This window comes from Scyliorhinus canicula, chromosome 4, assembly GCF_902713615.1.
Source record: "Scyliorhinus canicula chromosome 4, sScyCan1.1, whole genome shotgun sequence".
NCBI classification, from domain to species: Eukaryota; Metazoa; Chordata; class Chondrichthyes; order Carcharhiniformes; family Scyliorhinidae; genus Scyliorhinus; species Scyliorhinus canicula.
This window is the reverse complement of record NC_052149.1, coordinates 205,780,605-205,893,285: the sequence shown is the minus strand read 5'-3', so window position 1 is coordinate 205,893,285 and position 112,681 is coordinate 205,780,605. Positions and strand designations below refer to the sequence as shown.

Here is a 112,681-nt window from a genome sequence, read left to right as displayed (position 1 = left end):
CCACCACCCTCTGCGTAAAAAACTTTCCACGCACATCTCCCTTAAACTTTCCCCCTCACCTTGAAATCATGACCCCTTGTAATTGACACCCCCACTCTTGGAAAAAGCTTGTTGCTATCCACCCTGTCCATACCTCCCATAATTTTGCAGACCTCCATCATATCCCTCCTCAACCTCCGTCTTTCCAACGAAAACAATCCAAATCTACTCAACCTTTTTTCATAGCTAGCACCCTCCATACCAGGCAACATCCTGGTGAACCTCCTCTGCACCCTCTCTAAAGCATCCACATCCTTCTGGTAATGTGGCGACCAGAACTGCACGCAGTATTCCAAATGTGGCCTAACCAAAGTCCTATACAACTGTAACATGACCTGCCAACTCTTGTACTGAATACCCCGTCGGATGAAGGCAAGCATGCTGTATGCCTTATTGACCTGCGTTGCCACCTTCAGGGTACAATGGGCCTGAACTCCCAGATCTCTCTACATCAATTTTCCCCAGGACTCTTCCATTGACCATATGGTCCGCTCTTGAATTAGATCTTCCAAAATGCATCACCTCGCATTTGCCTGGATTGAACTCCATCTGCCATTTCTCTGCCCAACTCTCCAATCTATCTATATTTTGCTGTATTCTCTGACAGTCCTCCTCGCTATGTGCAACTCCACCAATCTTAGTATCATCTGCAAATGTGCTCATCAGACCACCACCTTTGACACCTCACGCAAGCAGTTAAAACGTACATATTTCTCGATTATGTTTTCAGTTTTGTCACAGAACCCTCGGTCCCCCAATAGTCCCACATCGGTACCAACCTGGTCTCTGTACCATCCCCTTCTCCAGTACCATATCCACACAATGCGGAGCAGGATCTGATATTGTAATTGCCGGGTACTCCGACCCTTTTAACCCAGCCAGCAGCGCCTTCCCACCATGAAAAAGTCAATCTGCGAGTACACTTTATGCATCGCTGCGAGAAAACGAGTACTCCCGCTTCCTCAGGTGCAGAAACCTCTAAGGGTCCACCCCTCCCATTTCCACCATTAGCCCAGCCAGCGCCTTTGCCCCCCCCCTGACGGGGCCAGCGAGCGCGGCTGTGACCTATCCAAATTTGGCTCCTGCAACAAGTTCCAGTCCCCCCACTATAAGTTTGTGTGTGCCCATGTCAGGGATGGCCCCACACACCTTCGCGAATCCCACATCGTCCCACTTGGGACCATATACACTTACCAGCGCCACTAGCCTCCCCTCCAGCGCCCCTGTCACAATCACATACCTACCCCCCCATATCTGCAACCACCTTCTCCACCTGGAACCATACCCTTTTGCTGACCATGACCGCTACCCCTCGAGCTCTTCCGTCAAATCCAGAATGAAACACCTGACTAACCCACCTAACTGAGTCTCACTTGGTCCTTCACCCTGAAATGAGTCTCCTCCAGCATTGCTACATTGGCCTTCAAATTTTTAAGATGCGCAAGCACCCTTGACCTCTTGACTGGACCTCCCAGCCCCCTCACATTCCACGTGACTATCCTAACGGAGGGTCTCTCACCCCACCCCTCTTATCCACCATTTTCATACCAATGGGCCCTGACCCATGAGCCTTACGAGTCCCTTTCCATTACAGTATTAACATCGAATCCCCTCCCCGAATCTGCATCACAGCGCCAGAGGCCTGGGTTCAATTCCAATCTTGGGTGTCTGTCTGTGTGGAATTTGCACATTTTCATCGTGTCTGCGTGGGTTTCATCCGCGTGTTGTGGTTTCCTCCCACACTCCAAAGATGTGCAAGTTAGTTCGATCGGATCTGCCAAATTGCCACTAGGTGGGGTTGCAGGGATAGTGTGGGGATTAGGCCGGGGTAAGGTGCTCTTTCAGAGGGTCGGTGCAGACTTGATGTGCCAAATGGCCTCCTGCACCGTAAAGATTCTATTATTCTATCAATGCAAATTATATATTGTCTGTTGGGATAAAAAGAGTTTCCGTTTGTATATTCTCAGCACGTCCCAAAGAATTTCACAACGAATGAAGTACTTTTGAAAAGTAGGGCAAGATTCACGGTAGCAGTGGTTAGCACTGTTGTTTCACAGCTCCAGGGTCCCAAGTTCGATTCCTGCTTGGTTCAGTCTGTGCGGAGTCTGCACGTTCGCCCCGTGTCTGCGTGGGTTTCCTCCGACAGTCGAAAGATGTGCAGGTTAGGTGAATTGGCCATGCTAAATTGCCCTTAGTGTCCAAAAAGTTTAGGTGGGGTTACTGGGTTACGGGGATAGGGTGGAGGTGTGGGCTTGGGTAGGGTGCTCTTTCCAAGGGCTGGTGCAGACTTAATGGACTGAATTGCCTCTTTCTGCACTGTAAAATCAAGTTAATGTCCACTGAACAGCACGTTTAGCGGAGTGTTTCTTGGCAGCCGCAGCGCCGAGAAGCATCCAGCAATCCAACAGCACTCTGCCTGTTTTTTGGCCTCTGGGAGTTTGTCCCCGTCGAGGCTGCACTAAGGGGGATTTGAAAGGCTTCTTGCAGATTGCCTTTTTGTACGACAGCCCCGATCTCCTCCCCAACCCCCATTTTCGTGACCCCACTCACTCCTCCAACCTCAGGGAGGCACCCGGGAACCCCCTCTTCACCCTCCCTCCACTTTGACAAGGGGCCGCCTTGACCTGACCCGTGGCAGTGCCAACCTGACACCTGGGCACACTGGAAGTATCAGCCCGGCACCCTGGCACTGCCAGGGTGCCACGCTAGCAGTTCCAAGGTGGCCCAGCTTGCCACCCTTCTCTGTCTCCAATCACCCAATTGTCTGGGGGACACTCCCCCACCTACCTCGGGTGCCGTCATGACTAGTCCACGTTTGTTTGGACCAGAACTAAATAGCGCCTGAGCGAGGTCTCCCAGGCGCGGCCGGTGAGTCCCGGGCTCTGGGTGATGGCTCATTTTAATATTCAGTTCTGGATCACGCTCAGCGAGAGTGAGATCCCGATCACGCTGGGTGGAGGTGGAGTGAGTTGGATGACTCGCGATTGGCCCAGTGCAGAGGCCAATTTAGGGCTTGTGCGCGATTCACTGGTTGCACACATCCACACCGGGTGCAACAGGGTCTCTGAATAACACCCATAATCACTGTTCTAATGCAGACAAATGTGACAGCAACGACCCATAAACATCAATGACATGAACAACCAGATAATCTGAATAATGTTGGTTGAGGAATAACTATTGATTGGGAAACTATCTTCTTGTCTCTAAATAGTGCCATGGAATGTTTTAGATCTATCTAAAAAGTGAGTAGATGAGATCACATTTTCACGTCTTAAGCTAAAGGCTGTGCCCTCTCCGTACTCAGCCTAGGTGATGTGCTGGAGCCTCTTGAGTGGGATTTTAAATGTACGTGTTGCCAACAAGCCCAGATTGGCGTCATGGCAGTCTTATGAACCAAATGAGCTTTTTATATGTCCTTTATCCTTCTATTCTTAGATCCAACACAGTAAAATGGTTTCTGTTTAAGTTTCCCCAAACTACATATGTGTAATTTTTATTGTCTTTGCATTTCAGTGGGAATTGGTATGTGACGATGACTGGAAAGGGCCGTTCTCTATGTTAATTTTCTTTGTGGGAGTGCTGATTGGTTCTTTTTGTTGTGGACAGTTATCAGACAGGTGAGTTTTTTTCTTTATTCATCTTTGGCAATCTTGAGCCCAAATTTAACTCTCCACACCTGAGAAGAACAGGGGAAAAGGGGTGGGGAGGATGATATTGTTAAAATACGAACAGAGCACATTATTCACTGCATGGGAATAATCCCTGGACTTCAGGAGGCATAGGAGCCACTTGCAGGCAGGTTGGGTCCTCATATTTTCAAAAGTCTGGAGTTGAGGGCATCATTCAAAACTAAAATGGTTTAGTCATTGGGTCGTGCAAATTTGCCTAATTTTTTACTACACTTTCCAGAATCCAGCCTCTGATTGGACAAGCTGGAAACAGCATGAAATTCAAATTGTATGATCAGTGTGCGTGTGGAGGAGCAATGATGAGAGAGAGGCTTATGGGGAGGGGAGGGGGAAACTGCCTGAAGGGGAGAGTCGGGTCTACATGTAGAGTGGGAGGAGGGGAAGCAGAGCTTGCGAAGGAGAGAAAGTGCGGGGCTTGCAAGGAGTGAGAGTGGGGCCTACGGAAGGGGAGTGAGGTCTGCCTGGGAGTTCGAGAGATGGGGACCAGCGATGAGGAGCAGGACCTTCATGGGAGAGAGCAGCAATTGCAACACAGGGATAGACGGGCTATGGGGTGGGGGGCCTGTGAAGTGGGGCGGGAGAAGAGTGGAGAAGAGAAGAGGGGGAGGAGAGTGGGGCTAGTGAGGGGGAGGGTTGGGGAGAAGAGTGGGGCGAGGGTGGAGGGAGTGAGATATGGAAGAGGGAGGAGAGTGGTCAGTGAGGGGAAGATGGGGGAAAAGAGTGGGGCCTGAGAGACGAGGGAGAAGAGTGGGGCCGGTGAGGGGGGAAAAGAGCGTGATCTGTGAGGGGTCACGGACGAGGGGAAGACTGGGATTGTGGAGGGGGGAGAAGACTGGACCCTGTGAAGGTTTGGGGTGAGAGTGGAACCTGTGAATGGGGGGAGATGACTGGAGCCTGTGAACAGGGGGGTGCAAGAGTGGAGCCTGTGAAGGGATGGGGGGAAGTGGGGCCTTTGGAGTGGGGGGGAGTGGGGCCTGTGAAGGGGGGAGAAGAGAATGGAACCTGCTGGGTGGGGGGGAGGAAATGGGACCTCTAAGGGCAGGAGGAGAGTGGGGCTAGTGAGGGGGAGGGGGTTGAAGAGTGGGGCCTGTGGCTGGCGAGAGGGAGAGCACGATAGTGGGAGGAGAGTGGGGTCAGTGAAGGGAGGATGGGGGAGAAGAATGGGCCTGCGAGGCGGGGGGGAGGAGAGTGGGGCCGGTGGAGGGAGTGGGGGAAGAGTGGGGCCTGTGGGGGGGGGGGGGGGGATAGAGTAGGGGTAGTGAGGGGAGGGGGTAGAAGAGTGGAGCCTGTGAGACGGGGTGAGAGAGAGAGAGGAGAGTGGGGCCTATGAGTGGGGTGTAGAGGAGAATGAGGTCTGTGAGGGGGGTGGAGAGTGGGACCAATGATGTGGGGGAGGGGAAGGGAGGAGGAGGAGGAGGGTAGCCTGGGGAAATTCCTTGGGGAAGAAGTGGGGGGGAAGGAGAGAGGCAGAGAGACGTGAGTGTGTTTTAGAGATGAGATGAGAGTGAACACGTTTGTGTGCGAGAGAAAGATAAGACCATAAGACATAGGAGTGGAAGTAAGGCCATTCGGCCCATCGAGTCCACTCCACCATTCAATCATGGTTGATTTCAATTCCATTTACCCGCTCTCTCCCCATAGCCCTTAATTCCTCGAGAAATCAAGAATTTATCAATTTCTGTCTTAAAGACACTCAATGTCCCGGCCTCCACCGCCCTCTGTGGCAATGAATTCCACAGACCTACCACTCTCTGGCTGAAGAAATTTCTCCTCATCTCTGTTCTAAAGTGACTCCCTTTTATTCTAAGGCTGTGCCCCCGCGTCCTAGTCTCCCCTGCTAATGGAAACAACTTCCCTACGTCCATCCTATCCAAGCCATTCATTATCTTGTACGTTTCTATTAGATCTCCCCTCAACCTCCTAAACTCCAATGAATATAATCCCACGATCCTCAGACGTTCATCGTATGTTAGGCCTACCATTCCTGGGATCATCCGTGTGAATCTCCGCTGGACCCGCTCCAGTGCCAGTATGTCCTTCCTGAGGTATGGGGCCCAAAATTGCTCACAGTATTCTAAATGGGGCCTAACTAGTGCTTTATAAAGCCTCAGAAGTACATCCCTGCTTTTATATTCCAAGCCTCTTGAGATAAATGACAACATTACATTTGCTTTCTTAATTACGGACTCAACCTGCAAGTTTACCTTTAGAGAATCCTGGACTAGGACTCCCAAGTCCCTTTGCACTTTAGCATTATGAATTTTGTCACCGTTTAGAAAATAGTCCATGCCTCTATTCTTTTTTCCAAAGTGCAAGACCTCGCACTTGCCCACGTTGAATTTCATCAGCCACTTCTTGGACCATTCTCCTAAACTGTCTAAATCTTTCTGCAGCCTCCCCACCTCCTCAATACTACCTGCCCCTCCACCTATCTTTGTATCATCGGCAAACTTGGCCAGAATGCCCCCAGTCCCGTCATCTAGATCGTTAATATATAAAGAGAACAGCTGTGGCCCCAACACTGAACCCTGCGGGACACCACTTGTCACCGGTTGCCATTCCGAAAAATAACCTTTTATCCCAACTCTCTGCCTTCTGTCTGACAGCCAATCGTCAATCCATGTTAGTACCTTGCCTCGAATACCATGGGCCCTTATTTTACTCAGCAGTCTCCCGTGAGGCACCTTGTCAAAGGCCTTTTGGAAGTCAAGATAGATAACATCCATTGGCTCTCCTTGGTCTAACCTATTTGTTATCTCTTCAAAGAACTCTAACAGGTTTGTCAGGCACGACCTCCCCTTACTAAATCCATGCTGACTTGTCCTAATCCGACCCTGCACTTCCAAGAATTTAGAAATCTCATCCTTAACGATGGATTCTAGAATTTTGCCAACAACCGAGGTTAGGCTAATTGGCCTATAATTTTCCATCTTTTTTCTTGTTCCCTTCTTGAACAGGGGGGTTACAACAGCGATTTTCCAATCCTCTGGGACTTTCCCTGATTCCAGTGACTTTTGAAAGATCATAAATAACGCCTCCACTATTTCTTCAGCTATCTCCTTTAGAACTCTAGGATGTAGCCCATCTGGGCCCGGAGATTTATCAATTTTCAGACCTTTTAGTTTCTCTAGCACCTTCTCCTTTGTGATGGCAACCATATTCAACTCTGCCCCCTGACTTTCCTGAATTGTTGGGATATTACTCATGTCTTCTACTGTGAAGACTGACGCAAAGTACTTATTAAGTTCCTCAGCTATTTCCTTGTCTCCCATCACTAGATTACCAGCGTCATTTTGGAGCGGCCCAATGTCTACTTTTGCCTCCCGTTTGTTTTTAATGTATTTAAAGAAACTTTTACTATTATTCCTAATGTTACTGGCTAGCCTACCTTCATATTTGATCCTCTCCTTCCTTATTTCTCTCTTTGTTATCCTCTGTTTGTTTTTGTAGCCTTCCCAATCTTCTGACTTCCCACTACTCTTTGCCACATTATAGGCTCTCTCTTTTGCCTTGATGCATTCCCTGACTTCCTTTGTCAGCCATGGCTGCCTAATCCTCCCTCTGATAACCTTTCTTTTCTTTGGGATGAACCTCTGCACTGTGTGATGAAACGAGATGTGTGTGTATATGAGAGAGCGAGCATCGAGTCGTCGGTGTTTACAGCATGGAAACAGGCCATTCGGCCCAGCTGATCCATGCCGCCCAGTTACTATCACTAAGCTAGTCCCACTTTCCTGCATTTGGACCATATCCCTCCATACCCACCCTGCCCATGTAACTGTCTAACTGCTTTTTAGTGTGAGATGAGAGAGCGAGCGTGTGTGTGAGATGAGAGCGAGCATGTGTTTGTGTATATGAGAGAGAGCATGTGTGTGAGCACTATGAGAGCGAGCATGTATGTGAGATGAGCGTGTATTTGTGTATGAGAGAGCGAGCATGTGTGTGTGAGCGCTATGAGAGAGCGGGTGTTTGTGTGTGAGCGCTATTAGAGTGCGAGAGAGTATCCAATATGTGTGTCCAGCATTCCAACAGCACTGAACTCATTTGAACCACAGGAGCGCCAACATTCTTCACATTGAAAAATGACAAAAAGTTAAGACCTAAGTATGTTTTTAAGAAGAGAGCTTTTTCATTATAGTAAACATATACATCTAAAAAATAGAAAAGGCTTCTACAAATTAATTTGATGTATGTTTGTACTTATTGCATGAAAAAAATATTTTTCTTCTGCTTTGGCTTTCCAACACAATAATAATGTTTTTCTGGGGTTCCTTTAGTACTCTTTGGAGGTCAAAAGGGTTCCGTGGTTTGAAAAGTTTGGGAAACCCTGGGCAGAGATTTGTAAAACCTTCCTTCAAACAATTTCCTTGTGACAAATGGGGATTTAATTCCCAGACTTTTCAAGAATAATAAAATGGGTGATAATGTGTTAAAAGCCAACTTTTAGTTTCTTGGGCGGGATTCTCTGATCCTGAGGCTAAGTGTTGACGCCGTCGGAAACGCCGTCGCGTTTCTTAACAGCATCATCGCGGCCCCAGGAACAGCATTTCTGGCCCCTACAGCTTCAGCTGCTGATCTGGCTGTGGAATGGGTGCCGGTGGATGCACGCAAGCGCAGTGGGTCCGGCGCGAACCCACGCATGGGAAGTCCCACCGGCGCGATTTCCGATCAGTAGGTCCCGATCGTGGGCCAGGCCACATCAGAGCACCCTCCCCCCGGGTCAGAGGCACCCCCCCCCCCCCCCGCCACCCGACCCTTCAACGCCGAGGTCCCGCCAGCTCGGAGCAGGTTCGAACGACGCCGGCAGGACCCGTTTATTTTTTTACGGCCGCTCGGCCCATCTGGGCTGGAGAATCGTTGGAGGGGGGCACCACGTAGAGCGGCCCCCGACCAACGCCGCGCCGACCACGCCAGTCCCAATGGCACCGATTCTCCGCTCTGCGGAGAATTGCATCCCGGCGGCGTGGCGCGATTTGCGCGGCCCCCTGGTGATTCCCCGACCCGGCGTGGCATCGGAGAATTCCGCCCCTTATATTAATTTTTTTGAGATCAAAGATTCTCGAGCCTCTGGTACAGTAACACATCATGTCTCATTTTGGAAAGTGTACAGTATTTAATTTTGTTGAGCTAAACCTTAAAAGCAACCCTGCAACCCTCCCCATCTCCTCCTCCAGTCTTACCCTCCAAACCCTCACCCCTTCAGCCTCCCATCCCATCCAGCCCCCAAATTCTCTCAACACGCCCAACCTCCCACACAAACCCCCTCTAATTTACTTCATCACTTCCAAATTCCCGTTCGCTCCCGTTGTTCAAATTCCTCCGTCAACCGTTGCAAGCCTCCTGCAAACTCCCTCTAAACCCCCTCCAAAACCCTCTCCAATCTCCTTCAAACCTCCTGCCAACCTTCCTTATATCCCTCACAGACTGCAAAGTAGCAAAATGTGGATGATACTAAAATAGTTGGGAGAGCAATAAAAGGAGATAAAGATTTTATAGGTGGATATTGATAGGCTAGGAGATTGGCCAATTTTTGGCAGAGTTTAATGTGGATAAGTGTGAGGTTATCCATTTTGACTGCAAAAATAGAAAGGCAAATTATTATCTAAATGGAAAACTGATTCAAAATGTACCTGGGCAGAGAGATCTGGGTGTGTTTGTCCGTGAATCACAGGAAAGTCGTATGCAGGTACAGCATGTAATTAAAAAGGCAAATGGAATGTTACCGTTTATTGCAAAAGGACTGGAATATAAAAGTAGAGAAGTGTTGTTGCAATTATATAAGAATGTTGGTGAGACCACATCTGGAGTATTGTGTCCAGTTTTGGCCTCCTTATTTGAGGAAGGATGTGGTGGTATTGGAGGCAGTTCAGCCAGAACACCGAGGCAGGTGTTTAATGTGAACGAATATATACGCAGTTGTGTCCCAGTCCCTATCACTATACTATGCCCTGCACCCGTGTCAACGTAACTGGTGTCTAACTTTCTGGCCTTACGGGCCCGAACGCTACATCGAGGTGGGTCCCCAGATGGTACATCAGGAGTAGAGGTGGCCTGTTGTGATTCCTGCCCTGTGACCTGGGTCCCCGTTGGTGCGTGTCTTCTTAGACGACTGGTCCAGAATGGGCCCGGCTGCTGCTCTGGTGTCCCAGGTGGCATGGTGCTGCCCTGTTCTGCCCGCTGCCTACCAGATGCGCCAGCAACATGAGGGGTGGAGTCATAGGTGATGCGGTGTTCCGGCACCTCCCCTGCAGGAGTTACCAGCATGGGCCCCATCACCTCCTCCTCCCTCAGGGTGCCCGATGGCCCCAGGATTGCTCCACTGGACGGGGATGCAAGTGGAGCTATCCCCAAGGCTCCCCCGCCACCGTCCGCTGCCAGTCTTGGCAGCCCGCTCTAGTCTCAACCAGGGTCTGCATGATCTTGGTCATGGAGCACAGGGAGTAGGCCAACTCTATCTGGATCTGTGCCACATCACGCTGCGTCTGTGCCACCACCTTCTGGGTCTGTGCAACATCAGCCAGTGACTGCGCCACCTTCCTCTTCATCTGTGCCACGCCGACCGCGCCCTGGCAATGCCGCTGACACTCTCAGCCATGGCCCACTGTGACTGGGCCATGCTCAGGAGCGCCGCTACAATTTCCAGGTGGCTCTTGCACATGGCTGCTTGTAAGAGGCCAGCCCTGTCCTGAGCCTCGGCCACCACCTGCATTCATTGCCCCAGCCTTTGGACATGCAGATCCATAGCCAAAACCCTCGCCCCTCAAGGCCTCCACTGCAGATGTCACCCATGTGGTGTTGGCCACGGTGGCATGACCGGCACCACCCCCTGTTCCTGCACATGGTTGGACTACTCCACCTGCACCTGCAGGTGCTGGATGCTCACCGACAACCCCTCATTTAATCCCTGGCTCTGCGACTGCATCTCCACGAGCGATGGATCTATCCGTTCCAGAAGCCCGAATCCCGTTGGATGGCAGCTAGTCGCTAGGGTCGACCGCCCTCCGACCCTCCGCCCCCTTGTGAGTTCCTGCCTCCACCTTATGTACCGGGGCATCTTTGTGCTGCGAACCAAGTAGTGTCCCAGGAGTCCCTTCACTAAAGTGGTGGGAGTGGGGGGTGGGATTGGGGTTGTCGGGCAGTGGCACTGGCTATGGCTGAGAGCGGGGGACACCAGATGCACCCGCCTCTTCACCAGCAGCTCCTGCAAGATACAAGACGAGACGATGATTCGACCGAGGACGGCAGGGAGCGGGAGGTGGTGTGGGGGTGAGGGTGGTGGTTTTGCCGGTGGGGGGGGGGGGGGGGGGGGGGGGTGTTGACAGGCGGCACAGGGAACTGCGACACAGCCGGGTCTCACTTCCTCGCCTGTGACCGATCTCCACCCCAGCGACTTCCCTTTCCTCTGGCCCGCCGACCATGCTCAGGTCCGGTGGTCCCCTCCAGATTTCTCCCACTCCCTGCGGTTATGAGCTCCTGGGAGGGAAAACTGATAAAGCACAGTGTTCGACCTAGGGGAAGCCCAGGGGGTGGGTAGCTAGTGGCTTCAGTGGCCAGGGCACTTGACCAAGACGGCTGATATGGGTGCCGGCACGCGATGCAGGATGAGGGTTCAGCCGCCCTCCTGATTGGGGGGAGGAGTGTTATGACTGTGTGGGACAGGGGTTAGTGCCAGGGGCACAGTGCTGCCTACTCACCCTGGCTGCTCTGAGGAGGTCGTGCAGTTTCCTCCGGCACAGCTGGCCAGTCCGGCCTCTGCCACCTGCATCTGGACACGGCAAACGGCGGCAGCTGACAGCCTCTTTCCCGGGATTGGTACAAAGTGGCCCGACTCTCCTCCACGGTGTCCAGGAGGGTCCCAGCTTGTCGTTCATAAATTATGGGATCTGGTGTCTTGCTGCCTTCTTGTTGGCTGGGATAGTGTGTGTGGGGAGTGAAGTGTGTGCATGCGGCTGCAGCTTGTCAGCCTCCTGCGTATCAATCGCGGACCCAGCAAATCATGCACCGTTTCGCATTGGAATTGATTGTGGCCCAGGTGCGGCACCAGCTTTGTTGTCGTGGAAGTCCATGAATCCTGCCCGGGTTTCTACACTTAGTCTCAGGAACGGAGAATTCCGCCGCATAGATTTTGATCCCCATGTGTGTTTCTGTAAATCTGATTATAAATTTAAAAATTCTGTTCATATGTATAACTGCTGTGTAACTGGAAGAATACATTGTGCTTACCAGTTTCTATTTGTCTGTAAAAATGTATGCATGGTTTAGCATGTGGATAACTGGATGAATGGAATTATGTGTATGATAGTTAGTGTGCAGTAGTAAATATATTTCAAACTTTTATTTGCTTTGCAGGTATGGAAGGAAATTAGTTCTGTTTGGAACTATGGCTGTACAGACAGGATTCAGCATTCTTCAAACATTATCTCCAAATTGGGAAGTATTCTGCTTTCTGAATTTCCTTGTGGGCCTTGGACAGATTTCAAACTGGGTTTCTGCCTTTGTTCTTGGTAAGTATCCTCAAAATTCAGTATATTTATTCTCCCTTCCCTTAATACCATTGATGATCATGGGTGCAATTTAACTAAATAGGATCAAAATCCCATGGCGAGCACGTTTAGCCATGTGTTTCCTGGCGTTCGCAGCACCGAGAAACACAATGATATAAAACAGGATGGGGGCGTCAGCGGGGAATGCGTTGCCGAGTTTGCAGACAGTCCTACTTTGTGCACTGAGGAGCCCCTCAGTGCAGAAGGAGAAAATTATTTCCTGATATCAGGCGCCCCCAAAGCGATCCCGACTCCCCTCATCCAAGCACATGAAGGGAGTGTCCCGCTCCAACCACCCCAGCACCCACACAGGGTGCCCCCTGCTCGTTCGCCACCATGTGAAAACTGCCAGCTTGGCAGCAGCAACTTGGCACCCTGGCAGTACCCCTGGGCACCTTGGCAGTGCTAGGCTGGCACCCAGGTGGCACCAGCAGTGCCACTGTAACACCCTGCCCAAAGGGCTTGCACCTGGGCCTCCAATCTCATGGGAGACCACTACAAGTGCCGTGCCATCTGGTCCCGATTGTGGAGACCAGTACCAAACGGTGCTCACCCGATATCTCCGAGGTGAATCTGTACATTAAAGTTTCTCGTATTAATATGCAGATTTGCTAAAAGGTGATCCCACACACAATGGACGGAATTTACATTCTAATGTCTCGTGAGATCGCATTAGATCTCTTGAGGCATTACGAGTCGTGTAGTTCCCGGGAGCGGAGTCTCCCGGCTTCTATCAGTCACGCTGCGCCACGGCAAGTTGCTTTTCTGGGGCAGTGTGGCCATGTAATTGTGCTCCGTATCATTCTCAGTATGACACCAAGTTCTCCTCCTTGCATATTGGCCCATCAGATTAGTAAGACACCCATGCAATTTTGAATTCACACTTAAGTCACCAAGTTAAGGGATTTTTCCCTTCATTGCTAACATATTTTACCAGCAGCAAGTGGGCCCTCCACTGTTTGGGGAGATGACTCCGTAAACCCTGGTGGCTTTCCTGCAGGTTCTTTTCTATCAGGCACTCTGTGGCCCAGTGAGGAATCCCTAATAGCAATGGCTTCCCCTCTGTAAACATACCCCTTGAACCACCCTCAAGAACCCCATCATCAAATCTTACTTACTTTGCTCATCTATTGCTCATTTATTGTCGGCATATATTGCTAGATCTCTAAGCTGGTTGTAGTCCTTCCAGTTGTCCAGCTGCTTTTGGAGGCAGGCTCTCATACCATTAGTTTCAAGGTTGGCTTTGAATCTAGCTGAGGCCCCTGCATACGACCGGGGCACTGTTGCCACTGGCTTTCTAGGCTGTTGTTGGGGCCACTGGCAGCCAGCAAAATCCAAGCCAGTGCATTTCTGGCAGGAATGGCAAAAATAGGTTGGATCACAGTTACATCAAATTCTGACTTAGAACACTTGGGACTTCAATTATCCCAATATAGACTGGGATAATAATATTGTAAAGGCCACAGAAGGGAGTAGTTTCTGAAGTGTGATTAATATGTTTCTGGCTCAATGTGGAAGGTGGCATTGCTGTAGCTGGTTCTCGGGAATGAATTGGGTCAAGTGGATCAAGCGTCAGTCAGGGAACATTCAGGGAACAATAGTTATTCTTGGAAATATAAAGAGCAATCTAGTGTAAAAATATTTACTTGGAGGATGGTCAATTTCATTGGGATAAGAACCTATCAGTTGCAGGTGAATTGGAATGAAAGATTGACCGGTTGGAAGCATGTCCTTTGCTCCCCCCCCCCCCCCCCCCTTTCCCGCACCACCCCCAAAAAATCCATAGACTGCCTTTGAAGAAGAGATAGTTCAGATACAGTCAAAGTACATTCCTATAAGGCGGGGAATGGTAGTGAACTAAAGCCAGACTGACAAAGGAGTAAGAGAGTAAGATAAAGCAGAAAAAGAGGCATATGACAGATGTCCTGTTGATAATACATATGGGAACATAACAAATTCAGTGGGAAAGTGTAAAAGAAAGTAAGAGAAGCAAAGAAAGAAGATACAAAGAGACTGGTAGCTAACATAAAAGGAATATAAATAGTTAATATTTACCGAGAGGAGAGGTGGGGCTAATTTGGGCCCAAACAGGAGAACTATACATGGAGGCAAGGGGAATATCTGAGGTACCAAATTAGTACTTTTCATCTGTTTTTATCAAGGAATATACAGCCTAAGTCACAGTGAAGGAGGAAGTAGTTGAGATACTGGATGGACTAAAAATCGATAAAGAGCTATTTGAAAGGCTAGTGTGGTGATATGCATCACTGTAAATACACAAGGGATTAATGTAAATGCACTACAACTAAGTAAATACTAGAGGGACCCCCAGAGACATCATGACATGCAGACATACAGCTAATGAACACATAGAATAGGACACGACCAATGGTTAGTCAAGCCACCCAGAGGTGGCACTACCAAAAGGGGGCATTACACAACCCATATATAAGGACAGGGCACACATGCTCTGTCTCTTTCCACAGGCGACACTTGGAGAGTAGGACAGGGGCGCGGTCTGACGCCAAGAGAGTGGTCCACGCACCACGAAGAGTCCCCGACTCCGCACAGAAAGCGATGATAGACTCCACAGCGGGACCACTGCACGTCTCCACACAGAGAACACAGAAAGACTCCACAGCGAGACCACTGCACGACTCAGTTGAGAGTGCACAGATCGACTCCACAGCGAGACCACTCATGACTCCACACAGGGAACGATGCCAGACTTCACAGAGAGCGATACAAGCCTCCACAGCGAGCTCGTTGACAGACTTCACGATGAAAGCAACGCAAGACTCCAGAGCGCAGTCCTTGCATGAACAAGACCATGAAGGTCTAGCAACCTAATCTGAGCAACCAGCAGCAGACGATGCAAGTCTGCCACGCTCAAGTGCACAGCAAGACGACTATGACAGTCTATCACGTGAACAACAAAAAGACTATGACAGTCTACCCAGATTATTTGAGCCACCAGAAGAAGACTCTGACAGTCTACCCAGCTCATCTAATCGACAAGAAGACACTGAAGGTCTACCCACTGTATGTGCAACAAGTGACAAAGGCTTCACAATTCCCATACAAGATGTGCGATATCTCAGCGAGACTGACAGATCTCAGCTAGTATGTACAGAGGCACTCGACAATCGAAGTGAGGCTACTAGTGACTCCAGTGACACCACGTTAATTCAAACCTCATCTACTCGAGCCTCTCACAAGAACCCAAAATTACTCCAGACGGGGAGCGTCAAGAAACCAAAGGTGATTCAGGTGAACCAGAAAGGGCTCCAGATGGAAAGCATTGACAAGCCAAAGATGATTCAAGTGAACCGGACATGACTCCAGGCGGGGAACGCCGAGGAATCAGAGATGGCAGGCTCAATGAAACAGCAGATGCCACAAAGGACACTGACACAAGTAACTTTGTGAGGGACTTGAATTCTCCACTCGGCGTGGTCATTGAGCGCAACAAAGACAACAACAAAACCGACAAAAACAACAATAAAGACAACAACAAGAAGCGTACCAGAGGCAACAAACACAACAGCAAGCACGTCAATAACAACAATGACAACAACAATAGAACAACAACTGGTACGACATGGTACAACTTTGCCCATGAAGGACAATGTTACTGCTCAGCTCAGAACAATGGTGAGAATGCAAACATACCATGGCATGTCAACGCATCTTACCAATTCATGTTTGCTATACTACGGGCAAGCAAACCAGCTTTCAGGAAAGATGTCATCAAGATTTGCTACCACAAGCATAAAAAAAGAGTCCACCTTAGACAATGAAGTGATTTGACCATTTGAACACCTCCTGATGACTTCTTGGTTACGGAAACACCAGGACACTGACGGCGTTCACAAGGGAATGACAACATCAACATCAAGACTTCCATAAAAGCACAAGAAAGCCACTCGACCGTGTAAATTCATGAACTTTGGACTCATAACTATTATTTGGTATTGCATAATCCTCAATGTCATCATAACTATTCTTTGATCTTGTATAGTCATCACAGCCATCATAACTTGTACATGTCATCACTTATTTATCTGTTTTTGTTCAATTTTTCTTTAACACTGTACAGAAAATATGTAACACGAACAAAGGGGGATGTGGTGATATGCATCACTGTAAATACACAAGGGGTTAATGTAAATACACTATGACTAAGTAAACACTAGAGGGAGCACCAGAGACGTCATGACATACAGACAGCTAATGAACACATAGAATAGGACACGACTTTGGGCAGTCAAGACACCCAGAGGTGACACTACCACAAGGAGGCATGACACAACCCATGTATAAGGACAGGGCACACATGCTCTGTCTCTTTCCACAGGCGACACTTAGAGAGTAGGACAGGGGCAGATCAGAAGCATCACACCCACCAAGTGGCTTAGAGCAGACTGGTTAGTTAGACTGAGTTACCATAGCAAGATTAGCAGGAGAGTCAAACTCATCGAGAACTGTGCTAATAGTTCAATAAATCACATTGAACTTACTTCAAAGTCTGGAGTATCCTTTGGTCAAAGCTGCATCGAGTTGCAGCCTGTGTTATCCTAGAGTACATAACATAACAGCTAGCTGCACTTGATAAGTCACCAGGACCAAATGAGGTGCACCCAATTATATTGAGGGAGATAAAGATGGAAATTGTGGAACTACTGGCCATAATTTTCAATTCCTTAGATATGGGGGAGGTACCAGAACTGGAGAACTAGAAATGTTACAGCCTTGTTTAAAAAAAGGTGTAAAGATAAATCCAGCAATTATAGACCAGCCATTTAATCCTGGTATTGGGAAAGCTTTTAAAAATAATAATCCCGGACAATATTAACTGTTACCTGACAATTCTAGATTAACTGAGGAAAGCCAACATGGATTTATTAAAGGCAAATTGTATTTAACTAACTTGCCTGAGTTTTTTGAACAGGTAGCAGAGAGGCTTGATAAGAGTAATGTGATTGATGTGGTGCACTTGCAAAAGGTGTTTGATTAAACGCCACATAATAGGCTTGCCAGCAAAGTTGAAGTCCATGGAATAAAAAATACAGTAGCAGCTTGAATACAAAGTTGATAGGAAATAGAGAATAGTGGAATGGTTTTTTTTTGGACTAGGGGAACGTATAGAGTGGGATTCTTTCGTGGTTGGTACTATAACCATCGCTCTTCTTGATATATATGAGTAGCCTGGACTCAGGTGTGCAGGGCCCAATTTCAAAATGTGTAGATGACACCAAATTTGGAAGTATTATGAACTGTGAGGAGCAGAATGAAATATTTCAAGAGAATATAACTCGGCTGCTGAAATGGACCAGCAGATAATGTTTAATGGAGAGAAGTATAAAGTGGTGCATTTTGATAGGATGCATGAGGAGAGGCAATATAAACTATAAAGTGCAATTCTAGAAGGGGTGCAGAGAGATCGGGGCATATATATGCAATCTGAGGAAAGCCAACATGGATTTATTAAAGGCAAATTGTATTTAACTAACTTGCCTGAGTTTTTTGAACAGGTAGCAGAGAGTGTTGATAAGAGTAATGTGATTGATGTGGTGCACTTGCAAAAGGTGTTTGATTAAACGCCACATAATAGGCTTGCCAGCAAAGTTGAAGTCCATGGAATATACCCCCCGTATATATACACAAATAATTGAAGGTGGTAGGGCCAGTTGAGAAAATGGTTAAAATGTCTTCTTAGGGGCAGCACGGTGGCCTAGTGGTTAGCACAACCGCCTCACGGCGCTGAGGTCCCAGGTTCGATCCCGGCCCTGGGTCACTGTCCGTGTGGAGTTTGCACATTCTCCCCATGTCTGCGTGGGTTTCGCCCCCACAACCCAAAAATGTGCAGAGTAGGTGGATTGGCCATGCTAAATTGCCCCTTAATTGGAAAAAATAATTGGCTAATCTAAATTTATTTTTTTTTTAAATGTCTTCTTAGATATGGGTTTTATATAGAGAGATTTGGGCGTAATGTTCCTGGCCTTTTGAGTGACAGGCTCAGTGGGGAAAGGAGTACCAGGAAATTAGAGGGGAACCACATTGGGACAGACCTCAAGTCCATTCCTGTCACTGTGGTAATGATTCCAAGATGGGCTTGGTTGCAGATTGAGTGATCACTAAATAGAAATGGACAGCCAATTTAAATTATTAAGGCCCCAACTGGGTGCAATTTACAGATCCAACTAGCATTTTACCCATCGCATTGAGAGGCCAGTACTTCAATGTAAGCACCATCCTTCCTGCTGGCGGGCCATTGGAACTGGAGGCTTAATTCCCCAAAGAGGGAAATACCAGGAGGAAAAGCCGTACTGATTGCCCAAATTATACCGCTGGAGGATTTCCCCCTCCGCTCCTGGGGGCCTGCTTGCTTGGCCCCAATTAATTTTTAATTAAACTCATGCTTTTGCAGGTGCCTCCAATGTCTTAGCTGGCCCAGCAGGGCCCACCTCACTCAGTGGTGCAGCCAAGGGTCATGCCTGCGTGGTGGAGGGGGGAGGGGGAAGTGACCTGGACATTTAGTGATGGGGGGAGGTTGCATCTCTGGGGTCAAGGGTTGGAGGTGTTGCGCATGTTGCAGATGGGGTCGCGATGTCCAGGGTGGGAGGAAACCTTCAACTTAACTTTAAAATCAGTGCACCCCTTAAAAAAGGAGTCCTGATCTCTTCAGGAGATGGTCTTGCCACACTCTTTTGTCGCCACTCCAAAAAAAGTGGTGGGGGGGATTTAAATGAGAATCTCTCCAAGCTCCATAAAAATAACTAAGCCTGGGTGGGCTGTGATGGAAATCGCACCGAACAGCTGGCAGGATTGTCACTGGTTTTCCTGCTCAAAATGACACCGTCATTTTTCGGGAGAATTCTGCCCATTATTCCCAATTCTGGGCTTCAGAGAGGGTCTTTGAAAGTCTTTTTACAATGCTTCCAGGGATGCGAGGTTTCAGTTATATAGATAGATTGGAGGAGCTGGGGTTGCTCTCCTTATAAAGAGAAAGTTGAGAGGAGATTTGATAGAACCATTTAAAATCATGAGGGAGCAAGACAAAGTAGACAGGGAACTATTCCTATTTGTAGAAATATCGACAACCAGAGCATCTTCAACAGCTGCTTAATCATCTTCCCTCGATCATAAGATCAAAAGTGGGGATGCTCGTGAAGATTGCGCAATGTTAAATTAAATTTTCAATTCCTCAAATCGTGACCATAACTTGAGTGGAGTGGTAATCAGAGTCTGATTGCCACTCTGCTCCCAGTTTTTTTATCTTGAAAACCAGCTGCTCCTTCCTCACTCAATCCTGCAACTCAGCGATGTGAGAACTGTATAATGCCGCAGGTGTCCAGGGCTTTGTGTTGAGGGATAGAGTGCCGGAAGTAAGGAAACCATGCCTGAGTTTTCACAGCAATAGTTGTCGGGAGGGTGTTTGGTTGGTCGGAAGGGGATGGGTTGTTTGGGAGACATTAGGTGGTTAGCTGGATTGTGGATGGATGGATTTGTTTATTGTCACGTGTACCAAGGTACAGTGAAAAGCATTAGGCATTATCACATGTATTTGTATATGGTTCCCATTGCATGGCAATTGCCAAATGAAAGCCTGAACTTTCTGGACAATTGTTGTGCATTCCTTAGCTGGGGACTTCCAGGGGTGTTCCCCAACATGTCTTTTGGGTACCCTGAAGTTATGATGTCTCAGAACTCGGACGTTATAGATCAAAGTGTGCTCGTATGCAACAAGACTTAGACAATATTCAAGCTTCAACTAATAAGTGGCAACTATCATCTCCATCAGAAGAGAATCTAACATTGTCCTCTTTACATGTAACTACATTACTAACGCTGAATCCCCCATCATCAACACCCTGAGAGTCACAATTAAGCAGGTACCTAATTAGACTGCGCATAAATACTCTGGCTACAAACATAGGTAAGAGGCTGGGAATTCTGAAACATAATCTGTCCACAATCCACAAGACACAAGTAAGGAGTCTGATGGAATATCTCAACTTTCTTCGATGAGTGTAGCTTCAACAACACTCAGGGTGAGATTCAGCGGATTCAAGTTAAAGTCCACTGAACGGCATGTTTAGCAGAGTGTTTCTCGGTGGCTGTTGCATCGAGAAACACCCCGCTATCCTCCACCACTTTGCTTTTGCTTTAGCCTCAGGGAGTTTCTCCCTATCGAGGCCTCACTTAGAGGGATTTCTTGCCAGGGGGCTTCAGTTCACCAGCAGGAAAGGCTCCTTGCAGATCAGGTGCCAATTCGTCCGGTGCTACAAGGCTAATTTAAATATTCCGATCAGGATTTTGCCTAGCAAGGGCGAGACCCCGATCGTGCTGGGAGGAATGAGTCGGTGACTGTTAAAGTACAAGAACAGCAGGCGCTTTGAATACTACTAACTGTAAGTTCCCTCCAAGTCACTTGGATATACATCATTCTTCCTTCACTGTTGTTGGGTCAAAATCCTGGAGCTCTTTCCCCAACAGAACTCTTGAGTGTGCCTATACCTTATGGACTGCAGTGATTCAAGAACACAACTCGCCCCAACCTTCTGAAGAGCATAAAGGGATAGGTGATAAATGCTGGCCTTGGCAGTGACACCAACATCATATGACCATGTTTCACCTGACGATCTGAGACTTAATTCAATCCAGAGTCTATGATGAGGACTGCTAGAGCCACTCCCTTCCTCCACCTTTGGTGTTTTTTTTCCTGCTGGTCATACATACCCAGGAATGGGTGTCTGAGACATTGGTCAGAGGAATGATTCACTGGGTATGACGATATCAGTCAATCCATGGAATAACTGTTCCAATTGTGGCAGAAGTCCCCAGATGTTCTCTTTCCTGTTCTTCCTGTGACGTGAAGCTGACAATATTAATCTTCTGAAATGTTTAGTAGGGTGACTGCACTCGGATGGTTCGGCTGAAAATAGGACAGGGTGCCGCAGAGGATTGAGTTTTGGACAAGCTGCTGGCTCAGGATTTTCGGTCCTTGCATGTTCTCTCTGCTTCTGATATCCACTTCCTTACAAAGGAGGCTGCAATTTTCTATTTGGTTGTACCAGGTGCCGTGATCCTGGACAAACTTTTCCTGGGACTTGAAGTTGATATCAAAACTCCTCAGTGAAGCCTTCAGAATGTCCGTGTAGGATTTCCTTTGACCTCCAAACAAGGCTGCCCCAGACTCCAGTTCTCCGTAGAAGATTTGCTTTGGTAAGGGAGGTTTCCGAAGGAAGCTCAAGTGAAAGTCGTTGAATCTCTTGGCAATGTGCTGGTAAACAGTCCAAGGCTCCCGTGCGTAGAGCGAAATAGGCAGGACTACTGATCTTTAGAATTTCAGTTTGGTAGGCCAACATCCCCAGACTCATTTTCAAAATCTGCTGAAGGCCTCACTTGTTTCGGCAATTCCTACATGCATGTCATAATCAATATAGACAGCTCAAGGAAGTGTGCTGCCGAGATGCACAGCTGATAGTTTCTGGTCATAGACTGGAGTTCAAGATGGGGCCTTTCTGAAACAGGTTGATACAGTACTTCAGTTTTCTTCGTGCGGATCAAAAGGCTGAAGTTGTTGCATGCATTGAAGAGTAAGCCCATGCATGCATTGCCTATCCTGCTCTGAACTGGCAGATAGTGCAGTCATCGATGTAATAACATTCACTCTCCTTTGAAGGAATAAATTAGTACATTATCATCAGTATATTTACATGTGATATCATTAGCCTGTGAGTCTAACAGTATTATGTTTTTTTAATTTTTAAAACTAGTTAACAAATATACATTATATAGAACAGCAAGCATAGTATGTACAAATAGTCCAAATCGATCAGGTTTTCATCTGACTGGTTGATCTTCTCGAAGTTTGACCTTGCTGCTCAGAACTTGTCAATTCAATGTTCTCCATGACAGGATGCTCAGGAACTGCTGAACTATCTGACGCTGGAGCTGATGTTGATTCTGACGTAGATTCTGCATCCATCATGTTGTTGTGAAATTCTTCTGTGGTTTTCAAGAGTGCGCGGCGATTTCTTAAAACCAACCCATGCGTGGCAATTTCTTTGTAAAACCAACCCTTCCTCTGTACATTGTAGGAACAAGGTGCTACTTCAAGTACAATGGCTTTTCTTGATCAATTACCTGAATCTTCTATTCGCACTATGTCATCATTACTCAGAGGTTGTAAAGTTCTGGACACTCCATCATAAAACTGCTATTGTTTTGCTTTAATGTTTTGCATTTCCTGCAGTACCACTGCATTCTCCTTCTTCTTTTCCAAGTATGGAAGTGTGGTTCGCAACCTTCTATTCATGAGTAACTCTGCAGGACCGGTCAAAAGATCTTGGGTCTTTGTGCACCGTAGGAGCTTGAAAGCGGTGGTTGTCTTTCTGCAGGAGACATACCTCCGCGTGAAGGACCAGATTAGGCTAAGGAATGGGTGGGTGGGTCAGGTTTTCTTCTCGGTGTTTGATTCAAAGTCGTGGGGGGTAGCAAGTTTGCTGAGTAAGAAATCGGAGTTTATGAGCGCAAAGGAAGTGAAGGACCTGGGTGGGGGAAATGTGATTGTGCGTGGGGTATTAGGAGGGACGCCGGTTGTATTGGTGAATGTATATGCACTGAATTTGGATGTCGTAGGTTTTATGAGGGAATTGCTGGCAGCAATCTCGGACATGGCCACGCACCAGTTGATTTTGGGAGGAGATTTTAATTGTGTGCTAGAGCTGAGGGTTGATAGATCGAGCCCCAGGTTAATGGGTAGGATATGTATGGCAAAGGAGCTGGGTGGGTTTATGGAAACGATGGGTATGTTGGAGCTGTGGTGCTTCAAGAACCCCTCTTTTTTTGCATGTGTCCAGCTTAAAGGCTATGGTGATGGCGGTGTTGCGAATGGTGCTAAGCAGATACCGGAGAGCCCTCCGTGGTGCAGTTCACGGTGAAGATCTGGAACCAATTGAGGCACTTTAGGATAGAGGGGATGTCTGTGTTAACGCCGTTATGTGAAAACCACTGTTTTGAGCTGGCGGGGGGAATAGATGGCATGTATTTGAAATAGAGAGAAGTGGGGCTGGTTAAAGTGAAGGATTTGTATCTGGAAGAAGGGTTTGCCAGTATAGATGAATTGAAGGAGAGGATAGAGCTCCCGAGAGGAAGTGAGTTTAGGTTAAGGGACTTCGCACAGAAGATTTGTAAAGATTTGCCCAGGTTGCTGAGGTACACCCTGCTGGAGCGACTGTTGCTTCCGGATGTGGAAGGGATCGGAGACATATACAGGTGGCTAGCAGAACAGGGAGATGAGTGGGCGGTGACGATTAATGAGAAGTGCGAAGGAGAGCTGGGAGGGGACGTAAACTGAGGAGTATGGGTTGAGGCGCTACGAAGGGTAAACGCGACCTCCTTGTGCACATAGTTGAGCCTGATACAATTTAAGGTGGTACACAGGGTACATATGACGCGGGCAAGAATGAGTGGGTTCTTTCAGGGGCTGGCAGACGAGTGTGAGAAGTGTAGGCGGGAACCAGTGAATCACGCACGTATGTTCTGTGGCTGCGAAAGGTTGAAGAGAATCTGGGTGGGAGAGTTTTGCCACGCTAGCAAGGGTAGTGGGAAGGAGGTTGAGCCAGACCCTCTGGTGGCGATATTTGGGATATCATAGAAGCCGGAGCTGATGATGGGGAGCAACGCCGATTTTGGGGCCTTCGCCTCTCTGATTGATCGGCGATGAATTTTATTGGATTGGCGGTCAGCCGGGGCAAGGGACCTGGCTGGGTGATCTATACGACTTTCTTCGGCTGGAAAAGATCAAATACGAGTTAAGGGGTTCAGCGGAGTGTTTTGAGTCAAGTTGGGGGATGTTCGTGACTGCATTTGAGGAGTTGTTCATCACGGGGCGTGGGGTGGGGAGCGAAAAAGGGAGAACATTTGTACAAACTGCATAGTTGTGTGCTGGGAAATTTGTTTCCCGAATTGTGAATGTGTTGTAACTTTTTATATACTTAAAAAAACCCAGTGATGAGCCTTGTTATGACTGGCCTACAGGAGAGGTTCCCCAAAGTTGTTACCCTACGTGAGGAGGGATGAGCTGACTCCCAATCTTTATTCAACCCATTCTGTTGGTCGCAACACTTTGAAAAAGGATCCCATCCCATGTGAATACATTTTCACAGCCCAATGTTATGTTTTAGAAGGATCCAATATAACCCGGTTTTAATGGGCGGATTTCTCCCCTACCCGGCGGGGCGGGGGGTTGCGGCGCAGCGGAGTGCCGCCAACCACTCCGGCATCGGGCCTCCCCAAAGGTGCGTAATTCTCCGCACCTTTGGGGGTAGGCCCTCGCCGGAGCGGTTGGTACTACGCCGACTGCCGCCAAAACAGGCACCAACGGCCTTTGACGCCCAGCGCCGCCAATCCTGCCGCCATCAGAGGTGGTTCAAACCTTGGCGCCGGGAGAGGCCTCCCAGCGGCGGGACTTCGGCCTATCGCGGGCCGGAGAATCGCCGCAGGGGGCTCGCCGCTCGACGTGGCGCGATCCCCGCCCCCGCCAATTCCCGGGTTGTGGAGAATTTCTTCCACGGCAGGGGCGTGATTTTCGGCGGCCCCGGGCGATTCTCCAACCCTGCGTGGGGTCGGAGAATTTCGCCCTTGAGTGAATTAGCTACTAACTGCGAGGGTAAAGGCCACATGCATGTACATTCTTACAGGTTAGAAATAAGAATTGAGTCCAAAAATAAGTTTAAAAAAATATATATCAGTCTTTGTATTATCCGTGAGGAGTAGGTGGTAGAAGGTTGCAGCTGTTACGGTTCCTGATTCCAGTGGCATTGACTTCAGCAGTTAATAGTCACTTTTGAGATTTCAGTGTTCTATAGTTTGGCTGAGAAGCTGCACTGTTGTTTTTTTTCAGCTGTGGCGTTGCTGGCTTGGTCTGGCTGTTGACGAGGAGGGGGTTGTATTGGCTCTCCCATGTTAACAACTACTTGAACCATACTTGAGAACTGGGTGAATATGAGGACCAATACAAGATGAGCCATTGTAAAGAATGCAGTGAGCCCACTTGTAAGAGGGTCCACTTCTTTTCCATCCACACGTTAATGAAGAGGCCGTTGGACGGTAACTGAGTTGTGTGTGCCTCGTTCATGTCTGGTTCCAATAGCCGGTCTGATTTTAGTCTTATTAGACTTTCATGTAGTTGTGTGGTTTGCCAGGAAATTTCAGAGGACAGTTAAGAGTGAAACACATTATTGTGGGTCTGAGTCACATGTGGAACAGACCAGCTAAGGATGACAGATTTTCTTCCCTAATAGACATTAGTGCATTAGCTGGGATTTTATAGCATTTGGTAGTTTCATGGTCAGCATTATTGATACTAGATTTGTATTCCAGATTTTTAAATAACCCAACTGCCATCAGGGGTATTAAACGCTTATCACTTAGATCATTAGTCCTCTAGATTACCAGATCAATAATGTAACCACGTTGCTACAGGTCCTGGTGTTAAATGAGGGAGCTATATTGTTAAAGGGGTAAGCCAAAAACAACAACCTGTGTGTATATGCCACTAGTAACATTAAAAAAAAAATTATTATTAAAAAAAAAAAGAATTTAGAGTACCCAATTATTTTTTCCAATTAAGGGGCAATTCAGCATGGCCAATCCACTTACACTGCACATTTTTGGGTTGTGGGGCGAAACCCACGCAGACATGGGGAGAATGTGCAAACTCCACACGGACAGTGACCCAGAGCCGGGATCGAACCTGGGACCTCAACGCCGTGAGGCAGCTGTGCTAACCACTAGGCCACCGTGCTGTCCAGCCACTAGTAACATAATAAATGCTCCAAGGAGCTTCACAGACGTGTTATAAAGCAGAAATTGATACAAAGACATATAAATCGCTATTGAGGCTGATGGTCAGAAACTTGGCCATATGGATAGGTCTTAAGGAGTTCCTTAAAGAAGGAAAGAGAGCCAGAGAGGTTTAGGAAGGGTCCAGAGCTGAGGGTCCAGGCAGCTGGAGGCATGACCACCAGTGTTGAAGTGATTAAAATTGGGATGTCAACAGGCCAGAAAAAAAAGAGTGCAGGTTTCTCAGGGTTATAAGCCTGGACAAGATGGCAGAGATATGAGGGTCAGTCCATGGAGAAATTGAAAACAACGATGAGTTTTTTAATGTCAAGGCATTGCTTAACTGGAAATAACTCAGTGTAAGTCAGAAAGCACAGGGGTAATAAATGAATCGGAATCAGTATAAGGACATTGGCATAGAGCTGTGAATATGTTTACAGTGGGTAAAATATGGGTGACCAGCCAGGAATGCATTCAAATAATCAATTGCCACTCAGATGAGCTGTGGAAGCGCAGAAGTCAGATAATGTTACAGTAATTAACATTTTTGGTGAGGCTTGATACGTGGTCATGAGCTTATCTCGGAGTCAAATATGATGCCGAGGAATCAGCCTGATAATAACCTTTGCTGCATTCCCTCAGTAGCAAGAATGTCCTTCCTCAGATAAGCGCACCAAAACTACACACAATACTCCAGGTGTGGCCACACCGATGCCCTGTAAAATTGCAATAAGACATCTCTATACCTATACTCAAATCCTCTCGCTGTGAAGGCCAACATACCATTTACCTCCTTTACTGCCTGCTGTACTTGCGCGCTTTCTTTCAGCAACTGATATCCAAGGACACCAAGGTCTCACCAAGCATTCACCCCTCTCAATTTACCTCCATTAAAATAATAATCTGCTTTCCTATTTTCTGCTACCGAAGCAGATAACCTCACATTTGTCCACATTATACTACATCTGCCATGCAGGTGCCCACTCACTCAGCCTGTCCAAATCCCATTGAAGCATCTCTGTATCCTCCTCATAGCTCATCCCTCTACCCAACTTTGTATCATCTACAAATTTGGAGTTCATACATTTAGTTCCCTTGTCAAAGTCATTAATATATAATGTAAACAGTTGGGGTCCAAGCACAGATCCCTGTGGTACGCCACTTGTCACTGCCTGCCAATCAAAAAAAGACCCATTTAATCCAACTTTTTGCTTTCTGTCTGCTAACCAGCCTTTTATCCATCTCAAGACACTACCCGTAATCCCATGCGTTTTAACGTTACATATTATTCCGCTATGTGAGACCTTGTCGAAAGCCTTCTGAAAGTCTAAATAAACCTCATCCACCGGTTCTCCCTGGTCAACTCTACCAGTTGCAACCTCAAAGAGTTCCAGTAGATTTGCCAAGCATAATTGTCCTTTTGTAAATCCATGCTGACTTTGTTTGATTACACTACTGCTTTCTAAATGCTGTGCTATGAAATCATTGATAATGGAATCCAGCAATTTCCCTACTACTGATGTTAGGTCTATAGTTCCCTGTTTTCCCTCTACCTCCCTTTTTGAATAACGGAGTTACATTCGCTACCCCTCAATCTGTAGGAACCATTCCAGAGTGCAAAGAATTTTGGAAAATGACCACCAATGGATCTACTATTTCTAGGGCCACTTCCTTAAGTACTCTGGATGAAGATTATTGGGGCCTGGAGATTTGTCCACTTTCAATTCCATTAATTTCCCCAAAGCCATTTCTTTACTAATACTAATTTCCTTCAGCTCCTCACTAAAATGAGTGCTTCTCAGAACTTCCAATACATTATTCATGTCTTCCTTTGTGAAGACAAAGCAAATAATTTAGTTCCTCAGCCATTTATTTGTTCCCTGTAATGAATTTTCCCGTTTCTAACTGTAAGGGGCATACATTCATTATAATTAATCTTTTACTCTTTACGTACCAATATAAACTTTTACAGTCAGTTTTTATGTTCCACCCTAGTTTACTTTCAAATTGTATTTTCCCCTTCTTAATCAACCCCTTGGTCTGCCTTTGCTGAATTTCACACTTTTCCCAATCCTCAGGTTATTTCTTTATCTTGCTAATTTGTATGCCTCTTCTTTGAATCAAATACAGTTTCTAATTTCCCTTGTAAGCCATAGTTTGGCCACAGTTCCCTTTCTACTCTTGAGCCAAATAAGAATAAACACTTTTTGGAGTTCACCTATTTGTTCCTTGAATGCCTGCTATTGCTTGTCTGCTGACCGTTGATAGCAGCAGCGGCTGCCCCTGAATTTGAGATGATATTTACTCATAGTCACAGATTTCTGCTATGGATCATCAAGTGACTGAACAGACCAATTCTTGACGTATCTTTGGACACATGACACATTTGGGCACATTTGGACACATGACACAAGGCAGTGGAATCGGGAGTGCAAGATTTGCTTACTTTTCTTTCCTTTTCTGCTGCTGAACTCATCATTAAGACGTGTGACTCAAAGCGTGATGCAGCTTGATGGGCAAGCTGTCAGTGTTTTGAACAATTGGTAGTAATCTGCTCCCGGCCATTATTAGTGCTGCCATGCTTCAACCAGAGCTTCAGAATGTCTTTTAAGCATTTTCTTTATCCTTCCCTAGAGAAAATAAGATCTGATGGGGAGACACTTTTCATCCATCCGGCACAGTCTGCAGTCCCTCAACATTTTGCAGGAGTTTTACCTGAATGCCTGTGGAGCTGGCTTCAAGAAAGACATTTGTGTTTGTTCAGCAGCGCCCAATTGAATATGGAAGATGTGGTGTAGGCATTGCTGATGGAATTCTTCTGGCGTTCCTATCCGTTGCTGATACTCCGTTCAGATCTCACTATATGGTGATGACAACTACACTGTAGACTCAGACTTTTTGTTGGCATGCAGAGGATTTTGTTGTCACAAACTTGCTGCCATAGTTTGCAGAAAGCCAGCCTGGCTTTCTGCAAACTGGCAACTGACCACTTTTGTGTCTTATTTTCAATAGTAGCCTTTTGAGTGATGTGGCTGCCAAGGTATGGGAAGTGCTAAATATATTCCAAAGTCTCTCCTTCAACACATATAGGAGCTGGGATATTTGGTTTATCGTGTGTGGGTTGAAATTAGTTTTGTTTTGGCAACTTTCAAGGAGTTTATTGTATGCAGGATGGGAGAGATTTAGATGAGATAAGATTGAGGTCTATGCAAGATCTTCTACTGAAAGAGAGTGTTATGGGCCAGGGTTTAGCGAACCACAAAGTGTATCATGGAGTTCACCTGACCCACAACTTTTAATAGATTGTGGTATGGGGAGCACACGGCACACTCTACAGGTGTGGTACAGCAGAAATGGAAAAGTATTTTTTTAAAGCAAAACAATGTTTTGTTGTGGGAAAATCAACCACTTCGGGAGTCAGACTTGCTGTGTTCAATCAGTGCAGTTTATTGTTACACGAAGCTTCGGGAGAAAGCGTACGTACCCCGCGGTACAGTAGCCAACTGTTCTCGTGGTTTGAATGGCAGTCATTCATTTTATACTTTGAGTTCACAATGAGTCCAGATACAAAACAATTATCACCTTGTTATCTTTAAACATTTTATAGATTGTACATCGCTATTTGTAAGCGTTTTGCCATTTACACATGGTTATAGTTAAAGAGGTCAAACAGGTACTTTGGGTTCACAATGAGCCGAGATACAAAACAATTGTCACCTTGTTATCTTTAAACATTTTATAGATTGTACATCGCTATTTGTAAGCATTTTGCCATTTACACATGGTTATAGTTAAAGAGGTCAAACATATTACAGGTAGCAGCAGGAAAGCAGTATCGATTGTCCCTTTGTTTTAGGAAATGGCCCAAGACATTCGTATTAGCATATCATTGTGTACACCTTGGCTGAAGTCAGCTTTATTCAAGTGGTGTCCTGCATTTATGTATTTCTTAATCTTCCTGTCTGGCTCCCTTTGTCCTGGATCTGTTCCTATCTGTCCCACTGGCACCCCGCTGGGCTCTAGGTATCAGTTATGTTTGCTTTATTCTCTGTGTCTCCATCTTGTGTGTCAGGCAGCCATCTTCTGTGCCAAGTGCCCTTCTGAACCATTTCCCACTTCAATCCCTCCTTTTGGTCCGGGCTGTTGTTGCCCCAACAGACCATAGACCAACACCACGGTACCTCTCATAGGTACAGGTCAGCAACTTCCCGTCTTTCTCCGCATCTCCTGGGGTCTTCGGGGAATATTGTGGTTTCGTTAAGGGTGACACTGGCTCCTGACACAACCTTTGTTACGGTACTACAGCAGATTTTTAGACACCCAAAGCTAAGGCAGCACACCAGTGTGACCGATATGAACATGACCAGTCCGTGTATTAAATAGGGTCCCCAGGTATTCCCCACTAGCCACTCTAGCCAGCTACTTCCTTTTGTGGGTCCCTGTCTGAAGTTATCCAGTTGTTCCCTGATATTGTTAATGGCCTCTGTAATATTATAGGATTTGTCTATGACATGGGTTATATCTCCTATGATTGTACACACTCCCCCTTGTTGGGCTAACTGGTAGTCTACTGGATACTGTGTCTGTTGTGCATATAATCTGAGTTCAGCCATTTCTTGGTTGACAGCCTCTAGCGCTTTTGAGATACTGTTTCCCAAGATTGTTAATCCACAAACAATTACATTTCTGTTCTTAGCACTAATCACTCCTGCTGCTCCCTTTGTGCGTCTTTTTGTTCCTGATTATCTTTTACAAATTTGCGCATCCCTTTTAGCTGGGTGCTCAGTTCCGAAACATATCTCCTGATTCTATCTTTTAGGGGACCTACATCGGTCCCACCTGTTATGATGCTTTCTGGTAATTGCGTCGCCCGTCCTGTCATTAGCTCATAAGGGGTTAATCCGGTTGTCCGGTTTGTGGTAGCTCTTAGCCTCATTAGTATAGTGGGCAATACCTCTGTCCACATTTTCCCCGATGTTTGCATGGCTTTAGCTAATGTATTCTTAAGTGTTCTATTCATGCGTTCCATCATCCCAGAACTCTGTGGATGATAGGGGATATGGAATTTTTGTTTTATCCCCAACAGCTTACATAAGTTTTTATCACTTTCCCAGTGAAGTGTGTCCCTTGGTCTGAATCAATTTGTAGGGGCACTCCCCTTCTCGGGATTACTTCCTCTGCCAATATTCTGGCTACCGTGGTAGCAGTACAATTTCTGGTAGGGAATGCTTCTGCCCACCGGGTGAATTGGTCTATGATGACCAGACAATAAGTCTTTCCATGGGATTGTGGTAGTGGCCCTGTGAAATCCATTTGCAGGTGTTCCCAGGGTCCCTTGGGTCTGGGTTAGTGTCCCATTTTAATTTTTATGGGTTTACCAGGGTTGTGTTGTGCACATTGGATTGGATTGGATTTGTTTATTGTCACGTGTACCGAGGTACAGTGAAAAGTATTTTTCTGCAAGCAGCTCAACAGATCATTCAGTACATGGGAGAAAAGGGAATTAAACAGAATTCACGAAAATACATGAGAATACATAATAGGGCAACACAAGATATACAATGTAACTACATAAGCTTTGGCATCGGTTGAACCATACAGGGTGTAGTGTTAATGAGGTCAGTCCATAAGAGGGTCATTTAGGAGTCTGGTGACAGTGGGGAAGAAGCTGTTTTTGAGTCTGTTCGTGCGTGTTCTCAGACTTCTGAATCTCCTGCCCGATGGAAGAAGTTGGAAAAGTGAGTAAGCCGGGTGGGAGGGATCCTTGATTATGCTGCCCGCTTTCCCCCAGCAGCGGGAGGTGTAGATGGAATCAATGGATGGGAGGCAGGTTTGTGTGATGGACTGGACGGTATTCACGACTCTCTGAAGTTCCTTGCGGTCCTGGGCCGAGCAGTTGCCATACCAGGCTGTGATGCAGCCCGATAGGATGCTCTCTATAGTGCATCTGTAAAAGTTTGTAAGGGTTAATGTGGACATACCGAATTTCCTTAGTTTCCTGAGGAAGTATAGGCGCTGTTGTGCTTTCTTGGTGATAGCGTCGACGTGAGTGGACCAGGATAGATTTTTGGTGATGTGCACCCCTAGGAATTTGAAACTGCTCACCATCTCCACCTCGGCTCCGTTGATGCTGACAGGGGTGTGTACAGTACTTTGCTTCCTGAAGTCGATGACCAGCTCTTTAGTTTTGCTGGCATTGAGGGAGAGATTGTTGTCGTTACACCACTCCACTAGGTTCTCTATCTCCCTCCTGTATTCGGACTCGTCGTTATTCGAGATCCGGCCCACTATGATCGTATCGTCAGCAAACTTGTAGATGGAGTTGGAACCAAGTTTTGCCATGCAGTCGTGTGTGTACAGGGAGTAGAGTAGCGGGCTAAGTACGCAGCCTTGCGGGGCACCGGTATTGAGGACTATTGTGGAGGAGGTGTTGGTGTTCATTCTTACTGACTGTGGTCTGTTGGTCAGAAAGTCAAGGATCCAGTAGCAGAGTGGAGAGCCAAGTCCTAGGTTTTGGAGCTTTGATATGAGCTTGGCTGGGATTATGGTGTTGAAGGCGGAGCTGTAGTCAATAAATAGGAATCTGATGTAGGAGTCTTTGTTTTCGAGATGCTCTAGGGATGAGTGTAGGGCCAGGGAAATGGCGTCTGATGTGGACCGGTTGCGACGGTATGCGAATTGAAGTGGGTCAAGACGTTCCGGGAGTATGGAGGTGATGCGCTTCATGATCAGCCTCTCAAAGCACTTCATTACAACTGACGTCAGGGCCACCGGGCGGTAGTCATTGAGGCATGTTGCCTGGTTCTTCTTTGGTACCGGTATGATGGTGGTCTTCTTGAAGCAGGTGGGGACCTCGGAGTGAAGTAGGGATAGGTTAAAGATGTCTGTGAATACCTCTGCCAGCTGGTATGCGCAGGCTCTGAGTGCACGACCAGGGATCCCGTCCGGGCCCATCGCCTTCCGTGGGTTCACTTTCAGGAAGGCCGATCTGACTTCGGAAACTGTGATGGTGGGTATGGGTGAATTATGGGTTGCTGGGGCACTCGACAGCGGATTGTTGGTTACCTGCTCAAACCGAGTATAGAATGCATTAAGTTCATCGGGGAGGGGTACGCTGCTGCCAGAGATACTGCTCGGCTTCGCTTTGTAGCCCGTTATGTTGTTTAGTCCTTGCCACAACCGCCGAGAGTCTGTCTGTGACTCTAGCTTAGTTTGATATTCTCTCTTGGCATCTCGGGTGGCTTTGCGGAGGTTGTACCTGGATTTCTTATATAGGACAGGGTCGTCGTCTGCCTTGAACGCCTCAGATCTGTCCTTCAGTAGGGAGTCAATCTTGCGGTTGAGCCATGGTTTCCGGTTGGGGAACGTACGTACTGCTTTCTTTGGCACGCAGTCGTCCACACATTTGCTGATGAATGCTGTGACGGTGGTGACATACTCATTTAAGTTAGTCGCTGAGTTCTTAAATATGGACCAGTCCACTGTCTCTGAGCAGTCACGTAAGAGCTCTTCTGTCTCCTCGGACCAGCACTGCACAACCTTCTTAGCTGGATTCTCCCGCTTGAGTTTCTGCTTGTAAGCCGGGAGAAGGAGCACAGTCTTATGGTCTGATTTCCCAAAGTGCGGTCGGGGGATGGAACGGTAGGCACCCTTGATTTTTGAGTAGCAGTGGTCAAGAGTGTTGTCGCCCCTGGTGGGACAGGAGATGTGCTGGTAGAATTTTGGCAGTACACTCTTGAGGTTGGCTTTGTTGAAGTCTCCGGCCACAATAAACAAGGCCTACGGGTGTTCTGTTTCATAGTTGTTTATGACTGTGTACAGTTCATCCAGCACCCTCCTCACTTCTGCCTGGGGTGGGATGTAGACCGCTGTGATAATGGCTGAAGTGAACTCACGTGGAAGATAGTATGGGCGGCACTTTACGGTCAAGTATTCCAGTATTCCAAGTATTACATATCACGCATCGGTGGCAGTGTCGAGCTATGTCTCTTCCCATCCCTTTCCACCACCATTCTCTTCCTAAGCTGTTTATTATGGCCTCTCTACCCACATGCAAGAGCCCATGGTGTAATTCCAATAGGGTGTTTTGTATGCATTCCGGTGCTATCACCTTATCCTCTCGTCTCCAAACATTATCAGCCCCTTTGGCTGCACCCTGCGCTTCCCATCTCTCTCTCTCCTCACTTGGGATGTTCTCCTGTAATTCCCTAATATTTGTATCCTCTTCTACTGGTTCTGTAGCTGCTATTGGTAGCTCGCCAATTGTTTTTTGTTCTAGAGCCAGTTGTGCTGCTGCATCAGCTGTTTGGTTTCCTTTGAAATTCAACCAATCCGGGTTGTCTCTTCCTGGCTCCTTCTGGTGCACTTTAATTTTGATTATTGCGGCTTCTCGGGGTTTCTCACTGGCTTTTAATAGCGCCTTAATTCTTTGCTGATGTTTGATAGGGGTTCCGCCCGTGGTTATGAACCCTCTCCTTCCCCATGTTGTCATGTAATCATGTATAATTCCAAATGCATATCGGCTATCCGTGTATATGTTCACGGTCTTTCCCTCAGATAACTCTAGTGCCTGTGTGAGCGCCACTAGTTCAGTTACTTGCGCAGATTGACCGCCGTCAATCCTTCCTGACCTTATGGTTTCTAACTTATCATTCACTACTGCCCACCCTGTCCGGGGTGATCCTTCCACATATTTTCGTGACCCACCTACAAAGAGGGTCTCCTCAGCTGTTGTTAATGGTGTGTCTTTTATTCTACCTTCTCCTTCATCTCTGTCTACATCTCCACAGGTGTGTGGCTCTCCTGTATCTAAAATCCCTTATGCTGGATTCTCCCCTATATCTCTTACTATTACTACGGACTTGCTTGGGGGTAGGACGACAGCTTCCCACTTGGCCCTCCTTATATTCGAGACTGACCTCAATTTTCCCGTATTTAACATTTCCACCAAGTTGTGCTTGGTGTGGAGGATTATGATCCCTGCCATCACTACTGATTCGCTAATTCTTACAGCCCAGGCGGCGCAATCTAAAGCGGCTATGCATCTTGGCAACCCGGTGACTGTCGGTCCCTCTGCAATCGAATAGTACCCTATGGGTCTCCTCTTGTCGCCATGGTCCGTGTCACTACTGCGGAATAGAATCCTCCCTCATTGCTACAATGGATATGAAAGTCTTTATTCGAATCTGGTAACCCTAGTCCAGGGGCTGATATTAGTTCTGTTTTTAGTTTACTGCAAGCCTCTTCCTGCTCCGGTCCCCATTTTACGGGCTCTTACGCTCGTTTTCCCCCTTTGACTAGTCCCTGTATTGGTTCGGCCAATTTTGCGAACCCCGGGATAAAACTCCGGCTATAGTTGAATAACCCTAACACCTTCCTGACCTCTCTTATGGTGACAGGTCGTGGCATTTGTTGAATTGCCTGCTTCTGATCTGCTGGTATTTCTTTAAGTCCTTGGGATATAAGGTGTCCTAGATATAGGACCTGTGCCGTCCCGATTTGTGCCTTCTTGGGGCTTATTTTAACCCTGCAGTTTCTAACTCATGTAGGATTAGGTACAGTGCTTCCTGGTGTCCCGACTTGGACTCTGAAGCTATTAGGATATTGTCTACATATTGTAGGGCCATGCTGCCCTCTGGTAGTTCTACCCTACTCAGGATGTCAATCATTACTCGATGGAAGATAGCAGGGCTGTTGTGGAATCCCTGTGGTAGGCGAGTCCACGTGTATTGTCTGCCCCTACTGTAAAGGCGAATTTGTCCTGGGATTCTGGACCCAATGGTAGGGACCAGAATCCGTTGGCTATGTCCAATACTGTGAATATTTTATGTTCCTGCGACAGTCCGTTCAGGATTGTCTAGGGGTTTGCTACAGTGGGGTGCAATTTGGGCGTGACTTTATTAAGTCCGGAATAGTCTATCGTGAGTCTATAGCTCCCGTCAGGCTTGATTACTGGCCAGGTTGGGGAGTTAGTGGTGCTTGTGGTCTCCCTTAGGATTCCCCTCTCCACTAACCCTTTGACTATTTCTACTACGGCCTTTTCTGCCTCTGGCTTAATTGGATACTGTCGGTGGGGCTTATGCTCTGGTCCTGGTACCTTTATCGGGTCCGTTTTAGTCAGTCCAGTGTCTAATTTTGTCTCCGTCCACACTCTTGGGATGGAAGCACAGATGGCTCTGAACCCCCCCTGTCTCTAATTCCCAATTTCTGGCGGTGACTATGGCCACCTTAATGGTTTCCAAGTGATTTGTAAGTTTCCCTATTTTAGTTTTCCGACCGCCCTGTCTTGGCCAAATCAATTCTCCCTTTCCACAATCTATTAAAACTTTATATTCCTTCATTAAATCATTTCCCATTATTGTACCCTCGTTATTTTGGCATACATAGAATCTCATGGGTATACACAAATTATTTATTTCTACTAACGTGGTTTCGCTCAGGTAGGCGGGTGTTTTGTTCCCTCCTATCCCAGTTAGGTGAATCATTTTGTTTGTATGGGGTAAGGGTAGGTTGGTAACAGATATGGACGCTCCTGTGTCCACTAGCATCTCACATTGTCTGCCCCCTACTAGTGCAGACACATAAATTCTTCCCTCCTTTTTACCCTTGTGAGTGGGGACTGCAGACAGTCAGCCTTGCTGACCTCGGAGGTTTCGTAATCCCTCCGGTTCTGTGGTGGTCCTGGATTGGGTCGGGGGTCTCCCATGCTTCTCCCAACATACTGCCTCTGAGTGTCCATACTTATTACAGTGGCTGCAATGCTTCCCACTGTCTCCTGGCCTGTCTCCTTTCTGTGGGGCCCCGCAATCCCTCGCATAGTGCCCTTGCCGGCCACAATTGTGGCAGGTCAGTTTCGGCTTGGCCCAGTTCCCGTTACTGGGGGTTGCTACTCTTTCTGGTCTTGCTCTGACCTGGGGTGTCTCCTCTACCTGTACACCGCTAGCCCACTCTACCAACTCGTAATCCTGGGACATAATCACTCCCATTTTTAGGATAGTCTGGTGGGCACTAGAGAGTCCATCTTTAAAAGCTTGGAGGAACGCCCGATCCCCACGGCATGGGTTCCCTTGCCCTGAGCACTCTTGGTACACGTGGAACAATCTTTCCCCATATTCAGAAGCTCCTTCCCCTTTCTGCTGTCTTGTGGTAGTGATTTTGCTCCAGTTAGTGGGAGCGTTCCCTAACACTCTCTGGATTTCCATTTTAAATTGGGCGAAGGGGTCCTGCTGTGCATTTATCTCTGCTGTTAAAGCGACGGCATGTGTCCACCGTCCCCCATTATAATCCTGGGCTGCAGGAGTGGCGGGTCCGCCAGCTACCTGCCTCCACTTTTTAGCTGGACAGGCTGCCCTGACCAGCTGGTGTACGTCTCTTAGGTGTAACTGGTGTCCTACCCAGATTGTGTCTAATTCTTCCCAGAATTTGGTGTTTGCGCTTCTAGGTTGTAATTTGCCCAGGGAAGCCATTATCTGCTGTCTCTTACCTGGGGTAAAGGGTTTATAATTCGCTTTTGGCTGCGCATCTGTTCCCCCTCGGGTTACTGGCGCTAAATTGTATTCTAATGCACCCCACCCTGCCGGAGGGACGGTTGGCCCCTGCTGTGTAGGCTCGTAAGGGGGTAGGGGATCGGTTTCCCCCCTCCTTTGTTGTTCTCTCAACACGTGGTTATGTTTCTCCAGTTCCCTTACTCTAGATTCTAATTCCTGATCTTCTCTTTGTCTTCCTTCCACTTTTCAGTAGAGGTGCCTACTTGTTCAATTAGTCCTGCTAACTGATGTACTAACATTATCCCTATCTTTTTAGTCTTGTTTCTCTTCTCTTTGTCTATCCAACCCCTCTGTTGTTCTAAGGTCTGGGAAGTGTCCCAGCCGTCCTTCTTCATCTTTTTTATCAACGCTTGTCTGTCTATCATATATGTCTCGATAAGAGAACCTGCAGATCCCCTTTTTATATCATCGCCTGCCATCTCGCAGACTTCAGTATCCCCGGTTACTATGAGTAAAGTGTGCTCCCTACTGGAGGGACACTACCCCCCAGCCACTATTACTATTCCAGCGCCGCGCTATCGCTACCGTCTCTCAGGGTTTGACTTATACTCACGGTGTCCACTATTACCACCTCGACAACGTGCTTCTCCACCGGAGTTCAGCTCTAGGTCAGAGTTGATCAGCTCCTTTTCCGCACCGCTAATAAGACATTTGACAGCCCAGTACCCAACTTATGCTTTATTTTCATACAAGAACTCTGCATTTGTTCGCCACTACAGAGTTCGGGGTTAGCCGATTTCTGCCACTTGTGCTTCACAATCCTTAGTGCCTTTGGTGCCTCAATACCCACTTCAAATCCTGACCTTCGCGTGGGAGATTCCTCCTCTTGACAGCCAGTCTAAGGCTGGGCGTTTGGGTAGCACTACCTTGTCCATTTGTTGATCAGCACAAGCCACAAATCCTTAATACTATCAGCAGTTAGTACCAAACCTTATCTATTATCATGTCACTATACAGTCAAGACTTATATCACTATGCTTATCACTATAGGTACCTTATTTTAAACTGCACCTTTTGACCTGTCTGACTCCTGCAGATTCAAAACGATCTTTACCCCGGCTTTCCGATCGAGGCCTTCGATCGGAACTCACCAGAAGTAAGACCCTGCCGGACTACGCCAATATATTGTGGGAAAATCAACCACTTCGGGAGTCAGACTTGCTGTGTTCAATCAGTGCAGTTTATTGTTACATGAAGCTTCGGGGGAAAGCGTACGTACCCCTCGGTACGGTAGCCAACTGATCTCGTAGTTTAAATGGCTGTCATTCATTTTATACTTTGAGTTCACAATGAGTCCAGATACAAAACAATTATCACCTTGTTATCTTTAAACATTTTATAGATTGTACATCGCTATTTGTAAGCGTTTTGCCATTTACACACGGTTATAGTTAAAGAGGTCAAACAGGTTACAGGTAGCAGCAGGAAAGCAGTATCGATTGTCCCTTTGTTTTAGGAAATGGCCCAAGACATTCGTATTAGCATATCATTGTGTACACCATGGCTGAAGTCAGCTTTATTCAAGTGGTGTCCTGCATTTATGTATTTCTTAATCTTCCTGTCTGGCTCCCTTTGTCCTGGATCTGTTCCTATCTGACCCACTGGCACCCCGCTGGGCTCCAGGTATCAGTTATGTCTGCTTTATTCTCTGTGTCTCCATCTTGTGTGTCAGGCAGCCATCTTCTGTGCATGTGCCCTTCTGAACCATTTCCCACTTCAGTTTATTCTATGAACTCAAGTTAACCTTTTTAAAACATACAGTGAACATTTTAGCAACCATTAATTCAAATTCAACCCCCAAAGAATACAACACTAAGTAATCCTTTAAGCTTTCCTTTTAACATTCATACGACTTAAAAACAAAACCTTTAACAGAAGCACATCAGGTTAAAGTCACTACTGAAAACTTTTATAATTCTGAATTCACCAAATGATCAAGAGATAGTCTTTTGATGGCAGAGAGAACAGCAGTACACCTTCTTGGTCTGGCTTCAGCTCCAACACTGAAAACAAAACTAAAACACACCCTGCAGCAAACAGCCCTAAACGAAAGTAAACAAGCTGACAGACAGCCCAGCTCCACCCAGACTCTGACATCACTGATAAACACCCATTTCTTAAAGGTACATTTTTGAAGCAGCCATTTCTTAAAGGTACTCTCACATGACAAGAGAATTCCTGATTCTATAGAACACACAATATTTCCATTATCTGCTTTCCTTTGTTCTGGAGTGTTGCCTGTAACTTTTCCCTGATTTGTTGTTAAATCTCTCCTGGACCCTGTAGCCGGGTTTCCATTGGCTCCAGGCACTGCATTAGTAACCACGATTTATGGTCTGATAATACCATTACATTTTCTCCAGAATCTAGTTCAAAGTTGATGTGTCCATTGACATCATAGAATTGTAGAATTTATAGTGCAGAAGGAGGCCATTCAGGTCTGCACTGGTCCTTGGAGAGAGCACCCTACGTAAGCCCACACCTCCACCCTATCCCAGTAACCCCACCTAACCTTTTTTGGACACTAAGGGCAATCTAGACGGGTATAACTACATTTCAGAATGCATGATTGGGGTCACTGATCTCAACCAGGAAACAATTTTGTTCCTCTTCATTAGTAGCCTTCGATATAAAACTTTCTCTTTGAAAACTGTGAAGTTAGAGTTTTTAATTGGGTCAAGCTTCCAAAAATGGGCAATTCTGCTGCAGAGAAAGCATTCTTCATTGTTTCCAGCACTACTCGAACCTCTGTGTAGTTTTGATACCACAGCGCTGGCAAGGTTTTATGGCATCCAGTATTTTCCGTCCCAATTGCACCTTTTTTTCTGATGGTTCTTTTACATTCCTGTGCCTAAGGGACTGTATGGTCATTGGAGGTTTCCTGACCCAAGCTTTTTCTTCACCTCTCAGTGTTGCATTGTTCTATTTACACACCTCTGCTCCATTGCTTTTTCTAATGTGATATTACATGGGGGAAGGTGAAAAATTAACAGTTACATCTCGGATGGGAAGGGGATGGTGGTGTCCACCATCAGAAGACCCTTCTGAAGTTGGTTCCAATACCCTGTCCCTTCCTTTCAGGTTCGGTAGCCTCCCAACCCCTCATCCCCTCCTCCGGCATCTCCCCAGAGACCACAATCAACCCCCTTCATGCCCCTCTGGCATCCCCCACCCTCCCTTTCCTTGGACTCCTTGAACTTAATTGAGCCTCCATTGCCTGGACTTAACTCAGGTGTCCTCCTACATTTCTTCTGTCCACTGCCAGAGACTGTAGAGCTGTCGGCCAATCTCTAAGGTGTGACTTCCGCTTGAGTAAGGAGAGTAAGTCCTGCCTGTAAAGTACATTCGAGCGTGAAATGACTGCAGGACACTCGGACTCTTCGGGAGTGAGACCCTGCCATCTGAAAACTTACGCCTTTGTTTCAAGGGGCTGGGATGTGAATTATCCATTCAAACTCTTCTGACCAATGAATACAAGGCAGAAGCCTAAGGTGTCAGGGTAGTCACTGTCTCCCTGACCACGACTTTGGCTAAAGGTTTCTTATTTATTTCATGCAGGTACAAGAAGATTCCTGCTATCGGTTCCGGAATGCTTGTAGAGTCTAGTGACCTCAATGCGGGGAGCACAATCTTGGTGACCGTCATCTCTACCTTGTGTTTGTCCTTGACTGCTTATGTTTGTGTAATTTTCAGAGAGAGCGAGAATTGATGCTGTGCCAGCTAATTCCATGAGAGTTCAATACAATTCTAAAAATACTATTTCATTAAGATCCGTGTCTCTTACAGGAGTGAAATAAAAGTAGAAAATAACTCAAAATACTGTTGTGCTTGACCTGGCTACTCTCTTCTTACAGGATCAGAACTTTTGGGGAAATCCACCCGGGTTATATTCGGTACACTAGGAATTTGCATTTTTTATGCAATCGGCTACATGACCCTGCCTTTGATTGCATACTTCATACGAAGCTGGCGGATGTTGCTTTTCATCTTGTCTCTCCCCAGCCTGCTGTACATTCCTTTGTGGTGGTAGGTTGGAATTGGAATGTTAACCCATGTAATATTCTATGTAAGAACTTTTATTGCCATTAACCTATGTCACTGATTCCATCCAAGAAAAAAAATGACAGCACTGACAGTGAATTTAAGAGATGTAATTATGCCTCCTTGACTGTGAGAGGAGGCTGAAGCTTCAGTGCGGATAATTTCCACCTTAGCTGCCGAGGAAATAATTGATTGAATCACTCACCAGCCCATTATAATACCAAATTGTGAACTTGAAGTTCCCTATTGAGATAATGGAAGGTTGTGGAAAACAGCCAAGAAAAAATAATGACAGAACGATGAGCCTTGGAGTAATGTCAACAGTCTACTGCAATGGCTAGAAGATTTCATAGATATTCATAGAAGTTACAGTGCAGAAGGAGGCCATTCGGCCCATCGAGTCTGCACCGGCTCTTGGAAACAGCACCCTACCCAAGCCCACACCACCCTATCCCCATAACCCAGTAACCCCATCCAACACTAAGGGCAATTTTGGACACTAAGGGCAATTTAGCATGGCCAATCCACCTAACCTGCACATCTTTGGACAGTGGGAGGAAACCGACGCAGACACGGGGAGAACGTGCAGACTCTGCACAGACAGTGACCCAGCCGGGAATTGAACCTGGGACCCTGGAGCTGTGAAGCAATTGTGCTAGCCACTATGCTACCGTGCTGCTCAGAGTTATTTCAACTCTCACTGATGCAGGTAGTTTTTTATTTCAATAAAGGACTGGGAATTAAATAACTTCACAGCTTGAATTTTGTTTTAACTTCTCACTAACATCGGGTAGCTGTAATTCTTTTTAATTTTTAAAGGACTGGGAATTTATATAACTGCAGCTAGACAGTTATATTTATAGATCTTAACTGCTCTTCAAGAGAATTTACGACAACTCTGGAATTTGACTCCCACTCTCCAGATGAATGCCCTTGTCGCTGTGAAATGGGGTCTTGAACGCAGCGCTGAATTCAAATGGCCCCGTTGAATTCAGATTTGCCTGGTGTAGAAGCAGACTGTTGCACCTCAACTCAGTAAAATGCCTCGAGAGAACCCTGCCATGTAACATAGTTCACCGACCCAATGTGATAAGCATAGCAATTTGTTGAGAGAAGACGACAATATACCTATAATAGACATATTTTTGCTGTGATGATAATTTGCTTTAAATTATCAAGCCCAGTATTTCATAAAAACATAAGAAATAGGAGCAGGAGTAGACCATGCTGCCCCTTCAGCCTTCTCCACAAATCATGGCTGGATTTCCTGCCCCAACTCTTGATTATCTAAGAAATCCAGCTCTCTCAACTTTGAATATTCTCAACTATAGGACATCAACAGTCCCTTGTGGGAGAGAATTCAAAAGATTCACAACCCTATCAATTAAGGTATTCCTCTTCCTCTCACTTTCAAATGATCAAACCCTGATCCTGTGGCTATGACATTGGTTTCCAGATTCCCCACCAGGGGAAGCAATATCTCAATGTCTGCTGAACACAGCCATCTGTGTCAAGCCCCTTCAGAAAGAAACATGTTTGTTTCAATGATATCCTGTCCCATCCTTCTGGACATGAGGTCAGTGTACAGGACATGACAGGACATGCCTGTCATCATAGGACAAGCCTCTCGGCTCAGGAACCAATCTAGTGAACCTTTGTTGTACCATCTCCAGTGCAAGTCTATCCTAGCTTAAATCTGGAGGCCAAAATTAGACATAGTACTGCAGGTGTGGTTTCACCAAAGCCTCTACAATTGTAGGAAGACTTCCTTATTCTTGCACACCAGCCCCTTGCAATAAAGGCCAACACGCCATGTGTCTTCCTAATTGCTTGCTGTACCTCTCTCCACAAAGGAGAGAGAAACAGGTCACAGGTCTGACCTTAACTCTGTTTCTCTGCACAGATGCTGCCAGACCTGATAACTATTTGTATCATTTTCTGATTTTCTTTAATATTTCAAGCACCTGCAGTATTTTGTCTTTGTGCTAATCTTTCTGTGTTTCTTGTACACGTACATCCATGTCTTGCTGAACATGAACAATTAGAAGTTCTATGCCCTTTTAAATAAATCTGTTTTTCTATTTTTACTGTAAAAGAGAATATCCTCACACTTTCATACACTATACTATTGCTCACTCACTCAACCTATATTCTTTGCACTCTCTCACCTAGCTTTGGATACACAAAAATTGGACACCCTAAGTTGGATCTCTGCCTAACCCATTATTATAGATTGTAAATAGTTGATGTCTCAGCACTGATCCTTGTGGCATTCCACTAATTATAGCCTTCAAACCTGAAAATGCACCATTTATCCCTACTCTCTGCTTCTTGTCCTTTAACCAATCCTCTATGCATACTAATGTATTAACCCCAACGCCATGAGTTGTCCTTAATCTTTCTTTTGGCACTTTATTGAATGCAATTTCAAAAGCAAAGTATATTGCACCAACTAGTTCCCCTTTATCCACCCTACCATTTACGTCCCCTTTTGTAAAATCATTTTGACACTGCCTGATCTTATTATGATTGTCTAAATGCATTGTTCAACACTTCCTTAATATAGATTCCAGCATTTTCTCCATGATTGATGTCAAGTTAACTGACCTGTAGTTTCCTATTTTCTCTTCCTCTCTTTTCTTGAATAGTGGAGTCATAATTGCCAACTTCCAATCTGCTAGAACCATTTTAGAATCTAGGGAATTTTGGAAAAGTATAATCAATTTATCCAATATCTGCAACTACCATTTTAGAAGTCTACGATGTAGACAATCAGATCCTGGTGATTTCTCAAGTTTATTCCAAAAGTTTCTCCAATACCTTTCTCTGCTGTTGTTAATTACTTTCTCACTGTTACTGTCTCTTGGTTAGCCCTTATTCCTGTTTATGTAATTTGTATCTTCTTGCTCTAAAGACAAATATATTTGTTCAACATCTCTTGTCATTCATAATCCCCATGATAATTTTTCTGTCTCTGTCTCCAGGGAATGATGTTCATGTCGATTATATTTGTAAAAGCTCTTCCAAACTGTTTTGATATTTCTGGCTAGTTTACTCTCATGTTCTAATTTTGTCTCTTATTATCAACTTTTTGGACACCCTTTGCTCGTTTATAAAGCTTTCCTTATCCTCAGGGTTATAACTTCACAACATTATAGTGATATCATGATATCAAAACTTTTCAGCTTGCACTCATTAGGACAGTTGCAAGAACGTCAAATTTCAAAAGGAGCTGATTGGCTAGCAAGTTGACTCTGATTAGTCGTGGCATTGCCAATGGAGAGTGCATCAGGGAACTATTGTTCCCCATGCTTTTATTTAAGTTAGAAAAGGTGCAATGGCTCGTCATGTTCCATTTGCCTGTAAAGGATAGGTCCATGACTATATGTAGCCTCCAACATGTAGACACAAGTCTGATTGATAATTTATATTGGTTGTAGTCTTATTCTTAGCACCCCCAGGATTCTTCAAGTGGTGTCCAATTCACAGAATCTCAAAATCAAATACCCTCTTGGATGCCTCGATTGTACCTGCCTCCACCACACTTCCTAACAGTGCAATCCAATCCTGAACCACTCGTCGTATGGAGAAGTTTTTTCTCGCATCACATTTGCTTCTCTTGCTAATCACTTTAATTCTGTGCCTTCTTGTTCTTGATTCTGTTGAGTGGGGTTTTTCCCTATCCACTTTGTCCATCCCCCTCATGAGTTTGAACATCTATCAAATTTCCGCTTAGCCTTGTTCTTTCCAAGCAGAACAGTCCTAACGTCTCCAATCTACCCTCATAACTGAAGCTTCTCATCTCTAGAACCGTTGTTGTAAATTCTCTCCAATGCATACACATCTTTTCGATAGTGTGATGGCCAGAACTGTACGCAATATTGCAGCTGAAGTCTAACTAGTGTCCTGCAGAAGTTCACCATAACCTCCTTTCTCTTATACATTATACATCTCTTAAAATCCCAGAGTACCATATGCTTTAGTAACTGCTCTCTCCATCTGTCTTGCCACATTCAATGCTTTATGCACATATGTTTCCCTTTGTTCAGCCATTCACACATTCTAATCGCTTTAAGTGCCAATATCACCCTTCTTGGCCTTAATCACACCATTTGCATTCCCTTTGTCTTTCGTTCATTGTCATTGAACTCTTCTGCATTGAAACCCATACGCCTCCTATCTGCCTACTCCATGAACTTGTCTATGGCACTTTGAACTCTCTCTTCTTCATAGTTTGCAATACTTCCCATTTTGTGTCATCGGCAAACTTTGACATTTCCTCCTGGACGCCATGATCTAGACCATTAATATATATCTGGCAAAGCAAGGGCCTCAATACTGACCCCTGGGGAATGCCACTACAAACCTTCCTCCAGCCTATTATTCAGCCAATTTTGTATCCATGTTGCTGATGTCACTTTTATTCCGTGAGCTATAACTTTTCTCACAAGTCAATTATATGGTACTGTCTCCAATGCCTTCTGAAAGTCCATGCACACCACATCAACAGCATTACCGTCTCCTCAAAAAAACTCCAGCAAGTTAGTTAAACACGAATTCCCCTTTAGAAATCCATGCTGGCTCTTCCTAATCAATCCATTTCTTTCCACCTGGCTACTAATTTCTATCTCGAATAATTGTTTCTAGAATCTTGCTCACCACTGATGTTAAAGTGACTGGCCTGTAATTGCTGGGACTATCCTTACAACCTTTTTTGAACAAGGGCATAACATTTTCAATTCTCCAGTCCTCTGGCACCTACCTTGAGTCTATAGACGACTGGATGATTCTGGCCATTGTCCCTGCAATTTTCTCTCTCACTTTTTTCAATATCCTGAGTTGCATCTCATGTGGCCCCAGTGCCTTGTCAACTTTCAGTACCAACAGTCTATTCAACACTTCCTCCTTAACAATTTTGAATTCTTCTAGTGACAGAGCTTACTCGTCTGTCCTAAGTAGCATCAACCTCCTTGGTAAAGATGGATGCAAAGTATTCATTTAATACCTTAGTCATGCCTCCAGCCTCCGTGTATAATTTCCTTTTTAAGTCTCTAATCTTCCCTACTCCTCTTATCACCCTTTTGCTGTTTATATGCCTGGAAAAGATTTTGGGATTCCCCTTTCTGTTGGCTGCCAGTCTTTTCTCATAATCCCTCTTTGCTTCTCTAATGCGCTTTTTCACCTCCACTCTGAACCTTCTGTATTATTCTTGGTTTTCAACTGTATTTTCTACCTGACACCTGTCATAAGCACACTTTCCTCCTAATCTTAATTTCTACCTCCTTTTTAATGCAGGGAGCTCTGCATTTGTTTGCCCTACCTTTCCCTTTTAAGGGAATAAACCATGACTATGTCCGGACCATTTCTGTCTTGAAGGTAGCCCACTGTTCGGCGACAGCTTTTCCCACTACCCTTTTGTTCCAGTCTAACCGGCCCAGCTCCATTCATGCCCCATTGAAGTCAGCTGTCCCCCAGTTAATTGTTTTTATTCTGGATTGCCTATTTTCCTTTTCTATTATCATTCTAAACTTTACAATTTAATTATCACTGTTTCCTAAATATTTTCCCCACTGACACTTCATCTACAGTTCCAAGAACCATATCTGACAGTGCATTCTTTCTTGTTGGACTGCACAATCTGGGAAGTCTTGTCCCTCTCCACCCGCTACATTTCCAGTGTCCCAATCTACATTTGGGTGATTAAAGTCGTCCATTAAACTATTCTATAATGTTTGCTCCTCTCTGTAATAGGGGACTGTAACATTAATCAACCTTGCTTTGTTAAACAGTACTCTATGTAAAATATCTTTATCCCCAGTTTATTCCGCAACATAATCTTACAGGGATTTTTCATGAAACCACTCCCCACCCCCCTGACTCCCAACCCACCCCCTCACCAGTGCTATTTAAAGGGATCATCAACTGCTTTCGGTTTTGTTACTGATTGATTTCTATTGGCTTCATGGTGGATGTAGAAGTGTCTAATGGTTTTCAGAGTTGTTTTATGTTGATGAATGTACAGGGCGTGGTGTAACATGTTCAGAAGGATATTGCCATGAACCTTTGTTGCAGCAAGCTGAGCTTTCATTAGAGAGGTTCAAGCCTGCATGACAACAAGTTCAATTGCATGACTTCTATCTGAGCTCCAACTGCAACAACCAGATGTTAGATATTTAATTTCTCTGTTGCAATTGAAATTTGTGGCATTAACCATCATATGTAGCAATCTGGATAGATCTGCCTTTGTTCTCATGCAGTTGGCCACCACTTCCACTCTGATGAGTATGGGCTCCAAGCTCTGCATAAAGAGATGTGCGAAGATAATGCCAGAATCTCCTAATGCTAGATATTGCACACAGGTGTTCTGGAAAGTCCCCTAATATACCAAGTATATCACTGTGCATGCCCTTCTTTTGTAGACCACCCCAACAAAGTTCTGATCTGAGTCTTCTGCAGCAGACCTCATGGAGAACCTCGCCATCTGATAAGCTGGCATTTGTCTCACACTTGTCTCCTACCCTGGCTTCTCCATTGCTTCCTGGAACGCATTCAATAATGCACATTAGCAGTGGAATCTAATTGCATAATAAAGCAAAAAATGTTGGAAATACTCAAAATCTGGCAACATCAATGGGGAGAAACAGAGTTAATGGGTGGAAACTTGAGACATTGAGGATCTTTCCTGCTGGCTGGAAGGTCAGCGAGAGACCTACTCTGCCGCTTTTTCAAAAGGCCGACCGAACCACTTACCAATCAGACAGTGGCAAGGCTCGTGGCAGGCCTTCCCCTGGAATCAGGTCTCCGAGAATGGAAATCCCACCGAGCGAGAGCCGCCAGCCATTCGTAGGCAGGCAACTCTATCACTCAGTAGGAAGGCTGTTGCTGCTGCCAGAAGAATACTCTCTGGAATCCCAGGATCACGGAAAGACCAAAGACAAAGGTAAGTGATGTGGTAGTGGGATGTGGGCAGTCGAGGTGGGTGGGGTGATTGTTGTGGTTTGTTGTGTTGAGTCAAAGGGAGTGACCTTCAAAGGCAGGGGCTATCTCTCAGTGCTCCCCGATGTCCAGTGCATCAAAGAGGTGGGATGGTCGTATTAGGGACAAAGAAGTTGATATATGCTTGGAGATGATTGCTTCTTGTGAACATTTTATCAGTGTTTATTAAGGATTTGATAAAATATAGGTAGAAGTGGAGATACTAGATGGGATGAAAATGATCAGCGAATGCACTGGAAAGGCTGGTTAAGATTAGAATGTATAAGTTAGTTGGGTCCAGATGATTTATATTCCATGAATGGCTTCCATAACCTTTCAACCTTCCCTAGATACAAAGAAGGTGCCAGAGGATTAGAGGCTTTTAAATCTGACATTGTTATGCAAGGAAGGACGCAAGTACCTTCTAGCAACTACAGGCCAGTCAGTTTAACTTCAGTGGTGGGTGAAGAATCCTGCTTCGGACACCATGAAGTAGCCTTCATAGTCTTCAGTATACTGATGGCAAGTCTTTATTAACAACTCATTACTTTATAGACACATACATTAGGGGGTACACACATGGAGCGGACTCCATCCTAGGTTTTTACACACAATGTCCATCTCTCGCCTGACCCTGACCTCTTCTTACATCAGTATGTGGGTGGTACTGTACTCAGCCCCACATTAACCCTGTATGTACCAGACCTGGCAACTATACCTCCCCACCCCCCCAAATCTTTATCCCATGGATATTGTGTTGCTTTAGTTTACTTCAAGGCTTACATTGTGCATTTACCTTATTGTTATAACTTTAATGATATGCGAGCATTATTGCGATTATAGTATAAACATTAAAAACATTCTCACTATCTCATCTCCCCCATTCAAGTCTTTGAAGCTGGAGGTTCCAGTATTCTGGAGTCCTTAAAGCCTTTCCACATTTCATTCGCTGGTTTGCTAGTGGAATGTTTGGCTCTGGCGGTTCTGATTCATGTTGGCTTAGTGGTTTGACTCGCATTTGGGTATGGTTCCAAATGTTTCTTGCATGGCTTGATATTAAACTATGCCTGGTTGGTCTGGCTGGTTTGGTGGTACATGGTTGTTATTGCTCTTGATCTATTCTTGCAGGGTGGATGAAAATGGTATTCATCTGCTTGGTGTTGTCTTATCATCTTTTTTCCATTTTGACTGTCATGAAGTTCTCTGAGCATGCTTACCTCTACTTTTTGTTCTTGATGGTGCAAGACCAATATGAGGTTCCAGAATTTTTTTGTGGTTCTGGCACATCGTGTTACAGTGGTTGGTGTGTCTACCAGCTATACCATCATGGTAATTGGAGGTAGAGGCTCCACAAACTGGTACTACTTTCACTGGCGGTGACGTGGTAATCTCATGTTCAGTAGGGTAGTCTGATCAGTGGGTACTTTCTCGGACTTGAAATGATGACGGACAAACCTATTCCTCAAAAAGAAGATAGATTGCAGGTGTAGTCAGAGTCTGAATGCTCTTCAGTGTTTGAGGACCCCGGACCGTGCTGTTCTGGCTGACTAATGACAATGGTAGTTTTCACAAATTGTGCCATCTGGAGATTGAGAGTTACACAGTCATTCCTGCTTAGATGAGAGAGAGGCTGATTCCAGATATCATTCATCAGCATAAGATCTAATTGTTTGCTGCCACATCCAGTTGATCGAGTCATGCTGATGACTAGAGACGAGATACAGCGGGCTAAAGTTAAAGTCCGCTTTTGGGCGCTTTTGGTGGGGTGTTTCTGGAGGCTGCAGCTCTGAGATTCACCCATTCACTGGAACATTTTCAGGTTTTTTTGGGCCACACTTTAGTTGATTTCCTGCTAGTGAGCTGATCAACAGGGTGCACTGCCTGGGTGCCGGGGCCAGGGGATTGCCAGGATACTACCCTGCCCTGTCCCCGACCACTCTGGAGTCTCGAATGGCATACGAGACCCCAGCCCGAGGTACTGTTACACGTCCAATTTGAAGAGACCAGTACTAAACGGCAACCTGGTGAGGTCTCGCAGATGCAGCCATTGACTCCCCAGCGTGGGCAAGATCCAGATTTTGCTGGGCGGAGCGAGTCGGGTGATTGGTGATCACCCCACCACGGAGTCCAATTTGGGGCTATTGGGTGAATCACCCGTTGCGTCTGGGTACAGGCCGGATGCAACCCGGTCGCAGAATTGCACTCTGGCATCATTGCCATGTCTAGGGTAGGATCATCTTTAGCTTGTAAGAGGTCAAACAATGAAACTCTGGAACACCCAGCATGATTTTATCTTGGATTAGCACATACTATAAATCACCATATTTGCATTCCTCTGCCAGCCTATATATTGTTTATGAAGGAATGAACAGGTTCTCTCGGTAGGTGGACTCTTATTAGATTTGGCTCCCTCCAATATTTTATTGGCTGTCAGATTGAAATGAGCATTGAAGTATTTTAAAATATTATCAAATTTGGTAGTTGACTTATTGATAGCTGATTGTACAATGATATTGTCTACAATTGGCCCAATCAAGAAACATGTGGCTGAGAGACTGGAGAATCCTGCCCATAATGTTTTAAATTCCAGACCAGCCAGTCCTTAGAAGCCCCTTGTTCTGCTTCTGATTTTTTATTTAGGCCTGTGGCAATGGTGGATCTTAAAAATCTTTTCCTCCAAACACTCCAATTCTGTGACTGGTCCAAGCCATGGGCCAATGTCAGTGGAGCTGTAAGTGTGAAATTGTGATCCATTTTGATGATTTTAAAAAGTGTGGGTACAGCTTGAGGAGATTACAGGCTTCCAAGATGATATCACCATTCACTGGATCTTCCCATGCTTCCTGGTTTTTGGTGGACTTTGCAAAATGGAGGCAGTGTGCTTCTTTTTGAAGAAGAAGGATCCACAATGGCTGCAGGGATTGGCTCCCTGCCAATTTAATTAAAGCAGTGGTTATTGCGTAGAAAAGAACCGCAGGCTTGTTGTTGAGGAATTCGGACAGTTGTGAGGTACCTGAAGTAAATCAAATTAATTCCTAATTTAATTAATGTTTCTTTGATAAACTCCAGAGCCATGTGTTGAGACTCAAAGTCAGGGATCAGGAATAGAGATGAGTTTCTTCCAAGTGGCACTTCTGACTGAATGAACTGAAAGGGGCTTCTAAGGACTGGCTGGCCCGGAATTTAAAACACTCTGGGCAGGATTCTCCAGTCTCTCAGCCACATGTTTCTTGGCAGTGCCAAGCGACGCGCCCTTTGCTGACAGCAGAATTCTTTGGTCTTGCTGCTGTCAATGGGATTTCCAATTGAAGCCACCCCACACCACCCATAAATTCGCAGGCGGGGGTGTGCAGCTGGTGGGACCAGAGAATCCCGACGCCAGCGAACAGCCGCAGAACTCCAGCCTTTATCTCGCACTTATGGGAGCTCTGCTTACTGAACTTGGACTTGCAAGGGAGATTTAATGGAGTCTTTCTTATTTAGAAGTAACACTTTCCCTTTTTGCTTCCGGGCTGTTCTCTCTCGACGTTTTCTTTCTGGTGAACGTTCTCTGCATCCGGATCTTCATTTGGGAGTTTGTTTCATTTACAAATACGCTAAAGGTGCCCTTTTTCTTAGTTTTTCTGCATTCTTGTAAAGAGAAGGATTTTTGATATCATTCACTGACACTATGAAGAAACCTGATTCAGACACCATGAAGTAAGCTTCGGAATCTTGAGTCTATTAACAGCAAGTCTTTAGTAACAACTCAGTACTATATACATATATACAGTAGAAAGTTCAGCTATGGAGTGGACTCCATCTTGGGTCTTTACGCAGCTCGGCCCATCTCTAGACAACAGAGAAGATTGATGAAGGGAAGGCATTGCTTGCTGTCTCCATGGATTTTAGGAAGGTTTTTAACAAAGTAACACGTGAAAAGTTTGATTAATTTTGAGGCTCATGGAATAGGAGGGTCGGTGTCAGCTTGATAAAAAAAATTGGCTTAAGGACAGAAGACTGAAGGATGGTGGACAGTGCTGTTTTGCAAAGGTCAGTCCTAGGACCACTGCTTATTGGATATATTTAAAAGACTTGGATATCTGATTGCAGAGTAAAATTTCTGAATTTTCCGATTATATCAAACTTGGAGGTGCAGCAAGTAATGAGGACGATACCAATTGACTGCAACAGGACATGGATAGGTCAATAGAATTAGCAGATCACTGACAGATGGAATTCAATACACAGGAAGTTTTGCATTTTGACAGAGAGAATAAGGAGAGACATTATAGACTTAATGGCACTGTTCTAAATAATGTGCAGGAATGGAGGTACCGTGGGGGGGGGGGGGGGGGGGGGGGGGTTCATGTGTATATATCTTTGTGAAGTTAGCAGGACATATTGAGAGAATAATTAGCAATGCCTATAGGATTTTGGTCTTCTTAAATAAAGATATTGAGTTCAAGAGCAGTGAGGTTATGTTGAACCTTCTTTCAAGCTCTGAATAGGCCACAGGTGTAGAGTATTGTGTTCAGTTCTGGATCAGGAAAGATGTCAGAGTCTTTGAAAGAGTGCAGAGGAGATTTGGCAGAATGGTTCCTGGGATGATGATGTTTAGCCACCAGGTTAGGTTGGAGGAGCTGAGCTTGTTGTCCTTAAAACAAAGGAGAGTGAGAGAAAATTATGCAGAGGTATATAAGATTATGACAGGTTTGGATAAGATAGACAAAATAAAGTTGTTCCAATTAGCTGACCGTACAAGGACCAGGGCAGACAGATTCAAGATTTTGAGCAAGTTCTGCAGAGGGAATGTGAGGATGAACTCTTACAGAGCATGGTAATAATTTGGAATTCGCTGCCTGTGAGTGTATGGATGTGGATCAGTTCAATGATTTCAAAATGAAATTAGATGGGTACTTGAGGGAAATAAACTTGTCGTCTATGGGTATAAAACGAGAGAGTGGAAATGATTGGATTGCTCTATAGAAAGCCATCATGGCCTACAGTAATGGCTCCATGTGCAGAATTTAATTGTATCCTCCTGGGGACGTTGGGAGGCTGATGGGAAAGGGGATTGGAGAAATATGATCAGGAGGGAGTTGAAGATCCCACCTCCTTCCTCTGATGAAGTCCTGGCGGGAAGGCTTATGGGTAGCCAATTAAGGCCTTCAGGCAATCAATTAAGAGTCAATTAAAGGCATCACCCTACCAGTGCTGCTGCTGGTATTCAATGGGAGCCTTTGTTCAATTGAGGGACCCAGCATTGGAAAGGGGATCCACAGAAAGCCACTCCTTGCCCTTGCATCCAAGCCTCCTTCCTTCCACGTCCATGGCTTCCTTTTACTCAACCCACATCCCACCCACAGCGGGATCTGGTGATCTGTCAGCAATCCTCATGATAGGCCCCACTACAGTATCAGCAGTGGCAACCGCTCCCGATGGTGGTGCTGGTACTGAGGTAGCAGCTTCCAGGGTAGAATTTCACCCATTCGAAATTTAATCAGGTCGGAGGTGAGTACCTGATTTGAATTTTATATTGTCAAGCCTCCCAAAGGGATGCAGCATGGGTCTCCCGCCAGTTTTCTAAACATTGGACGATGCTCCCATCACCTACATTAAACTTTGGCCTATGATTCTGCGCAGAGTCGGATAAATTCCTGTTTCTGCAAATCCGACTTAGGGGGTGGGGTGGAGGGAGGAGACACCCCATGGTCCCTCAGACCTTTGATGTCAACTTATTATTCTCCATTTACCACACATGGCTCCTCATACCCTCCATAGTAACTATTTTTCTCCACTCCATCTAGAGACCTTTAAAGCCCCAATGTCAACTTGGTGGCAATTCATTCCAACCCCTGACTCCCACCCAGCACCCTTTTTCCTTACACCTTCCATGCCAACTCATCCAGTATCCACCCACCATGGGCAGACCACAGGACCCATGCTAAGAAGAAATAAAAGTCCTAAGGGAAGGATTTCCAGTCCCACCTTTGGAAGATATTGTGATGGATGGGACCAGAAAATTCAGAATACAGTCAAAAGTCACTTTCCCACCAGTGTAATAATAGTTTGAAATTTTAAGCTCCCTATGTTTACGGTAGGCCAAGTTGACTACTACTTCATCACAGGAACTACATTTGTATGCATTTGAGTCTCATGAATACTCATTAAAACCCAGCTTAGCTTACTGGAATCACCACCCCCCCCCCTCCAGGTCAAATGACCTCATCCGTGATGCGTTAGACCAGTGTGATTCATGAATGATTTCCGTTTTGTGCATCTAGTGAACAACACCACTCATGACCTCCACATGTGTGTGCACAGTGCTCGCCCATTTTTCACTACATTGCGTTCAGCTCTACTCTGACTTTTTGCCAAGGCTTCTCATGCAAGACCAGCCGGGGGTTAGTCGACAAAGTTTTGACTGGGGATGTTGGGGGGTGTGACAATGGAGCCCAGGGGAAAGGGTGAACATAGACACGTGACTGGGATAGGACAGGAGGCTGACTGGGAAAGAGATCACATAGACACATGACTGGAATGGTGATGACTGGGAAAGAGAGCACAGACACATGACCAGCACGATGTGGGGGAATTTCAACAGTCACAGGGTTGTGGAGTCTGGAAACTGGTCTCGGAATAAAACCTCAGCACCAGCACTTTTCAAGCTGATCCAATAATGCAATTCAGAAACAAGGAGTGGAAAAGACATGAGAAAACTCTTGAGGGCATAGGAAGGAGTCGGCTACTGCACCTTTCAACTGATTGAAGGGATACCCAACTAATTTCTGTTTTAACAAATGTAGAGGAAGGCCTAGCTGAAAAATGTTAGGAAAAGTCAACTACCAATGTAGGGATTGTGGCACCTGAACTCGTGTTGTGCATTCTTGCGAGAGCCTATTCCCAATTTGAGCCACTTTTGGATTGCCTTCCAAATGCTCTATGCCCCTCTCTTAGGAAATTCCGAGGGTCAGAATGATACAGCTGGAGAGGGGAAAGGCCAAAATGCATATGCCGAATGACCCAAATACCTCTAAAACTCGCATCTGCCAAATTCAGGCTTTGCAGCCCCAGTTCCTTCCCAATCCAAATACTGTGCTGTGGAAACGAAAGGATGTAACCTGATGGTTCCCTGACTGAGGCTGCTATTACCTGCAATTCTCCGTCAGATCCAAGCCTCTGTGTGAGACTCTGCCATGCATGTGGCAATAGCAGGGTTGCTGGGTTGGGGTTCAGAGTGGGGGTGCTCTAGCAGTGATCCTTAAGGCAACAGTACTGCTGCAAGGGAGGTAATGGCTGGGAAGAATGGAACCCATGGGCTTCACAGTAATTCCCTGGCTTGTCACTAGAAAGTGACCATTGCAGCCTATGATTGTTCATGTTTCTACTCAATGTTTCCGCAGAGTCAAGCACAGCTGATTAATGGATGGAGCAGCCAACATTGCGATGATCCTGGAAGTCTGGAAACTGGGAAGAGTGAAAACAAAGGCCTATTATCATCAGGCTGGGCAAAGGGAAGATCCTCGGTGTGATAAAGAAGTGCCAGCAGGGCACCCTCCAGATCCTGAAGTTTGAGGCACACATACCCATTCAGTGAAAGTGTTTGGCAAGACCAGGGTGTACCAAAGGCGCTTTACATACCTACGGATGAGCGAGAGATAATGCCGCAAGCACTTTCAATTGTCAAGTGATTTGGTGGCTTACATCTGCCATATTCTTTGGGAAGAACTAACATTGCAGGGACTGGGAGGCAAACCATTGCCAGAGACTCACAAAGTGACGGCCGCTCTGAACGTTTTTGAAAGTGACTCATTCCAGGACTCCACTGAGGACCTATATAGGATTTCTCAAGCAGCCACTCACAGATATATCCAGGAGGTTACCGACGCTTTATTTAGCACGGCGCACAATTCTCCAGTTCTCCCTGGATGAAACCAGCCAGGCTGCCAGAACAGTGGAACTTGCAACAATCTCCGGATTCCCACAGGTGCGGTGCCGGGTTACATAAATTGCACTTGTGGGTTGAAGAGGTCCCTGGCAACATCCACCATAATTTATAAACTGGAAAGGGTTCCACTTTCTTGATGTGCAGCTGGGCTGTAATTGCCAGTGGCAGATTACGCAGGTATGTGCAAGATATTCTGGAAGCTCCCATGACTCCTACATCTTGAGTCATTGGCAGGTGTCACAGTGTTGCAAGGTGACTTATGGAGGACAGTCATCACTCAGTGGTTCTCGCGTTGATATCTGAAGTCTAAGCTGAATCCATGCTGTGGCATTTCTGCACAGGCAATCATTCATGCATGCCATACTGAGTCCAAAATATGAGATCAATCTTCAGGATTCAGTCATCTGTAACTCAGTCATGGATGCGTAACTTAGTCATGGATTCGAGCCTGCATTTCAGCTCACCTTTCAGTGAACTGTGAAAGCTTCAGCAGCATCATAGTCTGATCTCTGTCAAGCACTCACAGCCGTGCTTCCTTTTAGTCTGCCAAGTTCCCATACATCCTAGCTTGACACCTGTGGGCCTGAGCATGCTGACACTCCAGCTAGGCATTGAATACGCTAGTCATTGATAACAAAGAGCACACATCAGATGCATTCAGAATTCATTCTGATCCCATCTAAGGCCTCCGCATTTTCATTCCACCAGTCCGACATATCCACACGGACAGAGGCATACCAATGTCATTGCAATGAGCATGGAGCCATGTCAACTGTCCACCTGGGAGCTGGAACGGAGCGATGCTAGCCAGACCTTTCAGGCCAAATGCAGCATCATTCCATAACAAAATCCGGCATCTGTGGCCTTTACACACATCTCCAATCACGCATAGTTTCAGCCCTCTAGTCGGAGTCCCGAAACTCAATATGTGTCAGCGTGGCCCATAGCTGAACATCACGGAAGTGGAAAAGTGGAGATGTTTAGATGTACATGCAGACATGAAAAAGTGATGCAGGCCACTAGGAGCACATGGAAGCCGTAGATTTTGGTGGATATGCAAACTGCACTCAAGGCTGAGGCCAATGAGAATGCACCAACTGAGAAAGACTACAATGTGTGGCACCATTCAATGCTTTCAGATCCACAATGAGCACTCTTCAGTGCAAACGCATCAGAAGACTAAATCAGCCTGCCGCTTTTAAACTGACGAGCCAGATAACATTATATGATCTACTGAAGCAGGTCTCCGAAATGCCTTGCCCAACCACCAAGTTCTCAGAGCCAGAGATTTCACTCATGTCACTACTGCACAGAGATAGTTCGAGCACTATAATGAGACAGTGTAAGACATAGATCTGAAGTAGTCGATAAGACATTTGTGAGGAGGAGATGAGTGAGAGGAGCATCTATTACATGTGATTGACCACTAAGCATATCATCAAATAGAAGAGGCATACAAGAGATGAGGATTTCTTCTTCTTCTTAGCCTTTTCACTCCTTGACAGAGCATAGGACAAGGACAAAGCTTCTTCACCTTATCCAATCTTGGGCCAAACTCTCCACTTCTTGCTTTGTATCGCCCTTGGCTCTCATCTCCTTTTCTGTATTCCACCTCCATGTGTTTTGTGGTTCACCTTGCTTTCTCTTTCGTTGCAGGTTCCATTGGACAGCTGGCCGTGTAATGTTGTTCCGGGCCTCCTTAAAGGATGACCTATCCAATTCCATTTTCGCCTTTTGATTTGGAGGATCATTGTGATTTTTTTTTCATGAATCCTATCCATGCCTAGAGCGATGGGGCTTTGGTCCTGGCTCTGATCAGATGCAAAGTCCTGAACCAAGGTCTTCATGGTGGTTGCCATTCTACCAATGTTGACCTGAGTACAGTGGCATGTAATGCAACAACATCAGACTGAACACAGATAGACTTCTTTGTTCTAACCTATTGATGGCCTGAAATCCTTGCCTGATGTTCTTGTGTATGTCATTGCAGCTCCAACATGTCTGTGAGAGTCAAATCCAGAGAGTTGGTATCAGATTCTGACTCAACAGGAGCCTGACCACCAGCAGTCGTCATTGTGTGCCGTTGACCTTGGCTGTCTCTCCACCTGCTGCGGACACGAACCTGTGCTGTGCTCACCAGATGGTGACTCTTAACCCTACTTGCGGGTAACACTGGGATGGCTCTACCTCTCGTGGCTCTTGAGGATCCTCATCCAAGCTGCTGTTGGGGTTGGGGCTGATGGGCCGATTGTCAGTGACCCGCTTCCCCTTCCTGTTCCCCTTCCTGAACAGAGAAGAGATAATGAGTCACTGCCTGCATAGTAACCAACATTGCAGAGCACTCACAGATCTCAAGGAGCTGTTAATAGGTCCTAACTGGCTTGGGACCCACCAGTCTCACTGTTGGCACAGGTTGGGCCCCAGACACTGCTGGCCAACTCTGCCAACTGCTCTTCAAATCTAATGCTTGGCCTGAGCTCAGGTATCGCACTTCTGATTTGGGATCTCTCTCTGATGCTGTGGACAATATTCTCCTGCATGAAGATATATGGACAGACTCTGAGCAGGACAGATGCCAAAGTAGATGATGAGCATGATCCCATCTGTGAATGTTGAATGAATCTCTGTAAGGGCTGAGGGTGAAAGATTACAGGATGTGACAAGAGATGAAGATGTTACAGTGTGTGTGAGAGAATCAGCCTTAATGTCCCTTGTGTTGGTAATAATGAGATCTCTGTGGACTGTAACCCTGCAAATGCCTGATGGGCTCGTGGGAGTTGGGAGTGAGGAGATGGTGGTCTTACCCTGGCAGAGCGGATAAGATCATTTACCCTTTTCCTGCACTCGATGGTAGTTCTCTGGGGCACGTTAGCACTGACTGCACGGGTGACCTGCCCCCAAGGGGAAGTTGGTGGATCTCTGGCTCCCACACGGGAAAAATATGTGCCACAGCTCTTCTGCTGCCTGGAAGAGTGCCCCCAGTGCGGAGCTACTAAACCTCGGAGTAGCGTACTTCGCTCTCTTAGGGGCAATTCTACTGTTCGGCATGGCAATCCTGGGCTTTAATGAGTGAATGGATGCATTGGTGCAGTTTAAAAATGGTTCCTGGAACCATGAGCCAATGAGGACTAACAACTCCCACTAGATATGACATGCACCATGTTCAGGCACATTTATGGAGCTTAATCTGATGCGCAACCCTGTTGCCGCCTTTCCTGCCCGCCACCACACCGTCTCCAGAGTGGAAAAACCTGCCCTAAGGCCGGGATTTCCCACTCTCAATTGGGTCAGGAATGTTCAGTGGCAAGATTGAAAATTGAACAAGAAAACCTTTGGTGTGTTTCCCTGTAAAATAAATTCAGGACATGACTGTCCCTTTGTCAATGGTGGGCCCCATTTTCCATCATTGAATATCAGGAACTTTATTTTCATAATTTGTATCATTATTGTGGTCACATGCTGGAATCACTTCCCCATGTCAAATTTAAATCCCACGAAGGCACACCTCTGGCGATCTGAACTTGGAGGGGGACTCTGAGGTGAGTGCACATAACTTAGTGCAGCACTTGTGACCAATGTAAGAAAGTGGATACCCAGATTCAGGGTGCGGTGAGTGGGGGGGGAGTGATGGGTTGTCAGAGACAAGTCTCCACAGGGGCTTCTTTGTGGCTGGCTTGTGTTGCCGGGGCAAAGGCAGCAGAACTGGAGAGAAAGGAACCTCAGGGAAAGGGCAGCAGTGTGGGGGAAGGGGTCCAATTGGACCATGCAATTGCCAACGCATTTCAAGATCGAGCATTCTTCCATAGCTGAGACAGTTCAATATCAGCTCCATTGTCATGCTTGGAGTCTGGCTTCTGAAGCAATTAAACCCATGCAAGAAACACTAATTCTTGAGAGTGCCAATGATTGCTCCTACAATGCTAATGCAGACTTCAAAATCAACCAAGTGTTATGGGGCTACAAGAACCATTGGGTGACTGGGCAAGTTTGAAGATCCTCTTGTGGCAGGTGGGCATGAATGACTCACTGAGGGTGGCGCTCCGAGCACCCAGCATTACAGTTCTTTAGACATTGCACGTTAACCCTCCTGGTCCAGGCAAACCACTCAGCATGGGAGGGCAGGTTAGGCACTTGTACTAAGAGCACAGGATGCAATTGAGTTACTGAAGCTGCCGCCACTCTGTAATGTGTTGTGGGGCGGATGTGGGTGTGGATTTGGTTAGGCATTAATTGAATTGAACACTGGGCATCCATTTGGTGGCCAGGCCTCTCTGGAGTTTCCTATCCCCTGCAGAGTGCTACCTCTGTGCAGGGGCACTCTTTAACTAAGACACCCGGATTACCGAATGCGTGATGTCACAGTGGGAAGTGAGAATCAGTAGCCAGAGTTCCAACTTGAAACCCCTGCCTCTGCATTTGTTAAAGTGCCGCACAATATGGCTGTAAAAGCCACCATTAGCATCAGTGGATCAAATGCCTTTTTACCTGCCCGAAATTGGACTTTGGCAATTTCTGGGATGATTTGTGCGAAGTGTGTAATGTTGTTCACTTTTTTTTTAAAACACTCTTGTTGATAAAAACCCATTAGTTACATTTAAATTCCTGCAACAACTTATTCCCATAAAATGACAAGCATTTATTTTCATAGCCTCACATTACAGACTTTCTAAACACTTAGAACTATTAATCAAACTATGAACTGACCGGTACTGCACTATGATAGGTTGTGAAATCGGCCATGCAGCATAAATCCTGTAATGATAACCCTCAGGCTAATGCCATCAAGCAGAGTGAACTAGAAAGCAGATTTTTTTTAACCTGCACGTTTTTGCATTTAAAGCCCAGAAGATTTAAATTCCTTGACAGCTTGATAATTCCAATTGACTTTCACAGTTCACTAGGCAGCCCCATCTACAGTTCCAATGAATTTATCCACTTTTTATATACATTCATGTGAACATTTAACCATCCAAAAGGGCATTTCATTTTTCCCAAAGGGCATGTGACCTTTCCCAAAGGTGTTCCTGGATCAATCCAAAAGGGTAAACTATCTCTCCAAAGGACTCTGTGAATTTTAAATTCTCTCCTAATAGGTCTAATGTACACAAAACCATCCCCCAGTAAATGGTGGGTGCTGGGTTCAGGGGAGGGACTTCCGGAATCAGGCCTTTGGCACCATTTTGAGTAGGCCGGAGACCCTCGCCTGAGTTTCAAAATATTTAGCTTGTGATTTATTATTGACCTTCATACAAAATAGATTGTAATTCTATCTTAAAATGGTTTCAAAAGTTTCAGCTAGAAGTTCAAGCTATGTTTCATTCATCAAATATTCCAGGATCTGGCTCAATCACTTGTTTGTCCTGGTGCTACACAAAAGAAAACACAGCCTAATAGCATTAAACTTTGCCTTTGAAAAGGAACAAACCTATGGCTTTTCTCTTAATCAGATGTATTCACATTCCCCAGGAATTTGTTTTAAATCAGTTGAATGGATTTTCATTATTACCACTTGGACATTACATGCTGTCTGAACAAAAAACAAAGGGATGATTACATGTCGTAACATAGCACATTCATATTAGAGGAATAAAAGTCCAGTGTGTTGTGTCAGAGACAGGCAATCCTTTGCCTGGATTAGTGTTTCCATGTGATACTTAATAAAATTGGGTGACAAACACAAAAGAGAAATCCCAGTTTCTTCTTGCTTTTTAGATCTCCCTCTTCTGTATTCCATATCAGGGTATGTGTATAAATATTTATTTAAAATGACATACTCTATCACAGGTTTATTCCTGAATCTCCACGCTGGCTACTGATAAAGGGAAAGGTGCAGGAAGCTGAAGCAATACTCCGATACGCTGCAAAGAAAAATGGTGTCACTCCGCCAGCGGTGCTCTTCAATGAACTAGAGGTACTGCCACACATTTGTTTCTTGTGCGATTGCTCAACTCTGCAATACAAGCCTGTTATTTCTAATTATCCTAATGCCTCTTCTACTTTCAAGCTGCTTTGCACCTACAGGGGTCACAGGTTTTGTAGGTTTTTTGTATAATAGCCCAGATAAGTGAGTACTACCTTATCATTTAATTATTAAGGATCTGAAAGCTCAATTCTGTCTTCACTCAAAAGCAAAGTTAGGGCATAGCAGTTAGGATTATAATTTTGGTTGATTTGTTTTGGCTTCCCTGGGTTATTAGGACAACTTTACACCGTCTGTAAAAATGAGAGATCAAATGTTCATTTGGCTCATTACCACAGCATATGAAGAATTGACTCATTGAATCATTTTACAATCTTTTTCTTCTGGGGGCTGATTGTCTTGTTCCAATTGCCATTAATTCAACACAAGCCTGAGGCTGGACGTTTAGTCTTACCTACTCACTGAGTATAATAATTGTGCCAATTGGGTACCTTTTCTTAATTCAGGGATGAGGTCACATTTGCACTCTTCCGTCAGTTCATAAAATGTACATTGTATTGAGAGTGTGCCTAAGAAGAAGAGTGGGGCCAGATCATTTTTTAAATATTCATTCATGAGATGTGGGCATTGCATACTGGGCCAGCATTTACTGCCTATTCCCTAATTGCCCTTGAGGGAGCAGTTAAGAATCAACCACATTGCACACCCTTTCATCCTCGTCGTAACAGTGGTCCATCTGGTTTTATTTTTATTCAACTTTTCAGTGGTGGTTTGATATAACTGAGTGCCATGCCTTTCAGATGGCATTTAAGAGTCAAGAGCATTGCCATAGCCACATGTCAGCCAGACCTCTTAAAGAGGGCACATTTCCTCCACAAAGGATATTACTGAACCAGGTGGCTTTTTACAACAACCCATTATTAATGATTATGTTTTCTGACGCATCTTTGTATCATCAGCGATTTTGGCTACATAACACTCGGTACCTTTATCTAAGTCATTTGTGTAGGTTGTGAATAATTGAGGATCGAGCACCGACGATCATTGTAGTACTAGTTACAGTTTTTCGATCTGAAAATGACCCATTTATTCTGATTCTGTTTTCTGTTAGTTATCCAATCCTCTATCTATTCTGTTAGGTGCGGTTACTGGGTTCCAGGAAGAGGGTCGAGGAATGGGCTTAAGTAGGTTGCTCTTTCCAAGGGCCGGTGCTGACCCAAGGGCTGAATGGCCTCCTTCTGTACTGTAAATTCTATGATCTAGTTAGGAACAAGTAACTTTTTGTTTAAAGTGGACAAAGTTGGAATTCACAGGTCTCACTAAGAAAATAAAGCCACTCGATTCCACAGTTTTAAATAAATAAAATAAAATTTACTGAAGTTAGAAAAGTAAAACAAGTTACAACGTTTATCTTATACCCTGAAATTCAGAATTAACATGAGATAAATATGAATTAACATGAGAATGTGGTCGTACACATGAATCTATACAATAAATAGCAGTTGTGACGAAGACAGTTTCTATGGACTTTTCAGCAACCCACCAAGATGTCAATGCCCACAGTAAGTTGCACAAGCTTGTGGAAACTCCGTCTCCATCCTAAGAAGTTGCAAGTTTCCACTTTCGAGGATGTAACCACTGCATTCCTGCATAAGCACCTCCAACTCAAGACTGTGTCAAGAATGATTCGGTCTCTTAACCTGAGATTGTCTTCCACAGGATTCACAAAGCTGCACTCCAGCATCTAATTAATGGCACCATTTCTATTCTATTTTTAAAAAATACTTTTATTGAAAACTTTTTTACTTAGAACAATATAAGGACCCCAGCGAAGCTGGAAAAGAGGAAGGAACTACAGGCGAGCTTTGACCGACTATCTGTCAGGAAAGCGGTGCGCCGACTGAGACGAGCAAGGGGTGCAGTTTATGAACATGGAGATAAGGGAGGTCAGTTAGCAGTTAGGTATGTTAACAGGTCATCTCTGGAGGGAGGCAGGGGTAAGGAAAATTGTTCAGGTGACGGATAGGGCAGGGAAGTTGATGGTGGCTCCGGATCTGATTAACAAGGTTTTTGAGGAATTTTATGAGAGGTTGTACAGGTCAGAGGCACCTGGGGGAGTCCGTGAGATGCAGGAATTTCTAGATGGGTTGGAGTACCCGAGGTTAGGGAGGGGGACAGGGCTACATTAGAAGGAGCGTTAGTGGAGCCGGAGATAAAGGATGCGATTGGGACGATGCAGTCAGGGAACGTGGCAGGGTCGGATGGGTTTCCAGTGGAATGTTTTTTAAAAATTCAAGGATAAGCTGGCACCCCTGCTGGTGGGGATGTTTGAAGAGGCGATAGGGAAGGGGGTGTTGCCAAAAACTTTGGGGCAGGCATCGATTTCCCTGTTGCTAAAAAAAGATAAGTATCCGACGGAATGTGGGTCGTATAGGCCGATATCACTTCTGAATGTGGACGCAAAAGTATTGCCGACGGTACTGGCGGGTAGGCTGGAGAACTGCCTCTCGAAGGTGATAGGTGAAGATCAGACGGGGTTCGTGGGAGGAAGGCAGCTCTTTTCAAACATTAGAAGGGTATTGAACGTCGTTATGGCACCGGCAGAGGGGAAGGAAACAGAGGTGGTTGTGGCATTGGACGCTGAGAAGGCGTTTGACCGGATAGAATGGGGGTACTTGATGGCAGTTCTGGAGCGGTTTGGGATTGGACCAAGATTTGTGAACTGGGTAAAGCTACTATATAAGGAGCCACGGGCGAGTGACCGCACAAACAACATCAGCTCGAGATACTTTTCTCTCCACTGTGGGACCAGGCAGGGATGTCCTATGTCCCGCCCTGCAGTTTTCACTCATGATTGAGCTGTTGGTCATCGCATTAAGAAGTTTGGGGGTATGGAAAGGAATAGTGTGGGGGGGGGGGGGGGGGGGGGGGGGGGGGGGCGGGGGGGAGAGCATAGGGTGTCCTTATATGCCAATGACTTGCAGCTATATGTGTCGGAGCCGAGTGTGTCAATAGGGGGAATATTGGTGCTACTTCGAGAGTTTGGGTCTTTCTCGGGGTACAAACTAAATCTAGACAAGAGTAAGTATTTTGTGGTGTCTCAGCCGGGGGAGGGGGCAGGGATGGGGGATTGCCATTCCGTTGGGCAGGGACTCACTTTGGGTACCTGGGGTGCAGGGTGCCCGGGAGTAGGTGGGGGGGGCTCCGCAGGTACAACATTTCTAGCTTGGTGGGGAGGGTGAAAGCCGATCTGGCGAGGAGGGATGGTCTCCCTCTGTCACTGGCGAGTTGGGTACAGGCGGTTAAAATGAACGTGTTGACGCGATTTATGTTTATTTTTCAATGCCTGCCGATATTCCTGCCAAAGGCTTTTTTCAGAGAGATTGAAGGAATGATTACTTCGTTCAAATGGGGAGGGAAGGTGGCCAGAGTTAGAAAGGTGCTGCTACAGAGGGGAAGGCAGGCAGGGGGTTTGGATCTTTTTAGGGTAATTTCTAAAGTAGTGCACGTGAAACTGGACCCGGGCCCCTGGAAGGCCATATTCGGCGTGTCGGACCAGCCAGGGTTCGAAACGGGTGCGGAGGCAGATGATGTAGCCTTCGCCTTGTTGATCGCCTGAAGGCGGATCCTGATGGGTTGGAGGGCAACCTGTCCACCCTGTGCCCTGGCATGACGGGGAGACCTGTTGGAATTCTTGACTCTTGAGAAGTTTAAGTTTAAACTGAGGGGAAGGATGGATGGGTTCTACAATTCATGGGCATTATTCATTATGCACTTTCAAGAACTGGATAACATTGAACATTAGTTGGGGCGTGTGGGTGGGAGGGTTGGGGAGAAGGGAGCTGTGTGGGTTAATGGCGACTATGGGTGATCCCTAATTCCTTTTTGTCATTTGTTTGTGTGAACATGCGGGCTAATGATTGGGGTTTGGTGGGAGGATGGGATCGTTGTTATTGATATGGTGATTGACATATTTGTTACTGATTATTGTTTATTGTTGGTGGGTGTAAATTTGGGAGTAAATATGAAAAAGGAGAATAAAAAATATTTTTTAAAAACAGTATAATGACATAATATAAAATGGTTGTTGCAAATTACAATATAGAAGGAACACACTCAACAGTAAAGAACACATCCAAGCCTAACATTCACCTTGCAATAAACTAAAAAAACCTGGAACAACTGATGGTGACCAACTCTTTAAAAAAGGAAATGAATGGTTGGCATCTCAGGTAGAACCCCTCTATCAACCCCCTAATCATGTATTTGACCTTCTGCAAATGAAAAAATTCCATGAGGTCACCCAACCAGTCCGAGGTACTGGGTGGAGTAGAAGCCCTTCACCCAAGCAGGACTCCCCTCCAGGCTATAAACGAGGCAAAGACGAGGACATCTGCCTTCGCTCCCATCTGCAACACCAGGGAGTCCAATATCCTGAAAATGACCCCAAAGAACAAGGCTCCAGTTCGATGTTAAGGATTTCTGACGTGGTGTTAAAGAAGGAGGCCCAAAAAACTAATTTGTGACACGGCCAGAACATATGAGTATGATTGGCCAGTCCCCGAGAACACCGTTCACAACTGTCATCCACCCCCCTAAAAAAAAATCCATTTACCCTAGCTGTGGTCAGATGAGCCCTGTGCACCACCCTGAACTGGAGCAAACTAAGCCGAGCGCGGGAGGACACGGAGTTTACTCTGCCAGGATCCTTGGTCCACATCTCCTCATCCAAAATGGGACCCAATTTACCTTCCCACTTTGTCTTCACCTCATCTAACGGGGTGGACTCCGCCGATAGTATCTAACCATAGATATCCAAAATACTCCCCCACTAGATCCGGCCAAAGATAAACTCTTCTGCAAGGAGGACGATGGTGTCAAGGAAAATGAAGGAAACGCCTTCTGCACAAAAGTCACAAATCTGGAAGTAATGAAACAAATTATTCCTAGGGAGTTTAAGCTTTAACCGACAGCTCCTCAAAACTGGCAAACTTCCACGAACAAGTCCCCAAACCTTTCTAGACTTTTCCCCTCCCATGACCTAAATGTCGAGTCTAAACTCACCCTCACAAAGAGATGATTACTACAGATAGGGGTCAGCAACAACTTGGAACTAGATTTAAAATGTTGTCTAAAGAGGGCAGCATGGTGGCCTAGTGGTTAGCACAGCTGCCTCACGGCGCTGAGGTCCCAGGTTCGATCCCGGCTCTGGGTCACTGTCCGTGTGGAGTTTGCACATTCTCCCCGTGTCTGCGTGGGTTTCGCCCCCACAACCCAAAAAATGTGCAGAGTAGGTGGATTGGCCACACTAAATTGCCCCTTAATTGGAAAAAATAATTGGGTAATCTAAATTTATAAAAATTAAAAAAAAAAAAAAAAAATGTTGTCTAAATTGCTTCCAGATCCTCAGGGAAGACACCACTGCAGGATTCAAAGAGAATTTCTCAGGAGAGAACGGAATCGAGGCAGTTACTAATTCACCCAATCTCGTGCCCCTACAAGAACTTACCTCCCATCTGCCCCCATATGGAATCTGGATCGATAAGCCACCTCACCACTTTCTCAATATTGGCACCCAACAATAAAATAACAGATTGGGTAAAGCTAAGCCACCTGTATATCCCTGTGGAGAAACATCCTATGGAATCCTTGGGATCTTGCCCGCCCAAATAAAAGAGGACACCAATTTGTGCACTCTAACATTGAGGGAGAAAAGTGGGAAGACATTGAAAAAGACATCAAAACCTCGGCAGACCATTTATTTTAATAGTCTGAACCCTGCCCAGCAAGGACGGGGGGAGGCTCTTCCACTTTTGCAAGTCAGATTTAACCCCATTCATCGGACTAGCATAATTCAATTTAAGGATCGAAGCCCAATCATGGACCACCCGGCTACCTAGATAATGAAAGCTAGATCTGCCAAGGCGAAAAAACAGCAACTCCAGATTGGCTCTCCTTCTCATGGAATGACCGGGAACTATTCGCTCTTATCCAGATTCATCTTATACCTAGAAATGGACCCATAACTCCTAAGTAGCCTCATTATCTCATCCATAGTGAAGACTGGGTCTGTAATATAAAGAAGCAGATCATCAACCTGTCACTGTGTTTGCGGAGTCTGTCACTGTCTGTGCGGAGTCTGCACATTCTCCCTGTGTCTGTGTGGGTTTCCTCCGGGTGCTCCGGTTTCCTCCCACAGTCCAAAGATGTGCAGGTTAGGTGCATTGGCCATGATAAATTGCCCTTAGTGTCCAAAAGGTGGGGTGGGCTTACTGGGTTACGGGAATTGGGTGGAGGTGTGGGCTTGGGTGGGGTGCTCTTTCCAAGGGCCGGTGCAAACTCGATGGGCTGAATGGCCTCCTTTTGCACTGTAAATTCTATGAAACCTGCGTACAAGGACACCCTGGACGGGATTCTTCAATAATGGGGCTATGTCTTTAAGCTGGCGAATCACTCTGGACGTTCCTTAAGAAAGTCCTGTGTGACTCTCCTACTGACCGTGTGGAGTTTGCACATTCTCCCTGTGTTTGCGTGGGTTTCGCCCCCACAACCCAAAGATGTGCAGGCTAGGTGGATTGACCATGCTAAATTGCCGCTTAATTGGAAAAAACGAATTGGGTACTCTAAAAAAAATTTTTAAAGTCCGCAGCCTCCTCCGGCCGTTCCTGATGGCCGATAGGTGGTTAGAACCACGCTGTTGGGAACTCAGCCAGTTTACCTTGGAGAATCGAGGGGGGGTGCCTCTGTCATTGGCGCCCTACCCACGCCGCATAGTTTGCACGCGAGAGACTCACGATTCTCCGGGGACCCACAGAGCAGTGTCGGACCGGAATTCGGCGTAAACGTCCATTCTCCGCCCCGCGCCGATCACGATTTTGGCGCGGAGGCTAGGAAAATCCAGCCCCCTATGTTTCCTCCTTTCCTATCTTATCCCCATTCCGGAAGATCGCAACACTATGACCAATGGTTCAATCGCTAAAGCGAATGGAGGGGAGACAGTGGACTTGTACACCCGTTCAACAACAAATAGCCCAAGCTCAAGGTATTAGTGTGGACGCTAGCCGTGGGTGCCCTATACAGTAACCGAACCCAAGATATGAGCTTTTGCCCCAAACCAAATTCCACAAGAATCTCAAAATGATATGCCCACTCCACCATATCAAATGTTTTTTCAGCATCCATTGATATAATCACCTTTGGCTCGGCCACAGCGGAGAGGGAAAAAACAATATTTAACAACCAACATATATTGGCCAACAATGGCTGATCATTAATGAAGCCTGTCTGGTTTTCTGTAGTCACTTCCAGGAGGCAGGGCTCCAATAGCATTGCGAACACTTTGGAAGCAATTTAGCATCCGCATTCAAAAATGATACGGATCGATACGACCCGCATTCTGTAGGTTCTTCTACAGGATCAGAGAAATAGAAGCCTGTTTAAATGTAACGGGCAATGAAGCACGGGACAAAGAATCATTGAACATGTCCAATATTAACCGCATCAACTGACCCGCAAACTACTTGTAGAACTCAATGGAGAATCCATCAGGGCCGGGAGCTTTATCCATCTGTATAAACCCAGTAGCTTTCAGAATTTCCTCAGGACTCAATGGGGATCCCAATTCCTTCCCTCTTTCTCTCTCTGCACCAATGGAAAGGACATCCCATCTTAAACCTCTGCCATCTCCTCCCAGGGCTCGGATCTATAACAATTCCTATCGAATGCCTCGAAAGCTGCGTCGATTTAAAATGGGATGGAAACCAAACTACCACCCGAGTCCCTAATCTGTATAATCTCCCGGGAAGCTGCCTCAGTTAATGATCTAAAAGGTGGGTGGCCTTCACCCCTTGTTCAGAAAATACCCCCTTTGAACTCCACAGCTGACTCGGCGCCTTACCTAGTGATAACAATTCAAATTGTGTCTGCAGCTTTTTCCTGCTCTGAAGCAACTCCATGGTAGGGGCAAGCGAGTACTGATGATTTACCTCAAGGATAGAGTCCATCAACTTCTGACACTCCAATCTCGCAGTCCTTTCCATATGGGTTTTATAGGATATTACCTCCCCCCTAATAAACACCTTAAGGGCCTCCCATAGCGTTACGGGTGAGACAGACTCCTCTTGTTAAACTTGACATATTCCTCAAGGATATATGTTTGCAAAATCCTTTATCTTCTAACAATGCTGTATCCAACCTCCATAGTAGACGTTGAGAGGGACCTGACTCCAGGACAAAGTGTGGAGCATGGTCCGAAATCACAACAGATGATACCCCACCCTCTTCTCCCAGGATAGAAGAGACCTATCCACCAGAAATAAGTCAATCGGTGAATACACCTGATGGGCGTGGGGGAAAAAAAAATCCTTATCATTCCGATGCAAAAAGTCACACTGCATAAAAGCCAACAGCGCCTTTGCCACCCCTGATGGAGCCAGTAATCTGGACCTAGATCGATCCAACTTCGGATCGAGAACATAGTATTAGTCCCTCCCCCCACCCCTCAGAGATTACTTGATGGGAGACCAAGTCAGGAATGGATGCCAACAACTCCTAATAAATCCTGTATCATCCCAGTTTGGCGCATAGACATTGACCAGGGCCACCAAAGTGCCTGCTGAAGATCCACTGACCACAACATATTTCCCACCAGTAGCCACCACGATCTTGACAGTCGAAAATGGAACTTATTTATTAAATGGAACTCATTTATTAACCAATATCGCCACCCCAAGGGCCCTATTGTCAAAACCCGAATGAAATACCTGGCTCACCCACCCCTTCCACAACCTGCTCTGGTCCCTTAGCTGCAAATGGGTCTCCTGCAAAAACACTACAGCAGCAGTCAAATTTTTCAGGTGAGTGAATACCCTCAATCTTTTCTCTGGGCCACCCAATCCCTTTACATTCCAGATGACCATCCGAATTGGGGGCCTCCCACACCCTTTGACCCGGATCGGTCAGTCATTCTCACCAAGAGGTGTTGTCCAAAAACTACTTTGAGTGTACAGGCATGGGACCCAACCAAGATAGTCACCAAACCCACCAGCAAGACAAAACAAAGGGCAATCTGTAGTCACCGTTCCCAATATCCCACCTCCCTGCCCTCAAATAATACCACGCCCAAATATACATTCCAATAACCACAAAATGAGTGAACCCTCCCTGACCCCCGCCAACTCACCCTAACCCCAAACAAAAGGAAAACACTAAGGGTGCGATTCTCCGCCCCCCACGCCGGGTGGGAGAATAGCGGGAGGGCCTCCCGACATTTTTCACGCCCTCCCGCTATTCTCTCCCCCCCCCCCCCCTCCACGCCCAACCCACGCCACGAACGGCGAGCGGCGATTCTCCGAGGCCGATGGGCCGAGCGGCCGGGCCTTCACACCCGTTTCAACACGGCAGCAAACACACCTGCTCACTGCCGTCGTGGGCATCTGGGGGCCCGATTGGCACGGCAGTACCACGGCCGTGCCAAGGGGGGCATAGGCCCGCCATCGGTGCCCACCGATGGCGGGCCGTGCGTCCGTAACAGACGCACTCTTTTCCCTCTGCTGCCCCGCAAGATCAAGCCGCCACGTCTTGCGGGGCGGCTGAGGGAAAAGACGCCAACTGCGCATGCGCGGCTGACGTCATCGGCTGCGTCAGCCGGCATGACGCTTGACGTGCGGCCTTGACGACACTCGCCCTAAGTTCATTATTCCAAACTAAACTAGTAATAAACTACATCTGTCCTGACAACTTTGCTCCTGTTAGCTAGCAATGCGGGCATAAGACCAAAAGACAGAGAAGCTGAATTAGCCCACTTGGCCCATCGAGCCTGCTCCGCCATTCAATCATGGCTGATATTTGCTTCATCCCCATTCTCCTGCCTTCTCACCATAACCCCTGATCCCCTGATTAATCAAGAACCTATCTATCTCTGTCTTCAAGACACTCAGTGATTTGGTTTCCACAGTCTTCTGTGGCAAAGTGTTCTACAGATTCACCACTGTCTGGCTGAATAAATTCCTCCTCATCTCTATTTTGATGGATCGTCCCTTTAGTCTGAGATTGTGTCCTCTGCTTCTAGTTTTTCCCACAAGTGAAAACATCCTATCCACGTCCACTCTATCCAGGCCTCGCAGTATCCTGCGTAAATGGTAAAAAAAGGGTTTTTAAAAATTGTGCGCAGACCATGAATGCAAAGTAGAACAAACCCCCTTCAAACATCATTTTCCAACCGGGAACTATATATTCCCCATAAGTCATAATACAAAGAACAACACCCTGCGTAACATTACAACACTCGTTGTAACATTTTCAGAGACTGAAAAGGTGTGAAAAAAACAGGGTAGTTATGAGGGGTGACTTTAACTTCCCCCATATTGACTGGGAATCCTTACAGCCAGGGACTCGGATGGAGAGCAATTTGTCAGGTGCGTCCAGGCAGGCTTTTTGACACAGTATGTTGACAATCCAACCAGAGATGGGGCCATACTTGACTTGGTGTTGGGGAATGAGCCAGGCCAGGTGATTGTTTCATTGGGGAAGCATTTTGGGCTTAGTGACCATAGCTCTTATCAAATATTGGGTAGTCATGGATAAGGACAAGAGTGGCTTGCGGGTGAGGATGCTTAATTGGGCGAGGGCCAATTACATCCAAATTAAATAGGAACTGGGAAATGTGAATTGGGAGCATTTATTTGAAGGCAAATCCACGTTTGACATGTGAGAGACTTTTAAAGGCCAGTTTATGGAAGTGCAAAACAGGCATGTCCCTGCAACATTGAAGGATAGAAATGGCAGGATTCAGGAACCATGGATGACGAGGGAAATTGTAAGCTTCGTCAAAAGGGAAAAGGAAGTATACGATGGGTCTACGCATCTAAAAACTGACAAAGCCCTTGAGGAGTACAGTGAAAGTAGGAAGGAACTAATATGTGGAATTAGGAGGGCTAAAAGGGGCCATGAAATGTCTTGAGAAAACATGGTCAAGGAGAATCCCAAGACATATATTAAGAGCAAGAGGGTAGCAAAAGAAAGATTAGGCCCACTCAAGGACAATGGAGGACGGTTATGTGTGAAGTGGGTGAAATCCTTAATGAATACTTTGTATTGGTATTCACTAGGGAAAAGAACATGACGGATGTTGAGATCAGGGATAGGTGTATGAACGATCTTGAGACCATCAATATATCAAAGGAGGAACTGTTGAGCATCCTAAATTGTATTAAGGTAGACAAGTATCCGGGGCCGGATGGAATATATCCCAGGTTACTGTGGGAGGCAAGGGGAGAAATAGCTGGGACCTTAACAGATATCCTCACATCCTCTTTGACAACAGGCGAGGTTCCAGAGGACTGGAGAATAGCTAATGTTATTCTCTTGTTAAAGAAAGGAAGTAGGGATAATCCAGCAAATTATAGGCTGGTGAACCTGACATCAGTGGTGGGGAAGCTTTTGGAAAAGATACTGAGGGACAGGATATATGCACATTTGGAGGAAAATGGACCAGTTAGTGACAGGCAGCATTGTTTTGTACGGGGAAGGTCATGTCTCACCAACTTGATTGAGTTTTGTGAAGAGGTGACAAAGAAAATTGATGAGGGAAGGACTGAGGATGTATTTTATATGGACTTCAGTAAGGTGTTTGACAAGGTCCGACATGACAGACTGGTACAAGAACTAAAATCACATGGGATCCAGGGTGGGCTGGCTAGATGGATACAGAGCTGGCTTGGTTATAGGAGACAGAGAGTAGCGGTGGAAAGTTTTTTTCAGAATGGAGATCTGTAGCTAGTGGTGTTCCGCAGGGATCAGTGCTGGGACCTCTGTTGTTTAGAGTACATATCAATTATCTGGAGCAAAATGTGTGTGGTCTGATTAGAAAATTCGCGGATGACACGAAGATTGGCGAAGTTTCTGATAGTGCCGAGGATTGTCAGCAGATACAACAGGATATCGACAGATTGGACACTTGGGCACAGAAATATCAGATGGAGTTTAATTTGAACAAATGCAAGGTGATGCATTTTGGAGAATCAAATCTAGGTATGAATTATACTCTAAATGGTAGGATGCTTAGGAACATTAACATACAGAGGGATCTGGGCGTGCAGGTCCACAATTCCCGAAAAGTGGCAACACAGGTGGCCAAGGTGATTAGGAAGGTATATGGGATGCCTTCATCATCCAGGGCATTGATTACAGGAGTTGGGAAATCATATTGCAGCTATATAAATTCTTGGTTCGGTCGTATTGGAGTATTGCGTGCAGTTCTGATCACCACATTATCAGAAGGATGTGGAAGCTTTGGAGAGAGTGCAAAGACGGTTCACCAGGATGTTGCCTGGTCTCGACGGTATTCGCTATGAGGAGAGGTTGAATAAACTAGGATTGTTTTTGCTGGAAAGACAGGCTGAGGGGAGACCTAATTGAGGACCTATAACCAAGTCAAATCTGTGCTCCTGACCTCTCTACTCTCAATCTCTCGCACCCCAAAACTACAATCCAGGTTCCCATGCCCCTGCTGAATTAGTTTAAACCCCCCCAAAGAGTACTAACAAATCTCCCCCCCAGGGTGGGAAACACTCACACAGTGTTTCGGGTTTAACTGTCAGTTGCCAACAGCCCCTCCACAAACCACCTTCAACTTCGGCTGACCGCACTGCACGTATGCAAATTTCCCCAGAACAGCTGATCAGTAGCTCTGCTCTGCTGCCCTCTGCTGGTTGCTTGCCTTTACTCAAACTCCTTGGGTCTTCTTCGCAGGTTCACCTTCAACTTCGGCTGACCGCACTGCACGTATGCAAATTTCCCCAGAACAGCTGATCAGTAGCTCTGCTCTGCTGCCCTCTGCTGGTTGCTTGCCTTTACTCAAACTCCTTGGGTCTTCTTCGCAGGTTCAACTTCGGCTGACCGCACTGCACGTATGCAAATTTCCCCAGAACAGCTGATCAGTAGCTCTGCTCTGCTGCCCTCTGCTGGTTGCTTGCCTTTACTCAAACTCCTTGGGTCTTCTTCGCAGGTTCACCTTCAACTGACCGCACTGCACGTATGCAAATTTCCCCAGAACAGCTGATCAGTAGCTCTGCTCTGCTGCCCTCTGCTGGTTCATGGGGAAGAAGACATTGGTTGCAGTACTCGATAGATCCCCGAATAGTAGCTATACAAACTCTTGGTTAAGGAGGGCATGTAAAAAAGGCAGTACATTAATCATTCATTTGTGTTGATGTGTATTGGGAAAATCAAATTGGCAGAGGCGACCATGAGGAATTTCTAAAGTGTATTCAGGACAGTATTTCCGAAAAGAATATGTTGTGAATCCAACCAGGGATCAGGCTATTTTGGATCTCGTTATGTGTAATGAGGCAGGTTTAAGAAACAATCTCAGAGGAAAAGGTCTAGGAAACAGTGACCATAACATGATAGAATTTAGCATTCAGTTTGACAGTGAAAAACCTGAGTTAGAAACAACTGTATAAAAATTAAATAAATAATATTAATAATAACCTTTCATTGTCACAAGTATGAAGTTACTGTGAAAGGCCCCCTGTCGCCACATTCCGGCGCCTGTTCGGGTAAGCTGGTACGGGAATTGAACCCGCGCTGCTGGCCTTGTTCTGCATCGCAAACCAGCTGGCTAGCCCACTGAGCTAAACCAGCCCCTTGAGAGGTAATCGCAAAGGAATGAGGGCAGAGTTGGCTGTGGTGGACTGGGAAAGTAATTTAGCAAAAAAATATTGTTTATCAACAATATATCAGTGTGAGGAAGAAGGATTCTAGGATGGGAATAAATCAAAGATGATTTACCAAGGAAGTTAAGGATCGTATTAAGCTGAAAGAAAAAACATACATTGCGGCAAAGATTAGTGGTAAGCCAGAGGATTGGGAAAGTTTTAAAACCAGCAAAAGAAGACCAAAAACAATAATAAAGAGGGAGAAGATAAACTAGCACGTAATATAAAAATGGACAATAAGAGCTTCTTTAAATATATAAAAAGGACAGCGTTCCTTTGCTGTACTTTTCTTTGTTCTTTATACGGACCCCGGAAGTGTAGAAGATTTTAGTTTAGACCGGTAGCAGGGTCTGCGCAGGCTTGGAGGGCCGAAGGGCCTGTTCCTGTGCTGTACTTTCTTTGTTCTTTGTAGAGGCCAAAGTGAACATCGGCCCTTTAGAAAATGAAATAATAATGAGGAATCAGGAAATGAGTTAAGTGAATATTTTACGCCAGTGTTTCAAAAAAAATTATTTTTATTGGTATTTTCAATTTATACACAGTAACACTTTTTATGTTTAATATTTACAGCACGTGTAGTTCTTATACACATATTGTCAGTCTTGGTGTCCCCCCCCCCCCCCCTTCCCCCCGGCTCCTCTTGGTATCCCCTTTTTTCATTCCGTGTGTTCTGTCGTCTAGCTCCTATTCTCCCCTTCCCTCAATCACCCCTTCCCTTTCTGTTTTCTGTTGCATGCCTCGTGGGTTTGAGGTGGATGGGGGTGTGGCTTCCACCCCCTCCCCCTCTCCCATGCTTCTCCCTGTAGTTCCCCTGAATTCCCCCCTCCCCCTCCCCCCAGAATTGTGTGCCCCTGTCTGTCTTCGCCCACCTCTCTCTTTTTCCCCTAATTGCTGTTGGCATCGAATAGGTCTTGGAAGAGGCCGACAAATTGTTCCCATGCTTTGAGGATGCTTTCTTCTGACCCTTGGATGGTGTAGTTGATCTTCTCCAAATGGAGAAATTTTGCCAGGTCTGCCAGCCAGTCTGCAGCTGTGGGTGGTGCTGCTGATTGTCAGCTGAGCAGGATTCTCTGGTGTGCGATTAGGGAAACGAAAGCTGGGGCGTCGGCCCTCTTCCCCATGTGTAGCTCTGGCTGTTCGGATACCCCGAAGGTTGACACTCTCGGGCATGGCTCCACCCTCACCCCCACAAACTTGGACATTGCCTCGGTGCAGGCTGTCCAGAACCTTACAAGTTTGGGGCAGGCCCAAAACATGTGGGTATGGTTGACTGGGCCTCTCTGGCACTGTATACACTTATTCTCCGCCTCCAGGAAAAAACGGTTCATTCCAGTTCTAGTTAGGTGCGTTCTGTGCACCATCTTGAATTGCACGAAGTAACTTCTCCTTGCCTTGCGCAGGAGGAGGGGGAGGTGGCCCTGCTCAGTGCTTCGCTCCAGAGTTCTCAGCCCACTTCTGTCCCCAGTTCATCTCCCCATTTTCGTCTGACTTTATCCAATGGCAATCTCGTCCTGTCCTGTTGCTGTCCGTAGATTTTCCCGCCGTTTCCCCCTTACTGTCCGTGTTTAATCGGTCTTCTAGTAATGTGGTTCCCATGGCCCTGGGGTATCCTATTGTTTACTTGCGGAGAAAGTGCTTTACCTGTAGGTGTCAAGTTCCTGCTTGTCGGTAGTTTGAGCTCCTCTGTCAGTTCGCCCAGTGTTGCTAGTCTTTTTTACGCCAGTGTACGTGGTGGAAGACATTAATAACATTTCCAAAATACTAAATAATCGAGGAACAAAAGTGGAGTAGGAAATAAATTAAATAACTATCATTCGAAGAAAAGTACTGAGGAAACTAATGGGGTTAAAGACCGATTTGCCCTGGGACCTGTTGGATTGCAGTTTAGGATATTAAAGGAAGTACCTCCAGAGATACTGGATGCCCTGGTAATAATTTTCCAAGAATCCTTAAATTTTGGAAAACCCTAGAGGATTGGAAAACTGTTAATTAATTCATAAAGGGATAGAGACAAAAACCGTTAACTATTGGCCAGTTAGCTTAACTTCTGTCATTGGGAAAATGTTAAGAGTCCATTATAAAAGGATGTAATAGCCGAATATTTAAAAATACATAATATAATCAAGCAGAGCCAACATGACTTCATGAAGGGGGAATTATGCCTGACAAATTTATTAGAATTCTTTGAGATGGTAATGAGTAGGATAGATAAAGGGAAATCAGTAGATGTAATCTATTTGAATTTCCAAAAAGCATTTGATACAGTAGAGTACAAAAGGCTACTTAATAAGAATGGTGTTGGGGGTAATATATTCACATGGATGAATGATTCACTATTAGAAGACAGAGTTGAGTTCCGAGGGATACTTTAAGGATAGCAATCTGTAACTAGTAGAGTGCCACAGGGATCAGTGCTGGGGCCATAATTATTTACAATATATATGAATGACTTGGTTGAGGACAATGAATGTACGATTACCAAGTTTGCGGATGACACAAAAATAGGTGGGAAGACAAAGGGCGAGAATGACGCAACGGGCAAGATTTTCCTGACCCCCATGGCATGCTTTGCGGCAGTGGAGCCAGCCCACCATTCACCGGTGACTGGATCTTCTGGTCCCGCCGCTGTCAATGGGGTTTCCCGTAAGTCACGCCCTCCGCTGCTCGGGAACCTGCAGCATAGGGTTGCCGTTGGCTGTACCAGAAGATCTCGCAGTGGAAATGGCTGGAAACTCCCGCCCAAATAGTCCATCGAGGGATATGACAGGTTAAATACTGGGCAAAAAACTAAGCAGATGGAATATAATGTTGGAAAATGTGAAGTTATGCACTTTGGTAGGAAGAATAAAGGAGCAGAATATTAGTTAAATGGAGAAACCCTGCAGAAAGCCACAGCACAGAGATTTGGGGCCATCGTGCACAAATCACACAAAGCTAGTATGCAAGTTCAGTAGGTATTAGGGAAGGCAAATGGAATGTTGGCCTTTATTTCAAAGGGAATGGAGTATAAAAATAGGGAAGTCTTGCTAAAACTATACAAGGCACGAGTTAGACCGTACCTGGAATACTGTCAACAGTTTTGGTCCCCATATCTAAAGAAAGATACACTGTCATTGGAGACAGTCCAGCAAAGCTTCACTAGCTTTATCCCAGGTATGGAGGGATTTTCGTATGAGGAGACATTGAGTAGATTGGACTTGCACTCTTTGGAGTTGAGAAGGAAGAACAGCAACCTTATTGAGACATATAGGATTCTTAGGAGGCTTGACAGGGTAGATGCTGAGAGGTTGTTTCCCCTTATGGCCGAGTCCAGGACCAGAGGGCATAATCTCAGAGTAAGGGGCAAACCATTTAAGACAGAGATGAGGAGAAATTTCTTCTCTCAGAGGGTAGCGAACCTCTCTCAAATACTTTATTGCAGAGGGCTGTAGAGGCTTGGTGGTTAAGTTCAAGGCTGGGGTAGGTAAATTTTTAATCAGTAAGGGAATTAAGGATTATGGGGATAAGGTGGGAAAGTGGAGTTGAGGATTAACATATCAGATCGGTCACTATCTCATTGAATGGCAGAGCAGACTCGATGAGACGATTGGCCTACTTTTGCTCCTACCTTATGTTTCAAAAGTCTCGTCAGGCCTCAGGAACTGAGGCAATAATGGGGTTTTGATCCAGAAAAGGTCCCCAAATCTCAGGATCCTGAAACCTCTATAAAAATCCAGCTCACTGCCTCTGCTCTGTGAAGAACAAAATTTACTGTGCTGAATATTTGAGAGAATACATGCACAGATGAGTGTGATACCTCGATTATTAATGTTTATAACATATGCTTATTTTAAAAATGGACACCTGAAATAAGTACTGGATAGACATTTGTGTCTTCATGTATTAAACAATGATGGTTAAGTGGTTGTACATGAAGAGTAGACAGCAGTGCATGATGTTTGAAATAAATGTACGAACATATGCATAGGGGCGGGATTCTCCAGCCAGCGATGGGTCAGGTGGCCGCCCATATTTGGCCAGTACCGCCGCCGTATGTTACACCGGGTATTTGCCGGCGGGACCTGGCTGCACTAGCGGCCTTCAGGGGGGCGCGGGGGGTATCGGGCTGCTGGGGGGTGCCCCCACGGTGGCCTTGCCCGCGATTGGGACCCACCGATCCGCGGGCGCGCCTGTGCCGTGGGGGCACTCTATTGTTCCGCGTCGGCCACTGTGGTCCTCCGCGATAGCCGACGCGGAGATGAACCACCCCTGCACATGCACTGGGATGACGCCAGGACACGCTGGTGCTCCCGTGCATACGCCAACCCACGCCGGCCGACGGAGGCCCTTTGGCGACAGTTGGCGTGGCGCCAACTCCTTCCACGCCGGCTGGCGCGGCGCAAACCACTCCGGGGCCGGCCTAGCCCCTGAAGGTGCGGAGGATTCCGCATGTTTGGGGCGGCCTGATGCCGGAGTGGTTCACGCCACTCCTCGGCGCCGGGAACCCCCGCCCCGCCGCGGAAGTGAGAAGTGTAATTTTACGAACATGTACATTTTAAATTCAGGTACACTCAAGCCACAGCGCTAGCAGCATATAGAACTCATCAGAAAATATCTTAGTTGAACTTTGATACTTATTGGTGTGATTCTAAAATTGTTGCATGTTGCAAATGAAAAACACACTTGATTTGAAATCTCCACTGTTGCCATTTCTTTCCAAATGAACATTAGATTTGAGAGGAACGGTACAACCAGAGTGTATGATAAGCAAGGTGCGAATGAAACCCAGGGACTTCCTACTCTGGGAATAGCTTGCGTTTGAGGGAGGGTACTAGGTTTAGCATTGTTGTACCATCAGATTTCAAATACTCAGGTTATCTGAGTTGTACTTGGATAAGCCCATGATAGATTCCTCTGCCAGTTCGGCAAGCAGCTGCGGGTAAATCAGGCACTACTTCATCCATCCACTTCTTCCTCCTCCTCAGAGTGGTGTTCACCTTCCTTCTTGTGTATCTTCAGTGTTCTTTGCAACAAAATGTTGTGTAATGCACAGCAGAGAACGACAATGTTATTATTGAATACTGAAGAGCTTCCTGACCTTTCTAGCACCGGAATTGCATTTTCAGCAATCCAATGGCTTTATCTGTGATCACCCTTCATGCTCATGAGGCTCTGGTTGTAGCTTTCCACTGCATCAGTGGTATGGCTCTTCACAGGTGTCAAAAAGGTGTTTAAAGGGTAACCCTTGTCTCCAAGGAATCACTGCAAATCAATAGCTTCAGTCTCTTCATTGCTGTATTAATTTGCACTGTGCGCCTCCTACTTCCCTCGTGTTTATAAAAACTAAGATTTAAAAAATAATAGTGTATTATGACATATCCTTACATCAATAAAATGTTTTTTTATACTGAGCCCCACTTCTTATCTACAGGTGGTGAGGGTCAACACAATCGGTGAAGGGGGTGAGGAATGAAAGAAACTACAAATATGATCATTTATAGGGCACTGTTAGTAAAAAGGTTTCTGGATCATCCATATCCAGTATGACTTGATGGTAATATATCGTAATCTTGATTTTTTTTCTAATAATCAGCAATAATACTGAATCCTCTCTATTTTCCTTCCAGCTTGAAGATATGAAGGCTAAAACTAAACAATCTTATTCAATTATTCACTTGTTTAAAACCCGTAATATCCGAACCATCACTATCATAAACCTTCTAGTTTGGTGAGTATTTCATGGAATCATAGAATAGAGAATGAGGCCATTTGGACCAACAGATTAAGATTACTCCCACTGTATGAAAAAAAATAACAAAAATAGATAAAATATTAAGAAAGATCAGCAGGATAAGAGTTATGTGACACAGTTAGTCTAATTTCTGTTCACACACTTTCATAAAAACAAAGCTGAGCACCAGTTAATTTGACTGTGTTATCTTGCTTGACTTAAATCCATGAAACCTTCCTTATTTGTACATTTTAATATTGAACCTTGTGTTATTTATGTACATAGTTATTGGGTAGCTTCATAAAGATTTTAAAAACCTGAGAGACAAATAATTGTAATTAGCACTTATCTCAAACGTAAAAACAGACAATGGTGGATGAACAGAGCAGGTCTTGCAGCATCGGGAGAGAGAAAAAAGCTAACATTTTGGTTCGGTATGACTCTTCAGGAAAAAAAAATGAAAATGAAAATCGCTTATTGTCACAAGTAGGCTTCAAATGAAGTTACTGTGAAAAACCCCTAGTCGCCACATTCCGGCGCCTGTTCGGGGAGGCTGGTACGGGAATTGAACTGTGCTACTGGCCTGCCTGGGTCTGCTTTCAAAGCCAGTGATTTAGCCCTGTGCTAAACTAGCCCCAAAAATGAAATGGGGTAGAAAATAATGGATTGTATAGCTGTGGAGGGTGGAGAAGGTGGGACAGAATAGAAAATCAGTGATAGGTCAGAGCTCAGGAGAAATTGATAAGGATGTCATGGACACAAGACAAAGGGAATGTTAATGGTCGCATTATGGATTAAAGAAGTGCTGATAGAACCATAGAAACATTACAGCACAGAAGGAGGCCATTCGGCCCATCTTGTCCAGGCCAGCCCGAGGATACCCAGGTGCCCTTTTTAATCCCACCTTCCTGCACCCGCTCCGGAGTCCTATATTTTAGAGCACTTAAGGTGAATATCCTGGTACTTTTTAAAAGAGTTTAGGGCCTCTGCCTCCACCACCAACTTGGGCAGCAAATTCCAGACTCCCCTACCCCCTGTGCAAAAAGTTCTTCCTCATGTCCCCTCTGCACCTTCTGCCACTTATCTTGAATCTGTGTGCCCTGGTTCTAGAATTCTCCATCAAGGGAAACAATTTTATCCTGTCCACTCTTATCACTTCCCTTCATAATGTTGTATACCTCAATTAAGTCACCCCCGGTCTTCTTTGTTCCAGCTAAATAATTCCAACCTATCCAATCTTGGATAGGTTGGCAACATTCTTGGAAACCTCTTCTGCACTCTCGCCAGAGCAATTACGTCCTTCCTGTAATGTGACCAGAATTGCACACAACAGGGGCATAAAGGTGAAGTCCAGAAACCCATAAAGGAAAAAGAAAAGTGAACATATTGAACATTTTCTTTCTCTTCCAAAGGCCTTTAGAAGACCAATCCGGTTAGTCCCACTCCCCTGCTTTGCCCATATCCTTGCAAGTTTTTCTTCTTCGGATATTTATCTTAATTCCATTTTGAAGGTGATCAGGCCTTCCAAATTCATTGTATTCCAAATTCTAATCACTTGTTGAGTAAAAATGGTTTGCCTCATGCCGCATCTGTATCTTTTGTCAATCGCCTTAATTCTGGCCCCTGACTAGATTCTTCAGCCTTTGAAAACAGCTCCATTTTACTCAATATGTCTAAATCCAGCATAATATTAGAAGCCTTTCATATTTATCTTAATCTTAGACTTCTCAGCTCCAAGGAGAAATATAAACCTCTTTTGTTTATCCAAGTAATACTTCCTGGAACTATTGTATTAAATTTCTTAAATACCCTCTCCAAAGCTTTTACATCATTCCTAAAGTGTGGTTCCCAGAATTGGACACAACTTTACAAGGTGCAAACTAGTGTTTCTTTGTTCATTTACCCTGCCTTTTGACCTCCAAGGGTAGAATCTAGCAGTTGCTCCAGCTGCAGGAAGCTTGGCAGATGCGAAACCTATTTTGGTGGAAGGCCAAAATTCAATTTTCTGACGTCAGGATGAACTTTAGGAATTCTGTTATCAAAGGCAGGTTAGAGACAGGTTGAGCTTCACAACAAACAATGTCAGTTAACTCTTTTGCATGCAGCATGCTATGGATGCTCATTAAAAGGCCACTTCACCAAAATTAAGTTTCCCGTCAGTCAGAAATTACAACATTCACATTCACAACTATATATTAGTAGTGTGTACCTGGCGAGGCGAGCTATGGTGAATGGGCACTACTTTGACATTCTTGTGAACTTCTCACAAATTGTACCCTCTTCACTCGGGTGCCGGTAGGATAAGCTAAGCATGGGAGGAAAGTGAAGAGTGAAAGGTGGGGTAGGGTGGAGTGAAAACGGGACACTGTAAGCAGGTTGGGGATGGTGGGGGGATAGTGTGGAAGGATGCAGCAGAGGCTAGACATGGGAGACAGGCGAATGGGGAAAGGGAGGGAGGCTGCAGGGAAGGAGGACAGACTACCCAGGGTGGGGAGTGAGGCAGTGAGGGAATGTGAGGATGCTGGGGTTGATGGGATCACTAACTGAGGGAAGGTGGAGCAGCAGGGCATCCTAGGCTGAAGCCCCTGGGATGTCTGGCTGGTTCTCCTCCTCTCTATGGGTCCCTGATAGCACCTCTGTGGCTCCTCGAGGAGAAGGGGCACCTGGAAGAAGGTTGAGGTGTCCTGTCCCCCTCTTGCTTCGTCACTGCTTCACCCATTGCTGGAACAATGGAGTGCATGTTCCTGCACATGTAAGCAACGACGTCTTGCTCCCCTTACAACAACATGTCCTTGTCTCCCTCCCAAAGGGAAGAAATCTGTCCCATAGTGTGCAACCTCTTATGCAGACAGGTACCATCAATGTGATAGCACTACCATGCAAAGGAAGGAGCCTTCCTCAACCGCGCAATGGTAGAGGTTCTGAGTTTTCACTCTGCATCCCCTTTACAAAAACACAACTTCACTTTATTAAGAACTGAAAATCCTGGAAAAGCTCAGCAAGTTTGGTAACAAATATGTAAAGAGAGTTAATGTTTCGAGTCCAATATGACTCTTCACCGGAAATGGATGAGTTTCTTATATCTTTTCTTTATTTCTTCTGTAACTATTTGTGGGATTATTTTAGTAATCTGTAAAGTCATGTTAGGAGAGAAGATGTAATATTATCCAATGCCACAGATACTTAATATCACAATCAAAAATTAAGAAAATAATGCAGTTTATCATGTATGTCCAAATAGAAGTATAACACTAAAATCCAGTTGTCGAGTGTGAAAGAATGGAAATACTTCAATAAACTTAAGGCAGAGTATAAAATAGATATAATTGACAAAAGAAGCAATGGCAGTATGTGGAAAAAAAATTTCATGGCAGTATGTTGAAAAACATTTTCATGCAGCAAGTGTTTAAAACCTGGGATGCATTGCCTGAGAATGTGATGGAGAATTAACAATTAAAGGGACTATTATCAGAGAGGAAGAATATTCGGCATTATGGGAAAGAAGGTGGGGAGTGGCACGAGATGAATTACTTCTTCAGAGAGGCTGCAAAGACATCACAGGTGTAATGGCCTCTTTATGTGCTGTAGCCATTCAATGGATAATTGTATGATTATTAGCACTGAGGGTAGTTGATAATGAACCTGCTTTCTCAGTCTGTCAGCAGCTGGATGGATCATTGGTAACCAACATGCTGTGGTTACATCTTGAGGCAATGGAAGGATAAAACTTGGTATGGAATCATACATACAGCAATGTATACAGCATTTGATTTTTAAATTCCATAACGGATACTGCTGTTTTTCACTGGAGGGAGGTAAATTTAGAAGGATAGTTAGCTCAAGGAAATCTTTATGTTCACCTTTTAATTGAGATTAATATAGAATAAGAAGAGCGGGTTTTCTGCCTGATGCCTGGTGGAAAATGATTGGTAGAACAGGGAACACAAATGAAAGAGAAGAAAAATCCTAATAAAACAAAAATTGAAAAAGAGAGACGTGGGAGAAAAACTTAGAAGATTATTCTACAAGACAATGTTTCTATTTTTCACAGGATGATTCTAACTGCTGAATACTTTGGCCTGTCCTTGAGCACGCCCAATCTCCATGGTGATGACTACTTGAATTGTTTCTTCTCTGCGGCTATCGAGGTTCCGGCCTATTTATCAGCTTGGCTTTTTCTCCAGAGGTTTCCCCGAAGGTTAAGCCTTTCCGGCATACTTTTCCTTGGTGGAATTGTCCTTTTCTTCATCCAACTCGTACCTTCAAGTAATTTGTTTACCGTGCAGTTAAAATGATCAAAATATAAATTTGTTGAATATTTCATGATGAAATGAAATATGTAAGTGGTGTAATCCTTGAGAGATTTTAGCATTCAGTACACTGTTCCACAAACTATGGAGACCCTTCACAATGTTGTTGATCTTAGCTATGTTGCAAAGATGAGGTGCTGAGAGAAGAACAGTGAGGGAGGGAAAATTGTTGGGTAATTAATCCAGGCCAGTTCCTACACACTTCATACATTATTTAACATCAGCATTGGCAGAAGAACAGAATTGTCAAATCACCTTTTTATCCCTAGTTATTCAGGTGGCACTGCTGCCTCACAGTGCCATGGATCCGGGTGCTCATTCGGAGGATCGGTGCAGACTCTTCGAGCCGAATGGCCTCCTCCTGTGCTGTAGGAATTCTATGCAAAATACAAAAATCTTATATTTTATCATAATATGGAACAACTGAAACTTAGTTTATCTTTGCAAAATGAGGACTAGACACTTGAATAGGACGTATGTTGTGCTGTTTATTAATATGTCCAAAATACAAATACTGCTGAACCCAAGCCCTGTAATACATTGCATCTCCATCTATATGCTGTTGATTACAGTAAGTGGATTTGATATCTGTTATCTTGAGAAAATTAAGCTAATTAAGAATTAAAGGCAATGGTTGAGTGTGACGCAACCGTTAGATCCCGTCCTCAGACATTGAATTACAAAAAATATTTACGTTTATTGAATAAAGTATAAAAATAAAACAACAATACACTTAAAAATTGACTAAAAGAACAAAAGGTATACTTATCAACAATATACTACAGACTTCTCCGGTGGTATTCTCCACCCCACACGCAATTCTCCCACCCCCTGAAAACAGCGCAGCAAGAATCGCGCCGGGCCACTCGGAGAATCACAGCAATTGGCCCGGATGGGCAAAGCAGCCACTCCGACATGACAGGTTCCCGCCAGTGCCGTCCACCCCTGGTCGCTGCCGGCGGGAACTGTGCGGAAACGCTGGGGGGGGGGGCCTGTGGGGGGGGGGTGGCTCCGATGGGGTCTGGCCCGCGATTGGGGCCCACTGATCGGCAGGCCGGCCTCTCCCCCCGCGGACCTACCTCCTTCCGCGGCCGGCCCCAGAACACCGGCACCATGTTGGTGAGGGACTGGCGCGCGTAAGAGGTTCCCCGCGCATGCGCAGGATGGCGCGACCCAACTGCGCATGCGCAGGATTGAGCTGCCCCAACTGCGCATACGCGGTAGGCGCCAGGTAAGGACGCTGGAGCGGCGTGAACCGCTCCAGCGCCGAGGGGGCCAGAATAGGTTGTGCCCGGGCCCTGTTCGCGCCATCGTGAAACGCGACGGCGTTCACGACGGGGCGGTCACTTTGTCCCGGGAGCGGAGAATCCCACCCCTCGATTTCAAATAAATAAGAATAATTTAATAATCTTTATTCGTGTCACACCAATCGAGAAGAATCAGAAAATGATTCCAACCATTTTCCCGGAAATCTGCACCTGCCTCAGATAGTAAGTTCAAAAAATGGATCCACATCTCTTTTCCAAAACTCAAGCACAGAGCCCCTTTACTTAATATACACAAAGAAGATGGTTCTTGAAACCCTCTTCTATACCTGATTTTGCCATCACCCCATTTTGATCCAAAGTTATTGTTAACAGCAGATTATTGTAAGGGTTAGTTTCATGGGTCTGTTGCCATTGCGTTAAACAGAAAGACAATGGGGTGTTTCAAAATACCTCATAATATTGCCCTTATAAATTAGGCCCAATATTCGGCTAGTCAAGAACTGTTTCAGAATCACAAAATTGTTAAGGTGCAGCAGGAGGCAGTTTAACCCATTGTGTCTGCACCGTCTCTTCAAACGAGCATCACGGCTTTGTTCCATCCTGTACGTTTTCCCTGTACCCTTGCACATTGGGCATTCCTGACCATTCGTTGTGTGCAAAAGTTTGTTCTCCCATTGCGCTTGCCTCTTTTCCAAATCACTTTAATCTGTGCCCTCTCATTCTTGATTCTTTTACGAGCAGGAATAGTTTCTCCCTCGTGATTTTGCCCATCCCCCTCATAATTTTCAACATCTATCAAATCTCTTTTTAGCATGTTTCTTTCCAAGGAGAGCAGCCTCAACCTCTCAAATAACTGAAGTTTCTAATCCGTGAAACTACTCTTGTAAACTCTCACATCATTCCTGTAGTGTGATTCCCAGAACTGTACACCGTATTCCAGCTAATGTCCAACTAGTATTCTGTATAAATTCAGCATAACCTCTTTACTCTTGAACACTATGCCATATTAATAAAGCCCAGTATACAATATGCTTTATTAACTGCTTTCTGCACCTCTCAATGATTTCTGCAAGTATTTACCCAGGTCTCTCTGCTCCTGTGCGCCTTCTAAGAATTTTACCCCTTATTTTATATTGTCTTTCCGTGTTCTTCCTACCAAAATACATCACGTCACACTTCTCCGCATTGAACTTCATCTGCCACCCAGCTGTCTGTCTACTCCACCAACTATGTCCATTTGATGTTCTACACTATCCTCTTCACAGTTTTTATTTGCCCGAGCTGAATTTCTGACCATAGAATCTATCCAAACAAAGATATGGGGCAGGATTTTCCAGAGGCTGACACTGGAAACGCGATTGGGCAGAGAATCGCTCCGACGCCAAAATCGCGGCAGCCGCCGATTTCACGCCAAATCAAAATTCTCAGTTGCCTCAACAGCAGTGTCAATGCGTTTCAGAACGCACGTACAGTAAACACCATTTGCATATCAGGAGCGTGCCCAACTCTGTATTCTCTGGGGTGTCTGCGATTCTCCGCATCTGATGGGCTGAAGTCCCGACGCGTAGTTTTACTTGTGCTTTTAAAAATCATGAAGCCGGCGACAGTTAGGCTGATGGCTGGAGGGCTTCTGTCAGTGCCGGAGGGAGTAGCAGGTGTGACCAGGAGATGGGCTGTGGGGTCAGGATGGATGGGCACGGAGCACCATTGCCATGGCCAGCAAGGCAGCCATATAGCTGTACACGCCGCTGTCTGCCCACTCTGAGCTTAGGGCCACAGGTCGTATGGGTGTCTCCCCAGGGCACTCCCCTAGGTACTCTCTAGCCCCAGCCAGCCCATCAGCTGTATGGCTGGGATGAGTGTGTGTGGGGATTGTAATGTGTATATGCATCTGCAGCTTGTCAGCCGCCCGAATGTCAATCACGGACCCGGTGAATCCCACACCATTTTTAATTGGAATCGATTGTGTTCCACGTGGTGTGGGTGCTAGCCCCTCCACGGTCGCTGAATCAGTCCAGGTTCAGCACTGGTTCTGCTGTCGTGAACGTCGACAAATCCTGCCCCAGCTTCAACACTTAGTCTCAGGAATGGAGAATCCAATCCATGATTCGTTCCACTTATTTAACATAGACCACCTTGGTGCTTATATCAGTCCTTTTGGCAACAATAAGATGCCTCATCCTTGACGTTAAATCGTGTATCATCATTTCCTAACTTCTTCACTCTAGAGTCCCCACAAACCTTCTATTAACCTTGCCACAACCTTTCGCCCAAATCCAACCTCTTCACCTTCCAGTTGTGAACTATTTATTCAGCCACCAAGATCTCACATTCTGGTATTTCCTCTCTGAACCCCTGCGATAAGGCCCTCCTTAAACCCCACATTTTGACCTAATGTTTGGTCACCCTTCCACATTTCTTCTCTGTGTGTTGTTTGTTTTATCCATCCCCATACAACAGCTGGAGACTTTATTTTTCTCTTTAAAATGTACTGTATATATTTAAGTTGTTGTCGTTCTTGTTGTTGGAACCATACCAGAATGGGTGAGGTGCCTTTACCTTCCATCAATCCAATAATTATAACACCACAACATTAAGGGGACAGCTTTATGAATGTACGCTTGCAGGCCAGAATCTCATCCATTAGAAACGTACATTGGAAAATTGTGGACTTTTACTGGATTTACTTTTAATGGATGGGAAGCATCATCAGGAATTCCCAATATGGACACCTAGGGCGCTACTGGTCGCATCCCGCCTGAACCGGCGTGCGATGTGGCCAGTGGATCCCGTGAGAGGACTCCCTCGGGATTCCCGATGACCATGACGCTTCGTGAGACCCAACCTCGCATGGCTAAGTGAGTTCAAGAACCCACTTGACCGTTCTCGCACCGGGGCTAACTACCGCCCAGCATCTATCAGCCTCACTGAGGAGACTCCAGTCAGGTGCCGTTCAGTACTGGTCCACACAGACGGGGACCAGGCGGAACAGTACCTGGGGAGGTTGCTTCAGGAAATCGGAGGTCCCCGGTTGATTGGTCTTTGGGAAGGGTGGCATCGAGAGCCTGCCTGGCACTGCCAGGATGCCCAGGTGGCATTCCAGGCTGGCAGGGGGCACTACCAGCTTGCCAGGAAGGCAGTGCCAAGGTGCCAGGCTGGTAATTTGTCCACACCAGGGTCGGGCCCAGGGGCGCCCTGCCCGTGTGAAGTGGGCTGCAGGGGGTGCTCGATGACCTCCTTATAGGTTAGTTGGTGGGGTCCGGGGGTTACGCAGGGGGTCAGAAAATCGGGCCGCCATTTAAGAGTCTTCCTGCACAGAGGCGCTCCACTCACTGGAGTTCTTTCATGCCAGAATTGACGCTGAGTGCAGCCTGGGTTGAGGGGGGGCATTCCCTGCGGGGCACAAAAAAAAAGAGTACTGTTAGATAACGGGGTCAATCTTGCAGCTTAACGGACTCTATTTACTTTAGTTACCTCATGCCCCTCGTTGGTGATGGTCTGTGCCAATAATATGTATTTAAAAAATCACTTAATATACCAAGCATATTGAGATTTGTACAGTCAGGTGCTTGTAAACTAATGTCTTTATTTTTCCTAGATCTTTCAGGACTTGCCACCGCACTGGTGATGGCTGGAAAATTTGGGACCTCGAGTGCCTTCTCCATGGTTTATGTTCACACTGCTGAGCTGTACCCAACCGCGGTTCGGAACATGGGTGTCGGAGTGGGCTCCACAGCCTCCAGGGTTGGCAGCATCATCTCACCTTACATTTTTTATCTTGGTAAGTTATCAGTTTAACATCTGTATGTAATTTATGGCCTATATGGAATCTGACTAATTTTCTTGTATTAATTAAAGCCTACTGGCCTCGTTGCGATCCGCTTGTGTTGGGCTCAGGAGTGGGACACTGGAAGGGCCCGCCTCATTGCCAGAAGATACTGCAAGACATAAGACATAATGCATGATTGAATCTCAGGTTGAGGTGGTGATGGAGGGGGCAGTGTGGGGTTGGTGGTAATGGGGGGGCGGGGGTGTTGGAAGGGGGTGGTGTTGGGGGTGGTGACACGCTTGCCATGAGGAACTGCAGCTCAGCCGGGTTTCACTTGCTCACCCGATGCTGACCTCTGCCTCGGCAACTGCCCTCTCTCCGGGTCCACCAACCAGGTCCAGTGCCTGCTGCTCTGCTGCGGTGAGGGGCTGCAGGTCCAGCGGTCCCTCTCCAGTCTTTTTCCTCTCCCGGCGGACATCTGTGCAGAGTTTGTGTGATTGGAGGTGGAATGGCGAGATACTAGGGTGGAGGGTGGGGGTGGTGTGCGAGGGTGGTGGGTAGATAGTGACAGATGGGGTGCAGAGGAAGGTGGGTTGGGTGTACCCATACGGCCGATGTTAGTCTGCACAACCATGGGCCACGGAGGGCGGTCAGTGAGGTGCGCAGCAAGCTGGCTGCCTTGCAGGCTGTGGCAACGGCGGTCCATGCCTGGTCACCCCGATCCCACGGGAGGGCACCACAACCCCATGGTCCCATCCTCTGGTCACCCCCACCCAGCCAGCCCCGCCAATGGCAGGACAGGCGTCCCATGGTAGCACCTGTGCATGTCCTGCCTCCTCTCTCCTTCATCGTCTATAGCGATGTTTCTCGATTTTTGAAACCACAAGTGAAACACGCCACCAGTAGTTCATCCGGGTGGAGGCGGGGCATCGCAGAGGTTCCAGGGAATACTGGATCAGGCCCACTTGTTTCCTGGTTTAGCTCTATGGGCTAGACACATAAGCCTACTTGTGACACTAATAAAGATTATTATTAATGAAAGGAATGGCTGCCATGAAAGCACAGGCTCTCAGTTTTGTGGCAGGGTAAACAGACAAGCAGGAGGTCTTGATAATAATGAAACAGGGAGAAGAAGCAAGGTTAAATTCTGACAGTGGACTTTCCTAAAATTAATTTGGGTAATGAAGAAATCTGGAAAAATTTAAAGAACTGGTTAAGTTATCTTCCAGATAAGAACTGTGGGCGGAATTCTCCGACCATCGCAGGGGGGCGGCGTGAATGCCGCCCCACCGCTGGCTGCCGAATTCTCCGGTGCCAGGGTTTTGGCGGGAATCATGCCGCGTCGGTGATGCAGAACAAATCCAGCAGCACGGGCTCAATTCCCCTACCAGCTGCGAATTCTGAATTCTCCCTCTGTCTACCCGAACAGGAACCGGAATGTGGCGACTAGGGGCTTTTCACAGTAACTTCATTACAGTATTAACGTAAGCGTACTTGTGACAATAAAGATTATTTATTATCTTTTTATCAATGATATGTGGACGACGTTTACTGTACGTGCCGAGTAGAACGCATTGACGCCTCTGTCGAGGCACCAGAGTATGGCATTCTGGCGGGCGCCCAGCGCCAGCCATGATTTTGACCTCACGATCTATTCTCCGTCCAATCGCCTTTCCCGATTTTGGCATTGGTCGAAGGAAAATCCAGCCCCTTATGTATCATCCGCTTTTGGAACGAGCATGATAGGGGAGCTTCAATCACTAGGACTCAATTCAATAATGTCATTTTGGAGCTTACATTCAATTTTCTTTTGTACTTGTGATAACCTTTCTGGCTTTAACCTATATGGATCATGGTTTCTGAGAACTGTGTCCCCCACACCAACATCATGCATTGCTACCTCCATTCTACCTAATTTATCCCCACAAATACATTTATAGGACTGCAGTAACTTTCAATTTGCTCCGTGGCTGGATTCTCCCCTTCCCGGCGGGGTGGGTCGTACCAGCGCTGAGGAGTGGTGTGAACCATTCTGTCGTCGGGCCGCCCGGAAGGGGCGGAATCCTCCGCACCTTCAGTGGCTAGGCCGGCGGGGCTGGCGCGAGTTGGCGCCAACAGCATGTGCTGGCGTCATCCCAGCAGATGCGCAGGGGGGTTCTTCTCCGCGCCGGCCATGGCGGAGGTTGACAGTCTGCACGGAGAGAAAGAATGCCCCCACGGCACAGGCCCACTCACTGTTCGGTGGGCCCCGATCGCGTGCCAGGCCACTGTGGGGGCACCCCAGGGGCCCAGATCCCCCTACGCTCCTCCGAGGACTCTGCAGGCCGCCTATAGAGCCAAGTCCCGCCGGTACATTCCTGGTTTGATTTACGCCGGCGGGACCAGCCAAAAACGGGTGTCTGCTTGGCCCATTGCGGGCCGGTGAATCGCCCGGGGTGGGGGGCACTGCCAGCGGCCGCCGACCGACGCGGCATGATTCCCGCCAAAACTCCGGCACCGGAGAATTCGGCAGCCGGCGGTGGGGCGGGATTCACGCCGCCCCCCTGCGATGGTCGGAGAATTCCGCCCCCAGTTCTTATCTGGAAGATAACTTAACCAGTTCTTTAAATTTTTCCAGATTTCTTCATTACCCAAATTAATTTTAGGAAAGTCACTGTCAGAATTTAACCTTGCTTCTTCTCCCTGTTTCATTATTATCAAGATCTCCTGCTTGTCTGTTTACCCTGCCACAAAATTGAGAGCCTGTGCTTTCCTGGCAGCCATTCCTTTCATTAATAATAATCTTTATTAGTGTCACAAGTAGGCTTATATTAACATTGCAATGAAGTTACTGTGAAAACCCCCTAATCGCCACACTACGGTGCTTGTTCGGGTACACAGAGGGAGAATTCAGGATGTCCAATTCACCTAACAGCACGTCTTTTGGAACTTTATGTGAGAGCAAACCAGAGCACCCAGAGGAAACCTACGCAGACACGGGGAGAACATGCAGACTCAACATAGACAATGACCCAAGCCAGGAATCAAACCCTGTTCCCTAACGCTGTGAAGCAACAGTGCTAACCACTATGCTACCGTTCAGCCCATTCTGCCTGATGGATTTGTTTTAAGTTGGAACCACGTTGTTGTAATTTCCATCAGTCTCTTTGAATTAAGCACATCTAAATCTATCCTTTTGTCTATTTCATCTTCATTCAGATGGCTGAAGATCGTATCAGAAACCTGGGGCGTGATTCTCTAATCCTGCAGCGTCGTTTTCGACGCCGTGAACGGGCCGAGCCAAGGACTAATTCTGGCACCTACAGGGGGCCAGCACGACACTGGAGTGGTTCACGCCGCCCCAGCTGCCGATCCTGGCGCGAACTGGGCGCCGTGGGATCCGCGCATACGCAGTGGCGCGGTTCCAACGCGCACATGCGCAGTGACCTCCTTCAACGTGCCGGCCCCAAAGCAACATGGCGCAGGGCTACAGTAGCCGCCGCATAGGAAAGGAGGCCGGCCCGCCGATTGGTGGGCCCAAGCGCAGGCCAGGCCACATCAGAGGCCCCCCCCCGGGGTCGGACCCCCTCCCACAGGCCGACCCCCGACCCTTCAATGCTGTGTTCCTGCCGGCTGAGAGCAGGTGTGGAAGCGCCGGCGGGACCCGGTGTTTTTACGACGGCCGCTCGGCCCATCCTGGGCCGAGAATCGGCGGGCCGACCATGTAGAGTGGCCACCAACCAGCGCCCCGCCAGCCACGCCGACGCCAATGGTGCCAATTCTCCGCTCTGCGGAGAATCCCATGCTGGCGTCGGGGCGGCGTGGCGCGATTCGCGCCGTTTGTGGGGATTTTCCGGCCCGGCCCCAGGCTGAGAGAATCCCGTCCCTGATCTCATTTGTCTCATCTTTTGCTCACAGCTCCTCCCTCTTTTTCTTCTCTGATGGGCCTGTAATCCCATCACTGCACAAGCAAGAAATATTGCCGGTGGGGCTGGGCAATTTCTTTTAAGCTGAATTTCTACTGGCTGTTCAACTACAGCAGGCATCATTCCTGTCTGTGATCCTGCTCTATCATTCCCTTGAATGGGCAATGTTTGTACCATTCCTACAACCACTTCTTCCCTCTTCAAGCTAGTGCTTAAGTTTATTTTTACCAACGGAATTTTTATTTTTTCTCCATGCATGCATCTGATCAGAACCTCTTCCTTCACTTTCTCTTCTGGATAACAAATACCTTTATCCCACAACATTAGGGATTGACACAAACCTGTATCCCTTAAGATTTTAATATCTTTCTCCATTCTAGTCTGTCCACAAAGAAATACTTGATCTTAGCACACAAAGTTCTTAAAACTCTGGTCACTCTGCCCCGTAGCATTTGTGCACATATTTTCCTTCCTATTGTTTGCGCCTCACCTCTCTGTATAAATCTGACCTGTATAAATTAAGTGAAAATTCATACAGGTACTTTAATCCTTGAGCTCAATTATTTCACAGTACAAAGGAACACCTGGGAGAAATATCTTGGATGGATTTTCATCTGTTCCACATGGGTGCGAATTGCTGCAGGGAGGAAAATCAATCTGGGAAATATCCCTGATTTTTTATTCATTAATTTAAATTATTTTAACATTGGACAGAAATGGTAATGGATGAAGTTTCATCTTCCAAGTGCAATGTCCAGTGTTTGCTTTCGGAACAGGAAATACAGGCAAAGATTTACTTAATTTGACTCAATGTAACATAATCTACCCCTAAAGTATTTATAAAGGTTCTGCAGGCATTTAAAATGTAGCTCGGGACTGAGTGTGAAGAGATGCAATTAATGAGCTGTGAAGGGTCCAGTGGTCTTTAATTGACCTTGAGGATGTGAGTTCTTGTATAAAGCTACAGGGGCAGCACAGCAAAGAGCAAAGAGCAACATTAACTCACACACATTACATGTGTAGGAATATTACACTGACTGTGCTGGAGCGCAACTTGCTATCTTCCAACTGACGAGAAGTAAAAACTGAGTGCTTTGGCTACTTTCTTAACTGTACACCATACCAGACCATACCGACTTTCCCCTCTGACAATACTCTCTTTATTTGGGGGATGAAACTAAGAACAAGGCACTGATTGCATTGACCCTGGTAGGCAGGGCATTCTGAAATATGCACACACATACAATACCATGGCGCAGCATGTTGGTGTCCTAATGCACTGCAACACAGAAAGGTAGATCGTGGGTTAGATCTTGTAGTAAGTCAAGACTTAAATTCCATGTGGGGGGGGGGGGGAGGGGGAGTATTTTCTGCGTCACCCCATGATGTGTTTCCCGGTGGCGGGAGTGGGGGGTTCCCTGGCTGGCTGAATCTTCCGGTCCTGCCGCTGTTGAAGGGGTTTCCCATTGAATCCACCCCCACCGTCAGGGAACCCACGGCAGGGGTTTTCCATCGTCAGGACCGGAAGATCCCACTGGCGAGAACGGTCAGAAACCCAACTCCCTCTCGCCAAATCTTCATGTTGCTTCCACCAGAAAGTATGAGGAAAAAACAAATAATTCCAACCCAATTCTCCAGGTGCTGCTTGGGAAATAAATTTCCACCTCTTCACTGCGTCATGTGAGAGTGCCTTAGAGAAATGGATGTTTAAGCAATGTACCTTTAAGAAATGGAGCAGTTCATATTACTGAAGTGATGTCAGAGTGTGGGTGGAGCTGGGTTTTTAGCTCAGCCATTTTGCAGTGTTTTGGTTTCAGTTTTGAGGAAAAGAGCTTGGGTGTGTCTGTGTTTGCAGTGAGCTGGATCTGCGGTGATCTCTCAGTGAAAGACCATCTCTGAATCATTTGGGTGATTTAAACTCATAATATAATGTCTTTAACCTGATGTGTTTCTGTTTAAAGGTGTTAAGTCTTTTGGAGGTTTGAAGGAACATTTTGAGGGATTATTTAGTGTTGTATGATTTTCGGGGTTATATTTGAAGTAAGGGGTGTTAAGGGATCCAATGATTATTTAAAAAGGTTAAGTTGAATTCATGGAATAAACGTTGTTTTGTGTTTAAAAACCCACGTGTCCATAATTGTAATACCACACCTGGAGACCAAGCCATGTGCTTCAAAAGCAACAATACATTAAAGGGAGAGATTGGTTGAACTCCATGATACATTTTGGGGTTCTGAAAATGCCACTCTCATAACAACTGGGAAATGCTGCTTGACAAAGAGTTAAAAATAGGTAGGGGAAAGCTAACCTCAAAAATGAAAATGAGAATATCCCATATTGTTTAAACAGATCTACATTGAATGTACATTAAAGGATGGTCTTTGAACACAAGACATCTGTTTACACGTACTGCTGATAACTTTGAGTTGATGTGCCAGTCTTCATCTTATAATTTATGGTTTATATTTTCACAGGCATTCATCATGAGTTTCTCCCCTTTATTCTGATGGGGAGTTTGACTGTATTCTCAGCAATTCTGGTTTTGTTTCTGCCTGAAACACTCAACGTTCCTCTCCCAGAAACAATTGACCAGATGCAGAAAATTAAAAGGTACATGTGAATAATATTTATGATTCAGTCTTTCTTCTCAATTTCTGCTCTGAACAACTACATGAATGTAATGCTTTTAATGTGGAACATGCTCCAACAGTGGCAAAAAGGAGCAAATACCTTTCCTATGTTAGAGCATGAGAAGTGTTCAAAAACCTGGTTGAAGATATGTGTTTTAAAGAGAGCAAGAAACACAAATAGCTGGGGGTATCTGGAGAGGGAACTCCAAAGAGCGCTGCTGTATGTTCTGCAAGGTAAGATTGCAGGGTGTGATGGAAATGGTAAGCAAACCAGGTTCAGAGAACCAGAGAGTGGAGAAAGGACAAAAAGTTGGAGAAGTTTGTAGAGGTGAGGAGAGGTTAGATTTTATAGAGATTTTGTCAACAAGAATGAGAATTTTAATTTCATTCCATTATGGAATAAAGAGCCCAGCAAGATTGGAAGCTTAGGTGAGTGGGATTTAGTTGCAAGCGCACTTGTAGGTACCAACGGTGGCAGTTTGTGGAGAATGGGAGGTGGGCATGGGTGCATTGGAAAATTTGTTCACCATCCTACCCCTCAAAACAACTTGGAGGCAGGGGGTTGCCATGGGGTGGAAACCCCATCACCTTCCCGGCTTCCCCCAATTAAATCCAGAGTAGAAAGGATTGATGACGGCCAGTTAAGGACTTGGCCCACCACCATTAGTACCTACAAGTCGTATGGGAAGGTTGCGGAGTGGGCGGGGATGGGTGGGAGTGAGTGGGTGGGGATGGGTGGGAGTGAGTGAGTGGGTGGGGATGGGTGGTGGGAGTGAGTGGGTGGGGATGGGTGGGTGGGAGTGCGTGGGTGGGGATGGGTGGGAGTGAGTGGGTAGGGATGGGTGGGTGGGAGTGAGTGGGTGGGGATGGGTGGGAGTGAGTGGGTAGGGATGGGTGGGTGGGAGTGCGTGGGTGGGGATGGGTGGGAGTGCGTGGGTAGGGATGGGTGGGTGGGAGTGAGTGGGTGGGGATGGGTGGGAGTGAGTGGGTGGGGATGGGTGGGAGTGAGTGGGTAGGGATGGGTGGGAGTGAGTGGGTTGGCCGCACAATGTGGTAAAGCCACCCAGTATTCCCTGGTGAACCTGATAGCTTCCTAGATTTGAGTCCCTCCTGCCCTACACAGCATTCAGACTGCGGCAGTAGTGCACCCCAGCAGGAAGATGGCCTCACTCAATAATCCAACATCACTGTCCCATACCACTGGGCCATACCCGACTGCTTATAGTCTCAGCAGAAGCCAGCGTTCCTAATTATTCTGGTTGAACTATGGAGCTGCCAGCCAGGACTAAGGACAGAAATTATGGGCCATGGAGCTTCTCCTGTTCCTCAGCCCCTTATCTTTGCAGCCCCAAACCCTCTCAACGCTTCCGCTCACATCCTTTGGACACCTAGATTTGGGAACCATTGTCATATTGAGGTCTAACTGTTTCATTAAGCTTCAGAAAAACCGATTGGACTTTTGTACTCTATGCATCTATTTATAAAGCCTATTGATAGTTATAGGGCGGAATTCTGTTTCTGAGACGAAGTGTTGACGCCAACACAGAATTCGTGGAGTTTCATGACAACAAAACTGGTACCACACCGAGACCGATTCTGCTACTGTTAAGAGGCTAGCACCAGAGCCACTGTGGAACACTATCAATTCTAATTAGATATGGTGCTGGATTCGCCAGATCCACGATTGACACTCAGGAGGCTGACAAGCTACAGCCGCATAGACACACTTCATTCCTCACATAACCCATCCCAGTCAACAGATGGCAGCAATGAGAGCAGCTCCACACTTCACCGACGCCGAGTTGAAGACCCTCCTGGGGGCAGTGGAGGAGAGGCAGTTGATCCTGTACCCCGGCCCTGGAAGGAAGCTGCCAGCCGCCGCCGTTCATCGTGCCTGGGCGGAGGCAGCAGAGGTGGTCAGCACCGTGTGCAACATAGTCTGGACCGGCCAGCTGAGCAGAAAAAACCTGCACGACCTACTCAGGGTGAACAGGGTGAGTAGGCAGCACTGTGCCCCTTGCATCAAGCCACGTCCCACACACCTGTAACCTGACTCCACCCCACCGCCACCCTGCCCCATATGCCGGCCATCATAGCCGGGTGCCCTGGCCGCTGAGGTCACCAGCAGCCCATCCCCTGGGCTGCATGAGTCAGACTGGCTAACACTGTCGTTTTCTGTTGTTCCTCCCCCCCCTCCAGCCACGGGCAAGGATGTGAGGCCCTGCTTAGTTTCTGTTCTCCATGACACGTGTATCAATGTCCCCCCTCCCCCCCCCAACACCACCCTCATCCTTCACTATCCCCACACCACCACCCCCACCTCCACCAAAAGCACACCACCACTCCCCTCCCCAGCTCACAATCTAATTATACATCTTGTCTTGTGTCTTACAGGACCTCTTGAGGATGGAGCGGGTCCATCTGTTGCCCCCTTCCCCCCCCCCCACCCCGCCCCCACCTAGCCGTTACCAGAGCTGTTGCTCCCCCGTGAGCCGAACAGTGACGAGGGGAGCAGCTCGGACAGCAGCCCTCCACCCGAGACTCGGGAGACTCCGGAGTTCAGGTTGGAGGATGACAGTGATTTTCCGTTCCTGTCACAGCTGTCTCCAATACTCTGCACCATCCCAGAGACACTCAACTCGGTTGGGCATGTTAGTGAAGAGGCTTCTGGGACACTATCTAGAGCTCACCACACAGCTGCCGGGGTACAAGAGGTGGAGGTAAGCACACCCAGGGGGCGGGCCGACCCCAGGAACTAGCTGCCATCCAGGCGGATCTCAAGCTTCTGGAACAGACAGTCCCATCTATAGTGGAGATACAGTCGCAGAGCCAGGAGCTACATAAGGGGTGGATGGCATCCAGTACCTGCATACGCAGTTGGAGGATTCCAAACGTGTGCAGCAGCAGGAGGTGGTGCCGACGATTTTGCCATCCAAGCCAACACCGCACGGTGGCGTCCGCAGTGGAGTCATTGGGGGCGATGGTCGTGGATCAGCATGTCCAAGACCTGGGGCATTCTGTGCAGGCACTGGCCAAGGCCCAGGGCAGGGTTGCCATCTCACAGGCGATCATGTTCCAGAGCCACCTGGACACCGCAGCGGCATACTTGAGCGTGGCCTAATCACAACAGGCCATTGTTGGTGATATTGCCCAGATGCTGGCTGACATTGCGCAGGCACAGAGGAAGGTGGCCCAGTCCCTGTGCTCCATGGCCACGAGCGTGCGGACCCTGGTAGAGACAAGAACGGGCCTCCAGGACTGGGAGTGCCAGGTGGTGGATGAGTCTCAGGTGATAGCTCCGCTCGCACCCCCATCCCATGGAGTAGCCTGAGGGCCATTGGGCACTCAGAGGGAGGAGGAGGTGAGGGAGACCCATGCCGGTAACTCCCGCAGGGGAGGTGCCTGAACACCGCAGCACCCCGGACTCCCTCTCTCCTGTCCCTGACGCACCTGGTTGGCAGTGGGCAGAACGGGGCAGCACCACACCACCTGGCACCCGAGCAGTAAACGTGCCCCCCCCCCCCTCCCGCACTACCACTACCACCACCAGTCGGTGAATCTGTGCATGTTGGCCCTGGCGCACACGCCATGCAGCCTCTTGTGCCTGCCTGGGCTCCTTGTTCTGCTCGCCCTCGCCCACATCCTCCCCGTTGGACGAGACGTGGAGCGAGCTCCTCCTGCAGCACGTCGCCCCTCTGCTGCGCGATGTTGTGGAGGACGCAACAGGTCGCCATGATGTGGGCGGCCCTCCCAGAATCCTACAGGAGAGCCCCACCAGAGCTGTTCAGGTAACTGGAGGCTGAAGCGGCTCTTGATCACGGACCTAGTCGTGTCTTTGTCGCGTCAGCCACGTCCGCAGTAGATAACCTCTGACGTCCAGGAGCGAACCCCCCAGCCAAATCGTCGAGTGTGCCAGGATGAAGGCATCATGCACACCGCCCGGGTACTGGGCGAAGAGGTGAATGATACACAGCTGATGGTCACATGTCAGCTGAACATTCATCAAGTGGAACCCCTTTCGCTTTGTGTAGAGCGGCCTGTCATCTGCCGGTGCTTGTAGGGAGACATGCATCCTGCTGATGACTCCCTGAACAAGGGACATCACGGTGATGGCTGCGAATCCCACTGCCTGGGCATCCTGGTGGGCTGGGTCCCCATTTAAGTGGCGAATCCTGCCGCCTGGGCTTATAGGGCCTCTGTGGTGGCGCGGGTATACCTGTGCACCGAGGTCTGTGCGATCACGGACAGGTCCCCACTAGGCACCTGGAAGGTGTAAAAGTTCAGGGCGACTATTACCTTGACAGCCACCAGGAGTGGGTGACCTCCCACATATCCTCACATTGCCAGTTGTGCCATCACCTGGCAGATATGTCACACTGGCAAATGAGTCTTCAGCAGCATGTCCGGTCAGGCAGGTCCTCAATTGAATTGACAGGCAATACCATTACACAGGAGGCCTCATGCGGCGGCTTCTTGGCACCACCTCCTCCTCGGCCTATTGGGCGGCCCGTTCTCCAACCTGGGCGGTTGCCACCTATTCTTCTGCAGCATGCTCCACTACTGCCCGCTCCGCTGCTGCAGCTTCCTCCTTCTAGTCAAGCAGCGCCCGCTCATACAGCCGCAGGGCATCCCCCAGGGCTGCGGCGATTGCAGGAAGGCCACCATTGCTGGTTGAATTCCAATATCCATTGCCTGCAGTGGATGAAAGACCAACATGTTAGCATGGTGCATGCTGCCATGCCCAACCAGGTCCAGCAGCTGCATGGTGGCCCCGGTTGGCACCTCGGACTCTGCCCCTGCATGGTCCCCCCCCCCCCCCCCCCCCCCCCAACCCACCCATTCCCGCACCCCTGGCCCCTTGGTGGATGGCACCGTGGGACTCTGGTGCCCGCCTCTGATACCAGGGGTATCGTTGGCTGGCATTGCCCTCACCGGGGTATGCGCCGCAGCCCCCGTAGGGATTACTGTGGGTGTTTCCCTGGGTGGGCCCCCGGTGGGTGGAGGCCGGTTTTGGGGGGGTTGGAGGCTGGGGTGCGGGGATGGGGGCACCAATACGGCCGGTGTCATTCCGCGGAACAGAGGCCAAGGTGGGTGGTCAGCAAGGTGGCCGTGGTAATTGCCACCGCCCCAGTCCCGTGGGGGGTCATCCCGGCCACTTGGCCCTTTCCCCCACCGCCGGCCAGTGTCCGTCTCGGCAACCCATAGTCACTCCTCTCTGTGTCCTACCTCTTCTCTCTCTCCACACTCCGCCACTACGGAGGAGGAGAATCACAGAGGCCCCAGAGAATACCAGGTCGGGCCCGCTAATAATAATCTTTACTGTACGTGCATTCCGGTATGCATTGATGTCACTGTTGAGGTGACGGAGAATCATGATCTGCCGTCAAATTGGCGCCTGCTGCAATTTTGTCGTCGGAACCTATACTCCGCCCAATCTCATTTCGCAATTTTGGCATCAGCAAACAGAATCTTGCCCATAGTTTGAGTGTGATACTTAGGGCTGGCATTAGATTAGGGTTAATTTCGGGTTCCTCTTGAAAAACATTCTTGACAACATTGTTAGTTAGGTTTAGTGTTGGGGTTGAAAGCACTATTGACACATCATTGTCACTGGGGACTTCTTTCCCTCACACAAACCAGTTAGAAAGCAACCTCGTGAATTATCGATCCAAGGAACGGTCTTCCCACCCAATCTCAAGTTCTTCATTGTTTCCGCAACTTTGCACTTTTCAGACAAAACAATAAAAGACTGGGGACATTGGACTTCATCGAGGTGGATTCAGATTTTCCACTGGTTACATTAGTTATCCGGATTCCTGTAAAACTCTTCTGACAACAACATGTCACCAGGTGTCACTGGTCACTCTGCTTCCAGCTGTCAAAACTCCCGTTTTTCCCATTAAGGTGAAGGCTTAGTTTGCTGGAATAGGTTAGATCAAAGGTTGAAGGAAATGGATAGGTCAAGGCTCATTTTTTTTGTGATAACTTTGAAAGGACAGAGTCAACTGTTGAACTGTTGAGCTTTGGCCTTAGGAAAGATGGTGGCCAGGAGTAGGGAAAGAAAAGATAAAAAGGGAAGGAGATGTGTCTTATCTCAATCCATGAGAGTCACTTCATTGTAACACCTGTCAGCATATTATTTTACTATAAGTCATTTCTAGTTTCAGAAGTAAGTGGCTAAGATGTTAAACACCGATGGGGCATTTGATTATTGGGGCTTATTTGAACTCCGCACCTACACTTTCCAGCAGAAATGCCTGGAGAACCTTGATATTACATACATAGCCCTGTGCCCCCCTACGACCTTCCAGCTGCCACTAGGATGCCTATTCTGTTTGGACATAATCCTGGAAGTTTCATTTTGTGATTTGTTGCCTCCACCTAACCCATTCAGTTAAGCACACTGCCCCCTCCAGCCACTTTGTTTTCCTTGAATTTTTGCTCCATTATGTTTTAATTTTTACTCATTATAAAATGTGAGCTGTGCCTTAGTTGGTTGTGCTTTCATCTTTGAGTCAGACGTTCAAGTCCATAGAATCTCTACAGTGCAGAAGGAGGCCATTCAGTCGATCAATTCTCCAAATGAAGACCCTCCCAAGGCTCACTCCCCTGCCCTATCCCCATAGCCCAAATTAATCTGCACATTTTTGGATACGAAGGGGCAATTTAGCACGGCCAATCCACCTAACCTGCACCTCTTTGGACACACTCCAGAGACTTGATAGATTACTCAGGGCCACACTATCAGGCAATTGAGCCAACCAGCCCCTCCTAAAATAATAGTTATAGAGCGGCAAGGTAGCACAGTGGTTAGCACTGTTGCTTCATAGCGCTAGGGTCCTAGGTTCGATTCCTAGCTTGGGTCACTGTCTGTGGGGAGTCTGCATGTTCTCCCTGTGTCTGCGTCGGTTTCATCCGGGTGCTCTGGTTTCCTCCCAGAAGTCCGGAAACACGTGCTGTTAGTTGAATTGGCCATTCTGGCTTTTCCCTCAGTGTACCCGAACAGGCGCCTGAGTGTGGCGACTAGGGGATTTTCACAGTAACTTCATTGCAGTGTTAATGTAAGCCTACTTAGCAGGATGCTGGCACATCAGCTGAGGAAACAAGAGGCGTCGAGAGTGTTGCCAATTTAAGGGAATACTATCCCACGAGCATCACCAATAACGTTGCTCTTTCGATTCGCCAATATGATACTGAGGCTCTTTTATGATATAATGTTATGTCCCAACAGCGTCGCCAATATTGTGGGTGTTTCTATTTAGCTTACTAAACCACAAGGCTTTCCCGTATATCGGTCAAATGACCACACAACCAGTTAGTCCGTTCAAGTTCAAAGATGGTTTATTTACACACAAGGGTTACTTCGACATGCAAGCACAATGTACAAGTTAAATTACACCTATCAACTACGATAACCTATACTTAACTTCAGGCGACCGGCACTGTGCAAGTGGATTAGGCCTTTATCTTGATCACGTGGCTGGTTTGAAGAAGTGGCTCTGTCTCTGCTGGGCTCATCCGTCAGGTAGCGATCGTTGGTCTTGAACTTGGCTGTCTGGTCATTATGCTGCAGTTGGGCTGGCACAGGCCGGATTCACAGGAGGCTGGCACAGGCCGGATCCAAAAAAAGACTGAATACATGGCTGTGTCCTCTTTTATCCCTCTGGGATTTCGCGCTCTTTGGCGGTTCTTAATCTTGGACCCAATAATTCGACAGGATTTCGATCACAGCCTTCAATTTTGGCCAATAAAGTGGCGGGTGCCTTGGTGGCTGGACAGGTCCTTCGCGGTCATTGACTTTGGAAGTTGGGCTCTCTGAATAAAGGGAGTGGCGTCGATCAGTCTGTGGCTGTATCGGCTTCTTGAGTGCAGTCCTATTGTTCTGGGGAAATGGGCCATTAGAATGCAAGCGATCGGGGGGTTTCGATCAGGTCTAGCTACAAATACATTTACACACAAGGACTTGTGAAGTACTGAGCCAGCGAGAACGGCAGGAGCACTGTCAGTAAAGCCTCCAGACTCGTACTTTGCAGAATGCTGCCTCCATCCGCTCCCAGACCGACCCCATCTCCACTACCCACTTCCTTTCAAATACACAGAAGCTCTGTATCTGCCTGGGTTGGCCATAATTCCCATGGTCCTTTGCAGGTGGCTACAAGAGAAATAGGGAAAAGAAAGGATTTGAAGGGGAAGACAGTGACGGACCCGGGGGCGGTGAATGAAGTGGTCCGGGAATTTTATAGCCAGCTGTATGAGTCGGAACCCTTGGATGGGGAGGAGGGCATGAATCAATTCCTGGGGAGGCTACAGTTCCTGAAGGTAAATGAGGAGCTGGTGGAGGCCCTGGGGGGCCAGATTGGGCTTAGGGAGGTGATAGATGGACGAGGGGCGATGCAATCGGGTAAAGCCCCGGGACCTAATGGATTCCCAGTGGAATTTTGTAAGAAGTTCTCTGGGTTACTGGAGACATCCTGGTTAAGGCTTTCAACGAGTCCAAGGAGCTGGGAGTACTACCCCCAACGTTATCACAGGCATCAATTTCTCTCATCCTGAAGTGTGACAAGGATCCGTAGAGCTGTGGATCGTACATGCCAATCTCCCTCTTGAATGTAGATTTCAAATTATTGGCAAAGATCCTGGCCACTCGAATAGAGGACTGTGTCCCAGAGATAATTGGGGAGGATCAGACGGGATTTGTAAAGGGCAGGCACCTGACATCCAACATTAGACGGCTTCTTAATGTAATTATGATGCCAGCGGACGGACGCGGAGAAGGCTTTCGACCGAGTGGAGTGGAAGTATCTATGGGATATTTGAGGCAGGTTTGGGTTTGGTCAGGGATTTGTGGAGTGGGTCCGGCTACTGTACCAGGGCCCGGTGGCAAATGTAAGAACTAGCCGAGTTCGGACAGAATATTTTAGTCTTTGTCGGGGGACAAGGCAAGGATGCCCGCTCTCCCCATTAGTGTTTGCCATGGTCATAGAAGCCTTAGAAATGGCTCTGAGAGCAGCGAATACCTGGAGGGGAATAGTGGGGGGGGGGGGGGGGGGGGGGGGGGGGGGGGGGGGGGGGGGCACAGGGTCTCTCTCTATGCAGACGATTTTCTGCTTTATATCACGAACTCAGTGGGAGGATGACCAAAATAATGGAGGTATTAGGAGAATTTAGGTGATTTTCAGGCTGTAAGTTAAACATGGGAAAAAGCGAGATGTTCGTGATTCAGGTATGGGGGCAGGAAAGGAGGCTGAAGGAGCTACCTTTTAAAGTGGTTGAGAGAAACTCTAGGTATCTGGGGATTCAAGTGGCAAGGATTGGGGGCAGCTTCACAAGTTAAATTTGGGCAAAGCAGTGGATCAAATGAGAAGGGATTTTTGTAGATGGGACATGCTCCCACTGACGCTGGCGGGAGGATTCAGACGATGAAAATGACTGTCCTTCCGAGACTGCTTTTCTATTTTCAGTGTCTCCCGATTTTTGTCCCAAAGGCTTTTTTCAGAAGTATGAATGTGGCAATATTGAGGTTTATATGGCGTGTCAAACCCCGAGAGTAAAGAGGGCACTTCTGGAACGGGCCCACGGGGAAGGGGGATTGGGTCTCCCAAGTTTTAGTAACTATTACTGGGCTGCCAACATATCGATTGTCAGGAAGTGGGTAGTGGAGATGGGGTCGGCCTGGGAGCGGATGGAGGCAGCATTCTGCAAAGTACAGGTCTGGAGGCTTTACTGACGGTGCCCCTGCCGTTCTCGCCGACTCAGTACTCCACAAGTCCTGTGGTGGTGGCAGCCCTGAGGGTGTGGGGGCAATGGAGGCATCAGTGTGGTCACCGATCTGTGACAACACCGGTTTGTCCCAGGGGGGCTGGATGGGGGCTTTAAGGTATGGCAGCGGGCAGGGATTGAGAGGTTTGGGGATCTATTCATCCAGGAGGGCTTCCCGACTTTGGAGACAGAGGAGGAGTACGGCTTGCCGGGAGGGAACAGGTTTTGGTATCTTCAAGTGCGGGACTTTGTATGGAGACAGGTCCCAAGCTTTCCTCGCCTCCCCCTGAGGGGACTACAGGATATAAAGTGCTGTCAAAAACAGGGGTTGGAGGTGGGAAGGTTTCGGACATATACAGGGAATTGTTATAGTGGGAAGGGGCCCCTATCAGAGAGGTGAAGAGGAGTTGGGAGGGGAGCAGGAAACTGAACTGTGGGAAAAAGCCTTGAAAAGGGTAAATGCATCCTCGTCCTGTGCTAGACTTAGGTAGTCCACAGGGCCCACATAACGGTAGCCCGGATGAGTACGTTCTTCGAGGAGGTGGAGGACAGATGTGGGCGGTGTGGGGTAGCCCGGCCAACCATGTTCATATGTTTTGGGCATGTCCGAAACTGAGGGAATTCTGGCAGGGATTTGCAGATGTTATGTCAGAAGTCCTGGAAGGTAGGGTAACTCCTAGTCCACAATTAGCAATATTTGGGGTGTCAGAAGATCTGGGGCAAAGGGCGGGGAGGGACGCCGATATTCTGGCCTTCTCCTCCCTGGTGGCCCGGAGAAGGATCTTGCTGAAATGGAGGGACTCGGAGCCCCCGAAATCAGGAGTGTGGGTCAGCGATATGGTAGAGTTTCTCAGTCTGGAGAAAGTCAAGTTTGCTTTAAGAGGATCAATACAGGGATTCGCCCGGAGTTGGCAGCCATTCACAATTTCTTTAACAAAAACTGAACGTCAGCAGTAAGGGGGGAAAGGGAAAAAGGGGGGGAGGAAAATAGGGGGTAATAATAATAATAATTAATGGTAATGTTAAATAAGCACAGGGAATTTAGTATACGGGTAATTGGGGATAGGGCGGGAGAAGTGGGGTACGTGGTTTATTGTGTGTTGGTATTATAGGGGGCATTTTGTGCGTCGACCCGCACGGTTGTTTTAGAAATGTCAATATGTTAAATTGTGAAAATTAAAAATGCTTCAATAAAATATTATATGGCGTGTAAGCCTACTTGTGACAATAATAAAGATTATTATTATCTGGTTATTGCTGTTTGTGGGAGCTTGCTGGTCACAAATTGGCTGCCGCATTTCAAATATTAAATAAAAGTGACTACACTTCAGAGGTTCCTAATTGGCTAATGTGACCAGGATGATTTGAGGTCATGAAAAGTGCTGTATAAATTGTTTTTCTTTGGTGAAATAAAATTCTAATTCTCCTCTCATTTACACCCATGGTAGTCACAGCAGTCACCAAGCGTGTAACATATTTAATTCCTAGAGGGTTGGTGATTAATAACTCTGAGGTTAATGGCAGCCCCTTTGATCGACTTTCTAATCATGCACCACATACCGTATATACTCGCGTATCATGCGACTTTTGAAGACCTAAATTGTAACCTAAATTTGGGGGGTCGCATGATACGCGAGATACAAAATTTGCGGGTGTTTTACTTGCTGTTTTTTCCGACGAGGAAGTGTATCTATAGAACATGTGGGAACCTGCACCTTTTATTGTTAATGACACTCTACCTGCTGGTTAAACAAATACAGCTTAGTAAACAGAATAAGGATTGCACTACTGATAAATCAAGACATTCATTTAATCCTTCCAGTTTGGCTTACTCGATTCATAAAGCAAATAATGCAACCCATAGTTAAGCAGATGCAGTAAAAGGCAATCATGATCTAAGGGGGCATTGTTCAGGGGCTGACTACTATTATTAAAGTTATCCAAATAAAATGTTTGATTATTGCTAGCTAGCGACTGCAACTCTAACAACAAGAACATATATGCTGTTTACTACCGGATGCCTGTTTCGCTGTATTTAAAAGATTCAAAGGCTGCGTCCTGCTGTCATTGATAAAGCAAATAACGCAACCCATAGTTAAGCAGATGCAGTAAAAGGCAATCATGATCTAAGGGGGCATTGTTCAGGTGCTGACTACTATTATTAAAGTTATCCAAATAAAATGTCTGATTATTGCTAGCTAGCGACTGTAACTCTAACAGTAAGAACATACCCTTCAACCCTGGAGAAAAGATGATACTTTCACAGTTTTTGAAATCTGCGCGTTTCCATAATAAATACATTTTTAAAAATGTACTACTGACCATCATAGGGTGTATATAATTCTTCGTTACATTATTCAATACATGGCCGTCTTTCTCCGATACAGAATTCGCGGGTGTTTTACTTGCCGTTTTTATGAATGGAAACGTCAAGTGGCAGAACGATGCTAGTAAAGACAGCTGGAAAGCTGTTCGATTCGCGAACAGCTTCTACAACAGAATCCACTCTGCAGAATCCACAGACAATGATACCATTTGGAAGTTTTAGTTTGGGCATTAATTTCCAAAAAAGTGACTCGCATGGTACATGAGATATAGCATAGAATCATGTTTTGGGGACGAAAATTTAGGGGTCGCATGATACGTGAGATCGCATGATACGCGAGTATATACGGTAACTGGTTTAGCAGTGAACTTACTATCTCCTGATCTGTCGGTCTCAATACTACAAATTACAGCAGATTTACTTGCAAAACAATGGGCATTAGCAGGAATGAAATGTCACATGGAATTTCAATGACATTGATTTGATACCATATTTGCAGTTCAGACAAGAAAAATAAGCCTAACATGTATCAATTTGGTGTGTCCTAATAGCTTAACTCTTGGCATATTTTTCTTTTAAAAAAATTTAGTGTAACCAATTCCTTTTTTTGCAATTAGGGGGCAATTTAGTGTGGCCAATTCACCTACCTGGCACAGCTTTTTGGGTTGTGGGGGTGAGACCCACGATTGGCACATTTTTCATTCCTCCTGCTCATTCATTGTTGAACATGGATAATTTGTGCTCGTTTCACTTCCCAACTGAATTGAGATTGATTTTTCTGATCGATCTGAGCTTGATAAAAGGGTGATGAGCAGACAGTAGAAAGTTTGCATCACCACTTTACCTGATATCCCAATATGTTTATATTTAGCAATCGGTGGCAAAGTAATAATGCTTTAGAAAACTCCATTATTAAATTATCTGACTCGAAACCTTTATACATTATTGAAATAAGACCATTCTGGTTGAAATAAGTAGCTCCGATCTACCCAGTAAAACAGGACAGAATGTTTCAGTGATTTTTATTATTTTTAACGGTGCTGTTTTTGATTTGATTGCAGGTTCAAAGTTAGAGATACTCCTAGAAATTACCACTATAGAAATGGAGAAAACGTTACAATGGTCAGTAAAAAGGAGGAAATTTAACCCAGCCCTGGTCACTGATCAGCAGAAATGGACAATCAGTCACGTATTTCCAGTTTATGTACTCAACTAACATTACCTCCTGGTGACATATGTTTAGCAATGAATTCAATATACTCAGGGACCATTGTCAAATACTCAGATCAACAGAAATTGGCAATATTTTGTTACTTAAATGTTCTCATTTTCATTTGGAACCAACAATGTATTCTTATGTAATACCAAACCTTGTGGTTCAGTTTGGGCTAAAAGTATATTATGTGGTCAATTTTGGTATTTGGCCAAAGGATCAGTGGGGCTCGCTGGCCAGCTGGTCACCCACACGTTGCAATTGTGAGGCGTTGACCTCAATTACATCCAGTTGGCTGTGGGGGGCATCAAGGGATGTTCTGATGCAACTCACTGTGTTAAGGCCTCGCGATATTGGGCTATCCCCTCTGTCAGCAAAGGCAAGGAGTGTGAGCCACAATCTTAAATGGGGGATTCCTGTTGCTATGAACCTGACAAAAATAATGTTGAAATAACTGTAAATGCATCTCATCAGTTCCCAACTCCTCTCACTGAAAGCCATCAGTTTTAATATAAAAAATAATTTCACCTTTGACACATACGTCAGTGAGAATTTAGATGGAAAGTAAACATTACAATTTTATCTATTATTCTTGATGGAGGTTTTGGGATTGCACATGGTACAAATTATAAACTAATATTTAGGATGTTTTTTTTAAACAAAAATCATCCCCTGGAGCAAGATGTGGATATATGTCTGCAGCCATAGTTAGATGGGAAGAAAACACTGCAATTGGATGTTTTGGGATTATATATGGTACAAATTATAAACTGACATTTACGATGTCTTTTTGAACAAAATTATCCTCTGGAGCAAGATATGGACTTATGATTTTTTTGTTTGTTGATCTCTGAATTACAATTATTCACCTTATTAGGTAACGCGAGTATTAAATCCAGGATTGTGGATTGATGACTGATTAGAAATTGTGATAAATAAGGTTGCAATTGGGATCTCATTCATTCGTTCATGGGTCTTTCCTACTTTTATACTCCATTCCGTTTGAAATAAAAACCAGTATTCTATTGCCTACTGTAAGAGTCCTTCCTCTTTTGTTCTCATTTCTTTTATTTTATTATTTTTGGTCAATGGACCATAATTGGGATGTGCCTTTAAGCAAAAGAGTACTTGCCAGGCTCATGTGTTCTGAGGTTATGTATTTTGAAGAAGAGGAGAAACCAGACTCGCCGATGCCAAGTGAATCTTAGGAGCCAGCTTTGGAGGAAGTCGGTTTGATTGGTTGACTCGCAATTAGTGGGTTGGTCCCTGCCTGATACTTTCTGAGAGAGTTTCCAGGAGCCTCTCGACCCTCAGAGGAGAAAGAGCTGTGTTTCTCCCTCTACTGCTGGTTGCCTGTTGTCTTTGTGAGTCTGCAGTGAAGATCATTACAAGTTGAAGGAAAAGAAAGTACCCAACTGAAGGACTAACCATCAGAAAGAAACTAACTAGAAGCCATCCATTTGCATCAAAGATACTTTGTCCTTTTCTTTTATTAATATTTACTTTACTTCTCAACCAGCCTTTTCCCCCTGT

At 46.4% G+C, this 112,681-nt stretch overlaps 1 protein-coding gene across 3 annotated transcripts; it reads left to right on the top strand.

The window, feature by feature from the left end:
- The first annotated feature begins 56,101 nt into the window (after positions 1-56,101).
- Positions 56,102-112,180, top strand: LOC119965332 (solute carrier family 22 member 5-like). 3 transcript variants are annotated; one of them, XM_038795951.1, is made up of 7 exons: positions 56,102-56,659; positions 62,405-62,531; positions 81,865-81,965; positions 86,020-86,234; positions 91,145-91,327; positions 97,695-97,830; positions 110,997-112,180. In XM_038795951.1, the coding sequence occupies exons 1-7, from the start codon at positions 56,601-56,603 to the stop codon at positions 111,079-111,081; spliced, it is 906 nt and encodes a 301-aa protein (XP_038651879.1). In that variant the 5' UTR covers positions 56,102-56,600; the 3' UTR covers positions 111,082-112,180. The 3 variants fall into 3 exon arrangements, with proteins under 3 accessions (XP_038651879.1, XP_038651880.1, XP_038651881.1); XM_038795952.1 differs by lacking the exon at positions 56,102-56,659 and adding an exon at positions 56,670-56,797; XM_038795953.1 differs by lacking the exon at positions 56,102-56,659 and adding an exon at positions 56,813-57,962.
- Positions 112,181-112,681: the final 501 nt, after the last annotated feature.

Excerpts from the sequence above, each read along its gene's own strand:
- LOC119965332 (XM_038795951.1), top strand. The coding sequence starts at position 56,601 with ATGAAACCAGCCAGGCTGCCAGAACAGTGGAACTTGCAACAATCTCCG. Across the intron at positions 62,532-81,864 it reads TGCTCTTCAATGAACTAGAG|CTTGAAGATATGAAGGCTAA; the intron begins GTACTGCCACAC and ends TTTTCCTTCCAG. Across the intron at positions 81,966-86,019 it reads ATCATAAACCTTCTAGTTTG|GATGATTCTAACTGCTGAAT; the intron begins GTGAGTATTTCA and ends TATTTTTCACAG.